We start from the raw sequence: 121896 nt of genomic DNA on the forward strand, positions 1-121896 counted from the left end.
TTCAAATTATTGGAAACTGTTATTGCTTCTTGGGAATTCAGGAGCAATGTGATTCGAAATGTACATTCAAGCAAAATCATAATTGTAGTATTCGAACTAGACTAATTCATAGTACGATATTCACTACAGAAAATGACATTCATGTAGTGTCTTGTTTCGCCACTACCAACCTGCACTTGTAACAATGATTTTAATACATTCGGAGATGGCATTTATTATATAATAATAAAATCACTAAAAAAATACATAATTAGTAGTCTATGTGTTCTTCCAGTACCGTTCATTCGCATTTATAATATTAGTAAGATGTAACTTGTACTCTACATCAAACAAAGCGGACTGAGAACTTTAGTAACTTTCCTTATGTCTATAAAAAACTTCTACGCTTTATTTATCATTTGAGTACAAACAATTTTCAATAAAAAAATTTGTCGAGTATATTATGGCTCTTATAATACAGCCAGGTAGCTCTCAACTCAACGTGAAGTTGGGAGCATCGAAGCGGTCATTTGTAAATCACATTAGCGACTAACCGACAACAAAGGCCGAACGAACCTAACTTGCCTCAACTTGCCGAAGTATGTAGCCGTTAACTGTAGTATAAACGTACATATATTTTGAGTTAATATATTTAAATTATTGTATCAATAACAATAATCTTTGAGGATTGAATTTCCCTTAGCAATATTTTACACTATTTATAATAATAATTTTGTGAATTAATAAAAAACTTCGGTAACAAAGGTATAGTTAATGCTGTTCGATAGACCGTTTAAGTTATATTCGAAACTTATAAAATTATAGGCTCTGTTAAATAATTTGCCGCTACAACCAAGTCGTATTTTAAATTTTATATGAGTTGTAAACGTTACACACGTTTTAACAGATACTGAAGTTGTGGGAAATTGTTGTTTTATACCAAATGACTTAAAAAAATTCTTTACTTTTATTAGTTATGTAAGTTTGTAGAGATCTACCAATCATTAAAAAGTTTTGATACGTTTCTGATAATATTTCTAATTAACGTATTTATTGTTTGTCATTTTGTATTTTATTTATTTTCACCACAAATAGTACAATAGCAACACGCCATATCCGAGTCGGAAAGTCGACTTTGTGATGGTCAGAAACTTTTGTACACTTGACGTGTCGTTGAAATCTCTGATGACACTTTTCGACTTTATTTGTAGATTCCCAATATCCTAACTTAGTGCAATCGTGTCTGAAACGATCGTTTGCATTTGAATTTCATTCGTTTATTGGAATTGGTCTGATGAATTTGTACTGACAACTTTTAACGATGAAAGTTTAAGCGTCTTGTTGATAATTCATTACGACTTTCGTTGTTATTTGTTAAAACATAAAACAGATATTAAACATAAGAATGACGTTTGTGTGTTTATTAACGTTTTTTTTTCTCAAACTAAACAACCCAACTTTTACTCGTTCATTTTGTTAATAAGCAATCCGTATACATTAATCTGTATATTGTTTGTTTGATCTTCTCTTTTTGTTTGTGCTGCACTTTTCATTCAATAAAGTGTGGAATAAATTCAGTTTCACGAGCTTTGTAGTAATAAATTAAAGTTTTAGGTAACCTCAAATATTAAAAAGCTCATGTTTAAATAATATTTTCATATTTTGTTTATCTAAAATACTTTAATGTATTTCCCTCGAAGCATAAAAATGTATTTACCAGTTGTCTCTCCACTTCCAAAATTAGTGACATTTGGATATTTGCACCAATTACGCTTTGGTGAATTCTATTTATAAATTCTCTCTCCCTTTGACAAGCGCTTTTGGTTATTTTAAAAATTGTACCGTGTGTAAAATTGATGTTAAATATTTAAAAAGTTCATGATGTATTATTATGTTGAATTATTTAATATTATACGTTTTTAAAATTTGAGTTTCGTATTAGGCAGTGATCGGAAGTACACATGAAAAAAAATATTGTGCCATGTTTCGCACTTGACTGTCTTGCTGATTGATAATTACTTTTATTGAATTGAACCAATTGAAGCAGAATATTGACTTGGCTTGGTTCTTAGGTTTCAGGTTGTGTTTGAGCTTATTTAATTTTATTTTTAATAACGTACTTGTTGAAAGAAGGTGCAGTTCCATCCAACATATGTCTCTTATTCTATTATTTGGCCATTACATTGTAAAGAAACAATATTAATATATTCAATAGAGGTTAGAATATACTGTTTGTATTCTTCGCTGACATCGGTCTGTTAGATCCTATGAACAATAAAAATGAATTAGCGCATTATAGTATAATATATTAAAGTAATGCTTAAGTACTTTTTCTAAGGTAAATGTGTTCTTAAACCACTGTGAATAATTATTAAAAAAATAACTTTTAGGATGAATATGTGTGTAATGAACATGTCTTTTGTAGTTTGGTCTTTGGCGTAGTTTTGAAGTACGCGAGCGCACCATAAAATTCTTAGTCGAGAGGTATGCATATTAAACTTGGCAGAGCCCTGAATTTCAGCTCTTTTCATCGTGAACTATTACGTAAACATAACATGGCTTCGTGCATTTCTCTAGTGACATCATTGTGTGACGTAAAGGCATTTCATAACTTTATTTGAAAACTCAATGACGTCAAAATCCCTTTACCTATACTTTGTTGCCAGACAGAAAAGATGGAACTGATGCGATTTTAAAGTGAGAGGTGTTATTCTATTTATTTCTAAGCTTTTTTTTGGTCAAAAAATCTTTTATGCTTTTGCTTTGATTATGTAAGTGGGGTCATTTCTTATTATCTTTTTTTTTCATAATTAGAATTACCGAGTATATGGTTCTATTTGACAGTCTTTTATGGTCGTGTGTTTCCTGGACTGTGTATACACAAATTCAATACCCCGTTCTTCTTTTTTAATTATGTATGTGTATAAATGTTTCGGTAGTGGAAACCCGCAAATGTTTTGCAAACTCCAAATTATATCTATACGTTAGTATTTCTGTCAAATTTATTGATAATGCTACTCTAGAAAGGACGAGTACTGATATTATATGTACAAATATCGTTATGATGTTTTAAAAAATACAATATCTCTTGTCTGCATCGTAAAACATTAAAGAATGTAATTATATTTCATATTTTAATTAAAGTTGAAAGCTTTAATAAAATAAAGTTAATAGGTTTAATTAAAATAGGCGAAGTTGTTTAAAATGATCCTTACTTGTGTACCTTTCATATTATATGATTGTGAAATTTTTATAGTTCTTTATAACATTAATTGAATGTATGGAGCATTTAATTACTTGATTATGGGCGCGGCTTTCATCCAATTAGCACTTAATGACGTCACTAGATAAAAATAGTCCGAGCTTCGCCTGCTTAGCTTTACGTGTTCTTTCAGTTTATTATTGTACGTAGGTGTATTAAATATCGTTCTCCATTTCACGATGATCTAGGTAAATTTGATATAAAAATCTAGGACTTTTATTGACTGAAAAATTTCGTTAAAATATATACACAAAGTATCAAAGATACAGGTACGTGTCGTTCCTCTGCGGATTGATAAATATTTAATGTACCCAGTTTCTCTCCTCAAGCAAACATCCATCCTTTGGCTGTCGTTTTATTGCTGAATTAAATCCCCAAATTCCCAGTGCAGTGTGCAAACGCAACATTGCTTTGTATAACTTGAATTTAATATTTATCTCATCAGTCTTCTATCGTTTGTCTTTTATGATATTTTGCAATTGATATAATTGTGGATTTCCTTTGTCGTAATGTATTGTTGTCTCGCTCATTTCCTTAGAAAAAAACAAAGATTACAATACTTTTGACTTCATGTCTTTCGGCTGTGGAGTTTGAAAGAAAGAATTAGTTATAACATCAAATGCGCTGTGTCATAAGGAAATTACTTCTGGTTTGCCTGACGCTTTTGATCTATATGGAATTTAGAATTAAAAAACTGTTGAAGTATGAAACCCTTTTTAAACAACTAATTAATTATGCTGTACGGTTGTATGTTATATAAATGAACGTATTTGTTTACGTACATTTGTCTACGAATTATTATAAAAGTGGTTTATTTTTCATTATGTCTATTTTTGTACAAACGTAATGACGGCATTCAATTTCAGATAAAAGATGATAGCTTTTCAATAGGGATTAATGAAGTATGATTTGACCTGATTTGTCTCTTGCCAAGCATAGCAGTCGCCAAGGGCATGAGAGGGCTGCTGCCCCACCCCCTTCAGAGAATCGAAAATAAAATACTTCTAAATAATAATGTACCTACAATACTACAAAGATCACGGTTTGTTAATTCTATCTCTGGATTTAAAAAAAAATCTACTGGCCCCCTTGATAACGTTGGATAGCCCCCACTCCCCTCCTTAGTCATCGGCTGGCGACGCCCTTGTTGCCAAGATATTAGCCGCAGCCTCTTTATAGAGCATTGCAATTTATATGATAACTATATAACCAAATCAAATAGCATTATATAAATGTATATATTTTAAGTGTTATGTTGTCTCGATATAAAATACATTAGTGGGCACGGTGTTAGACAATAAGGTAAATATAATAGACGGCCTATGAAGAATACATATATATTTACCCGACGTTCTTACAGTGAGGGAAAACATCACACATGAAGAAATTTAAATATATTTGTACAGTCAACCAACTCTACGGGGCCAGCTAACTTAGGGATGACTAGGCAATCGGTTTCGAATACGATGACTTTTTTTTATTATTTATTTAGGTAGTACATAGTCGTTGAGCATAAGTTTGAGAAAGGCGACCACAATTTCAATGAGTTGTGAAGTTGATGTTACAAAGCGCTCTTAGTCTGAAGAACCTTCTACTTACTTTGTTTTCTCAACTAGGTGAAGCGGCAAATGGTTGAGTTACACTTACTGAGTTATACTTTAAAACTATTCGTCGGCATCTTGTTTTAAAAGGAAGAATTATAATTTACACCTCATAAACCACCAAAGTCAATGTAGCTATTATTTAAGTATTTTCTTACAATTTTATCCACCAATGTGAGGAGATTTTTATTCTGAATGTTTGTATTTTGCAAATATATAAAATAGCTGTCACTCGTGACTCCGTCCACGCGGAATTAAAAAAAAAAACTTAATAAGTAACCTATGTGTTCTTCCAGATAATCTATACGTATGTCAAATTTTATCGAGATCCGTTCAGCCGTTTTGGAGATACCTTCAAACATCCATCCATCCAAACATTCGCATTTATAATATTAGTAAGATAAAACAAATGTCTACTAGATTAATATTGTGTAACTCAGGAACTAAAGCACATAAATGTTAAAATATGCATAATTAATATGTTTATTTTAATGCTAGTTAGAATCAGCAAGTAAAAGTACACAATCCTAGCGTTTGGGCCATTGTTTTGAATAATAAAACCTACCGCCACACACAATAGTTTCATAAGCCATTGTTACTCAGATTGTAGTCTTCGTAAGAAACGTTGAAAGCGGATAATTTGCGCTTTTAATGATAACATATATATAAATGCTGTTTTACCTATATTTGTTAAATTAATTAAATTTTTAATCCGATTATTATGAGGAATTTACGCGAGTTCCGCCTGATTGCTTATTGAATTAATAAAATATTAATACACGTTTTAAATGTCCATCAATCAACTTGTTAATATGATACTTTTGTAAAATATTTATTACAAAACAAATATTAAATCTGTATTGTAATTTCAACAAGAGCGATTTCACGAAAAAATTAAATATTATTTTTGTATAGCTTTCAGATCTATTATTATGAATGTCGCAATTACTTAGCGTCAAGCTCAGAAGGCAATGGCAAACCGTGAACTCATTTCAAGCATATTCTGAATTTTACAGTAATTAACAAATGGAATTATAAATAGCTCAAGAATTTTTTCCTCTGTCTTTTTTCTACTTAATTCTCTATATTTCTCCATCCATTAGTATTCGGCAGATTTTTTAGGTTCCGTACCTCGAAAGGAAACAAACGGAACCCTTATAGGATCACTTTGTTTTTAGTCCGTCTGTATGTCAAGAAACTTTTTCTCAGGAACGCGTGAAGGTATCAAGCTGAAATTTATTTATTTTAAAAAGATCTTAGACTATCCGTTTTTAATTAACTTTGAAATGGAAATAATTGTAAACAACTGTGTAAGGTGTGTTTGTTTTTAGCATTTTAATGAAGGATTCAATTAAGTATTAATGATCGAGTAAAGAACAAAACATTTCGTGCCGCTAATTAATACCCTTCAGTTTAATTTAATACATAGCGACAATGTTTGCTTTTGATTACTTTTGTCTCATATTGTTTTTCCTTTCGTTTTTAATTCGCATTTTAAATTTTTTATTGTGCTTAAAAATGGTTTTTAACTTTGTATTTACGTTGAATTTCGATGTAGCTATACGCGGAATTGAGGAAAGTTCTATCTACTTTGTTTCTAAGCCTCTTACTAACTGGTACTCTAACTATGTCAGATATTTTAGAACTATTCAAGCTTTGAAAACGATGTAATAAAGCTATGACATAATAACATTAGAAATAAAATAATACGTTGAGCTTTTTTGTGAAATTCCTTGTTGAGACTATTACTTACTAATTACTTTATTAAATTACTGGACGCTTAGAGGCTTACAGCGAATGACGTGCTTTTTTATTTAAGTCCGAAGCCTTAGTGCTTGTATGTAAATGTTCACGTTAACCGCTGGCTACAATTTAATATATGTCTTATTAAATAAATGCGAAAGTTTAGATATTTAGATGAATATTTGTTAGAAGGTATCTTCAGAACGACTAAACGGATATTGCTGTAATTTGCATAGATGCAAGTTTTATGATTCCGCGCGGACGGAGTCGCGGGCGACAGCTAGAGACGTCAAGCTAGCCGCGAAGCACGTGATTCAGTTTCAGTGTGGACTAGTGAAGATACTTTAAATTAATACTAAATTTAATCATCTTTAATTTTCACTTCTTCTAATTAATAATGCGAACTATTTGAGAATACGACTTGATAGTTTACAAACAGGCCATTGTGTTTGTTTTACAATTCCAATGTAAGTAAGTTATGTATTGGTTAGTAAAAATATATCCGTAACATTCACAGAATTGCCATCGACACTCAAAGAAGAAAATATTTCTCGAAATTCTGGATTGAAATGAACGTAATATTTGAAAGCAAAGCGGAACTGTATTCAGCTCTCTTGCACCAAAGCTAGTAGTCGCACCTTTCACCTCTATATAGACTACAAAATGAAAAATAATAAACAGGAATAATTCTATTGAAAGAAAAGTTTCCTAGTCTTTTGATGCCAATATTTATTGAAGAAATATCTAGCAATTTTTACCTAAAAACTCCTTACGTTAAATTGACTTCGTTAGGAAAAATGACGCAAGTGTAATCAAAAAAGTCTTCAATATTACTAATATTATAAATGCAAAAACTTAGATGTATGGATGGATGTTATTAGGTATCCCCAGACCGGCTCGACGGATCTCGATAAATTTGATGATGAACCTAACCTGGAAGAACATATAGGCTACATACTAAGTTTTAAATGTTTTATATAGCTTATGCATTAAATTTAAATTATAATTTAAAAAATTGCTAAATCTAATTAGATTTGTAAGTTACGAAATTTGAACAGTTAACAGCGTCAAATCATTCATCAAGAAAGAAAATTTCAGACTCTTGAAAATATTAAATATTTTTGCTATCCTGTGAAATGTGTATCTTTTTGTAATTTCTCTTCTAAATTAAACATTTCATAATGTCAGAAAGGAATGCTATCATCTAGTAATATTTCCAATATTAAAGCTTCAAATGAAGTAAAGAGTTTGGTACGCTTATAACAAGGAACGTAAAGTTAGCACAAAATAAAACAAGGAAACACTTTTCGAAAATTCATTTTCACGGCTGTAAATGCTGCCATTTCCACAAGTTTCCATTTTGTTCAGTGGCATTTCAATTAAAAATTCGTTAGTTTGTTTTGTATTTATATAGATTTGTGGTAGCTATTGTTTCTCGTTTGTGAACTGCATCGGAATTGTATATTGAATTTTCTCTTGCAAATCTTCAATATAGAATTTTAGCAAATGGAATTGAACTGTTACACCATTGTAATAACAATCAATTTGAAAAACATGTCACTCGACATCGTACAGTTTGGATAGTCGAGAGCACTAAATGTCCGCTCTTGGACCCGTATTTTCCTAGTTCAGTTGACATGTTTGATTACAAGCTTCCTACTCGTTACCGTATCGATTATTGTGTTCAACATTGGACATTACAAGGTGGCAAAACTTGCCTTATCGGCAATAAAGTCTCTAATCTCTAGTCTGTCTAATTTTCTGACCGTCTCAATGTTATTATTGAAAGTTGTACACAATTTGTTAATTCGAATCATGATGATGAATTTTGAATTGAAATCATGAAAAATATTACGATACCAAGTCTTCGCGGCATTTCTATTTTGCTAGAAACCTATATTAAGCCCTATTCACTTAGAATCGAGTATCGACCAGGAAACTTTCATCATAAAAGCTATCCTTTACCACGTAGCTATAACAAGTTTTCAATCGAATCGCATTGAGAGCGTCAAATGACATTTCACCGAAATGGATACGCAATAAACGTTCTCGATTGTACAGTCAGCTGCATAAATATGTGTACATTTTTCAAACTTTAGAAACTTGTATCTGCATTAGTTTACAAAAATATGATGTATGCGCTTATTCGTCATTATCAAATATTCATGGCGGGGAAGCACATCGACGGAAATATGCATACATTTTTCTAAACTGAATGTGTATAGAAGTTTACAAACCTTTGTAAATGTCTACATACTTTTACAGCTGACTGTACATAGATAGGTTGTTATTTAAAGGCTTCGTAACTTCAGACGTTTAACATTTATGACATGTTGCATGACTGACATAATTTTTCCAACACAGACTGGGGTAATTTAACTCGGACAGCCGTCCGTCCTGTCCTTTACGTGTCATATCTAGTCTATCATTATTAATAATTTATTTTATAAAACTTTTACATGAAATATTTCTTTCTAGAATTATTTAGCACACTGATACTGAATCTTTCGTCAAAATTTCAAATCGTTATTGTTTAAAAATTTTAGCTTTACGTCCATAATGGTATGACAGGAGTCCAATTTCGATTTTGATATTTGTTTTAGATGGTATTCGCTTCGGTTTTTAGCCGCAAAGCTTAGAAAGCTTCTTAATATTAAAGTGTCTTTAGAAATATTAAGGTCAAAATCATACATAAAAATATAAAATCATCAAAGTTTTATATTATGTGAGTTTTTTTGTTTTTCATTTCGCCATTGTCTATGTTCAACATAGTAAACGACGCGAAAATCCTTTTGTATTAAACGCTGTCGGGACATTTCAGTTAGCACGCAATCAACCATTCACGCATCGAATCCATAGCCACGTACACTTTTCTACGTAATTATGGAAAGGTAGCAGCTAGTAGCAGTTATTCATTTGTTTTTATTTATGTGAAATAAATAACCTATAATCTATATAGATTTTGTATTCTCTTACACTAACGCACTAACACTCTTAGAACACACAACATTACAATCTAATTAATAAAACTAAATGAATAAAAAGGGTCTTGATGGACGGACGGACAACAAAGTGGTCCTATAAGGGTTCCGTTTATTCCTATGAGGTACGGAACCCTAAAAATTTATTTTTGAGGTAAAAATGACAGTATTCCCACTAAGAATATTAACCCGCCGGCCAAACGAGCGGCTTATAATACCTAATACTTTCTAAGTTATTAGTAAATAACAGAAATTAATACACATTGCGTTTCCCACAATTATCGTAATTCTCAAGGCGTTAAAAATTATAGACAGAGCAAGGCTCTTAGTTTAGACTGTAATTAAACTACTCAAATTTTCTGTTTTAATTTTTTGTTATTATTTCTGATAAAACGGCGTCAATTATAACATTTGACGAGCGTAACAATTTGTGTTTTTAATTGTAACTAAAATTAGTATGATATATATTATTTGTAACCTAATAAACAATACTATTTAGTTTTATAAAGCTTTATTAAAATATTATTAATGCAGTAAAATGCAGTACTTTACAATTGTTCTATGTTCCTGCATTATTTTGAATACTAAAACTATAAGTAGCTTTCTAACTTAAAGTGAAACAAAGTTTATAAATAACTAATGTTCGTTCAACATTAATGCTGCAACATAAATGTAAAATAAAATGCAATTAATTTGTAGTCTCTACTACAGTCATAGACATAAATAAATGCATCAAAATATTATGTGCCGACGTTACCCTAGATGGCAACAAAGGAACTGAGAAAAGGCGCTCGTTGCTTCGATCAAAGGTATTTTGTTGATGGAAAGTGCGTCCCGCCCGTGCGACATGTCTCTATGGCGCGGCGGCGGGCGGGCGCCTGTCTGGCGAATTCACTTTTTACTCCACTATTATAAACTATCACATAACGTCATAAATATTCACGTTTAACCAGAAAATAACACGTATTAAAAAGAAATTATAGGAATAAATGTTAATTATAATTGATGAGATAATAATTATTATCAACACTAACGAGTACTTATAATTAATTTGCAACAGCCGCATCGAATGTAATGAAATCCATTACCGAAAACGAATCTGAAGGGGACATATTAATTGGCATATTGGTTAACAGTAGAGATTTGAAGTACGTGTGTGGGTAACCCTCTTTATTAAAAAGGGCAGCAAGGTCCTTTTTTCATGTCATTCGTTTTTGTAAATATTCAAACTTATACCATGTTTATAAATACAATAGCCGTTAGTGCTCCCCTACCCCCTTAGAAATAAACGTATTTGACATTTTTAATTTACCTACAAAGAGTTTTACTCTAACTGTAGTAAACTACAACAACTGCGCTACAATTGTTTTGTGGAAACGTTTCACAGTAATTAAACTACACTTAATGTTTCAAATAACCGCAAAATTTTGAAATTAAAAATAAATATAGTTTTATGTTTGCGTCTGCATTCATTTGTTTTTGTAGTTTTTAATTAACTCTACTAAAATGATTAGATGGTATGCTATTTTGTGGAAACATTTTTATAAATCTCCAGTCAAAAATTACGCTATGAATTTCTTTTTCACCAATAAAGATAGACGTGATAAAGAGTGCCAGTATACTTGAATTGATATGTCAATTGCTGCAAGCAACATACGAAACCTTGTACACCGACCCTACGTGGGTGGGATAAGACTAGGGAGATGATAATGAATTTTATCTGGAAAATACAAATTAATTAAAATTATTTGAGCATCTCAAAGTAAAATATGCAATAAATTCAAATCTATACTAAACTTAAAGTATCTTTGAAGCGTAGAAAATTTTTGCTGTTGTCTTGTCTTGCCTTGTCTGAGAAGACGTTGAATTTTTGTCGTAGCGGCTTTGTAGCCATCAATCGTTCTTTTGTCTGCATATTTTGCTTATAGTTTTAATATTTGAAGAGTTTAAAGAATTCGTCGTTGCGTCCTGCCCTACGTTATTTTATAAAATAATAACTTATCTGCATAGCTGGTAGAGTGCACAACGCAACCAACTATATTCGATGATTCATTTTGATATTACTCCGAATGCCAGCGACGTTATGACGTTACCACTTTTTATGTTGGATGCGGTTTCCGGAAACTGATGTACACATTTTTGTCCGTGTAAATATAGGTTTCATAAAATAGTTCACACTTTTTCCAGGTAAGCGTTGAAAAGTTTCCGCTTTAATTAAAATGCTACACCGGATTTTCCGGCAAAATTATAGGAAATGTTAAACCTTAAATTCTTCATATCTACGTTCCGTCAACGTCTTACTTTCTTATACTTTTTGTACGTCAGATTCGTCTCGTAATGAAATATAAACTACATTGGAAGTTAAATGGTTTAATAAGTCAAACTTCAACTATATTAAACTGCTGAATTTGCAAAATAGTTTAACCTGCAACTAACGAGCAAGTATGTATGCTTGAAAGAGAACCGGGAGAGGTTTGCCTGAATTGCTTGAAATGGAAATCCGCTAATTATTAAACACAAAATAAAAAGTGACAATTATTATTTTAAAATAAAACTGTAATGTCTCTACTATAGGAATTACGTTCCTTGTCCAATTAAATCGAGCTATAAAGAGCTCGTGGGAAATAGCAATTTACGCGGAGCCCATCCAACTTCCTTTTATTATAATTAAATATGTCATCGCCATGTACAAATAAATACGATATTAAAATGTTGACTTATTATTCCAGCTTTTTAAAACATGTCAATTATCTTGAAAGTTGAGTATTTGCTGCAATTACTTTTGCATTTATAATTTCTTTGTATGGAAGGTAGTACGTGGATCGATTGTCCTTAAAACGATTGATCTGACTTATTCAATGCTATTGAATTAGTTAAATCGTTGCAATTTAAACAAGTTGAATAAAAAAACAATCTAAACTTTAGATAGGCAAAATAGATTGATTTAGACTTGTCTGTTAACATTACCGTATGTATTTAGGTCTATGTTTAGTCACTCAATATTACCTGGAAGCGGCGGTAGATTAATTCGCTTTGCATATGTCTCAGCTACAGCCCTTGAGGATATGAGATATACACACTGCATCTCATATACTCGAGGGTTTTAAGCCTTGCTTTCGATGCAATTAATGTTAATTGTTATGATTTAAGTTTACCTATAGTTTGTCAGCAGCTAATAAACGCTTTGATGGTAAACTTTTGAGCTATATGGAGAAATTAACTTGAGTTTGTGTTTTAGGAAGATATTGAATTTTGGTTTATTTAATAACTACCTAAGTTTCTCTTTGTAACAAATAGTAATAAAACAATTCACGAGTTTAAAGTCTTAAGAAATAACTTGGTAGTAGTATGCAAGGCGTAGGCTACGTCTTGTACGACAGTATGCCCTCTGGCTTATTAATCTATTTTCTGATAATGAGAACTGGAATGAGACAACGTTCCGTCTACGAGAAACTTGTTAATTAATTAGATCCTGGAACCGGTAATAAAATGTTGTCTAGATAGTTCACTGTGCTTATATCTAAGTAATATTATAAATGCGAATGCTTAGATGGATTGAAGTTTGTTCAAAGGTAACACCAGAACGGCTGAACGGATTTCAATGCAATTTGGCATACATATAGAGCACAGATATGAAAAATATATTTATAAATTTATTATGTCTGTTTATAAAACGTTTCTCATGTTAAATATTACATCGACTCAGAGGAAATGGAGATAAGCTAAGGAAATCGGGAGAAACAGTGTTCAAACAGAATTTGTAGAGCAGCAGTGCATTACACGCCCAAGTAGGTGGAATTAATTAGTATATTAAGCCAAAATAACCGTTATATAGATGATTCAAATCGATGGGAGTTGTGATAGAGTCTCCAACACATGTTTTTATTTTACTTTTTATGTTTTTAAAGGAGCTTATTCATTATTGCGTTTGACTTATTATTGTTCAGTAATTTGCCAATTATGTTTTCCTCGAGTTTCCTTTTACTGTTTTTCTTTTTTTTTTTTACTAATACTCATTGCGAGATTTTATGCAAAGTTTTATTCTCCCTAAAACCACCACCGGATCTTAGTAGTATGTAAAATAAGGTTTATTGCGACGTCACTTCTGTAGTAGTCAGCCGCGTGATATTAATTTTCCAACATTATATGAAATGCTGGTTTAATTTTTTTAAGTAAGTTTGATTTGTAATTGGTTTAATTACATAATCATGTCAAATACAAATAACACGATAGTTAATGCTTAAGTACTGAAGTCTTGACAATGGAAATTAAGCGAATAATACTTTATCTATGCTAATATTCTAGTAAACAGGCTAAACTATTAACAAGATACCACGGAGGTTTCATTTGTGGAAATTCTGAATTTGTTCTTAATATCCTAGTTCAATAGACGGATATAACTGACAAGCACCTGTCCGCAGCAATACAGATTTATAATAGAGTTCAGTTCACCTTACAGTTGACTGAAGATTTTTTATTTGCTTAACGTTTGTGCGAAGAGGAGCATGTTTTTTTTCTATTTAAATATTTAAGGCTTACGTAAAAACGGACGATGCAAAATAAACTACCATATAAAATGACGTCATGCATTCATATTTTAGTAACAGTTCGTACATCTGAATAAATTAAATACGCTGAAAGTTAATTTTAATACGGAATACCAACATACAATGTGACTACAATTTTTTTAATTGTAGAAGGTTTCTTGATTTGCATTTCGGTTTCAATACATTTAATGTACACGTCCATTGGCCCGCGCCGGACGCACGGCACGCAAGGCCCGCAGTCGATTTTAGTTTGCTTTGTAAGATTTTACATAGGACTGCGTCTATCGTCTGCGCAGTCCGCATCGCATCAAGACAAAACAAATTGTTTCTAAGTTATATTACCACTGTAATCTTGATTATAAAGAATTCATCGATATATGTTTCATCGGTGGACCTCAATCCCATACGAAAAAATAATGATCTTTGACTCATGTTTTATCGTCGTTGTAAGTTACCGCGACTATAGTAGTTGTTGAATCGCGGTCGTTTTATTTTATCCTCGTACGATATCAGTGTTTCACGTCGTGCTTAAGTTTGCTCAAAGGATCGTGCTTTAATACATTTTCAAATAAAGTTAAAGCAACAAGCGGTAACACGCAACAATGTTCAACGTTAAAGTCTTCTACTTCCACTAAATCTTGGACAAGTATACATTTAAGTCTTACCGCACATTGCTCTTTTTATCGTTATTTTTTTCTATATACTTAGTCCATAGCCGTTGTTAATGAAAGTCAGTCAGTCTGACCTTTGGATGCCATCATCATCACCTAGGGGTTGGGAGCCTGTCATTAGTTAAGGGTGGTTTTCGAACCCAAGATCTGCAGATTGCAAGTCAAGTGCTTAACCCCTGAGCCACCGACGCTCTATGCCTTTGGATGTGCATTCCAATTTAATGTTACACACAACATTACTTTTTAACTTTACAAGTTTCATTTATCAGCCTAATGCTCTTTATATGAATTGTGAACTATACGACTGAAACAAAAGCATTTAAAACTATTGAAACAATAGTAGTAAAAATAACAATCTGACTGCGTTTTAAACGCTTTTTTTCAGAATCACAACGGAAAACAAAGCAATGTGATATAGCAAAATACGAACATTTTTTTTTTCAATGAGATCTTTTCATGATTTTAATGATTGAAGCAATTTTCTTATAGTATTTTCTAGATAAAAAAAGTCAGGTTTGGGTACTTGACTTGAAATCTGCAGAACTTGGGTTAGAATGAACTGCCATGTTCCACTATTTTTCAAATTTGACGTTCCTAAAGTGAAAAAAATTGTGATGCAAGCTTCATATATCTGCAAAAAAATGTAAAGATATGTGTTACCTGGGTTGGTTGACTTCTATCTCTGTGAGCCAGCGTAGTTAATTATGACCTGGTCACTTAGAGGTGCAAGTTAGTTCTTAGGGTAGGTCAAGCCCCACAGTAGTCTTGTCTGAGACTGCAGCTACTTCTTTCTCTTTTATAAAGTACATTTGGTAAACGGCACAGGTGACTTTTTAAAATAGTAATTTTAAATTCGATATTTTTTTTATTTAATGCTATTGGAATTGATTTTAAACATTTGAATAGCTTAACGATAAGTTATCTGCCTCGTGGCAACCTTAAGTTACATCATCCGACCAGTGTGCGAGACATTTAACGCCTTTGTATTCTTTGATTCTAACAGGCCTAGTAATTTAGCGTTTTTAAACATTCCTTTTATTCCTACATCAGATAAAGAAGACATTATCTTGCATGAAGTGAATAAACCTTTTAAAACGAACAAAAGATTTTAAACCAAAATCTATTGTCGTGACATTTGATTTTCATACTCTATCTTAGATCGTGTTCGCTCTCTAGTCGTACTATACTAATATTACGAGTATAAATGGGAATAGATAGATGGATGTTTGTTTGAAGGTATCTCAAGATATCTCAACGGATCTCGCTGAAATTTGGTATATACGTAGAACTTAGTCTGGAAGAACACATAAGATACAAATTATATTTTTTTTTATTACCGTGCGGACGGAGGCGGGGCTACAGCTAGTAAGAAATAAAGGCAAAAAGACTACAGATATAGATACCGAATAATCGTCTTGTAAAAATAAATTCCACGCCAGTGATTTACCCTGTTCGTTATTCCGTGCGGTATTAAAAGACCAATTTATCTTAGTTGTCATGTCTCTTCTCAAAAATACTCACCCCATAGTTTCAGTAGTTACAATCTGACAACGTTCTATTTAATGGCAGATTTAAGATCAGGTATAACCTTTGCAAAGTATGAAATATTGAAAATATAGTACTATGACAATAACGATTATGAAATATATTTCATGAAATATGTTTCATAATAGTTATTATATTCACAATAGTTTAGTTTCGCTTCACGAGTTTAGTACTCTTGAAACAAGTAGGAAACATGGATGTTTTCCACAACGCTTCATCAGCAGCAGTACTTGTCGTAGTATCGACAAGCGCAGCTCATCGAGCTATGTTTACACCGGCTGTGAGTTGAAAACTAATTAAACTTTATCTAGTCGAGTGCAGACATCTATACAATTCCAATAAAACGATGTTTACGTCAATTATTACTACAATAGGTACTATATCCTAAGCACTATCTTTTTTCTGCCTGGCGAGTGATTGGATTAATGTTTGCAAATGAAATACTCTACGTTCAAAGGGTACGTTCCTATTGATTTTATTCGTACGTCCATCACATTCGTGTAAAAAAACACTGACCCATTTCAATCAGTGAAGCTTACCTTATATTGTTTACTATATTCGATAAAAAATATCGTAGAATAATGACTAAGGCTTAAGTAGAAATAATATATTTATAAATAAAACGTGTTTTTAGTTATAACGATTTGATATACCCCACAAGCGCTATAGAGTCATAGCTTGTTAGCGCAAGAAACTTAACGTATAACTTGCGGTCAACAGCATTTAGCGTACTCCTTAACTACACTTCGCCAATTAATAGTTACCGATTGCAGTTATTGAAATACTTTCAGTGTAGTTAAATTATAATTATTTATTAAACTATAATTAATAAAAACTTTTTTATGTTATAACATAGATTATAACAAACGAAGGGTTTATTTTAATGTAAAAAATATTCAATTCTTAGTTTTTATAGAGTAATGCCGTAAAAGATATACCAAATAACTAATAATTTGAAGATTAATACGATATAACTTAGATTATAGTATAGAAATACTTTGAATGAAAGTAAAATATAATTATTTTTTATATTATAATAAATAAAAACCTTCGTTTGTTATATATGTTATAATAAGATAAACGAGATTATTACCATTTATTTTAGATACTTGTCAATTACTTACCTTTGTGGTTTGTACTTAATATTAACTTCGTAATATTTTAACTTTACTTAAATCAATCCATCAAACCAATTCGAAGCTTTCAACTTTTCGATCGAATCAATCATTTATTCTGTTTGTTATCCATGTTTGTATTCCATATTTCTGAATATTGGCATTCCAATTTTTTGTCAAACAAATTTGAAAAAAAACTTCATTTTTTTTGTAAAAATGCTCCAACTAAATATCAAAAGAATGAAATGGATTAGATAATTGATTGATTCACATCTGTAATTTTTGACAATCTGCCGGCTTCGATGTTTTCATATTAATCTATATATATAAAAGAAAGTGTTAGTTACACTATTTATAACTCAAGAGCGGCTTTACCGATATGGCTGAAAATTGGTGAGGTAGCTTAGAGCCAGGAGACGGACATAGGATTCTATTTATTCTTTTTTTTTTTAATTTATGCCTTGATGAGCTGCTTTTTATTTAACTTATCTATATATTAAGTTTTTTATATATCCACACGGACGGAGTCGCGGGCGACAGCTAGTTAAATATAAATTTATTGCTGCTTATGTAAGAATGTTATATTAAATATGATGTTTTTTTATACGTGTTAATAATAAATTCATTAATGATAGTTTTAATAAGTATACGTAATACGTTTTATATAAAAAAAACTATGCATAATATAACATTGATATAGTTGTCAACAGATGAAATGTTATTTGGATTGTAACATATTGTCATCCCTTTCATTCTCTTTGATAAAAACAAAGACATATGATGATTAATATAAGTGCAGTATAACACGGTAAAGATGTTAAAAAAGAAATATAATAAATGCCGTAGTTAACGTAGGTTATTAAGGAACAGCATAAGAAAATAGAATCTATTTTAATAGAGAAAAATTGCAACTATAAGAGAATTCCGACTAAATCAACTTTTTAAATCGCTGCAGGCTTAGAGCAATGTAATACTCACAGGGGGACCAATGCAACAGCAATAAGCGTGGAATTAGGTTTGCTCACCGCTTCAGTACCTACTATGGATTATAGTACAAATAAAACCTGGCAGTTACGCGGAAAAACCGTATTCCTTTTCGCGCTTTGAAAATCGAACACGTTATTTAATTTGACATTAAGTCAATAAAGTTAATGGAATGTTTTCGAATTTATTTTCTTCACTTCAACAGCCATGGTCAAATAAAAAAGGAAAGTAAAATCGCTAAGGAAAGATACTTTTGTCGCGCATGTGTTACAGAAAATACGCTAATAATCAACAGTCACAAAGCTTATTGAATTAGCTTCTCTCGGCCAGGGTAAACTATTTTACGAAATCAAAAATATTGTTGTATACGATTTTCCTACTCAATTATCGAAGAGCGACAGTCATGTTAACACATTAATTTATTATCCGGCTTTTACAAGGGCTCTTTCAGTGCAATACCCAATGACAAGCTTAATGCATTCGCATTTCGAGTATATGTAATGTCATATTCAGGACATACAAATTAAATAAAGAGCCTTTAAAATTTTGTAATAAAAATGATATCAATCGTATTTCTAAAAGATGCATAAGTTGATGCAATAAAATAAATCCGATTCTTCTCCTTTTCGCAGAAAAGTAAATCTCGTTGTGCAGACTACCGATTCGTATATGATTTAGTTGAAAAGTATATTTGAAGTAGAAATCTTATCGTAAGGAGTTTACCTGGTATATGCGGATTCTGACGTTTTATTCAGAGACGAAGTTCAGATTTGCTTTTCGAGTACATCTTGTGTCTCCGCAGTACTGCAGTACAAGATTTCGAAAAAAGAAATCGTACCGGGGTTTTAAATGTGAATCTAAATTGATTCACGATTCAGTCCATTGTGTGTCGATTGATTAATATTTTTATTCAATGTCAACTATTTTATTTGATAACTACAATTTATTAAAATTCAAACGACATTTTAACCAGTGAAAGTGGAACTGCTATCGCGGTTGGTCCTGCTAGAATATATAAAACCTATCGACATAGAAAATGACATAAAAGAAAACATGACAGCTACAGGAGGATCTTATGATTTTTTACATTGAGAGGGGAGTACTAGTGAGCTGTTGAAATTTAGTTTGACTTATTCCCACCGGTCCAGATAGCCTTTTTGGTCTATACATCAAAAAGCGTTGTCAAAGGGTAAATGAACGGGGAAGTTCAAACCGATTTTGTCTGTATGATACCGGCAAGTACTAAAGACACAAACAAACAATTAAAAATGATCATTCATTCAATACTTTATGAAGATTATATTTTATTGACTGTAACTTTCTTTACACCAAATAAAGATACGCGGATTGGCGGGCGCTGATGACTGCTTAAGTTACATCGTCACAGAACTCAAGTGAAATGTCACCTTTTCAAATTGCAGAAATATTATACCTTATTTTATAAATGAATATGTTCGATATACAATTTTTCCGAATCCTTAGGATTTGCCAGGGGCAAACTATCAACGGACGGCGCCCACAATTTGCTGGTTACACGTTGTACAAGTGCAATTACGAAAATGATGTATACAGCTAAAGCCAGACGGGTCATGTTTGATACCACAGTATACAGGCAATAACGTACAAAATCGATCTCATATTTTTAATCTGCGCTTGGTTTTACGATGGATATAAATCAATAAACGATTGAAATCACAGCTGTATGGATCTTGTTTTGACATAAATGTAGAACATAGCCTGGAAAGACACATAGGCTACTAATGACATTTTTTAAGTCCTCGCGAACGGAGTTGTGGGCGACGACTAGTATACTTAGATGGTTTCTTATAATGAGCCAAAAATATACCCATAATATAACCTGCTTAGAACTCGTTTACAATGTTATCATACGATTAGTGATGTCGCTTGTAGAATCGACAAAATTTTGACACATTGGGAGCACGTGTGTGGTGTGTGGATGAATAAGTACGTGCTATATCGAAAATTAGTTTTGATCATGGATATCGCTGAATTAACTAACTATCGATACGTCACGTATTTATTCCATTTTAACAAACGTCGATTGTACTGTACTAGCTTTATATTGTATGATATTCTGAGTCTAAAAATCCTTTGTATTGGATATCAAAATGTTACATTTTAAAACCGGTTTGTTCCATGCTTGTGTACTACTAAAATAAAGCAAATGTGAAATTATAAGTATATTTTTCAAGCGTATTCAAATCGAACTTTCAAGTAAAAGTGGTCAACAAAACTACTTACGGTCCGTGGTGCCTCCTCAGACATATTTTGACTTTTCGTTACTGTGCCCATTTTTTTAGGATTTTTACCAAATACCCTATCCATGAATCACAAGAATATTAATAACTATAATATAGTTTCGTTAACAATAATTGTTAAAGTCTTAACTAATGTCATAAATTAAGACAATTTGAAGGAAATGTTAATACTTGTTAGAGTGTACAAAGTGCAGCATGATTGAAGGTATGGCGAAATGTCAACAATACGGAATCAAGTATAATTTGATTACAAACATGCATGTCGAGTGCGAGTGCGCTGCCTCGGCATTTCATTAGTTAAATTCATAGCGTCTGTGTTTGTCAATACAATTTGTGCTTATTCAAGAACTGTATGAGTGAGATTTTAATAACAAACATTACAACTCATGTTATTGAAGTGAAATTAAGTACGGTTTAAATTCTCGGCATTTGCAGTTTCAAATAAAATCTTAATGATGATATTACGATAAAACATGCAATTATTAAGCAATTCTGTTTCTAAGAACGTTTAATAGATTAGCTTCAATCCTGTTGTAGATATAATTATTAATAATATATATTTTGCTTTGTACAGTCTCCATTCCAAGAGAGGACAAAATGGAGCAAAGCGTAGCGGAGATGCAAACCCACCTGCAATTCCTCGATTCGCTTTACCGAGCCCGTCTAGAGGACCTCCTTACCTTGCAGGTAATTTATTTAAAATTTATATCTATTTTTACATTTGCCTTATTGCCGAACAACAATGAAAATATGTCGTTTTACAAAAAAAGAAAGAAAATTATAAACAATAATAACCCTTTCTTCAAAAAAAATATTTGGCTATTAGAAATTCAAATGAAAGTTGCATGTTGTATGTCATGTTTGTTTGTTCAACAGAATAAGGTCCTTTCAAGCCGGTGTTTCAATGAAAGCCACCATCATCAGCCGACATCGTACAGCGATACAGTTACGGTCACCCTAACTCCGGAACTTATGACATCATTGAAAAATCTTAGCGGTATGACTTTTATTGAAAAACCTTTAATTTTTTTCATGACCCAATCTTACTTTGCGAGTTAATTTTTAGACATGAAAATCGTAGTAATACTGTTATGCATAAATAAAAATAATATTTTATCATTATATATATAATATAATCTTTGCGAATATTGTATTTTTTGTTGTTTTATGTATGTATAGTGAAGAAGTATAAAAAAAGAATAATGTTGACACCTTATCGTTTATGTTAACTTACGAACTAAATTAACTCGATTTCGCAATACGTTTATTAGCATACCTTTAAGCCTGTGTTGTTATAAATATTAACTTGAACAGTCCACTCTCGAATCACTCACGAATTTTATTACCAGTCTCTTACATGTTATTTATTTTACACAAACGGTATACAAGTCCAGTTTTATGAATGCAAATAGCATTGTTCAATAGCATACATTCTTTTAAAAATATCTTACATTTTATCCACTGTTGAAAAACATTACTCGCAATTAAAATGTCCAATATATATCAAATATATTACAGACATCTTTGGCACACTACATGTAACATTTTCCTTACATACTTGACATCATTGCAGCTATAACGTCAAAGGAATATTACGTGAATACAACATTTTGCACTCCGTGTGGAGTAATACATGCTATGAGCTTCATGGCGCCCTTGTTGCAACGTACTTCAAAATAACAGATTAGCATGTTCAGTGGCTGTTAATTAAATAAATTGAACACGCCGTGATATAACCATATCTAACTGTAAATTTCAATTGACACTTGTATACGAATAATATTGCTATCTCGGTTTGATACATAAAGAATGAAAGGGATGGCTATATTTGTATTTATTTTTAACAACAGCGGGGATACACGTGGTCTTCGTGTATACTCGTCAATTGTGTTAACACGCTCTCGATGTTTTTCGTTTATTTGTCTGTATTTTCCGCTGTGCGAGCGCTGCTCTGTTTTTAATTTGCTTTAGCTTTTCCGATCTTTCCATTAGTTAAGTGTGTACCAGGTTGATTTTCAATGGCAATTACTTAAAATATATTGCACTGCAAATGAAAATATAAGACTTTTAATTAATATGTATGTGTATGATTTTGTCGCGTTGTTATGTTTCAATTGTTAGAATTGCCATAAATATAAATATTTTGTTCATAGGAACGAAGACAGCGCAAGGAGTTCAGCCCAAAAATCTCCAGCTTTTTCGCACTCCTTTTGTTTTTCAACTGCTTCCCCATCTGATGAATGACCCAAACAGCCTCCGCCCCTCTTATCACATGAAGTCCGGCCGAGTGTTTGTCGACGTTGTTATCGGTGTACCAACAGTTAAAAGAGATAAGGAGAGCTATCTCTTGATTACGCTTACGGTACGTTCTCACATATTTTTATTTATTAAACAATATTGTAGTCTAGAACCCTTTAAAATGGAATGCGACACATTTGTCCTTTATATGCATTCATAACTTATAATATATAGGTGTTCTTATTTGCGAAAGCTGAAAGTGTAGAAGGCTTAATATGCTGTTTGTTAATAGTATTCGACCTACTGCAAAAATCAAATGCTATAATTTATTTTAAACAGTTAATGAGACCGCACTATTAATGAAAAAAAAATTCGAGTTGAAATAAAACAACATATAGAATCAAAATGGTATCATATACGTATGTACGATACCAAAAGTTCAATCTAACGTCTATCGCGACTCATAAACGTTTAATTTATATAACAATGCAGCACCTGGTGAACGGGTTGACTGAGGACGACGTTAATTCGACTCTCATCGTCGTGTTTGTCGGCGAAACTGATTTGGAGTACGTCGTGAACACCGCTCGCCAGATTGAAATTACGTGAGTCTATTAACTTACTTTTGATTAAATATCATATTTGGGCATAGTTAATCCAAAAGTTAACTACGTTAAAATTGTGTTTGAGCCGGGGCGGGTCGTTAGTGTTGTTATTTTTTATTCGTGTATTTTGATTTCGTAAACAATCGGTTGTAAAAAATCTATAAACTATTGTATTTTGTACATAAAATATTTTCCATTAGGAATTTCCCGGTAAAACTACAAAAGCTCGGAGATGCGGCGTTTCCATTTGTTTACCGCTCCGTAATCCGCATTAGCAAAACCACTAGAGATTAGCTCGTTGTTTTTTTTTTATTTCAAATACAAAGTGCTTCCGCGCAATTTTAAGCGCCTTACGTATTTTTTTCAAACAGGCGGACAAAATAATTGCCATTTAATAACACCAAAACTTTATTTTCAATTTATTATTTGCGAGCTAATGTTATTTCTACGTACATTTCGGGAATGAATTTAGCTTTGATTTTCCTAAGTTACATTTAAAATTCGGAAACATTTTCTATTATTCAACAATCAACGATCGGTCACTCGATTGTAAATGCGTATAGCACTGAGTTTATCAGACGCAACAACATTGGTAGTGCTGATGCATTCAGGCCCGAAATTGGCGTGATTATCTGGGAGCCAATTGAATCAATACCCTCCTAGCTTCCGCTTTGTTTCCACCTGACAGGCGACAGATTGCATTAAGCTAATGGACAGAAATCAAAATCAAATATGCTACGACAACCTTTTGTACTTTGGGAACTTTTATCGTTAATTATGGCTTTGACAAAGTGAAGGCTGAAATTTCAGGTTTCCGAAGCAAGTGGAAAACGGTCTGATCGAAGTTTTGTCACCATCGACATCTTATTATCCCGACTTCGATACTTTAGAAAAAACACTTGGCGATTCGATGAAGCGCGTTAAATGGCGAACTAAGCAGAACCTGGATGCCATCTATCTGATGTCCTACGCTCAAACCAAAGGCACCTTCTACTTGATGCTGGAAGACGACGTAATTGCCAAGAAGTTCTACATGCAGGTAAAAAATTAATACCGAAAGATATATTGTATACATGATAAAAAATTGACTACTTTTTCTTGGTATAAAAAGGTAGTGTAATGAAACGCGCTTATCTCTTTCATAATAATTACGTTATTAAAGAAACGCATTTGCGAAAGATTTTTCCGATTTTGAGTATTTGTATTATCCGCTCAGCGCGAATTTCAATTCGAAACAAAATGTTGCACTACTGGTTTTTATGTGCTTTGCGTTCATTTTTACATTTTATTTCAATAAGTTATAATGATACTGAAGATAAAATCTTCTGAAGATAAAATCGTAGTGCGCTTCACTATTCATATGAAAATTATATTTTTACATTTATGTATTCGTACTAATATATTAATATTATCTATTCTTATTTATGAACTTTTTTTCCAGTTGGGTTAAATGTTGTAGTAACTAATAATAAAATTGTGGATTTAATTTTAATTATATACCTATAATTATTTTAATATTGTGATTTCGATGTAATTAAAACTATTAAATCGAACCAATATTGCAATAGTTATTACTGCTAGCGCTGCACTTTATATTATTTTAAGAACATAATCGATGAAATTGATAAGTGGAATGAATTTCTCATTCTCATTTTTAGGGTTCCGTACCTCATAGCAAAAAAACGAAACCTTTATAGGATCACTTTGTTGTCCGTCCGTCCGTCTGTCAAGAACCTTTTTTTTAACATATCAAAGTTTTTTTTTGTAACATATCCGTGAACTCCAACGCCATATTCCATAGCTTTTTACTATATAAGAAGCAGAAATATTTGAATAGGTAATTCAAAGCTAAGGAAAACAATAATTATTTAACGAGGTGACGTTAAGAGGGCTGTAAAAGCGAATTAAATCTCTGTTCATTCTAAAGGAATACATTACATTGGATATCGGATGCGCTACGAGAAATTTAATTAGGATTCAATTTTAAATTGAAGTCGTCGATGGCAACGAATCGAATTATTCGCGACGCTGCTTGCCGTATCAAATTCTATTAGCGAGAAATACTCTTGAAGTTTTATTTGAACCGTAATTACAATATCAATGGTTTTCAATTGCTGGAAAAAATTAATTTAAATTTATAGCTTCATAAAGTTCTCTTCGTATCTGCGCTAAGATGCTTTTTAATTTATATACTTTCTTTCGTTTTTAACGATGCATCCTGAGAAATTTCTTTACTATTCAAAGACTCTTCGAAACTTTTTCGATTTATTGAAATATCCTATTCATGTCGATGATTAATTTTTTGTTAAATCGTTTGATACTGGCTGTCTTTATGCCTAACATAATTGTTTATGATAACGAAAAATCTTACAAACATAAAAATTATGTGTCACGATGTATGTTCGCGATAAACTCCGAAATTAATTAATCAATTCTTATCACATTTGTGAGCATTTGAATTTTGTTCCAACTTAGAAGATGTATAGTTCTTTTGTCAATTATTAATCTTTTTTTTTAAATATCGCGCGGACTGAGTCGCGGGCGACAGCTAGTCAACTAATGTTTATTACAATGAAATATTTGATTATCTATTTCAGGAGATCAAGCAGTTTACAGCATCGACAACTGTCTCTACACCGAATTGGTTCTTCATCGAGTATTGTCAAGTGGGCGGCATCGGCAAACTGTTTCGATCATCCGACCTCATCCACTTCGTTACATACGTACAGCTGTTTTACAATAATATGCCTATCGACTGGCTGTTGGAAAGTTACCTCGCTGATCGAGTCTGTTCCATCGATAAGACTGCGGTATGTCGATGTATTTATCTCTATCTATCCCTACTTTATAACTAAGTTGTACACTTTTAAAATAAGTAACAAGGTTAGAGTAATGAAATAGAAAAGTTCTTGCTAAGTATATTACTTTAGTAGACATTAGAAAATGTACTTAGTTTTGAGGAGAAATATTATTTATTGTTGATTATTCCAAAAATATAAGATATTTTACTAAATAATAGTAGATTAGTCAGGACATTTAAACATAGGATTATCAAGTTGTATTAGATCTAGAAGTGTCACGCATAAGAATATAATAACAATTTCACCTAGAATTATTACAAGAAGCGAAGATTATGTATATTAATATTAATGTTTTTTTTTCAAAAAATATTATTTTTTTCATGTAAATAGCAAAGTATTCGAAGTGGTAAACTTATTTTTTATTCTTATATTATAGAAAGCCTGTTCTAAGAGCAAGAGCACAATTCGACCAAAGTATAAAACATCGTTGTTCCAACATATCGGTCTCTACTCTTCGTTAAAAGGAAAAATACAGAAAGTCAAGGTAATTAACATTCTCAGCAGTAATTATTAAAATAATAATATTATATGATTTTTTTATATGATAAATAAAAATCATATAAAACGACAATTACAGGATGCTCATTTCGGCTCGGTACCTACTTACTATCCGCACACCAACCCTCCTCTGGAATCCATGAAGACTGATATCGTAGAGCAAGGCGATCACACACTCAAGAGGGCGTATGAAGGTCAAACTTATTTCTGGGGTATCAAACCAAAGAAAGGCGATATGATTGAATTTTGGTTTGAAAAACCAACGGCTATTAAGAGGTAACTTTTATGTCTTATTATGTATATTTATTTCATTATTTCGTTGAACATTTTAATACCTTTCCATAAATGACTTAAGTGATAACAGTTCTCATCAGAAGGTCTTAATTAAAATTATTCTTTTTAAAAATTAAGCTTATTTTATATAAAACAAGTAGTAGAAATTTTAGATAGTTCATAGTAATGGCGGTGTGGTTATACTACCAAATTTAAAAGGTGTACTAGCCACTGTCCGATATCAGTCATTTTCCTTAAAAACAATATGTAAAATGGAATGGTCTGTCCTCGGCGGTATTTCCAAACCACTACAATTTAGCGTCCTTCAAGTAGCGAGCTTTTCACCATTTCAAAAGCCGGCAACGCATCTGCGATTCCTCTGGTGTTGCACATGTCTATGAGCGTCGATGAACATGTCATTGTTCCTACTGCTCATTTGAACAGACTGTTATAAAAAAAAAACTTAAAAAGATGTGACACGAACTTTTTAAACTTCTTGTAGACAAATAACAATTTGCTTTGATTTCCAGCTTCACATTCCGTAGCAGCAACGTCGACCACGCGACTGACAAGTTCTATGATACCGTTGTGGAAGTGCTGCCAGCTGGCACCAACAACTTCACCATTGTTGGATCATTCGATGAATTCGGTCTCGCTGATGGAGAGCTCAAAAAGGACGCCGGACCCTTCTCTGCCATCCGTCTTCGTGTACAAAGCGATAGCTTCTACTGGGTCATCCTCAGCGAAGTAAGTTTTAAGTTTATAGCTAATTAAATCGAGGCAAAGCGGTCCCGGGTGGGTGCGTAGTCAATGTGGTACACTATAGCTTTTTTCCTTATTTCCTCTAGCCCTGGGAGACTTAAAGGAAACATACAAGCCCAATGACACGTCACTTAATCATTTGGAAATAATATTCAAGTTCAAATATTAGTCAAGTTTGAGAAACACTAAATATTTATGAGAACGATAAGAAGTAAAGTCAAGAATTGTCTAATTTATAGAAAACTGAATGTTAATAAGCCGCTATTTAATTTATTAGTTACTAGCGGTCGCCCTCGACTCCGTCCGCGCGTAATTTAAAAAGATATTAGTAGTTCTTTTAAACTATGTTTTATGCCACATTTCATCTAGATCTGTTCAGCCGTTCTGGAGATACCTTCAAACAAACATCAATACATCTAAACATTCGCATTTATAATATTAGTAAGATTAAATATTAATTTGCGTTTTCAGATTGAAATAATGACCCACGATGGCACCAAAGAAACAAGGTGACATGATACACGAACACCCTGGGAGAGATTCGACAAACAGATGAAACCACCGCATATGAAGCGACACCACACGAGGCCCAAGACTTCTGGACATCTTCACTAAGGATTACAACTTTCTATTTCGGACTTTTCACGACGACTTTTGGCTTACTATTGGACAAAGAACTTTGACTTTTGAAAATTTTCCCATATTTTCAAAATATCTTTAAGCATATAAATGCACGTACAGAAGTTTTAAATTTTTATATTTTTGGTATGTATTTTTTACGTCATCTAGTCATTTTTTAATTTTTAATATTTTACATCAAATATGTACATTGAAGCTGTTGTTAGGGAATGAAAAATATTTAATTGAGTTATTTTATAAAAACATATTTATTTTTCTATATTTTAATACTTTTTATTTAAATATTTTATATTATTATTTATACTTTTTTTGTATATATATGTAATGTCTATTTATAAAAGCATTTTACGCATTATAGTAAATGCACAATTGAATCAGCTTTTGATGTTAGTAGTTTTATTAAAAAAACATAAAAAACAAAAAAAATTAGATTAGAAATGCATGTTAAAATATATTCAATAAATGTTAGAAAAATGTTTTATGGTAAAGCCATCACTTTAACCAAAAACTCGTGTATTACAAGAACTTTTCAAGTACCAAAGGCATTTATTTAGTTTTGAAGATCGAGTATCGAAATTCATAGAATAGGTCGAATATAATAAAAATAGATAAATAGAAATGAGTATTGTGTAATAAAAAAATAGTTTTAAATAATTAATTTTTGAAAAAACTATCACTAAAAGGGGCAATCAGTTGTAGACACCTAATTGCTGAATTGCTCAGTTTAACTGACAGTTAAAATTTACGTGTGTAGGCAAAATTTTAACTAAAGGTGCATTCGGATAGGTCGAACAATAAAAACAATAACAAAGTCCTGCATAAAATGTACAATATCGTCAGTTACTACGTACCATATTTGGAAAGCGGACAAACAATGCGATGCGGTAGCGCACGCGCATCTCTCTGATTAAATTGGTCATATTTGTCCTACCCATTACTTGTCTGTAAATTAAATATAGCTCAAACTATAAGATTGCCAAAGTAAATAGATTTATTCACTATTTTATTGTTAGATCAAATTTTTATAGAGCAAAATTGTCGTAGCTTGTGAACCGTATACCTCTACTGATACAATCCTAATAATATGCTATACATGTTTATTAGATTTAAATATTGTAAAATAAAGTAATATTTGTGTGTATCGTGTTACATTTTAGTAGTAGTCTTGGGAATTTCCTGCTTGTTTTCTTCTAAACTCTATCGTAATTAGCTATTGTTTTCAAATATGTATTATTATTATATTTACAGTAACTATGGTCAACTAAATTTAATTTTTATGAATCTTTTACTTATACCTTTCTTTAAAAACAATGTGGTATGAAATCTTTATAGTAAATTTTTAAATATTTTTGTTACATTCACTTTAAAAAGATCTTAGTTTTATTTATATGAGTTATAATCTAGATTTTTATAGAAGCTTTGAACAATGTTGATGTTATTTATTAAGCCCTTAGTTCCTAATATGTTCCTTTAAAGTTAATTTCGATGCATAATATTAAACATTTGCTTCACAATAGTACAAGTTTCGTAAGTTTATAAATTTAATTGAATACAAAACGGCTTTACTATACTTTAGCTTTAATAAACCTTGCATATTTATTTGGAAATCCATCTATTTTTGATAAAAAGTTAAATTTTTCACAGTTTCACATTTTAGATATTTTTTGGGTTCATAATATTTTTATATTTCTTTTATCTTATAATCTACAGCTTCCTATATCTTATATATGTCACTTACGCTGTGTCTGACTTACGAAGTCTTTTAAAATATAATAATTTTTTTTAAATTGTAAGTAGTCGTAATCGATGTATTAACGTCTTTTAGAAGTAAGCATTTTTCTTAGTTTTTCGTGTTTAATTTATATGAAAAATTATGTCAGGGTACACACATGGTTTATGCCCTAAGTTTGTTTAAAATTGTATTTAATTTGGGATTGTGCAAGTTTGAGTGGAGGTCGAAGGAAGAAGTCTACAGGGATAGTGAGAAAGTGATTGCTTTTATACACGGTTATTTTTTAATCACTAGAACAAACAGATAATATAACATACAAGAATTTAAGTATGTATTTAGTATAATTTTTTTTAACTCAACGTAAAATAAAGTTAATAAGAAATTGATTGAAAAAGCCTGTTAAAACATAGACACAATACTTTTTACAAACTAAATATAACGACTCATTGTATTCATGAAAATCGCTTGACCAGTGCGGGCTGAAGTGAGGGGGAGGGGGAGAAGGTAAATGTCATTGTGGCTGTTTGTGAACAGAACGTGCGGCAACTAATATTACAAGCGTGGTATTTAAGTGTGCGCGCACGCATACAAGTATAATGCCAAACAACCGTGTATAAAGGATCGGTAGAAAAAAGATAAATGGGTGTAGAATTTCAAATCGTTACATTTATGCCAAATTCAGTAGTTAGTAAATAATAACAAAATTGATAACGTTAATTTATTTACTGTTGGAGTTAATAAAATATCATCAAATAACAACTTTATTGCATAGATCTCTGACTATATTAATGAAAATTAATAAATATTTGTAAATAAAATGTTTAAGATAAAAGTAAAAGTTATAACCAAGGACAAAACCAAATAATACTAGAAATTAATAAATTTTTGACATCGTAATTTCTATGTTTGTTATATGACTGTAAAGTGAAAGTAGCCCAGTTATACAAACACGCGTGAATGGATAAATGGATCCAAACGAAAATATTATTGTATTATTCATGTATCCTACTTTAAATGTATCGTAAGCGAAGAGAACTGTGAGTTTCGACAGTGACACATGACAAACCATCACAAATACTCTTATAAAACATAGACAATGTGTCAATATAACCGTGGGATTCTGAAGTTAAAATCTCAATTTACAACATATTGTTAGGAAACGTACCCATACTATGTGACTAGTTTAGGGGGGGGGGGAGCCGAGACTTTAAAATACTACGGTCAGTCACAGGGGTGAGGGGGGGAGTGACTCAGGTTTTCGTCCCGTAGTCGTTAGTTGTTCTTTTTCATATTTCATAATTCACTAGTAATTTAAGTACGCATCCAGTCTTGAAAAAACTTGGAGAACAAAAAAAAATAGGTCACGTAGTATGGGTATGTTCCCTTAGATCTGTTTTGTCAAAGATGACACGGCTGACGATATGTTTTATACAGAGATTTTGGTCTCAAAAACCAACCGTAAATGTGCCTGCAGTCGGCACGCACACAACTAAAACATTCACGCAACTTTACTTACATTTACATATGAAATTAAGTCTTTGACTGTAAATTAATTGTTTGAATCTTCATTATGTAATGAAATTAGTATTGAATATTTATCATCTAACTTATTTATATGGTTTTTTGTAAATATGTTTTCGTTAGGCATGTTTAAAGCGATTTAATCTTTTATAATTAATTTTACCGTTTTTTTAAATAAAAATCGGTTGAGTATTTTTTTCTAAGTAAAATCGAATAAGAACAAATTACGATTTTGTCTTATAAGTGTTGTGTTTGTTAAAAAATATTTGAATTTGAGTATTCAGTTTCATGACTATTCACTGCCAGAATGTTTGTAATATAACGTATTGTTTTCTCTTTTTTTTCTCTTGGCAACAAAAGAGAAAGCGCTATGTTTTTATACATGTTTTTAGGCATTCTAAACTGTTTTGATTTATAGAAACAGTTGTGATCAGTTTATTATTAAAAGATTGTAGAGTTAATTTGTGATTATTTTGAATTTGTTTTTTTTCTAAATTTTGTTTGTTGTTTTATATTAAAATAATTACTGAGTTAGTCCGCTCAGTTTAATATTGACATTTTCAAGTAATTTTGTTTCGTATAAATGTTTTTTTTTTTAAATATAACATATTTGCAATGTTGAAGACACAGGGTCGCAACAAATAAGAGTTTGTATTCCTATTTATGAAAAGAAAAATAATAGGCTATTTGTAATAATGAATTTTCACTGTAGAAACAGTTGTACGAAAAACAATATTGTTATTTCATTTTTTCAAGGAATATGAGAAGGATAGCGATATGTTTTGAACGAGAGTTAGGGCAGTGTAAACTCATGATAAAGTTAATTTTATTACATCAATTGTATTAAAATTGATTGATGTAATAAATCCTTGTTTGAAAACTAAATACACCTAAAGAATTTAAAAAGTAAAGTAGACTAAGGAAGAGATTCGAACGATGTAACAGACGGAATTTTATTAATTTAAGTTAATCAAATAAAAAATTGTAATATCGGAATTGTATGTTTTAAAATTATTAATTTCCTTTTAAATTTGTTAATTTAAAAGATTATTGTCAATGCACATTTTATAAAATATGTAGTCATTCATGTATTTATAATCAATTTGGTGTCATAAATGTATTTGTCGTTATTGTAGAGTTAAGAAGAATCGACAAAGACTTATGTTTTTACACAGATCAACATAAAGACTAGACACGACAACACGAATAACATTATTCAAATATTTCTTCATAATGATTTATCGATCAGATAAGTACTATCTTTTCAATGTGCATGAAATCGAACGTTTGAAACCTTTCTATATTTATTTATCTATTATTTCTTAACACAATACATAAATATAGCATGATGTGGAATTCCTCTTTGCATAACCATATTGCTATCTCTGTTTTTTCAAGTATTGTGAAAGGGAGGAGAATATATTTTGGCAGTGAAGCTGAAAAAGTTTTTACTTCACAGGGGGCTCAACTTTTTTATCTACAATTTATTTTCCGTTTAAGTATCCGTAATGCGAACGTGTACATGACTTTAGAAAATAAAAAAGATAGCTAATATCTGGTTAAGAGTACCCATTTTCCTTACGAGGGAGTGGAAAGATTGAGCCATTAATTTTACCCTGGCTACCAGATATGATTTATTTATAAATATTACTTGTGTTCGGTTTCTGCATTGCGTTATTTACCAATGTTCGAATGAAGTCTAGTCTCTTTGTTAATCGACTCTGAATCATCCTATCTTATCATTCCAGGACAATTTTGATGTTTTAAATGTTTTCCTGTATTTTTACGTTTGTGTTTTGGATAAGAGGCTTGCGCAAGACCCCGTTGGACTACAACAGGAGTGTCTCCTTGCCCGATCCATAAATATTATAAGTAATTAAAAATTTTATATATTTTATTTATTATTTCTTTTTATATTCTGAAATGTATTACACAAGCTTTATTAAATGTTCACTTTTACATTATATAATGTTCGTCGTTTGTCATTATAATTTTGTATCCATTTGTCAAACATTTTGAAGAATAGTATGACAAATTTATCTGGCACGATGGTCACTTTGTCATTGACTGCTACAGTCAGTCGTTTAATTTGATTTCTAATTTACTCCTTAGTGTTTCTCCTCATAAAGTAATAATCAACTCCGAATGCGGCATATACGTGTAGAATACACAAGACAAGTCCTGATATTGTTTTACTTTAAGTACATTTTTTACTACCGGGCCAGATATATTTGCCGCACTGTAATGGTCTTTGTCGTTGTATTCAATGTCAATGTTCAAAAATAAAGTGTGAAAAAGTAGTGGTTATTATTTATCCCCATTTATAAAGATGTTTATCGAATTATCGTCAATTTTCTATGTGGTTTTGATTCTTTTTGAAGTTGAACCCAATCGTTTGCGGAATTGCTCCTAGTTTATCTATATCTCCTAGTTTACAAATTTTATCATTAAAATGTAAATCGAGCTACTGTTAGAAACATATTTAAAATTTCCTGTCGACCGCACTCTGTCTGCGCGGAATTAAAAAATTTAATAACTAGCCTATCTGTTCCTCCGGACTATGTTGTACATCTTGACATTTGGCACAAATGTACATTTGTGCCAAATGTCAAGATGCGTTGAGCCTTTCCGGAGACACCTAACAAACAGCCATCCATCCATCTAAACTTTAACATTTTATAATAGTAAGATAACATTTACAAAGTATGCTTTGAGTATGACGTTTGTGTGCAAGTGATGTAAAACGACGAATAAACAGAAGTACCCTGGTCATTTTGACAACAGTTGTTGCCCGTTTTGAGTATTTTACGTAACTCAAACTTGTTTGATTTATTTTTTTAAAGTCACTCTCAGAAAAACAGAACAGCGGTAAACAGAAAAAATAATAACGTTCCGTCAACTTTCTAATGAGAACTTGCTAGAAGCTTGACAAGACATTTGTTGCATAATATAAACCGGTTACAGCGATTCTTAGACCTTGAACCTCTTTTCAAATATTAGTGTCCTCAAATTTCTTATTAGCATAAAGCAAATTTACATAATATAAAAGTAAGATCATCATTTGTTATGTATATTGTCATTTACGATATTAGTTATTAGGAAACCAATAACCCTGGAACCTGTATAAAAGCCTGCAAGAATACGAATCGACACCCAATCCCGAAATAATAACTAGCTACCTCTTGGGGATTCCCTAGAGCCTACTCTTAACGGGGTTTAAGGTAAGCGCCATCTGTGCCCGGCCACCTAAAGCCCGGCGAAGATGTAAATGCCTCTTCGAGGCAAACAGAAGCTGTTCAGTCACAAGAATCGACACCGATCACATGCATGTCCATCAACTTGTTAAGGATATATGGTATGGACATACAGATATATCTGCAAACATCTCTTCGTAATTCGCAAAAAATTGTACGCAGTGTATTCTAGTAGTTATGGAATTAATAACGGAAGTAGTAAAGTGTTTTCGAAGCACAATCGTCGTGAAGTAACGGCAAGGTTACGCAAGGCGCTAACGAGCACTCCGCATGCTCGCTTATACAATCAGGAACATTTCGCTTTTTTATCGACATTTCATACGAAATGAAGTTGGAATCATGAATATTTATAAATTAGCCGTTTTATTTATTTAAAGATGACGCAATTCGTGCACAATTTGTAGAAAGCTTTATAATATTTATACAAGATATATATTTACATACTAATCTAAGAAATCCAATGAACACATTTTCAGAATTACAGTCAGTTAATTTAATATTTAGTAAACGTGTACTTTATGTATGAAAACCCTAAACGTCTGCCAAGTTTTATTGCTTGCGTTATAAAAAGTATTACTTATGAAGTTTTCACAGATGTAAATACATAAGCACTTTGTACACAAAGCAATTAAAATCTTTGAAACACGGCGATTTTAGTAGGCTACTTCTGCAATACAATATCATAGAAATGTGTATAGCGCGAGTCACCGAATTTTATAACTATTATCGTCAAAGACAGTCGCAAGCACGATTTCGTCGCTTACGTTACCTTGTGTACGAAAGGATGGGCCTAATAGAACAAAACATAAACGATTTCAGTTGTTTACTCAGATATTTTAAGGACCCCATATTTTCGGAGACAAACTAAAAATGTCTCTATACTCAATCCTATATTCTATGGATATAATACGATTAACCTAACAAGGAATTTATCACAACAAAATAATAAAGTAGTGCTACTTAATTTATTGTCATATTATTTATTTAACTCTTTTTATTATCACATAAAGTTACTATAAACCAAAAAGAACGTCTTTATACATTACTTGATATGAACCCCCTTAAAGATATATTGAATTACAGTCGTAAGTGTATTTTAAATCTAGTAAATTCACAAGAAACATTGTCACAGATTTTCAAGTCCTTGGCATCACTAAGGCTTTGAAAGGAGCCGCGGATGGAGTGGCGCCATCTATATGATCTAAAGAAGGTAGAGGTTCACCTGGAAAGGGCAAGAAGGAAAACTTCTGCAGCATGCTTGTCGTAAAGATGAAGATATTGCATTTGGCCAACACATCTCCCATACATCTATGCTTCGAGAGGCCGAATGGAAAATAGTGCTCCGGTAAAGAAAGTTTTCCATCAACGATGAACCTTTCCGGCTGAAACGTGTACGGTTCGGGAAATAGAGTTTCGTCCATCAAAATGTTGGTGAAGTTACTCACCACCATTGTGTCCTGAAATATTGATATTTCAAATGAGATTGTTTGCAATGTTTGCTGTTTAGACTAATGCAAAAACAGTGAAATTCTACAAGTCAGCGAGAATAATAACATATATCTTACCAGATATCAACTTTGTCTAGGGTCTTTAAAAAAAAATTACAAATGTCATCGTTACTACTGTAATCAATAAGGCGTAAAATACGATGCGATTGGTAAAAAATATTTAGGTCAAAAGAAAATCTTTAAAGTCCAATATACTAATTAATCTTTATAAGAACATTTTAATGAAAATTCTCACCTCGGGGATATTATATCCAGCTAGCGTAGTATTACGAAGAGCCCGATGTGGTACACCAAACGTTCTCCCCATAAAATGTCGAACAGATTCGTGAACTATCGCTTCGTTGTAAGGCATGCTGGAACACGTTAAAAGTTTTAAATATACCTCAGTAATTGCCAATGCATAATTTTGCAGTTAAAACAGAATTTTTAATTTATCTTACTTTGGTCGGTCGTCTAGTGTCGGCAAACGATTTCTTCCAATAACCCTATCAATTTCTTCCTGTGCTTTTCTTTGCACAGTTTGGTTTCGTACCAAATAACTGAATCCAAAGCTCATACTCTTACTGGTTGTTTCTGTTCCAGCCATAAACATATCCATACACATGGCAACTAATTGACCTTCCGAATATGTGTCCCTTTCACCGTGTTCTCTAAGATTTCGTAAATATACTCCCATAAAATCTCTGCTATCAACATCCTCGTCTAGATTTTCCTTATGTCTTGCAATTTCTTCTCTTAAAAATCTCCATATTCTTTTGTGTGTCCTAATAAAATCTTTGTAACCAGACATCTTGGGAGCAATAATAGCTAATATTGGAAAGTGACTAAACAGTGCACCAACCATGTCGACATTACGGAATAGATCAAATAAGAGTTCCTGTAGTACTATCATTTGTGGATCACTAGCTTGATATCTTATTCCAGCCATCATAGTCCATAAAGTATTTAAGATGTATGTGTTAAAAAAATTATGCATGTAAATTCCATTTTGGGGTCCATCTTTGCTTATCAAATTTGTGACGTCTTCCAACATAAAGGAAGCTTCAGTGCAAGCTATATCACCCATACCTTTTCTACCAAATCCAAATTCTTTGAGATGCTTAATTAGAAATCTTCTTTGTTCTTTCCATAGCTCACCATCAGTCAATAGTACACCTTTTCTTTCACCCCATGTTCGAGTCTGATAAAAAATTCCTTTTGGTCTTCCATCAATGTCTTCGTTATATAACATCTCCTTGTTTGCATCAAGTGAGTTCACCATTACGATTTTGTCCTTACCGATCTTGAGGCCTAGCAGTGGTGAATCTTTACAATATGTGTTACATAATTCTTTAACGGCTTTATATAGATAGCCAGTTTTTTCACGCAATTTATTTACTTCACCGGCGTTACCTACTATAGGAAACCATTTTGGTCCTGGTGGAAATTTTCTAGGCTTAACAGTACTTTTAGCGAGGAACAAGCAAAAAATGCACACCGCTAAAATGGTAAGCCACATCTGAAACAATACAAATATATCGTTGCGTTACTTAAAGTAACCAAAATCTTACCTATGTTCCTTTAAAAATACCAATTTCACATTTGTGAAAAATATTACAATAAGTAGTCAAAATAAAGTATAAATTATCATCCATATGAAAATACAAACAAATATCAACAATCGCATCGTATTAAGAAAATAATAGCATGTTTAATTGCTATGAATATACAGATTTTAGTAATCGTGGGTTTCCACTGTTGATATATCTGTACAAAAACATATTGTCGACTATCACATTCTGTTAAAAAACAGTAATAGCAATAGGTTTGTAAAGGTGCTTCGGTACTGTTAATGCACGGCAAAGCAAGAACCCATTCATTAGGTTTTTCATTAATGTTTTTGAGTTTAACGCGATCAGAAATGTTATTTTCATCTTAAACAGTAATTTAGTTTATAGCGGAGCGTAATAATTCGACACAATATTACTAAGGATAACACAGATTTAAATTCATAATGAAATAATCTAGTAGTTCATTAGCAACCTTGTTTAATCCTGTATTCATTCAATCGAAATGTGAGGAGAATTTGCAATGAAAACTTTGAATAGTATCATCAAAGATATCATTGTTGTATAGTTCTAAACATCCTTAATGAAGCTCACTGAATAACAGGGTAACTGCAACTGAATACGGATACAAAGCATGTGATCCACATAAGAGAATATTGATAAACATTTCCTAGATTCCGCTATTGAAGTTAAATTGCTTGTAAATTACAGTATAGTAAATTACAGTATATTGCGTTGTGCGGTTAAGTAATTATGTCTGTTGCAAACTGTAACAATTAATAAAGCGAAGCTCATAGACGGACATTCGAGGAGTTCGATGCACGATGCTCGGCCGGCTTGGATTCATGCTGCGCATCAAATTGTTACCCGTCAGCGTCAGATTCAATACCCTTTCACGTATATGTAGGTGTACAGACAATTGAATTATATTGAAATATTATACGTTCCCAGAATAGATGTTAATTAAAAATATTCTAGCAACTCCAAACCCAATAAGGGTAAATCTTGTTTTAAGACTCGAACATGAATGAATTTGGAATTAAACTTAGCTCAGTTAGGAAACAAATAAATAACATTTCAGAATCCAAGTTACATTTAAATGTAACTTAGTTAATACTTAAAACAGTTCACCGTAAGTGCAGGCTGTTAGAATTTCAATCCTAGTTTTGTTCGTTACGTTTTTTTAGAATCATAAATACAAAAGCGCACAACAATAACACACATTTGCATTTCCGTATACAAATATTATAAAAATATAATCAACAGAAATACATAAAATGATTAATTATTTACTCCATACTAATTGTTTACTGCATCTGTAAATAAATTAATGAGTATTTGATATATCATTCTTTCTATGTATATGACCAATAGGGTCAATACATTTATAATTAATTTAATCTTATAATATGACTTAACTCTGCCAATAAATTCATTACGAAAAAAAAATTGCGTTCGCCAGCGGGAGCAAAATAAAACCTGAATAATAAAACCCGTTTCGCAGAGCATGTCTTGCCAAAACTAAACATTACCTTTAAGGATGGTTGCGATCCGCGAACAAGCTTTCTCTGGGCCTGGTCTGGTTGTTGTCAGTATAACCCCGCCAACCAGCGCGCGGCACGATGGAACACTGACCAGAAGCACAGCGTAACGTTGCGTGCAAAACGAGAGAAATTCTTACTTTCGCATTTGCTATCACTGCCATTCACCGTCAACGTTCTTTTACCGACTGAGATGCACATTTGTGTTATAGTCGACGCAGAAAAGTGCTGGTGGGGAAATAACACAGAAAGTGGGTGTTTTCAAAGTGGTGAGGAACAACAAGTACTAAAGCTATCGTAAATGCGCTCTAACTTAATTATATGTTTTGGTGTGTCGTTCGCGACTCCGTCCCTGCGGAATTAAAAATATTTAATTATCCAACTTGTTTTTCCATACTACGTCCGTGCCATCGTCGAGATCCATTGAGCCATTCTCGAGATACTTTCTAACAAACTGTTCGTTTATCCCTACATTTGAACTTTCGCATTTTATACAAGAGTTTCGGCTAAGAAATGGTGGTAAAATCATAGGCTTTGTTAACTTTAGCTAATTTGAAAACTTCTTCTGGAAATTTTATCATGTCTTGGAAATGTTTATAACCATTACAATATATTTTCTAGTTTATATCAAATTGATTCTCAGAATGCTTGGAACACCCCTCGTCTGTTCCACGACGAAGTCAAACGAGTCGTTTTGATAATAGAATCTAAGTCCCTTGACTGTATTTATTAATTCTGAGAAATACCAATACAGATTTATTTTTTTAACATCGAGTTTGTAATATTTGTACAAGTAAATATCTGCTAATTATATTATCATTTTAATCGTAGTATATTGGCAATTTGCAACGACGACATGTAAAGGGTCTTCATTTAGTTACAAACATACTTGCCTATGTATTAAAAGTTATATCGTGAAAATTTTAAGTATTTTAATGTTCACCAAACATTTCTTGGATAAGTGAATCGTGGTGATCTTTGGAGAAGCTCTATGCCCAACAGCAGGCGTCATATAGCTGATGAGAGGGAGACAGAGAGATAGAGAAGTGAAATGAGTCGATGATTGGACTATTTGACATCCTATTGAATTAATATTTATGCTTTAACAATTAGCACATATTTCAAGTCCTAGTAAAGACCTCATTGTTTCGAGTAGGTTTTATATTTATCATTGTTCATCATAGTGGACTTGAAACTACTACTTTCAGTATGTTTAAGAATTAATGAGAATATAACAAGAATGGCATTGACACAGTTTTTGTTTTATTTGCAGGCCCGTCTTATATGTGTTGTGTTCACGTCCAGTTCCCGTGCATTACGTAAAACGCCTAAGTCAGTTTCTTTATATTGCAAAAGTCATGGCCACTGAAGTTAAATTTCACATGAATAGATTTCACCAAATTTAAAGTGGTGACGTCCTTTTCTTCAGTTCCTACATGTTTTATGTCTGGACAAAAAAAATTTGTCTTAAAAATGTTATTTGTAAGTTGCGAAAGAAATACTTATGTCGTTCCTTTGATTAATGAAATCTGTAAGAAAATGTTTTAAGGTTGACCTAATTTATGATTGCTTTTTTGACTATACTTGTTAAGGTTTAACAAACCTCAGATCTTTGTTGTCAAAATTTCGGTAAGTAATCAGTCTACTTGTTATTTAAACGTGAAAATATTACAATGAAAGGTCGCTATTTTTATGAAAACAAAGAGTCAGTTAACATTAATGAAACGCGATTCCATTAATTTTAAAGTAATAAGAAAGTTAAAAATGATACTGAAATTTCACAAAAATAATATTCTAAATTAGAAAAACTTAAAACTCGCAAATTAGTCTTTAAGTATTTTGTCTTAATTCGGTTTTAGTGAACTTTGATTAATTGAATTATCAGATTTAATTATTGCATCGATAACTACTAATGAACTAATTTATATGCGTTAAATATATTTATTTAAATTAATTGCTTTAAGTCATCGACCTGCGAATTGCATTGCTTAAACGGTAATTATTAGTTATTGACGTAGAGCTTACTCGGTCTAATTAAGTTGTTCAGTGTTTGAAGAAGCTAGGAGCGAGTTCAAAGCATAGCTGAACCACTTCGAGCGAAATTAATTTCTATTTAGATTTTCTTCCGAAAGGAAACACTTTTGTTCAGTCAGTAATGAGATAATAATTTTCTTTTAATTATAAATTAAAAGTAGTTTTAAATTAAGTTTATTCATTGTAATTATAAAAAAATGACTACATTAAAAGCTTTTATGTCATAAATCCCTAAGTTATTTAAATTCCTAGGTTGTATTTATTACGAGAAATCTACACTTAAGTTATTGGTTATCATAACTAAATCATTGTAAGTACCATTAAACGAATTGTCACTGAGTGGAGTTTGTGAGTTAAAGCTATGGTTAAAAAATGCAATCTGGTCGGTGTGGAAACCAGGCGAAATAAATCAATTCCAATAGTTTTTTAACTGACCTGACTGAAAATTGTTCAATAAATTGACCAATTATTATTTGGTGAAATGGTATCGACACAACGGTTGTCATGACGTAACATCTGAAAATGTTAAACTGTTTTATTTTTGAATTATGTATTTTTAAATTTTACTCTCTTTTTACTTAATGAAAAGTTTTCATATACACTCGAAACGAAACTTAACCTGTGTATAAACGCGCTGTCGTCAGCAAATTAACTTGGCGAACTCTCCAATTAATCTTTACGAAGTGACTATAATGAGAAAACCGAACTTTGACATTTTTATAATTTCCACGTCATTATAATTATGACATGCTATAACATCAAAACAATTTTCATTAAGATGTCATAATAATATAACTTTACCTTATTGGGCTTTTATTTGCGAAGAAGAATTTTTCGTATATTTTCTTATTTCCATTATAATTGTTTATGTTTCTAGAGTAGTGTGTGTTTTGACAGTTTTACAGCTCAGTGCCTTAAAAAGTATGGAAGTAATTGTATTATGTTTTAAATTGAAAGTTTATCTTTGGTGTGCCGTTTTAAAATAACGTAAACAAAATCTCAACCGGTAACAGGTAATAAGGTAACCGGGGTAACCGGACTGCGAAAGTCATGATGTTATCGACTTTTTCCTTGATAAGATTATACGTAGCCGGCAATACACCTGATCTCGACATTGCCCTGTTAGCGAAATTGACACTACAAATCATGCGAATAAAAATCAAAATGGGATAATGAAGGGGATTTTTTGTAAGTTAAAATTTCACATTAACGTCCCGTATCGTAAATCATATTTTAACAGTGGTAAAGTCTGCGACAAAAACGTTTTTTTTTAAATGTGTTGTTTGACTGGGGTCGGTTTGACCGGTGAAATACTACGAATAAATAGAAGACCGGTGTGAAGAACCAATTCCGCGTTTCTAATGAGTGTGCGTGTCGAAGGCTATCCTCTTTCTGTGCGTTCTTCTGTTGATTGAAGGAAAGCAACACATCTGCAAGAATGCCTATGACTAGCGGTTGCTTCGCTATTTCAGACGAATTTAGGTTGTTGCTTGGTCGTCTGTCACCTAACACTATGAAAAGTTACACGTATGTTATTATTTTTCTAGTCAAGGTGAATAATTTGTCGTCGTTTAACACGAGGGGTTATACGGGTCACTGCGTCACGCGACACCATCTCCCTTGTACTTATTATGTTTCTTGCTTACAGACTAAATAGATAGGATTTTTTAATTGCTATCTTCTTCTCTTCTGTTATACAATTTGTTGAACATCATATTTTCGCTTTTTATCAATAATTTAAACAATTTATTTTTTTATTCTTCACGTTTGCTCCATCTAGCGATTTTGTTACGTATGAAATTTTGTCTCTGTTGAGTTTCAAGTATGTACTTCAGATTGTAATTTTTTATTTACATGCTATTTGATAAGATTATCAGTGTTTTTAATGAATCATTATTGAAATATATCTTAATAATTTTTCAATATAATATTATATGTTTAACGGCCGGTGGATCGCTATCAGAATTATTATAAATTGTGATCACTTGTAGGCGATACTGAGTATTATCGAATTCAAGGATTATACTGAAAGACTTCAAAAGCTGAATATAATTGATTCACGAAACACATGTAATAAACAATGGTCTAGCAACAATCCCTATTTCCAGAAATATAAACGTTCGGCAGACATCTTCGAACATCGCTCCGCTCAGCAGTGCTTGTGTTCTATTATATTTTTGGTTTAGAATACAAAATTGATTTCTTCTTCTAATTGCGACATGTTATATATTTTTTTAAGTAATTGTCAAAAATAATAACCAGTGCTTTTTCGTTTATGCAAAATGTTGATATTTAATTTATCTAGGCGCTTTAAAGTATTAATATTATTACTATTATTATTACTATTGTAAATAAATGTGTATTTGAATAACGAAAAAAATAACTACTAGTAATAGTTAGCTTCTTAATTATAGTGACAGTTTGCTGTACGGCATCCGATTTTAATTGGGAAGCGAATTTAATTCTTTGACAATATATTGTTTTCGGGACACCCCAACGCACATGTGAGATGTATTAAGGTTGTTGAATATTAAACGGACAGATTAATATGTACATACTAAATAATGTTTTGTTATTGAATTAAGGTGTAAATAATTTGTTTTGTCAGGTGCGTGATAAACTAAAAGGAACGTAAGTTTTGAATAAAACGTACACTATACTTTAGATCTTCGGGACTAAAGTTAAAAGAACATTTTTGAGTTCTGAAAGGAAAAATAATTGTGGGTTAATATGCACTAAGATCCACCAGTTCAGACCATTTAGCTTTTTAAACAACACACAACAAATTATTACAGAATAATTACTTTTTCAAAATGTATGGGTTTTTAAAATACAACTTATTTTAATTGCTCTTAATCTTTCCATTCAGTCAATTTATACAAATCGATAAAAACAGAAGATTGAAATGAATAAAGCCGGTGAATGAATGTGTGACTTTAAGTTATATTGTGCAATCCATAAGTTGCTGGACTGGTTGTCGAAGGTCGAATTTTTTGTCAAAATAACGAATTTTAGTTAAAGTATATTTATCTATATAATTCTTTAGTCTCATTATTTGAACTGTCCTTATGTTTTGTTCAATATTTAATGAGTAAACATATCTTTAATTATTTACCAGTAAGCATATACACACACTTTCTTGGATTTGATGAAATTCCTAATAATATATGATAAGTTTTATTCATTGAGTTTGCTATGTTTATAATATGCTCGAAGGAAATGAACACGTTCCTTGTTCGTCCAACTTTGATGAACTTTGCCAAGTGAACGATATAGACGTATGAAGAACTTTATAAGTACGAAGTCGGACTTAGATATAATATTTCAATAATACTTATTACTTCACTTCGAATATTTTTATCACAGGACCAGTGAATAATGGTATAATTGTTAACATCTTTTATATTATACGTTTATTTGCTTTACCATGTTCAAATTTTGTAACTTTGGATATATACATAACATTATGTCACTAATATCTCAAATTTGGATATTATGTGTCTTATAAAACATATAGATATCATATAACAATATATTTTATGCTAGGATTTTGGTCTCATAAACCAACTAAGAAAGGTCTTTGATCTCAAGTATAGAATAAAAGATATTGGCCTTTAGCCCAACGACGCGAAAGCAAAATGTATTTGAAAGGAATAAAAATTCACTAGTTTTTTTATAAAAGTTCTTTGAATATAAAAGGTCATTATTTGTTAAGTTTATTGCGAAAAGTAATTTGAGATAGAAATAACAATCGTTTTAAAGTTAGTAGAACGCCGGAATTAACTTTCTCGTTGGTAGGGTGGAAAGAGGGTAAATTACTACATACCACAGCCTGACTCCCGCTCCCGAATTGTTAGATACTGCAAAGTTCACCTCACCAACAAATATTTCAACTAATTGGCCTGTTTCACTTGCCTACAAAAATTATAATTATATAGTTAGAAGTTGTTGTAAATAGCTAGTAATAGTTATTTTATTAGATCAAATTACTTGATTCTACTTCTTATTCTTGAGGTGCCTCTCCGACTAACGAAGGTTGGGGATCAGTTCTTCACATTTTCTCTTGTCTCTTGCCAGGCGAAATAGTTGGGCGGCACTCGCAACCCATGTCCACTCTTGGATGTTACGCGACCAGGACCAGGAAATTATTTCATTACGTCATTTCAAATCTATTCCAATCTTCTGGCTTCTCTATCTCGTAGAGAGTAAAAAAAGAGTCGTAAGCACTTTATGTTTCCAGCTATCAACAATGCTAAACTGTAGATTACTATTGAGATGGAACGATTTAGAAGTAAACATCATGGAATTGCTTCCATTAAATACATCTGAGAGAATAAAATAAATTTAGCTAACAAAAAATTTTAACCGTTTCATTTTTATAAAACAGCCTTTCTAAACACTTGTACAAACCATCTTAGCAACCCATTGGGTTGTCTTTGAAAAAAAGGAACAATAGTTTGAAACCCTAAGTTAGAAATTGATTCAGGAAATACGTTATATTATTTTGTATCATCACAAATCAATCATTTTCTAATAAGATAATATCTTACACGTTCCTTGATAGGAAATGATGAATATTTTCCTTATCAAAATGAAAATACTCAGAACTTGTTAAGTGAGATAATGTTAAATGAAAATTCTTCCCCCTTATAAATGCCAATTAATAAAACGTTACACATTATTAGTACAATTACACATAAGTATTATGTACGAGTACATAGCATTGACAGCGCGTCGGTGGCTCAGGTTTCAAGCACTTGACTTGCAATCTGCAGGTCCTAGGTTCAAATCCCGCCATGTACCATTACGTTTTTCGATTTCCGATTTACATATGTACATTTATCCGACGTTCTTACGGTAAAGGAAAACATCGTGATGCAATCTGCACACGAGACACTGGGAAGAAATTCAAAGATATGTGTGAAGTCAACCAATCCGCACTTGGCCAGAGTGGTTGACGATAGCCTAGTCACCCCTAACTTAGGGTAGGCTCCGAGCCCCTCGGTGGGGACGTTTAGTGAGCTGATGATGACATAGCATTGATTTTAGAGGAGATATATAAACATTTAAACTTAAATTTCAGGTGAGATACTTCAAAGTCTGTGATGGCCAGCTACTGACTTAGTACTTACATTAATGGAGGGCATACATAATGTTTCGTTCGTTACTTGAAAGTTGTTAACGTCAGGACCTCATAACCTCGTACTGCAGCTAATGGTTTTCGGAAGTCATAAATTTTCCAATTAATTTTAAGCAGCAAATGAATTAAAACAAAACCTAAACTTTGTGTTAGTGAAAACCAGCTTAAATACTAAATTTTATATTCCTGTATATTATAATAATAATAAACAACAGAATTCTATATAATAAATTCCTTTACTAATTTTTTCCTTATAAAAATATAGACCTGTATTTATAAAGGACTACGCAATATTTACACTTGAATCTTTGCATGCCGTGCTTCGTTTTCACCATCGATCGAGTAATTCCCCACACAAATATAAGGTCCCAATGACGAAGAAAGGGACGGCGAGATTTGTGTTCTCACGTAAAGTTTGAGTGACCCCGTACGAGCGGCATTAGATAAAGTGCCAATACCCAAAAATACGTAATATATGTAACTGAAATAAAACAGTTAAAAATCTTATTTGTCATTTTATAATTTAACCATTGACGCATTTCAACTGCTAAATTGATTCTTAAAATGTACAAAATAAATAACATATCACGACTAAGCTTTCTTTGATTTACTGAAATGGGGATTATTAACAATAGCTTTCTATACGAAATAAAATTGAAAGGTATCATTGTGGCACGTGTTCCTAACTTGAAAGGGGATATTGTTGAATTTGATCGGCTTATATGATCGCTCCCTAACAGTAAATGGACAGAGAATTAGTCTCTGTACTAAACAAATAGATATTCTTTTCTATAGCTAAATATTGTATCAAATTTACCGTCGAATTTATTTTCATTTAATTGTTACTTAAACAGGAATACATGTAGATTTCACATGCTTAAAATAGTTACTAAATACAGTAATTTAAGTACTAAACTTTAACTTAATAAAAATGGATTAAGAAATTATCTTACTATGTTATACAAAACAAGGAATAAGTCAAGCTTACATACAAAGTATGCGTTGGTCAGTTTTGGAAATTTAAGTCCCAACGACTAAAGCCATTACAGCATGAACGACTTAAAAGCTATATAATAATAAAATGACAGATTTTTTGGGAATTCCACAAAATAAAATAAAAACATCCATTACTAATATTATATATGGGAAAACTTGTATGAGTGTATGGATGTTACTACATAAAATGGATGAACGGATCTGGAAAAAATTCCCTAGAGATAGACTCCAATCTAGAATAGCGCATACTCTTTTAACTCTTTCATTTTTAAATTCACCTCTAACGAAGTACACGTAAACAACTAGTTAAGAAGCTATGTTCAGTTATTTCTTACTAAAAAATAACAAATCGCGTAAAGTTCTATAAAAATATTAAAATCTTCACAATTATTTAAAAATAAGAAATCTCTATAAATAACACAATAAAGTATAAGTATGTGATAGAAGCTTTTTTATAAATCGGTTCAATGGAAAATACTGCATTGAGGGATTAAATCAGTTGAAAGCATTTCAATTTTTTTAAATTCTGCTCGCATAACATTGTGTTTGAAGATTATCTCACTGACTATAACATTTACTTCACAATGAATACTTCAAAAGCTTTGTTACGAGTATATTAAGTACATTTATATACTGAAAGCTTAAAAATACATTTTGCATTTCCAATTCAATTATTGATCTGTCTAACAAAACGTATTAGTCACACCTTTCAATGACTTGTAACTCCTTGGGATTTTGTTTTTTTAGCGTACGAGAAAATATCACAATACAAGATGTATTCGATAGTAATACGATCGCTGAAGTCATTTTTAAATTGCACTCGTAAAGAAGTCAGTACAGATTAAAAATAAATAGGACTAGCAACTAAATAAAAAAACAAATGATACGGACTTTAAAAAGATAGCATCGTCTTACTTGTACGTATTCTTTATGAATATTTTTGATTAAATAAATACATTATATCTCCTCTCTAATACTATTTCCACTTATAATACAATCCTGTAACAGAGCAAAGTGTATTTTATATGAGATAACATACTTTGTAAACGTTCATGTAATTTCGGAAACAACGCTACAATGATGGAGAATGTGATGAAGCATTTCGTCCGCTTCAAAGCTATGTTAAATTGGAATGCACGTTAAGTTATGCACCTCATGAATACCTATATTAACTTCCATGCAAATTAATCTGTTCTGTAGCTGTAAAGGGGTCACCGGTAACATAGAAAGATCGAACCGTTTGTAATATAAGTTTGTTATCGCTGAAACTTTATCAGAAACAACTCGCACACTGAACAATAGTATCGAACAGTAATGAAATATTCATAATATACGTTTGCTTATACGAATTAAACAATAACAAAGTGGCCGTTGATGTTAATATTTTTTATAAAGAATACAACGCACTTGACCACGATAGTATAGATAGTACGAGTTAGCTTTGTTATTAACTATTTATTTATATGTTACATTTAAGTTCCTCTCTATACAACTACCATGAAAGTAATGTTTATATAATGTCGGGCTATATGCTGTTATGTATAAGCTAAGCCTCCTGTAGTTAAATCGGTTCTACGAATTTCTTGGAACGTGTAAGGTTAAATGCCGTGATTAAAGTAGCTTACTATTATAATCGTGGGTGTCTTACGAATATTATAAATGCGCATGTTTGTATGTATATATGGGTGGATGTTTGTTAGAAGGTATCTCTAGAACTGCATGGATCTCGCTAAAATTTGGTACAGATGTTGAATTTAAAAATAAGTAACGACTTTGAAAATGTTCATTAATTTATTGATAGAAGGTCAAATTAAATACGTCATATAATAGTTAAATGAAATGTAATCTTGCTATTTTTTCATTCGCGTTATCACTTTAAATATTCTAAGGTTTGCTATGTTGACCTAATTATACGATCGGCTCAAGTTTTCTATCGCGCCTAGAGCTGTGTAAAGATCGTATAACGTTCAAAGAATATGCTCACTCGTTGAAGTTACGTCGCTTGTTTATAAAGAGAATTGAATTTGATTCTAGCGAATAAAGAATTAAGATTTTTCTTACATATAATCACTGATTCGGAAATGGTGTGCTCTAAAAATTGTCTCACTTCTTATGAATATTATAATGGATGGAGAACGGCTGGACGGATCTCGTTGATTTTGGCTTACAAATAGAACATAAACTGGAAGAACACGTAAGCTACTAATTATATTTTTTTAATTCCGCGTAGCGACCTCTAGTAAGTCTATAAATTCGGTTTCTCTGTATACCCTTAAATATAATAAACTCCCTCTTTTTAAATTACAACCTCAAATCTAATGTTATCTATTTAATATTAAAATTTAATATACTCTTGGTGATGAACGCGAATAAATAAAACACGATCGAAAAGCAAATTTTATTTCGGAAAATTTCGCTGTGGCTTTATAAAATCAAATTATGTGGAGATACGAAATCAGTTATTAGGTTTTTAGATGTAAAAACAAAGGGCATGTCTAAGCGTAGTAACCACAATGTACCTACATATATATCACTTGAACAAATTTTATGTCTAAAATAAATTCATTCGCGAAACTCATAGTTTTCAAACTCATTATAGAGCTGGTAAAGTTGTCTCGTTTAAAATTAAAATATGTCTGTGAACTAACTTTAAACACGTCAGTTACAAAATTGACACAATCTAGTTATCAAGTCGATTCCAATAACAATTACTTAAAATGATGAACTGCATTTAGCAGGCATGGCGTACGGGTACAATGTTCACGTGTATGTTAGAAACTATGTATCATATATTACCAACATCCATTAGCTTTGAAAAGCTACTATCCACTTTTATACAAGGCTTTTAGCCTCGTATTGTTCACCGGCGACATCAATAATCATATTAAATAATAGTGCATTTTTCTTAATTATTTTTTAAAAGTGGAAAATACAAAAAACCGCATTCAGTTTAAACTTTCAATGAGCTTTAAGCGACAAGCAAACCATATCATCTATGCTTTGTCGACATTTGCAGCGAACAAAGCGCAAACAATTAAACTAATTTACTATTAACCTAATTACGAAAACGTTTTACAAGTGGACAGCTTGTTTGTTTCAACAGGTGAACCTCACAGATTAATCTCTGTTGGATTTAGATTGTATTTTTAATTTTTAATAACACAGATGTGGCTTATGTATACTGAAATAAAATTAACAATCAAGCATCCTTATTTAAATGCCTAAACAATATTCAGGTAAATGTGGCATCATATAAAGTGTTTAAGATGTGATCATATTTATTCATATACGTTAAATTATAAAATGAATTGTTGTTGTTCACACTCTTGCTTGCGCACGTTTAACGTAAAATGAAGTGGCATTTTCTGAAAAGCTGAGGCGTCGCGGCGGCGTCTTCAAAAGACATGACGGGTAAATGCCACACAACACGGGCGGTGCGGCGCCGTGTGCAGTTTTGTTATATTAAAACTACTTAAACCTGATGCGCTAGTACACTGCTGAGTATTTTATGCAGCATACAAATTTATTATCATTAAAAGACTAAATTACAATCCACTAGATCGACTTGTGTTTTCTAAATTTATTTTTATGAATAATAGAAACTTATAACAATAAGTTGTGTTTTTCGATTCCTACGCAGTCATATAATAAGATTATTTAAATGTGATATAAATGGATAAAAAATCAGATGAAGAAATTTTTTTCGAGATCGAATATTACTTTGTTGTGGCGGTGTTAAGCGTTGGGTCGTGTGGTACACACATATAAGATGAGTCAACTACGATGTGCCTCTCGTAATGTTTCTTAGATAGGATTATCCACTGTGCTCTGTCAGAAATTACAAAATAAAGCCTCTTTTTTCTCTGTTACGAAAATATACATTAACGTGACCTGTTTGACTTAATGAATGTTTTCATTAAAATAATAAGCTGCCGTATTCTAGTTATTAACGTTTGAGACGATGGGTGAATTTTTGCAAAAGTTTTGCGCTGTAGCTTTTTTTTATAACAGAAGGGGGCAAACGAGCAGCGGGAACACCGAGTTGTTCAACGACGCCCATGGACATCAGCAATACCAGAGGAACCGCAGATGCGCTGCCGGCCTTTCAGGTGGTGATAAGCTCGCTTCTTGAAGGTCGGTCTCGGTCTATATGATGATACTTTTACTTGTGTATGTATTAAGTACCGCAGAGTTAACACAGGTAATGTACATGGATATAAATCAAGTTCGTTTACTAATACAATCGTGGAGGAATTCTTCCAAAATCTCAATAAATATTTGTCAAGTAAATTGCCTTACGAAAACTTCGCGAGATTGAATTTCTTAATATTAGGGTGTCTACTGTGTTTATAATGGGTGTCCAAGTATTAACCCTGTGAAAATTCCAACACCCTTTGTAGTTTGGTACAATCGCGTCGTCAACAATGAATGTGATTAACTCCATATGCTAATAGAGCAGTGAGTTGTTCTTAAGTTAGTCATTTTAAAGTATTGTTCTTGAAAGAGAATGTTATAAAAAGTTATAATACTTTTATGTCTTACCGATGAGTACCAATGGCAATGATTTGTCATTATACAGAATGTTAACATTTTCAAAACTCTAAGGATAAAAGACGTCGAAAATTAAATGGATGAACTAATTTCTTCTTTTATACAACTCTACAAGTTTACGCAACTTTAAATTAACCGTAGAATTCGACTGCCAAGACACTTTTATTAAAACTTTTGTCGTTGACTTAAAGAAACATTATTCTATAAATAAAAACTCTTTAAGAAATAAATCGTAAGTATTACTTTGTGGTTTAACACATAAAACTGCTAGTCTATAGATGACTTTACATTTCAGCAGCGTACTGATTAATCAATAATAATTAGAATTAATGAATTCATTTGATCAACGTATCACTGATACGTTGATTAAATGACTTCGTTTTAGTTGAACATACGAGTAGAACATGTATAAACTTAATACATAAAAAAACATTTCAAAAATGAGCACGCCGTATCTTAATTATGATGCAAAAGTAGATATAGTATTCGTTGCGCTATTCATTTCTTTACATTTTCCGCAAACTGTAACATAAACGTGCGATATTAAAAAGCGAAGCAAAAAAGAAACATTTATTTCATTGAAAACGCCAAAGAGTATTGCATTTTGCTTTACGTTTATTTTTTTATTTTCTTTTCCTGCGTTGCCATCTCACAGCCAGATACATTCAACACGTGGTTAACGATTTAAACAAGGTGAATATTTTGAATTGGTTTTACATTTACCTTCATTATTGATGTGATTAACGAAACAATTCCTGATAAACTTATTTAAATTATCGAGATATCACAAAAACGTTTGTCAGCTAATATTTCTTGCGTATTTCATGAGTTAAGTGTGTCATGTTGTTACGTTGTTAAACATATTTAGGTAAACAAAAATAGAAAAAAAAACAATGTACGTTTGTCCCGTATGCGTTCGAACCACGGGACAAATTTTGATGAAATTTTGGTAGGGTATTGTTAGACCGACAGAGAAAGTTTGTTCCCTGGCGTGCTAACATGGTGAAACTTTTTATTTGCAATGTAAAATTTGATATTTTCATTGCTTACCTATGCTGTAGTCTTTGCGATTGCAGGTAATGTCTGGTTTAAAAAGTTAATCAAAAAATATTTTGATTAGCTTCATTGAAAAAAAAAACGATAACAATTGATGTCCCGACAAAAAGAGAGAAAGAAAAGTAAATAAATATTAAAGATATAACATTACTTTTGACACTTAAAATGTAAATTGTATGTTAAAAGTATCTTTTCAAAATAAACTCTTGGACAGCTTTTATTCAATACGGCTGTGAATCTGCACAAATGCAATTGAAAAGACATATTTGTGAAATTCCGAGCTGTTCATATTTGTGTAAAGCTTCATATTGTATTCGATTGCGAGATTATGCCCATCATGGAAATTAAGCCTTATTGCGTATGTGCACAATGAAACGTAAATTTTCAATAATATTTTTACTGTAGTAAGCTTAAAATTATATCTTTTGATATAAAAGATCAGATAAAATCTTCAACTATTTACAACATTTAGGAACTATCGTTTTTACACTGAATACTCTTTGGATAAATATAACTAGCGTTTAGTACAAACCTTATAATATTATGATTTTCATTATATTATAGTCGCCTTGCCAAGACAGAACCAAATATTCCAAGTTAGCGGCCAACCTTCAAGACTGAAGCGGCACTAAAAGAAGAAGAATTATATTATATATGGTACGATGTGTTATTTTAGTTTTACCAACCCGATGTTTGTCTTCAAATCTAGCGAATCAAATTTGATCTACTGATCAATCAATCAGTAACTAGGTAGTAACCTAGTTACTGATTGAGGTAAAATTTGGCATATATGTTTAGTTCTTTTAATTAGTAAGAACATAATAAAATCTTGTTTTTTTTTAAGTTTAAATACTTTTAATAATTTAAACTAAAACAATTTACAAAATAGTTTCGCTTAAAATTGTATAAATGGATAATAATTTAAAGCGATAAGCAACGACAATAGAATTCAATCAGACTACGATAAGCTTTGATTGAAAATTGATTTGACGGGCCATTTAATTTGCTCTGTAGTCCTGTGTCAACAACTGTCACAATAGTTTATTTACAATAAAATATTTGTGTGAACACAATGTTTATTGTCAATTATAAATGTTCAATAAAGTCGAGAAAATTTATATAATTGATTGCTCAATTTTTAACGTAGGCGGTTATGTGTTTAAATATTGTTAAAGGTACTATTCAAGTTAAAATTTACCTATGGGTTTGGACTATTGAGACTCATGTATTGTCATATGTTAGTAATCCCTGGACTTAAAAAGTATAAGTGATGACAATATTAGTCAATGCAATGTAGTTCTGTTAAAAATTATAACTAGATTAGGTCTTACGACTTAGCAGGATCGCCGTAAAAATGTCTATTGAATTGTTAAAAATCTTACTAATATTATAAATGGGAATGTTTATGATGAATGTTTGAAGGTATCTCTAGAACGGCTGAATTCATTGAAATTTGGCATGCACATTATGTTTTTTTTTTGTAATTCCGTGCGGAAGGAGTGTCGGACGATCGCTCGTAAGAAAGAAATAGTATAAAAGTAAAGTAAATGAAAGATTTCACAATGTGTTACACACATTAACCCTAACGAAAGTATATTAGCGAAAAAAAATATCAGAGGCTTGTGTTCAACTACAGGTTGATTGATGACCGAGTCAGAACTCGGTAAAGAATTTATAGGAACAGAAATCGAGTGTTACCATCCGCTTTTTTCAATTATTCCGAGTTACGTTAAAACGATAGCGTTCCACGGCAAGCCCTAGCTTTATACAACGCAGCTCTTCACTCTCTCGCTAACGTATGCTTTTTACAGAATCAATTCTCTCTATACAAGCTTTTTTTTCAAATACCGAGCGTTTTACTTTTTATAGAGTTTGAATATAAATGGTTGAAACGGAGTTTTTAAGTGGAATTCATTTTTTTTAGCTTTTATCGAAGTATGAAAAGATTTAAACGTTTTATTAGATTTTCATTCCACAGCTGTTATTTGTAGCTTTAGTTCAATGAAGAAGTAAATCGCTGCTTTTCTTGGTTTATTAAGACTATAATTAAATGTTGATTAAAATATTCCTCATATTCATCACAAGCATCCATCAAAAATATATGAAACCTTTCGTCTACATGTTCTTTGTCTTCTGATAAATGAGCAGCATTCATTATTACTACAGCCGTACAGAGGCTTGTACTAATAAATGGAAGCACTGCGTCGACCGGCATATTACGATTTTGCAAAATCCATCAGTGAATGATATAAAATTATATATTTTTACATATAAAAATTGTATTGAATTCCCCCTCTTATAATTTAACGTGTCGGAAGTTCAATCTGCAATTTTGCGGTTTAATTAATTTTTGTTTTTCTTTTAATTTCGGAGCATTTCACAATGAAATGTAATATTCATAGTCTGAATTCCATGGAAACGAATATCAACTGTTTTCAATAAACTAACTTAAATTATTCCCAGTATTCATTTACTACAAACCGCACGTCTTTTTGAGACTTTAATTATGACATTCAATAGGCTTTATGATTATTAAAAAATTGCTGTAATTCAACAAATTACCTACTTCTTGTGTGACTGTTATGATCGTGTTTTTTCCATTTGAATAACAGGAATAACAATTTTGTTCCGCGCTTAGGGTACAGGATAGAGCCAAACACTTTGTCAGTTCAGACAGACAGACAGACGGCATTTCCGTCGGTTCCGGTGCGTAGTGACAATACGGACCGACAAGGTTATCTGAACCGGCGCCTCCTTGTCATCGTCAAAAAATGTCACAAAATCCTCTTTGTGCTGTCATCTTATTTTGCCTTTTGTCATTTCTATGTAGGTTTCACATATTTTTTGATAGAACTAAACGCGACAATAGCCCTTCTCCGACCGGCACTGAAATCCTTGTTGGACTATATAGTTGTTTAAGTAACGCAATCTTAAGGTTATTTAAAATATGTGTATGTACATTTGGTCTCCTTGTGGTGTCTAAACCTAATCCATTTTCAGTAAGAATTGTCCAAAAAACGCACATATCCACTTTTAAACGCGCATAAATAATGAATAATAATAAACTAAAGACACTATTACACCTGTCATGTAATAAACACAAGCTCGACCTTGTTATGTTAAAATACTAAAGCCGAATAACTCACTCAAACATGCCGTTTATGAATAACAAAATAGAAACAGTAGCATGACAACGGCAACGATAGATAGTTTTGTTATGATATAATACTTGGGAGCGAACAATCTGTATGTAGTTAGCAACTACTGTAGTATACACACATAGGAAGTATAGTATTGGGTCAACCATACGACAAATATCTAATACTAAACTAGTTTTGATAGCGTTCTTGAAGTTAATATATGTTGGTTACTAATATTCCTAATTGTTTTGCGTTTTGAAATTCTTATTCCACATTCATATTTAGTTGAACACCTAAAAACAACTCAACTAGCCTTGTAACGTAATTAACCTTACCGCAAGACTAATTTGGGCAGATGCGACAGTTGGGATGGCCTTTGTAATTTCAGTCTACTAGTTAACTTCAATGCGCTTGTTTAAAAGTTACTGACACATGGTTTTTTAATTTTAAATTTGAATTTCGAGAATTTAGAACATAGCTTTATAGACGACAATTTGTCAGCTATCCGATCTTACTTCTTAATGCGAATGTCGCTGAAATTTGGGATATGTGTTGAATATAACCTGGAGGAAGACATGGATACTAATTTTTTCTTTAATTTCGCACGGACGGAGTCGTGGGCAAAAGCTAGCAACAGAATATTAGTTGTACTTTTGACAATATCATCTTCTTCAATCTTGTCATCTCTTTCGTCACATTCTCTAATGGTAGAAATGATGCTTACTTTTACTAAGGTCTGTAAGATATTTCCTTTCTACTAATGTCCGTCTCTACGTCTTTACTTACGACACTCATCATTTCCATAGTCGATTCTTTTTTGTTTATCATATATTTCATGATTATTATTATTTTATGAATACACTTTTTAATTTTTCAACTTACTTATCAAGTATCTTTAACATAAATCCTGTTATCTTAAATAACACATGTGTTTACTGGAATAATATTTTCACTATTGTGTAAACAATTTGAGTAAGACAAGTTCAAGGTTGACTGTAAACATAAAGATATAACAATAGTATCATTTAGTAGCGAGCAATATCGTAGTTATAGTATAAATGCGAAAGTTTAGATGGATAAATATTTCTTAGAAGGTATCTCCAGAACGGCTCAACCGATGTTGATGAAATTTGGTACAGATGTAGAACATGGTCTGGAAGAACACATAGGATACCACTTTTTAATGCCGCGCGGGCAAAACCATGTGTAAAAATAGCTTTGTTGTCTCTAAGCAAATACTTATAATTTACGAAATACAACACTTCGTACTAATTTTCACAGTAAAATAAAAAAATGGCAAACCTTATCATATGTTATATTTGTAATTATTGTTAGAAGTATTATATTGTATATTAAGATATATATGAAAAAAAAAGGAAATGGTGTCATAATTTGAAAAATATAGGTTACGTATACAAGACATATAATCGTAATAATTTTGGTGGTTAGGATACCTTAAATAGCATATCTTTTTCGACTGCTTTACGGTTGATTGAATCGTTTTCATATAACCAAATATCTATGCAATGAGTACTGTTTATTGCTGCGTGAGTATGAATGGAGCGGTCACGGGTTGTTGCGCACGCGCGTAACGGGCTCCGTCCACATGCCTGCGTTGCGCGGGAGTAGTATTTTGCTCAGAATAATTAACCTTCAGAGATTGAATAATAATATTATTAATAATTTTCTGTTTAAGAATATTAATAAAAGCTAAACTTAAATGTTTTGTTGCTTAGTTTTCTTGGCATAATAAAGCAAAATTTTATATGAGTCGTATTTTTCTGAAAAAATATTTGAATAATTTGTATCTAGCGTCTACGTTATTATTCCTTAAGTTCGTTGTTATTAAGTTAGTTCTTTTATTAAATTTCTTAAAAAAATATTTGACTTTGTTCGATTGTTTGCTATGTTTTTTACTCATAAACATTTTTGTATAAAAAAAAACAGTTACGTTATTTATTAATGATATTAAAAATATATACAATCATGCGATAAGCCATAACAGATATTAATAAAATAAGAGATAAGGCAAATTTTACAATGGACTACGTGCCCAAAATCAGATATCAATTTTTGTTTTAATATGAACCCGAAATAGAAATAAGTATATTACATATCAATTCCGATAACTTAAGGAATTAAAAAATGCACCACAACTTCAAGGGTGTTTTTTACAGTTATCATGGTGATCCAGCCAGGACATGAAAAAAAATTATGAAATTGTCGATGCTTAATTAGTGTATTTTTTAAACATAACAGATGTTTCAAAATGTGAGAAAACAGACAAAGCTAATAAGCGTGTTTATAATGTGTTCCTTCTAAGTAATTACCTGACGTAAATTGCTGAAGGCAAATTTATATTAAGGTCTTCCTGGTGGCTTCTGTAAGGCGTTTAAATTTACTTTTAAAGTTCTAAATTAATACTCTTTTGTATCGCGTGGCCATTGGTAATTAAATATTAACATTTCATATAATTTGAAAGGAATTCTGCTTATGTTTTGGGGTTTCCAAATACAGTGTAAACTCTTTATAAGGTCGAAAATTTTTAGACTTTGGTTAATTTACCTTGTTTTTTTTTTAACTGCAACAGTGTACTTCCTTTTGTTTACGTTTTGTTGTTTTATTATCTAACACGTGTTTACTACGTCTGACGTAACGGTCGTTTTAAGATGCCTATTGTTGTTGATATATCTGTTTTGTATTTATTTATCGAATTCAAGGTAGTAGAAAGAAACAAATTTACGAAAAATAAGTAAGATACCCATACACACGAAATGTAATTTGTGCATTTAAATTTCAGTTTTTAGTGCGTATACATATATCAAAATCTATAATTTTATTGCACACATTTATGCCCCAATATGAAACTATGCTCCAATGCATAGCTCTAGTGTAAATATATGCATTAATATAAAATATGTTAAAAAATGACATAAAAAAAATAGTACAAAAAATTAAATAAAATAATATACGTTAATCTCAGTAGCCCCCTATTAAAATTCCATGGCTTTATCGGTTATCCTTAAGGACGAAAAAAGAGAAAGCTATACGCATTGTCTCTGTTTGTTTCTAGTCTACGCAAGAGGATATTCGCGGGGCAGGCGCGGGTTGGGGGGATGCCGGCGCGAGACGCGGGCAAACCAGTCGTGCGCGTTCTGCCGTGGGGGGTTTACGTGAGTTGTGCTAAAAATTCGTTCGGCGTCACATGTAAGCACGATGGATGTTCTTCCGAGCGGTAACCTATTCCGCGAGTTGCAAGACGTAACGGACACCGGCTATTTCGAATGGAAGCTGTCCCTTGAGGACTACTGGCAACAGGTAAGTGACGCTGCGCGGTGACTCTACCACTATGGCATGCACTGGAAGCGAACAAGCTGGCGCATTATATTGTTTAACAATTTCGAGACTTGAATGTAGGGAGGCGTCGCGCTTGCGTGAAACTTCGCGGTCGATTTTCAACGAATCTTCAACCTAAACCGACGATCTTCTTAACCCCTGTTGAAACTTGACAATACCCAAGAAGTTTTCTTAAATTTCCCTACCGAAAAAGTAGAGGACTTGCCGCTGTGCGCTGTACAACACCGCGCGTTTTACTACGCTAGAACGTGCTTACGCCACAACTAAAAATATCCTAGCAATGTTTTAAGAAGTTCGGATTTACGGTTTATCTTATTAACCGAGTTTGTATACACACAAGTGTTCAGTTTCTTACTTTTTGTAATAACTGGTCGAGTACTATTTTGAAATTGCCGCGGTAACACCGCTTTACATAGTTCAACGTTGAAAACAAACTTTATTTTACAAAGTTTACGCTACAACTTTTAAAACGTTGTACCTGTACGAACATTTTTATTCATAAATGTTATATTTTTAAACGGGGAATATTATAATGGTTATGCTATTGTATATGAATAATATTTGTTTTATTATATGTTTTTTTAATTAACCTTAATAACATAGTGACGATTATTAAACTTTTTACGGACAAATCTTACCTTGATTTGAATTAAAAATAAAAGGTTTTTTTTTATTTTCAGGGTTTTACTCACTTTTTCCAAAAACTGTTTGTATTTTCGTTTTTTACGATAAAATCTTTTAACAATTATATTTTAAATGATTTTGCCGAAATGAATTTGGACGGTAAATATTATCGTTTCAATTAATGTCTTAAAATTTCTATACAGTTATCACATTATTTTAAGGTGTACTTCCAATGTACCTAATTTCATTAATCCGTACGAAAATGAGAATCACGTGGTCGAAACACGGATCAATATTGGACCACAGAATTTAAGTCTCCTAATTCTCATTATTTCGTCTAGTTTTGTAACATCGCCCCGTTTTTTCCACGATACATTTAAAAAAAATGTCAATAAAATATTTCGTTCTTATAATTCCATAAAATTGTTTAAGTCAATAATTCTAATTTGATACAACATTCCATCATTCGTATATATTTTTCAATTTTATTTCAGGTTGAAAAAAATATTTTTATGCGTTTTAATTTTCTATGCCGTACGTTCTTTATAAAAATGTATCCGCAGTTTCCAGGGATTTCAGGTAGTTGAGCGCAAAGCAAGCCTAGTTTAAACCTCTTCAAAACTAACTTAACTCGAGGATTCCTCGGAAACCTTGGATTGGTTTTTCACATATCTTATAATACTACGGTTTAGCTGACTAATGTGGCCAAGAACATTAGATCTAAGCATTTTTTGATTTTATTAGATTTTTTAAATTTATGGATTAACAAGGAATGTAATGAGGGGAGAAAATTTCTCCAGGTGTTGCGGATGTACATGGGCGTCGTTGATCACCTTGGCGTTTCCGCCGCTCGTTGACCCCTTCTTTAAGCTTAAATAAAAAAAAAAAACTTCTTTATTTACTGACAACAGCAGAATATTTTTAAGACTGTATAAGTAGCATTAGTAGTGTGACTAGCTAGACAAATAACATGCCTCCTTAGAGCATCAAAGTCCCGAGCTAGACGTAGACAACTGTTATTCTTATAAGACCGAATCCGTAGAATTTGTTTCGGGACTTTGGTCCTTTTTTACCAGTCTGTCTCCGATACAAGTACCATTGTTACGTCCTAGAATACTGCTCCCAGAAAAATTGTCTTAATTATTCTTAAGAATAATTTAAGGTATGCTTGTTAAAGCAATGGCGCTATTCAATTATGTGTTTCATCTCACAGAAAGCATTTTAGTTGATGAAACACGATCGGATTATACGAGAGGCTTTTGAAAGAGAAATTGGTTTTGATAGGATCGAAGCAATAACTTGAAATATTGGTATACAGTAGTAAATCCTAAAGCTATCTGTAAATTCCTATTACGCCTCAATTACAATCTGCCAGTGGACTACGTTTAAATTCTACACAAACTGAAACTTGTGTATTGTTGGCAGAAAAGCCGGGTCACGGACAATTGCTATAGATTATAACAATTTAGGTGGGATTCTTCCATTTGTTCACAAATTAGAACCAGCCGCTCGGATTTTAATCCGGCTGTTAAGCTGATCAAGCAATATCGCTCTTCGATTATCTTAATTAGTGATAATTGTATTAATTAAATAGTTGAATCTGCGACGTTAAGTATTTTACAACAAATATTTTAGTTTATTCCTGACAATATTTAAATTCCAATGATACATAATACGATTTTTCAATTTTATCACAATCGAAGTATTTCCAGCAATCTGGTTGTATGTTTTTTTTGCAAATAACTTTCAAGCCAGCTCGGTAGCAAACGGATGCCTTTACCTGTAAGATTTCCTCTTTAAATGAATACTGATCGGTTGGAGTTTGTGACCGAAGTATTTTTTGCTCCCGATAAAAGACTCTTTTACCTGTTCTTGCCATTCTGTTTGTTTTATAAAGTTCCAATAAGATTGATTGTGGAGCAAATTCTTCGCAATGTCTCATTTCCAAAATCACCACCCTCTTAAGCCATATGACGCCCACTGTTTGGCATAGACCTCGCCCAAAAATCGCCACGATATTCGGTCTGGTACTACCCTCATCCAGGATACTCTGTTAGTGTAAGATGCCTGTATCAAAACGAAGCATTTCAACCAATCCTTCCTTCCCTTCTTCCCACATGTTATCCCGATTAACGCCGCTAAAAATCTTCAATGTTAACTGTACAGTTAAAATTGTAAGGTGTGTAGGCAAAACTGAAAACTGTGCAGTTTAACTCACAGTGGAAATTTTTCCTATACTCGTACGTTTTAACTGTACAGTGTGTTAGGCTTTAGGGGTTTATCAAAAAAATATTAATGTTGATAAAAGAAAATTTCAATAGAAACGTACGAACACAAAAGTCATTAAATCTATATCACGGAGAGAAATGAAAGATTTTTCTGCAGCACGTTTTTGTGTCGAGTTTGTCAGATGATGTAAACGTCCGCTACAAGCAAAGGCCGCAAATTTCCATTTGGCACGATCCTGTCCATATTTGTTTTTTGCTTTATACCAATAACACACAATACTTGTGTGCTACTGTGTGCTTGTGTGTACAATGCTCAGAGCTTACTCATCGTCTTCGTGATTGTTATACACTGACCTTGAATTTGTGACATAAAATTAATATTATCATTTATAATATAACCATCGTTACTGGAATCAAATAAAGAAGTACGCTTGATTTCAAGAAACAAAAAATGGGCTTCTTGTTGATCTAAAATATAAAAAAAATATTAGCGACACTAATCCAGTTTTAAATCCTAAATGCTGAAGTTGACAACTCCTGACTTACTTTAGTTTTTATTTGTTTTTGAAATCGGATTATAGTAATTAGAAGACCTTTCATTCTGTGTGTAAGTTGCATATTTTTAGGCATTTAATGTAAAAAAAATCCATGGATATTATGAGAGATATTGATTATCATTGATAAAGTTGACGTAACTATCTGCGATAGTCACTCGTGCGTCCAGTTATCGTGGGTTTCCACTGCTGAAAACAGGTCAATTGCAAAAAAAAATGTTACCTCTGTATTTCACAGAATTTTACAGATCACTTTATAGATTTTCATAAGCTGACATGGTTTCGTTATGTCAAAATAACAAAAATATAAAAATGTACATAAAACGATCAAACGTTTCGTTTCCATGAGCAACACGATTATTAAAAATGTGATCTTTTGAAACTTTTCAAATATTTCGCGTACCGACTATTCACAATACTGACAATATTTTCGCATTGTGATGTTTATCAGAATAGTTCCACGTTGTCGGTTGTATCGTGTTGCATACGTATCTGTGATTATTTATCAATATCAAAAGTTGTAAAGGTATTTCACTGAATATGATATTAATGTTCATATCTAATCAACCGCATGGAAGTAAAGCTAATGTTTTCAACCTTGTCCGTGGTAATCGAAGCAGTTCTCAATATATGACACAGTACCTTGGGTTTTTAATACCAAACAACTCAACAAAAGTAGTTTTCTTGCATTCGTAGAAGCATACTATAGGTATCATGTACAGTCGAACCTGGAAAACCGAAAATCTAAGGGACAGCGATATTTTATAGGTCCCTCTCGAACAGGACCGTACGATGATTCTTGCTTCTTTAGTTTTGATGGTTAACATATTGGTAATATGGCTATCTATACTTTAGCTGATAATAATTTGGTAGGACTTATAAGAGACATTCAGTGATAATGATGTATGAAACATTCCTGCGAGATAACCCGAGTACGGAACGACGATTAAAGTTAATTCGTGACAATTAGGCACGCAGTGTTCGTCATACGACTAGAGGTCGACGCTTTTGGGTGACTTGTCCACCCACGCGTATCTTAACGATGTACTTTCCACTATCCAATCGGTAGATCACGGCACTGTACTATTACTAAATGGCCTGCCTATGTTTTATGTCTCGAAATTTCAAATCAAAGACTCCTGAGTTTATGTTTAATAAACAACATAATTATTTTCTTACTTAAATAAAAAAGCGACTCCTTTAAAAAGTATTTTTTTAATAAATATGTCGTTGCAGATTTTTTTAAACTCAATTATATAATCTTCTTACAGTAATAATGCTTCTAAGACTAACTTTTCAAACACCGTGACTAGTTGCTTCGTCTTTTTAACAGCATTAAGTGCATCTGTGCAGAAAAGATTTAAAAGCTAGATTCACGTTTCGTTTTCACGTCTTTGAAAAATCCTATAACAGAAAATGCACTCATCCATTTATATATTTCAGTAGTAGTGTGTTTCTGTGTATTAGCTGCTCTTCGTGACTTCGTATTTGTTTGAAAAAAAAATACTTAGTATAATATTTATTTTACAAAATTTATTTAAGTTTACTTAATATTCAAATTGTTAAGGATGATAGGAGTAAACATAAAAATTATTTCACTCTAAGTGAACAACGGTGGTTTGCTTTTTTTAATTTTCATTGCGACAAGAAGCGGTTTTTATTACAAAAAGTAGACGTGGAATAAATTGAACTCCAAATAAGCGAAATACCAAGTCTCGGTTACGTAATACCTCTGCAGACGCAGTTTTACCAACTGCGCTGCTTTCATAAAGCAACAGTTGTCTTTTTTATTGCGATATTTTAATAAACATTACTATTTAGGCCTTTCGTACCTAAGTAAGTCTTCAAAAAATTTACGCAATGCAATGTAGAGGTTGGTACACAGCGTGCGTCGCCGATATTTCTTTCATCGCTAAATACAGTCGCTTTGTTTCTCAAAATTGTTATGAGACAAGTCGTTGCTATGGCATATGGCGGAGCAACTCTATACAGGTGACATGTAGTCGCTATCCTTCTACTGACCAAATAGACGATTCGTTTTGATGTGTTTACGGAGCCCGCGGAACGCGATTCTCGCGCCGTAAACATACAATATTAGTTTCGAAGATTTACGTTGCCTTGGATACGAAGGGCTTTAGTTATAGTAGTTTTCTAGAAAATATAGACATTTTCTAACGAGAAGCAGAGATGTAAAATTAATACGCTCCTGCAGGACGGTTGCTAGGCTAGGGATATTAAAAAAGATAGCGAGGCTGACAATTTTACGTTATTCAGTGACGAATACCAACTCATCTCTAAAGAGGATTTCGTACTTTAATATCTCGTAAAACGTAGCTAGTCTGTTGGTGATGTAAAAAAATGTAAAATATTTCAAAACTGGTGCTGTCATTTACACTCTCCTACAGTATTTCAATGTTTGTACTTTATGTACATACTAAAAGTCATTGAAAATTAAATACATGTTGCATTCTATGTTTTATATCAGAGCTACCAGCTTCCCACCCATACCGTCTGCTGCGATATCGTCTTCCATCTTATTTAATATATTGATAGTATACTATCGGTTGGTTATTATTCCAATTGCCATATTCGGATGATACCTCAATGAAGTCCAGCTTCACGGACCAGCTTTGGCTTCCGCTTAGCTGCATCGTGGGAGACCTAACTTCAGCTACTCAGCCCCACCACAACGACAAGACTGGAACTCGGTATGAGGAATTCGAATACTTAAGGACCTGAATTGCTATAAGAAGTTTCTACCAAACTTTTTATAGCAATTGAAACTGGAAATATTATCTCAGGGGAGTGAAGGTGAAAACGCAAATGTTAAAAGGAAGCGCGCTTTTGCCGAAGTTTAGACAGCGAGTATCCGACAGACTACGGGTGTGAGATCGATAACTTTACTAACAAGATTATAACGTCGTTCAATAAATGCTAATATGACGTTCGCTGAGTATAAACGATACATCACTTGTGAATAAAACTAATAGATTTAGCGGATTTTCTTAAAGGACAAATGTAAGATAATTTTGCAACTAAACTGATTTTTTCAGTTACTTTCACAACACACATCACACGATCACGATTACATCACGATTTGCGGTACAAATCTCAATGAATTAGTAGCAGATGTTTGTTAATTTACTAATATTTCTAGTACCGTTCCAACTAAGCTCTATGCTCGTGCTATGATATGGTTTACGACAATAGTTGAATAGAGGGATTCGAACCCCCGACCTCATGATAGGAAATCTTTACCTTTAACCATTAGGTTATTGAGGCTTCAAAAGTCGCTACAATAGTTTTCCACAAATCATTATAAATTTGAGGAGTATCAGAATAGAAACAGCAACAGGAAACGGACAAAGCAAACACAACATTGTTTTAGGAAACTTGAAATTAGGGCAGAGATTGTATGAGGATATCCTATACTGCATATATCGGTAAATCAGTAATCAGCTATAATAAATATTTACACATATTTTACTCACAGTAACTGCTTGAAGCAGTTGGTGTTGTACTAACCCTAAGAACACATACATTTTCACAAAGTCACAAAATGTTAGTTGTTCCAAATTTGTTTTTGTCTCTTCTGCTTTTTCTTCTCAATATGCTCCTATTTCGTTATTAAATAATCCAGTTAAAAAACCTTTTTTAAACGTTTTTTCCTCAATTGAGTTTAGTACTAACCGTAAATTTTCTTTTACGTCTAATGAAAACTGGGGTCGTGAAGTGGTAATTTGAAGGACAAAGAAAGGAGTTGGTAGAAGCCATATATGATGAAGAAGGTGGTCACAGGATGGTATTACTTTAATTGGTCACGTTAATGGCCTACCAGGACAACGCTTTGTACCAATCATGTTCAGATGTTTTTAATCAATAAATCTATATATCTAAAAAAACAATTGCTGTTTGTTAGTTCGCTAAAACTCGAGAACTGCTGAACGCATTTATCTTATCTGGCTGCGCTGAGAAAAGCCTAAAAACAGCCCTTTTCTTTTTCCCATATAAACGGCTGAATGGATCTCGCTGAAGCTTGGCACAGATGTTGAACATAGCCTGGAAGAACACAGAGGGTCATAATTATGTTGTTATTTATAACGCGCGGATGGAGTCGGGGGCGGCAGCTAGTGTAATATAACAACATAAATACAGTCGAAGTAACAACAAGAAAAAATGAGATGCAAAAAAGCTTCTACTCCTGATACTTGTTGACAAAAATTACATTTTATAATTATTATTTCTCTGTCTGGATCTAATCTACAAATGTATTCTAAGACTGAATTATTTTAGATTTAAAATATATACACTGTAATATTAGTTATAACCGTATCAAATGTTATTGTGGCATTTAAAAACAAAATAGATTTCTATTGATCATTATATAATAATTTAAGAAGAGCGATGGGAATCGAATAACATTCATAATACATAATTTTTTAAATGGGATTTAAAGTTCATAAAACATATTGCTTTTAAGCTTCACTTTATTTTTTTTATTAAATCACCCAAGGGATTGATTTTCGATTGGGACCTGTCAGCACGGTAGAGTGGAACGAAATTTCATATATGTATTATTTTAATTGATATTGAAGAAATTAAAAAAATACCATTCGCGTTAACGTATATATTAAAACATAGTGTAATAAAAATAGAATCAACAAATAAAGGGTTCGCGTTGATAAATTGGAGTGTAATTAGGTTACATAAGTACTTACTAACATTTATATTTGTATCAGCTGATTGTTAAGCATCATCTTTACGATGTGGCGATCTTTATCATCACAACATTGAGATAACAGTCTATATGTACATACGTTCAATGTTTTCGGGGTATCGCTATTCTGATAAAAGTATTTACTTTGAAAATGCAATGAAAAGATAGTATATCAGTACCGTATGACTTCATATTTTATTATTGTAACCATTTTACGTACTAAAGGCGAATGATTAGCGTGAAAGATGACAGGATTGAAAAATAAATGAAGTTTGAAATTACGAATAATTTTTATTTAAGAATAATTTTAATCATTTCAATATTAGATACTAAAGTAATCGTCTACTAAAGATAATTCCGTCCGGATATAGTTTGATAAATATGAATATCTATCCTATGATGAACTAAGACAGAATGTATATCAAACTGTTTGATTTCAGTAACAGTGGTAGAGCCCGCTTTAACATCTTCGCTCGAATCGACCCGGCTCTCCCGGTGAAATACCACACAGAAGACAGGCGTGAAGTGGAAGCAATCCCGCGTTTCGTCTGATGAGTGTGCGTCCCGGAGGCCAAAATTAGTCCTCTTTCCCTTCCCACCCTTTTTCTCATAAGGAAAGGATGGGAAGTGGAAGTGGACTTTCCGGATGAGAGGGATGCATGGAAAGGGAAAATATTTTCTTTCTGTGCATTCTCTTCTCCGTCGATTAAAAGTAGGCAACGCATATGCAATTGCGTATGTCTATGGACAACGGTCACTTCGCTATTTCAGCGATTTCAGGTGGCCGCTCGCTCGTTTGCCACCTTGTGATATAAAAAAAAAAGTAAGATTTATTCAATCAAATATCAAGGTTATTAATTGAATGTGTAATTTGGGATTCTGTCACTTCGAGTTCATTCATCATGGCAATAATTACTAATTCAGTACATGTAAGAAATCTCCACTACTTTTTTTTTAAAAATAATTATACCTCACTAATATTATAAATGCGAATGTTTGGATGTAAGGAATGATGTTTGTTAGAAGGTATCTCCAAAACGGCTGAACTGATCTGGCTGAAATTTGGTTTAGGGTTAGAACATAGCCAAGCAGAATACATAGGTCACTAATTAAGTTTTTTATAATCCTGAGCACACAGAGTGGCTGGCGACAGCTAGTACTGAATAAATACATAATTTTACATCCGCGTCGACCAGTTTGTCAATGTCTGCGTGATTCAGTGTTTTTTAATAAGAAATTTAGCGCTAAATGTATGAAGTGAATAAACAGCGTGAGGAAATTCACGTAACACATGTGAGTCAATCCTTCGCATTCGTGTCATGTTGTATGAAACGTGTCCATGTTTACGATTTACAAATAATCGAGTATGCGCTGTTCATTACAATGTTTACAAGTCAATGAAGTGGATCACGTTATTTCGCTTTGTTGTTTTCGACCGATGCATTCGATCTACTACCTTATTCAGATTCTTCTATTACTAATTCAGTACTGATCTAGTTGTTGATCGTAATCGTTAAGTAACTAGTCTGCGCCAAAGTAAACTATATACCATATAGTACCTGTTAGTTTACGAAAAAAATTGAATTAAACTATATAATGAGTTAGTAAATATAATTACTCTTAAGCCCAGAAATTAGAAGAAAATGCATGAATACTACGACAAAAACAGACTTAAAGCACCTTTGATTAATTTCTACGAATTGACTGTTACTTGCGTGCTGGAGTCTAAAACTCATTTATACTTCCATCCTTTTCATTTCTGCTTTTTCATATAGTTTATCTGTTGTTGAACATAGAAGACTATTAGAACTTCCAACAATACGGAAATTAAAATGAACCGCTCTAAAGTTTGCCTCATAGTCTTGTGAATCTTCGTTTATATTTGTATGTTTAAATAGATTTATTATTCTTATCGTCTATAACATCGTGATATTATAGATTCTTACTTGTCCGTTACGATTGAACGCAACAATCGATAGTATATTTAATTAACACTTTTATTCCGATTTCAATATAATATATAATTCAATATTCTATGAATCGCAATAGAAATCTAAAAATATTACTTATCTAAAGATAAAGGAAGTTTCTTAAGAAACATTAAATAATATCTACCCTTAGACAAAACTTAATAAAAATAATCGTTATATCGATCTTTCGAGAAGATTGGGTTCGGCCGTACGACAAAAACTACGAAGTACGTTTTACGTTAAACGTTTATCTTGTTTACATAATTTCTAAGTACACTACCGTAATGAATCAGCACTATATCAATAATGATTCATTTTAAATTATTGATGCAAAGTTAAATAATGTGTTATTAGTTATTTATAACTGACTCGGTCACAAATCAAAACCGCTTGAGGAAAAGCAAATACTGTTAGTTAGTTTAGCGAGCGAATACATATTGTACATCTGTATGTTAATAAAATAACAGCCCGTTTTTAAAATGATTTCCAACCGCCATGTATTAGATGTTTAGGTACAATTATATTATTTTTTTTCAATACATTTAATTTTTCATAACTAAGCGGCAGGAACAAGATGTGTGTTTTGTTATTATTATCATCTTATAGTAAAATTAAAAGAATAATTACAAAAAAAAAAACATTATTATTTTAGTAACTTAATAATAATATTTTGGTAAGTGTAAATTACACTGATTACCTTGTATTTGTGAAAATGGCGAAGTTATATGATATGAACGAGAGAAAAGCTATTTGCTTATTTATCTTTCTTAAATCTTACAGTGAATTAAAGTTGTTCGTTTTAAAATAATATTTGAAATTACGTTTATCGATCATGAATGCAGGCCCATTTGTAATTTGTATAGACAATTGTAAATAGTCGCGAGACTTCAGTTTAACCATTATCACACAAACTATCGAATAAGAAGTCACTTGTTGATTGAATTCATTCATCATTTTGCCTATTCTTATGCTAAGGTTAATTGCAAACGGGCGGCATTTACGATTTGCCGGTGACAAGTTTATTTAAAGCAAATGCTTTTAAAATCGCATTAACTTCACTTTGACTAGAAAATGTAGCATTAAAACTGTTAAAGTTAAAAATGTTTACAAGAGAAAGTAAATGTATAAAGGCTTATTGTTCTTCGTTGTTCGTGAAATCAAGTTACTCAAGCTGATGTTGACCTCAGTTATTAAGTTAACTAGCCGAGCCGGAGTGTTTTAACTCCATTGAAGTGAGTTTTTAATTCCATGTTTGTCAACCTAACTTTGTAAAGTTCACAAATTCGTTCGTATTTTTTTTTAATGTTTACTATTTTATATACGCAAATATTTTTGAAAGACTTTATATTACTATAGGAATATTTGCTATAGAAAATACAGTTTTTATTTCTAACCCTTAAATAAAATAAACGATATAAAATTGAAAAATATTTTTTAATAGCATATATTTTTTAAAATAGAAGGTGAGGTAGCATCACATGACAAGAGTATGTGAGCCAGATAATCAAAGATTAAAATTGTGCTCTTAAAATTTCTTGATGGTGAAAAAAATAAAAAAAATAATAATTAAGCAATGAGATTTATTTAATCATCACCATATTCCAATACGCTATAATGACCCGCGTCAAAACATCCCGAAAATAATAGATGTTTAGTTATCCTTCCTCTTCCGTAATCTATTGTTCTATTGCTCATATTGACGTGCACTTTAAATGTATATTCATTGTAGAGTTCACTCGCACAGTGTATTTCCACATGGCCGCCGTATTGTCCATCTCTTGACATTAAACTTTGATAATCAGATGCGCTTATTATATTTAAACTGTACGATGTGTCACCGATTATAAAGTTTTTATATCTATTCCATTCATTAACAACTCGATTAACGACATTCAGACGTATCTCTCGATGTCTTTCCTGATTATTGTATATGCAATAAGAAATCGATCTGAACAAACAATTTCCATCGCCATAAATCGATATTATTCTCGGTGACATATTCTTTCATTAAACTTTTTACTGTTCCAAAAATGTCACTTGAGACTTGTCAGTGCTTTAATAAATCATGGCGTCCGTCAATCTTATCTGTCAGAAAAAAGGCCGTTTTATTAATACTTTTCTTTTTCTCTCGTCCCTTGCAAAAATTATTATAACTGTTAAAGATTAAAATAAAAAAAATGGAAAAAATAACTAACGTCTCACCTTAAAATTTTGAAGTTCGAAATCACCGTTTTGTAATTTTATCTTGGACCTGTCAAAATATATTTTTTCTCTATTAGTGAAACCTTTTTGATGTTTTAAATATTAAATAATTGTTCATTTTAAAATTACTTAAGAAATAAGTACGTACGAGACATAATTGGCAAAGAAATGCGACGATCGAAGAATTGATTACATTGAATTAGTGATTCATATTAAGTGCATAAGCGGAAGAAGGTATTAGACATAAAGTATCATCAGACGATGCAATTTGCGTGATTGGCTTGGAGAGAGCGCTGACTCCTTCGATGGTTTTATTGATTATTTGATTAGATTAATGCTGGAAGACATGTATACGTTGATAATCAGACATCAAAATGGCATCTACATATGTCATGTCGTATATTCATAAAAATATGCAACCAGGAGAACCATTTTGATGCATGTTAATATAAAGATGTCAGTTAAGGCTATATTCTATTCGAAATAAATCCTAAATTAAAAAAAATGTACTTTGATTTGAGGAATGTGTGTGGGAGAGGTTGAAAAGCACAAAAATATTTTGCTAAAAAAATGAAATTCTATAATAAGATTTGTTTTGTAATTTTATGTTTCATTTACATTGTTTTATATTTATTTTATAAAATTTGGTATATAGGAGTAAGTAACTAACTTGTCTTTGTACGTGCATACAAAGTGTCACTGGACACGGTAGACCACTTCACAGATTGCCTTATATCCCGCGAGAATAGTCTGACTTGAATATTTAATATTCCTAGAATATTTGGTCCCCTCGCAAATTATCTAGGTATTGGTATAGCATATATTATACAATAATCGCAGTTTATTAAAACTTAAAAATTATTAAAATCCTAAGTTATGTCACACTTCTGTCTGAACCCACTGTAATGCCACAGACCAAAATCATTTGGTATTAATATGGTATATAAGTTTTAATAATGAAAATGATTTAACAATGGAAGTAAATTTTCATTGAAAATTAAAAATATTTCTATGAATATTTTAGAAGACAAATTTTTCTCGGGCGTACTTAGAATATTTTAGCAATTTAATCAGTTTTATCATAAACTGTCCAGTCTCCAGTGGTTTAGGAACGCCTCTGGGACAAACCTACAAATACAAATAGACAGTAAATGTGGCAAGTTAAAAAAATAAAGCTATTAAATAATATCAGTCTTTTGTATATTTTATTGAATTCGCGTTTTTATGTTAGATAACGTATTTACATACTTGTGTTTATGTATATAAGTGTCCGAATTGATTACACAATCACGAGTGAACGAACCGGACGATTGCCAATGTCACAAAGAATTAGCGCCGCGATGATAGCAGAGAGATTTGACTCATTGTTGGCGAAAGTTGTAAGAAGTAGCGGAAATGTTCGAGATTTTAATGCGTTTTGTTGATTAAACGATGTTTCAATGAAACTAGCGGTATTCTACTCTAAAATATTATGAAATGAAGCTTTAAAAAATTGAATTATTTTTGTTTGTAAAACAGAACGCTGACGCAATTTTATTTCTCTTCTCAGTTGTAATATGCTTTTAAATTATACCATACAATTTAAGCAACGGACAGATTACCATAGAATAGTCGTATCACTAAAAATAAGAATGAGCAGTTCGCTGTGATTCAAACCGGTTGTTTGTTGTCCCTTTCTTAAGCTCTGTTATGAAAAAGATAGAAGGCATATTATTAAGGGTGCGTGAGACTCGTCCTACGCTTAACAGTTGTAAAAATATTCGGATGAATCATAAGAGCGATGTATTGGGAAGTTTATTTTTTAAATTCAGTTTTAATAAAGAAACGAAAAAGTAAGTATTGTTTCTAAACTAGCAATATTTATGAATAGGTTTTTACTATTTAAAGAAAATATATTCATTGTTGGTATTAAATAAGGTACTTGGCGTTTTTTAGTATATAAGCTATTTTACTGCTACGGTAGATGAAATTGTCCACATCCGTATATCCACTCCATAGTCAACTACAGTTAAATTGGGGAAAAGTTACCCCCAAACTTTTGCTGTCAAACCTCCGTTACTAATAGTGAAAGTTACACTGTCACGTAAATTTTACACTGTGATTCGTTTTTCTGTCATAAAATATCATAGTTATTGTTCATGCTGACCTTTAGACCTTTCTATATTGTTCATTGGATTATGAAATAAAAAAAATATCTGCCCTTTTTTATAGCGAACGTAAAAGCTGCTACGATCGGAGCAACACACTCGATAGGTTCTCTATATCGACAATTGAATGCTAATTAATAGAAAAGTTTATGTTTTTATAATGAAACTTAAACCAACGATAAATTATAATACATTTCAGACGTTATTTAATGTTTGAATAATTTCATATTTAACGTTCATCTTTTTGCCGTTTCTTTATTTTATTTCAAGATGAATGTTAAAGATATACTTAACTTATATAATTAAGCCCAGCATTTATATAATTTTACTTTTTGTTTCTCCAATAGTAATGCTACGTTTTAATTTTGCCGTTGAACTTTTTGTAATTAACCGAGCAAGATGTTGATTTTAAAACTTATTGCAGTGTATCCAATCTCACTCCACGATTACTTTGCCGCCTTTGGGATAAACAAGTTTTTCTCTAAGTGGAAAACGTTTCGAAACCGCTTTGGAACATCGTAAACTCTGTGGTTTGCTTTTAGATTTTTTATCCGAGCTACTTAGTTTATTTTCCTTTTTAATCGCCTTTAATTTCACTGACTATTATGTTTTTTTATTAAAAATTTAATTCGTAATATTTACAGAAACGATCATACGGCAACAAATGGGACAGCAGACGTCATTTTATTCTTTAAAACTGCTCTTGAAATCGAGTAAGCACTTCCAGTGAAAAAGTTCTATATGATCCAATCTTATAACGGAAAGTCTTTAAAGTTGAAATTGTTAACCTACCTGAATGGTATCCGAATCGAATAGAAACCTTATAGCACAATCGAATTATTTGACTGTGCTATAAGGGATAAGCTTTAGAAAGTCGGCTCGTAGTCAATGTAAGAAGCTATACAAGAAGTATAAAGAATACAGGACAGATAGGAAGATATTACGAGTAGATCAATTCTAATATACTGTACAAAATGGAAATGTAATAAATTTTACAATGCTATTTTTTTTTGTAATCTTGCAACCAAGGTCATATTGCTCATGTCTAACGATAAACAATTCCTGTAACATATACAATGTTATAAACTTCCACCACGATAAATTCTATTCAAGACCTCAAAGATAAGTGTTATAATTCTTGGGTTGAACGAAGGCACGTGTAGCGTTCGAAATATTTGCAGCTTCTCAAAGGCGTACGTAATATATTCTCTTGCGTTATAATTTTCAAAAATTATAATAGCTTTTTGTCAAAATATAAAAATAATATAATTAAATACAAATTACAAAAAAAAAACAGATGAAGTTATTAGTGATTTTTTAATACAAGTATTATAAATATTTGCTTTAAAGTCAAAGGCAAAAATTTTAACTGCTCTTCAAATGTTCTGTTAGCCTACACACTTAAGTTTTAACTTTACAGTCCGATTGTTCAGTTAAAATTAAAGGTGTGTAGCGGATTCAACATGTCAAGGCCAAGCCGTCGATGTAAATTTAATTTCGTGTGACCTTAACTTTTAAAAAAAACTTGTTATGTGATCATCAACTTACTAGAGTTGAATAACCTAATGATTATTTGCACAGCTTTTATATTTTATTCTGAGAAATATCAAGATTGACAACCCTATTTACATAGGGACAACCCTATTTACATAGGGTTGTTGCGAAGGCAAGAAAAATATTGTAGTTTGCCAGTCGACGTAGCTTCGATATTATCAAGGTAACACAAATGAGGGATTGATTTTTTCATCCTTCCTTTGCAATCCAGGCGAGAAAATGCTGGAATATTTTCCACTTTCAGAATTGTACGATAGTCGAGATTAGAAACAGGTAAGAGAGGTTTTGATGGCTTTGTATTGTGAATAAAGTAATTGTTAACTATAGTTATATTGTTGAAAATATTATGAAAATTTTATTAAAATTCACTTGATATCACATAAAACTGACCATGATTACGCTAAATCTGATTATGGTTAACGAAAATGTACGAACGTATTATTCAATTAACCGAACACCGTAAACTGTTACCGTCAGGTGATTAACTTAGTGACCAGATTATTGTGCACAGATCACATTATACAATTAATTTGTTAACTGCTGTAGTTAATATAAATGAATTTTCAATCAGTTCCAACTATTGTAACGTATCGAATTGAAAATGGTAAATCGAGGCGTACTTAAGTTTGTTGTATAAAGGTGATAAGTAATTAACAAAGTTATATTGCGATATTGATAAAAAAATCAACATTTTTTTAATGATACAATTAACAGAAGGGTTTATTCACTCGAATAAACACTCTCTATAGTGATTTAGGAATATGAAGAGCATTATTTGATTGTTCGTCTACATTTAATAGGTTCCGAAACTAGTAAACTGATATGAAAAATTATTTCACTGCTATGAAGCAATACTATCTCCGTGTGACATATGCTATATTTACAACTATTTTTTTTTAATTTTACGCGAACGATGTTGCGGGCAACTGCTGTATATAATCAACACGTTAAATACCATACCAAGTAATACTATTAGACATGTGTGTAAAGTTAATAATCGTGACTATTCAAGATAAACAGCCCTAATCTTTATATATTCCTCTGAATCACGATCCTGATTAACTCTATGTATAATATAAAGGGCGCTTATATACGAAGATAAAAATCTCATTTCTATAGTATTCACCGCGTCATAATCTTACAATCAAGTAAATTAAGACATTCAAATCTAATAAGTTCTTGATCATTGTTAATAACGATATATTTTGTTTTGTTATGTTGTTAAATTATAATTATGTTATGCATTATTAAACCTTAAATTCTGTAACCGCGCGGCGTAAAAACGCAACTGTAGGCTTGAACATAATTATTATTATTTTTGCGGAATTTTTACTGCCTTATTATTCCACTCTTAAATGTACTCTCTAAGTGCAATTTAACTAAAAGCTATTTTACATTCATAAGAAGCAATTCCGAGCCACAGGGCTTACGTTAGGCGTTGACTCATTAATTCTAAAGTCACGTCCTATGGATGGTGTAGTTATTTAAATCGATAAATAATTTTGAATGTTAATATTCGGATAATATTCAGGTGTTCGTCAGGTACAATGGAAGGCAATTCTTATTCGAAAATAAAACTTGAACACAATCTTACTAGTATAAATGCGAAAGTTTAGATGGATTGATGGATGTTTGTTAGAAGGTAGCTAAAAAACAGTACAATGGATCTCGATGAAATTTGGCACAGATGTAGAACATAGTCTGCAAGAACATGTAGGCTATAATTTTTTTTTTTAATTCTGACAGGTAGCTTATTAATAATTAAAACAACGTTTAATTTGCATTCGTAAGAGAAATTCTAAAAGTTAGGTGAGAAGCTTAGTATATTGTCGACGTAGCATAATAGGTTTATAGTTTTAAAACTACGATAACAATATGTTTTTATACATTTGTTTTGGCAGTGGAAACTCATTGCAAAATTGTTTTCATGGTCGTGACAGTTAACATTACTGAAACACACCCAAAGAATGACATCACTGGACTGGTTTAGCTGCCAACGTTTTCATAAATCGATGAAATATCCTATAAAGGCATAAAAGTTTTGAATACATGTAGATTCATTCCTAGAATCTATTGTAGCCTTTTCAAATTTAGTTTCTAATTTTTTTTACTTTTTTATGTAACTCATATATGTATTCCAAAAGGATGGTGTTTATTTTATGAGGCATTAATATTTTGTTATGTAAGACCAGAGATTCAGATAAAACATTATTTATAGAGCGGACATGACATTTTCCTTCAACTATTTACTTATAAGATAGAATTTTAAAACAACTAAATATTTTAACACTAGTATTTTTGTATGTGTTGTTTACACCAAATAAATAGTACCGAATGAGGAGGCAATTTAGCTTCTGACTGAACCAGTGGTTCAAATGATTGCGTATTGTTTCCGACAAAATAAAAGATAGCGTAAATAAACCTTTCCGTTTATTCGGGGACCAGCACTTCAACGGGCGGTAGTTCGCATCGCTTGTCTATTGTGTTAATTTAAAGCCCACCGACAATGACGTAATTTACAAACTGTTAATTATTTTCAAAGCTCATATAAAACGTTGCATATACTATGTTATTTTCATGTAAATACATTCTAATATCTTTCTTTTATGTACTTATTAAGGTATATGTAACGTAAATAAAACGTTTGAATCGATGGATGTAAATATATGTTAACAAGTAACTCCAGAACAACTCGATAAAACTTGAAACAGAGTTGGTTATAGTCTCGAATAAGGCATAGACTACTCAGAGTTTTTTAATTCAAAGCTGATCAAGACGCTGATGACAACTAGTACAACAAAAAACCTCAATCAGAAAGTTGGCTATTCTGATAGTATGCGGCTTTATTAGACGCTTTAGTGAGGAATATTGAACAACAATTTTGATGTTAATTTCGATAGACTTTGCTTTATTTCTTTGTTTGAAGTGATCATATTGGTAATTTACGGTTGTCGAACAGGGTATCAGAAATATTAAAGAACGAAAACTTTTATATAGAAAACTTGAGCCATTCGTCATAAGAATGCCTTAGCTATGAGCATTATACGTATAGGGGTGTATTAAATACTTTTATGTAGTGAGTGCACACCGCAGTCAGGGCAGTTCGTATTGTGCGAATACAATGGAGGATAACATTTTTTTCCTTACGAAGGAAATGCGAAATACGCAAGCGATGAAATTTTTGTCCGCCATTATCCTTACTTCACATTGTGTTGAAAGTTCATCGAAAGAGATGCATAGAAATTATATTTATATAGATTGTTGCACATAAGAGTAATTTTTAGTACTTTCATTGTTTTTAAATGTAAATAAATTTCACCTTTAAAACATAAATTTGGAAGTCAAATGTTTTCACAGATCTACAAAATCGTAGCGGTAGTATGCTTAAACTATCAATATTATCGCTTCATATTGAGTCCGGTCCAGTTAACCGAGAAATGGCATAACAAAAAAACATTACAACCTTATCCCTTCGTTATACTGACCTATTACTTACAACTTTGTAACAAAATCAATACTCCTTTCCGTCAACTTTGCTACAGACAAGAAAGTATCAGATGTAACTTATTTACGACATCAGTAAAATGTACGAATAAGCCTAAGTAACCTTACACTTTCGCAAAAATATATAACTAGGTCGCGTCTTGTTTTATTTACATTAGATGTAGTACTAAATATCTATACATATTAATATAATTGCATGATGTAATTATGTTAAATATTGGAAACAAAAACAAATGTTTAACATTATTGTCTCTCTGTTAGCAAGGTTCTTTTTCTTTCTGTCAAATTTGGCGACTACGAAGTCGCGGGCAACCGCTAGTTTGTATGCCTTAAAGGCCAGAGTAAAAATTTTATTCAAAAATGTCAGCGATAACATTTTACTCATGTGAATATAACATAAGTACTTATGTTCAAGATACTCTATAGTCTAGAGCTTCAAATATAAAAATATTGGCAGTTTCGAATAAAAGGATAAAGTGCCCTAATAAAATAGAAAATGCATCTGCGATTCGAAATGCACTCACATTTTGTGGAGAATTTCGCTTATAAGAAAAACATAAACTCGTATATCCTCGATGTTTCACGAGGATTATTAAAAGAAATTGGAAATATGATCGGAAGTTTGTTATGCGAATTTCCGATGAGACTCTTCAGCTCATATTTTTGAGTATTCATATAATCGTATAGGGGATTTGAATCTATTGTGTGTTTATAATTTAAGTTTTATTAATTTTCCGAATTTCTAAAACCTATTAGCCTTACCTTACTTACTTACCTTACTATCTAACTAATATTTTACTAATATTATAAATTCGAATGTTTAGATGTATGGATGGATGGATATTTCTTAGAAGGTATCTCCGGAACAGCTCAACGGATTTTGATGAAATTTGTCAAACATGTAGAACATAGTGTGCAAGAACATATAGGCTACTTAATAAGTTTTTTTTATTATTTCGCGCGGACAGAGTTAGTTTTCCATGCTTTATACGATGTTTATCTTTTTGTGAATGTATGTAGCAAAATATTGAAATTAAAGTGTGGAGTTCGCCTTTACTTAAGTCGACTTAGTTCAAGTTATCGGAAGAAAACTGTAAGAAGTTCAAGTACTTAAAACGCCTTTGACGCTTAAGTAAAATCTAAATAGCTTACGACTTACTTCTTCAAATAAAAATATTCAATAATACATTTTAAATTAATATTTATAATATAAAATTTAAATTAATTATTAATACTGGCAATCCAGTTTTGATGAAATCTTACTGTATTATTTTTGATAACTTTAAAAACAATTCAAACGATGATCGATTTTAAAATAATGAATCTCATTTGTCTTCTTTATAGCAAAAGGTGGAAAACCAGCAAATGGCCTTCCAAGATCGCTTAAATAACGAAGTGACCTCAACGCATATACGCCTACGTCTGCAAGAAGCAATAACCAATAATTACCAAAACCAATAAAAACCAATAATAATTATTGAAAATAAAATGTTACAAATTTATTTTAGTATGGTCCATAATTTCATAAGAGATGATAGGGACTCGGGAAAGTATGTTTAATGCATCATATGGAAGATTTATGCGAAGGTAAAATTACTTAAAATAAATTTGTAACATTTTGTTTAGTATAGTTTAATATAATAGATAAAATACTTGATTAGATTAAACGTAATGCCGTTCCAACCATACTAATACCTCAACACACGTCCTGCGTGTACCCTGAAAATCGATCCTTGACCCCTTTCCTGACACGGCAACCCACACCCAACTGTCAGGGGGAGAGTTTATTTTCGTTGTGGTGCAAATTGCAAGAGAGCGCGAAATTTATATGCGCATGATATATCATTCACAGAAAACAAAACAAGTTAAAAAAGGCGCCTAAAATGCTTTTTTCTTTACATTTAAAAGTGGTCTTGCAAATTCAGCTATATTTTAAAAAGTTCATAACCCTGCCCTGTGGTCTACCTAAACTGCGTATTCCAGCTAGTGACTAACAATCCTAGGACCTTGTACTCGTGCATCTTTAGCCTAGAAAGGTTTAAGCATTGTTAAGAGCCAGTCACCGTTCTTTGGGACGGATTTTGATGGTGCCTAACAGCGGATATTCTAAGCTATGATATTTGACACGTATTTAAAAGGTTGTGGAGGCAGATTGTTTTCACAGTAAAGATCTAAAGCAGTAAGTCGCAAAAATTTGTACCACGTACGACTATTAATGCCACCCTCTTACCGACACGGGATAGGGTGCTAAAAAGCTTGGAAAAACTTCGCTATTGCTATCTCTGTTTACCTGCATCTTAATAAAACTTTGAAGTTACTATCAGTTAATTGCGAAAAATGGATTTAAATCTAAATGATTTGTTTATAAGGAAGATGTAACGTGGGAAGTGACAAACAAAAACACGAAGAATAGCATGCAAAGTACGAGAATAAACAAGAATGGTAAGGAGTCGAAGTTTGCTCTTGTTAAAAATTACATTACGGAAATTTACGTTCACAGAGAATTGAAACAGAACGTAAGAAATACGCTACAATAATTCCGATTTGATTAATTAAGAAACATACATCAAACTAAAATTAAAGGAAAATTAAACTTCTCACTAATATTATAAATGTGAATGTTTAGGTGGATAGATGGATGTTTGATGGTATCTCCTGTACGGCTTTATGGATATAGAAATTTGGCATAGACGTAGAATATAGTTTGAACGAACACTTATGCTGCCAATTAACTTTTTTTATTAATTCCACGCTGACACAATTCATGCGACAGCTAATATAACATAACACGAAGAAGTCGATAATTTTTGCAAATAATTTATTGTTACAAACAATATGTAAGTATGATTTATGTAAATAAAAGTTAGCCTACGTTTGTCCATTGTGAATCTAGCGCGGACCTTGTGAACAATTGTTTGTAGACAAACGATAGCTCTATATGTTTGCTTTGAATTTGTATATGTATCACAGGAAACGGGAAACAAGGTAATTATAACAGTGTCTAGTCAAATTTCCACATCTGCCGCAAACTCGAATTATATTATTTCCTATAGCTTTCGCAATCTACGTAATATATAGCTGTAATGGTCTTTTATAATACACTGTTCTATTAAAATAAAAAAAATGATTGGTAACATTTCATTGTATCAAAATATAATTTATATTTTTCACTTACGTGTAGCATTTGTGTTGTTAATTACAAAAAATATTGCCCTGATTGAACTTCATATTTTTGTTCAGAAGTTTACAATATTTTTTTAATTGACATTAATTTATGGGCAATTAAATATGCAAACGCAAATGCAAATTTGTTTTTGTAAAATCTATGTTCGTAAGTTTTGAAATTACTTTTTCACCAAATAAACATTTTTGATGCGAAAACAAACAGGTATATTGTTTAAGAAAGGGGATAACGACTTCACTAATTAGTGAAAAGAAAATCAAGGATTTAACAAAAACAGAAAATCCCGAAGCGTAAAATAAACATTTCTTAGGTTTGCTTATAAAAACGAAATAACAGTGTAATGATGTTTTTCTAACAATTTTGAATCTGTTTTCTAATTAACAAAATTGAAATCCTTTTTTTTTGTTTTTACTAACAACAAATATTTGTTAGCCTGTTTTTAAGTGCGGTATTATAGAAAAATCTGATTGATTATCTGATATCAGTTTATTGTGTCCTTATGGTCACTTATATTAACTGTATACTGTAATTTAACAGACTATCCTCTTACTTGACTCAGCTTACCTTCCAGGACTGCGCTCAGATTACGCGTGAGGTATCTGCGGATAATGAGTCATAACTCGTGAGCAATTTAATAACAAATGTCTTTAAAATTCACGAGCTGATTTTATTAAAGTTAATTCGAACTCACAAGCTGTGACCCCAACAGCTGTTCGGTTTGTTCGAGAGGCTACATGATGACTCAAACAGAATTAATTACGAACGTCAACTCTACAAGGCAGAGAGCATAATATGTGCAAATATGTCATCAGTAGAATTTTATGAAATTAATATAATAATTATCAGCTTATGATAAAAATGAGCTAAAATATAATGAGCTCACTATGACAGTATACAGGATGTCTCAAAGATGTATAAACACGTACAAACCCTTGTACACAAAAATATTCGTTACATATCAGCAAAAAACTTTATCCTTTCAGTCGGGAAATAACAGTTATGTTAGATTACTTGAACAAAACATGTTATGACAATTCTTATATAAATTAAAAAGAATAGTTTTTTTTCGATTATAAAATAAAAACTATATTTACATCTAGAACTACTTTAAATAAGTTAAAGGTCACTCACAAGGCAAAGTAACAATATGGAGCTAATTTTTCAACGTCTTCCATACTTATAGACTTGTTAATGTAAGCACTGACACAGACACGTGCCTGTATATGATTTTTGCCTACTTTCAGCGTCAGACAATGATTCACGCGCATTATGCTATTTTCACACAAAGACAGAACATTGGAGAGGACAGAGTAGTAAGCCAGTGCAGTACTGGTATTGTTTGAACGTTAATACCCGCGCCGAGGCAGAAGAGTACTCTCTTGTCAGTAAATTACCAAACAATAGTAGAACTGCATAGTAACATTGTTTCCCGTCACTGGTCTACCCTCGTGTAAAACTAGCATTACTGTTCCATTGTGCGCCGTCCTTACAATCAACTTTACGCGAACAGAATAATATTACTTTTAAATCCTCTTCATATTCATATAATAACTTCACAAAGGAATTTTTATACAATGGCCAAATTAATGTCATGTTTTATAATTTAGTTTTTTCAATAACAGAGGTAATATTTATATCAATATAAAGAGTGTCTTGGAACGAACATTTATGATGTTGATTTGACTATCTCGAATCAAACTTTGGAGATGCAATTATAATTATATTATCGTTGGCTGAGTAAAAATGTATACGGCATACTTTTCGGTGATACTATCGCCTCATAAGCATACAGTTTCAAATCATTAAACTGTCCCCCGCAAAGGAAACTTTCTATAGGGGCATCTAAACAGCTTCCGTACCGCAACCACAATACGCTTACACATAAGTAGGAAGTTTCTATTCTGTTACTGTGGTAAGACTTACTAAGATTAATTGTTGAGATTGTAAAACTTTATTGCCAGTTTATAAAATGACTGTGTGTTTTCTTTTATTTTATACTTTAAAATGTTACGCATAATCAGATTCCTAATCTTACTTATCTCACTAATATTATAAACTAGCTGTCGCCCGCGACTCCGTCTGCGTTGATATATAAAAAAAAACGTTAGCCATATCGATAAAGCCGTTCTTGAGTTATAAATAGTGTAACTAACACGACTTTATTTTTTATATATATATAAGATGTGAATGTTTGGATGGATGTTTATTTAGAAGGTATCTCTAGACGGCTGCATGGAACTCGCTGAAATTTGGCAGAGATATGTGAACATAGTTTGGAGGAACACATAGGCAACTTATTTTTTTATTGCACGCGCATGGAGTTGCAGGTGAAAGCCAGAACATAAAATTGGATTTCAATATTAAATCAAAATAAATAATTTTAGTATAGTATAGTACAGCATAAATTGAATATGGTTTTCTAGATAGATATAACCGTGACTGAATACATGGTTATTAGGTCTAAATAGTACATTTTTTAATTTTATTTTTTTAAATTGCAAAATATTGTATGAGTGGTTTGAAGGTTATGTACATAAATGCTACTAAGCTTATTATGGCAACAGTTACGAACATTAATTAAATCCGGTGAAAAGTTCGCGGTATTATTTTGTGAACATGTATTTTTGTTTTTTATATAGCGCTATATTTTCGTAGTAAATAATACCCAAATTATAATTATGAAAAGGAAAAAACTTTAAATATCATTATATTAAAAAATGTATACTTAATTGAAATTCAAGGATTTAGACGGGCCAATAGGTAGTTAGGTAAATAATATATAATAGTACAGGAGGTAGCAACGTTTTCGAGAAAGAATTTCAGGTCAGCTGATTTTGTGATATGTCGTCCTTCTTGCTCTTTCGGATAGAGTCTAGGCTATCTGGCTGATGGTAGCGGTTGCGTTCATTACTGCGCATCCTATCTGTCCGCGTACTTATCCTGGATTTTAAAATCATTTTAAGAGGCGAAATTTTTAAATTTTTGTTTTTTAATAAGTCTACCTGATATACCTTTTTAAGATAAATTAACGGAATTTCTAATTTCCCATAATTAGCAGGCTATTTTCCAAACAAAATAACTTTAATATGAATATAAGGAAACGGGTAATTGCTTTCGCAGCCTCATCTTATCACGCCTGTCGGAATTGTTTCCGCTTACCGAGGCTTAGATCGATCGATATATCGCCTATAGTGTTTACTTGTGTTTTAGTTGGATTACCATTCTGTCACAAAATATAAAATGAAACGACAACACCTTGGTTGACAGACTTTAATACAATATGAATGATTATGAAATAAATCAACCTATCTGTTCTGAAATGAAAACAGTAATATAGTGTAAGTATGCAGAAGAACTTTTATAACAAATGTTTGGCTATTTTGTAACAGTAATTTAGACGTATTCTTGTTACGATATATTACTAGCAAAATTTACTCTTGAATTAGTTCTTCTTTTGTTGTTCCATTTAATATAAACATTCAGCCATAATTTTAAATAGTCCCTCGTTTTTTTTTGTATAATAAGAATAAATAATATAAGCATTTATAATGTTTGTCGTAAAGTTGATGCGTATAAGAACGCTAATTTAAAGATTATAATGCTGCCATAGAAAAAACGAATATTATATTGACTCGTTATTAATAAAACTCTCGGTTCCTCTTAATTAATTAATTAACTTGTATCACAATACAAATATAAAATGAATGGACAACCTTTTCGAAGCGAAATTAATTTGCTGTCCAATATTTAATTGGCGTATTTTAAGTAAGGCTCTGTATCAAAGCGAAGTGCTTTGTAAAGTTGTAATGTGTCATATATAAAAAAATACATAAAAAACCTTTTGTGATGTGTCTACTGGTGTGTTAAAAAAGTTTGATTTGTCATTACATGTATCTTTATCAGATAAGTTTTCGGGAAAATATTTTTACGTCCTGTATGTAAAAACTTTGAAATTAATACGAATGTTAAAACTTGTTTGTGATAGTTGCATGTGTGTGGAGCAGCAGTGTTGAGCATACGTTTTAAATTTCCATAAATCGACGCAGCTTGGATTAATTCGTTTGGAAGTACAATAGAAAATGGTCCAAGAGTCTAAGGGATCGCGATATTTATCTCGCTTATAGAGTTTTCACTGTAACCCGAGTTTATATTTAAAGTCGATTATAAAATTATATTAGAAAAATATGTAGGAAGTATGACCTATTTTCTTTATGACTTTCAGTTTACATATTTGTTTATATTGATCAATGATCTGGATAAATGGGACTAGAGAGCAGTCCGTGGGAATTATCCACCTTAGTCGGTACATTGAGCAAACGGGTTAGCAGGCGCAGTGGCAGGCATTTTCGCATCGGTTACGTCACGGTTATCGGTCCGTGTTAATTTAAATCAGGCCAAGTTTAGTACGTCAACGCTGAAAGTCGGTCGCTGGAGTACTCTCAAACACTTAAACACAATCCTTGGCAACATGTCATTAAAATCTGTTTAAATTTTAATAGCCTTTTGTGGATTTAAAAAAAAAATGATACGTAGATCTTTGACGTTTATTACTATATTTTCTGTTTCTATGTTATTTAAAATATTTTTTTATTGATTTTTTACATCTCTTCGATTGTATTCCAGGAAAATTTAAATTGCCAATTTTAAACGGAAAAATAAATAATTTTTCTATTTTAGTTATTCATAAATTCTATATGCATTTTATACTTTCAATGTATTTACTCGGCATTGGATAGCACACCGAGTACATGTGTTATAGTTTATCGTATTCTTGACTTTACTATTATACCGTAAAAAGTAAGAATTTGGTGGGTGCTCTAAATTACACGAGTCTTCATACAACATACCTATGGTTAATGAATTTAAACTAGGCCATGGAACAATGAAAATGTTTATTAAATGTTTAAACCTAACATTGTACTGAAAATTGCCTCGCATACTGTAATGTTGTGTAAATTGTATGCAGGCTTATTGTCATCCCTTGAATTGAAAAAAAGAACTCTGACAAAACAAAGACATAATACTTATTAATAAAAGTTTCTCGGCATTCGAATTCTACGGTTACACAAAAGGGGCTTTGACACTAATCTATACTAAAATTATAAAGAGGTAAGATTTTGTTGTTTGAATTGAATAATGAATGCGAATTATAAGGTGGATAGTTGGATGGATTTAAGTTTAAAGGTATCTCCGGAACGGCAGCATGGATCTTGGTAAAATTTGGCATAGTTGTAGAACATAGTCTGAGAGAACACATAGGCTACTTTTTAAATTTTTTCTTTAATTCCGAGCCTACGGAGTAGCGGGCAACAGCTAGTAAGCTATATTTATTAAAAGATTTATATTATTTCGCGAGGACGAAATCGTAACTGTTATTAATTTAGAAAATTTTCTTCGTATTTTTTTAGTTATACCAACCATGAAATAAATTACGCTCTTTTTTGATAAGGTACCTAAGTTACTTAGGTATACTTTAATCTATAACCTTAATATATACTGGTTATTAAAATAAAAACGTTGAAACTGATAAAACGATTAACAACTTGACTAATAGCTCCATTGTATTGCATGATTCATATCAATTTACCTTTATTATTCTAAAACAACTAATAAATCAAAGCTATTAATTGTTTTCCTAAAATAATTGAATATCGTTTTGCGAATATTCGGTGGAATTAAATTAACAAATAACATTTATGAGTACGTTACAAATGTATTGGTGCACAAAATAGCTATCGTAGCTGTAGCGTCCCTATCGAATTCGATGACCATTTCATTACAAAATAGTAGCATCATGGTTACATTGAAACGACTCAGTTTCAATTATGCAAATAATTAAACTCCCATTCAGCAGTGTCTATGAATCGTCCTTTTAATTAATTGAATGTAATCCTCTTAGGTCTCATACGCACTGGCGATAAAATATATTTTTTTCTTATTGTTTTTTTTATATTAAATGATTCCTAAATTATTTAGCTTGTAATAAATTATCTTCATACGAAATATGGCTGATAGTAATTCGATGTTTGACACAATTAGAGCCAGTTCCGCATGATTAAATTACTCGCGGTGGGCTTCTACCGTTTGTCCGTACGAACGGATGCTGTGAGAAATTTCGCAACTAGCGAAACATGAAATGACCAATTCTATTTCATTCCAAATGTTCCTATAATTAGGAATCATGAACTACAGCATTTTTTTTCTTAACAAGCTGTGATTTAAAACAAAACATTGAAACGTAATTTAAAATTGTTAAGCAATGTCTTACTAATGTAATAAATGCGATTGTTTAGATGGATGGATGTTCGTTAGAAGGTATCTCCAGAACCGCTGCGTCGATCTCGCTGAAATTTGGCTTAAGTTGGCATAATTAAGATTTAAAAAATTATTCACAGACGGAGTCGCGGGCGACATCTAGTTTATAAATAAATGATAAAGTTGTATCTCGACGCACCAGATTTTTCTGCAATGGTTCGGATAAATTTTATCAAAAGCAAAGTAAAGTGAAATCCTTAGCGATCTATTAACAGTTAAAAATAAACTTAAATCTACACTTAACATACACTATGATGAACTAGGCAAGCTATTTTCTACTTGTTTACAGGCTTAATAGTATATTGATTAAACTAATATGTATTCAACAGTCATTACAATGTGTATAATGGATTCGCGTCGGGGACTTGTTGTGATGTGAAATGCAAAGCAATTGTCACGGAGACAGCTCATTTATGTCATCGCTTCCGAACTCTATTGTGGGAACATTAATCGGAGGAATATTTGTATATTGATGTTATTTCGGACCATAATTATTATATATTAAATATTCAGTATATAATTTTTCAAGTTAAGTTTGAATTCTTTTATCTAAACCCTAGATTTCGACGCTAAAACACCAAGATCTTGAACATCTAATCAAAGCGAATAATCTATTAATTAAGTTGTAGGTAAAGTTCTATTTGAAATACTCAAATGGTTCTTTGTGGTAAGTTATATCCGCTTGTAGTTACTTTTGTTTCAAATAAAAATAAATATCGTAAAGCCGGTTCAATATTTATCTTGTAAAAAATCTGTGGTAAATTTTAAGTTTTTTGCCGAAGGGCTTAACTAAATGCCGACTTGTTTTTTGAGTACACATAGGAAGTTGAGTATTAACAGTGTTTTTCAATCGCGTTATTTGCACGAGCTATATTTTTAAAGGGGAAGTGAATCCGAACGTTATTTTACAAAAAAATTAAAACTTTGTCGGCTGCCAGTTAGTTATACGCTGCGGATTTTTTTTCATTACTCGATTTGGTAACCAACAGGCTTATCCGTCCGAAACGCCTTGTAAAAAACAGCACCTGGAGGCTTATTTTTAGTAAACTGTTAACAATAAAATTATATATTATAGATAAAAACATTTTCGTCAATATTTCCTTTTATTTCTTTACTCCTATTTAAATACCATTCTTTTCACGACCAAAAAGAACTATTCTTTCCAATCTGCTTTAAATTGAATTTGCAACACATTTCCTCTCACGTTTCTTTATTGTAATTCGATTTAAAATGCATTGAAAGAACTCTTACAATGTTTTGAGACTATTTCGCAATATTATCTAAGGGAAAATTTTGAAGTTATACTAAATACCTACTTTATGTTATTCATACTGTTTCTTCTTGGTAAGCGTCGCTTCCTCTTTCAACTTTTAAGTACTAACAAACTTTGAACTTGTTTTCAATTGCTTCGTAAGTTTACCAACACTATATCATAATATCGGCTTTAGTACTAAATACAAATACGAAATATTGCAGTATTACAGCGTTTATGGTAATGTAATAAATTGCAATTAATATGAGAGTACGTATCAATTCATAATGACTACTAATTAACATACTGAGCAATACTGCTGCTTCAGTTTTGCACAGAGCAGATATCTGTCAGAGATTTCAGTGTTTAAAATTATTCTGCAAAGTATTCATTAACAACCAATCATTATTCGAAATAGGCTACCGTAATCAATAAATTGATTAATAAATAAATTAATTAATAATATTAAACACAACACAAAGGTTATTTCAATGCTAGACGCAAAGGTAAACACAATAAGTTTATTGTCTTTTTATTCCTTAGGGAAGATCACTTCCTGACGTCCTTGCTTTGTGCTACAATTATAAATTTTTATATGCGTCGTGTCATCCGGTTGTATGACTTTGAGACTTATTTAATTATTTCACGTTGTAGGTCGAGGCATTGTACGCTTTAGCAGTAAACAGTTGATTTAATTATTTATTTATTTGTAGGAGTTTTAGAAAGAGACAACTCATTTTGAGACTTCAGGAATAAAACTTGTCTTTACTTAGAAACACTAAAATATCAAGTATTCGTCGTATGTATATTTAATTATTAAATTGAGAAAAATCTTGATGCATTATAAACAGTAAATAGTCAGACGATTGTAAGGCGGAAAAAATATACTTTACTTTTATTGTTAAAGAGGAAAAAAAATATTCGAATAGAACAAAGTTCATCGCAAGCTGTCCCGGACAATAAATATTACGGAAGAAAATACGAAACAACATTTCACTCCGATGCCTTTACATTTCGTATTGCGTTGGCATATTGCAAAAAATTGTTCCTAGCTTTTCTTTTAATTGAAAGATAGGTTATTGATTTCTGATTACTTTCACTTCTATAGATAATTGATTCGAAACAGGTTTACTTTAAAAGAAAATTTTGAGATATACTTGAAAAAATTTTACAAATACTTTTTTAAATTGTATTTATATTGGTGAATGAACAACGTAGAATATTCTGGATCAATCATGATACAACGTTAACCGTTTTATCATATTTGCTAAGTGTTTTTTATACTCTTCTCAAAACACACTATACTTTAATAATTACTATAACAGAAAGTAATGAATTACGTTTTTCGTTGCAACTTGTAAGGCACTAAAATTATTACTTTAAAAATAATACCAGAATCTCAAAGTTATTTCTTATGAAATAAAGTTTACGACAGCACTAAAAAAATAATTTCATTTACTACGATGGAATTACAATGCGGCCACAGTGCATTATATTATTCTGTGAGTATCACTTGATGTATTACTTATAACAAAAGTGAAAGTATTGTATTTAAACATTTCAAATTTACAGTAACCTATGTGTCTACCGCAAAAACCGAACACGCGATACGAGTCATAGAATTTAGTGAACATTTGCCGCAAATAAACTATGAAGTGGATACATCGCTCGATTTGTTTTTAGATATACTTATTAAAATAAATTTAAAACAGTTAAATAATACAAAACGCAATATTATAACAGATTACGATTTAGACAAAACTGAAATTGATTTGATTGAAAATGAATTTCGTTTCAGTCATTTACAATTACAAATAATCATTTTAACTAAATTGCAAAAATTCATTAACGTTGGTAAAAATTTTGAATCGGAAACATTTAAAATCGCGATATTGGAGCTTTCAGTTTTAGTATTTCAAAATATTATAAGGAACAATTTGGAAAACATCGGCGGTAAATTGTCGCAATTAACGGAATGGGACGAAAAACCATTGAAAGATAAAATATCGAGACAACAATGTAAAATTGCTGTACACGTTATAGAGAGAAATATTTGTGACATATTGAATCTTTGCTACGATAAAATATTGTACACGGAATACCTGACGTATTGGTTCAAGCAACTAATGAGTACACGACCTTACAATTTGAAAGCATTTTTCTCAGCAATATCGGAATATATTAATTCCAATGTTTTAACATTCAAAACAAATTTAAATTTTCGGAAAAGAATCAAGGATATTATAAGAGGAAATTCAAAACATCAAAGAGATGTAATAGATTTTATTGATGAAGTTTTAACAAAAGGAAATGTTACATTAAGAAATATAGTACCAATTAAATTGAGAAAAATTACAAGTTTAGTAGTGCAATTAGTTAAACTGGTAGACAATAACTACGACCTTAATATTGAAAATATTAAGATACTTAAAGACATTCATATAAAATTTGTACAATGGTCAAATAAAGGCGATTTAGATTTAGAATCAATTCTTACATCGGCTATACAGAATATGCAATTAAATATCAGAATATGGCCTTTACCTGTACAAGGTAAAATCGATTTTATTTGGTCTAAGATTATTAAATATTGATGTAACATAAATATGTATTGTATGCGGCAACCCAATTTAAACCACACATGAAACTTAACCTTTCCTATAGTTAGATTGGTTGAACGTTGTGAAAGTTTGAGGGCACGCCATAGCCCACAATAATACAACTTCTACTAGACTCATCTATTAAAAGTAGGCAACACATTTGCTATTGCAGAAGTATTTTAGCAGAGGTCGCTTCGCTGTTACGGCGAATTCAGGTGGCCGATTTATTGTTTCCACATTATAGTACAAAAAATTATTTGTGTTGTCAAATAGTAATTTCTAATAATATAAATTGTAAGCAAATAGTACTACGAGTAATTCGTCATCAAATAAATATACTTATTCTAATTGTGTTTTATTTTTACACTTTGACGAATCTGTCCCCGCGTTATTAAAAAAAAAAACTTAGTAAGTATGTGTTCTTTCAAACTATTTTTTACATTGCAAAATTTTATCGGAATACGTTAAGCCATTTTGAAAATACCTTGTAATAAACATCCTGCCATTCATCCATACATCCAAACTTTCGTATTTATTTTTGTATGATTACATTATTTAGTAACTACCTACGAATAATGATATAGTCTTCTATCTTTATATTTATTATTTAAATTATTTTTATATATAACATAGTTTTAAAAAATGGTTTTATTCTCCACGAAGTCTTTCGACAATTAGTTAATCTTTTTATATTTCTTCGATGAATTTTCTTTGCCTTTTTTACTATAGCTTGTATTACAATGATGTTATTATAATAATGAGAGGCATACTATTGCAATCAGTAAACTAAGAGTTACTCATTCGTCCTTGACTGTTATTCATTAGATTGCTAATGCACTTAATGCAACAAAAATCTTTGATGTTATCAAAACAAAATTACAATAGTAATATAGCATTAAGCTTGATATTTAAAGATGAAAACATTTTATAACCTCTTATGAGTCATTCCTTTGTACAATCTTTTGAATGCATATATGAAAAAAAGTAAATCTTTTTTTAAGTATTTCTCAACTATTGCTAACGAAACTAATAAGGATGTTTTCAGGACGCCGAATGATGTTTTGTACAAATAATATGAATATGTCTTTTGTTTTAAAATGAAACTTTAAACTAGCAATAAAATATTTGAAACCATGTTGATTAATCAGACTTTCGACTTTATATATGTATAGTACCTAGGCATATGTAAATATGAATAAAATATGCACCAATAACTATGTGTATATTCTACCGATGTGGTGGGAGGATGTAAAGATTTGAACCAATTTTATAATTCAATATTTACAATACTTGTAGGCATGTAACCCTCTGGGTTACGGATGTGAATTATGTTGAAAGCATGCATGTGGCTTTATGTATGTCATGTCACTCGCTGTAACACAGCAGGCATTGTTCAAGTAGGGCGCAAATTTCAATTTGTCGATGCGGACAGATCTTGGCACCTTGTTAGCTAGAGCCATCTGTAGACGAGCCGAACATAATCGGGTTGACGCGGAACCAGTGTTTGCCGGGATACAAACCGTCCGGCGTTAATTAACTATTCCCTCAACAATTTCCATGTTGAATTACAATTTCAGTGTCAGTTACGTAAACGATTCACGAGAATTCAACTCCTACTGTATTCTACGTTAAACAGCATAAGTTGATACTCCACGTCGCGTTATATATTCACATTAAACGTTCTTCGAATAGAAATTATGTGCTGAATTACATTTAATTTAACCCCTATTAGCACCTCTATTTATTTGTTCCTTAGTCTCTGTAATAAGACAAATATAAAACAATTTTAAATAACGTATGAAAAATAAAAAAATAATTTTCAAATATTCGCGTTAAATGGACCTCACACGTAAGTTCCAAATTTTAATTTCAGAGTCATGTATTGGCTCGTAAGTTTGGCGTTAAATTCCGTGTAATAACCATGAAAGATTGTAACGTCACTATTAATAAATTCAGGTTACAGTTTAGCCTAGTTCTCATGGAACGTTGCATAAGAGATTTCTCCAATAAGTGAAACTGCAGACCAATCTTTTCGTCAGTCGATGAAATTCGATTCTCTTTGAATTTTCATGTGAAATATCTTTCAGAATAGTCGAGCGAGCATTTTGGTGCTAATCTTTTGACGATGAAAAATAAAATAGAAATGGCCTTTTTTCTTAAAATTTGAGACTATCGGTGTAAAACTCTGATGGAAATACGGCAATCAAAAGATTCAACTGTTGCTTTGAAACTTAATAATCAAATCGTTTTGCTGTGACTTGTCACTTTTCTGAAAATGGTTACAATACAAAGTAGAAATTATTGTTTTTGGAAATGTAACAATTACGCATGTAAAATACTAGTCAAGTACATTAATATGAAAGTTATCAAGAATACACTCTATCCTAGCCTATGAATAGATATAATTATGACATACTATCCCACAGAGTTGATTCATTGTCTTAAGTCAAGACAATGTATTGAAAAATGGTGGTGTGACGCCAAAACACATTCCATCCGAGTATCCACAATCAATGGTATTGTGTTTACGTGACTAGACTACGAGTGGATGTCGAAGCAATTCTGATCCCTATTTTGTATGAAATGTGATGTGTTATTCTTTAAATATGTTATTAATATCTAACAGCATGTGGAGGTGTTTGTTGAACGATTCTATGCAGTGTAGGTATTATATTGCAAAATTTAAAAGAACTCGAGGCTACAGTAAAATATAATTTACGCAAAGAAATAAATGAAATTGTGCAAAGTTTATATGTTTTATTTCAGCATTTCTCTTGACTGAAGAGTTACATTTTTTTGTATTTATCCAGTATTTTGTATTACCGAAAGCGAATTAAACTTTTCTATGCAAAAAAAATAGCATGACTATTTCAAATAATAATGATATTATAGAAGCGAATGTTTGGATATTTGGATGGATGTTTGTTAGAAGGTATCTCTAGAACGAAGGTATCTAAAGAACGAACTAGAAGAATACTTTTTTTTTTAATTTATATCCATGCGATCTGATTCGCGGTTATATTTAGTTTCCAATAATTCGGACGTGTGCCACCAATATTTGAGATTATACCGGCCACAAACAATCTACTATATTAGGTCACTTTCTCGCCCTTTTATAAACAGCAACCTCACTTTTACGAAGTGGTTTCGACCATACGGTTAATTGTGTACGAGTATGTTATCCGTAAATAAATTTATTTTAGTATTCGCGTCTGTTTGTCGGCTTTTGCATGCAAACTTGTTCAGCGGCATTCCGGTCGAGTAAGATTACGTCATGTAACGGCTACGTTTATTAAGTCTGTAATCGCTTGGCGTAAATGAAATGTCCAAATAATTCTCACATGATTCAATCGAAAATCTATTATAATGAATACGATTTTATTCACATGTTCTTGCGAGCTCAAATAAAGAATTTTAGAGGGATTAAAGCATAAATTATTGCGTAAAATTGCAAGCAAATTACGTTTTGTTTATTGCCTCCTATTCGTGCCTACGTGATCTTTCAAATATATAATATGGGTACACGAGGTACGGGAAATAATAAGTAAACATGTAATTTTAACGGGAAACTGTTTATAGAATCAAAAATACACTTTATTTCTCATATCCGTTTTCCTACCGTAAGAATGATGTATTTTACAATTGTAGTGTATTACAGAAAGTTTATTCTGAAAAAAATACTTTTGTGGAATTAATTTAATACAATACATCTACATATTATATTCGAATATTTTTGATTTTAATTGACAATCTACGTAAATTACGTAAAGTTCCATGACTTATTCATACCATATTTAAAGGTGTTTAATCCAGGTAACTCCTCACTGAAAACAATCGTTTGCGAAAAATACACTGTGCTTTTTGTGGGTGACATTCTACAAAGTTATCACCCCCTTTCTGTTTGAGTTGTATCACCCCTTTCTGTAGGCACGCGTGCGGTGACGTCGACTGCCGGTGTCGAGCCATTTGATTTTTTTGTGTTTAATTTACACGTACAAACCATCACAATCAAAAGTTATCATACAATATACAAACAATGTTGAAGAATGTTAAAGTTTCGTTTGTTTTCTGGAAATTAAATTAAATATGCGGTTTATTAGATACCAAATAATTTTAAATTTTCGCCGTGTTCAGGTAGTGTGGCTTTATAACGAGTTTACAAACGATATGACGTACATATTTAACGTATCAAAGTGAGAATTGAGTTTGTTATGAAAACAATGGCCGCGTCTGTATTAATTCAAACTTGCCTTTATATAGAAGGTATTCGGTATGCATAACTTTAAAGGATATCGTGAATGGCATTCCCGCTCGGTTTATTGTCAACATATAAGTTTGGCAAGCATCGTTCTAAGAATATTTTTTGTTGGTTCTATAATTTATATAATTGCATAAGTTACTTCAACTTGGTTTACATATTCTATATTTTGTATTCATATTCCTTAATTTTAAGTAGTAATTTTCGTTATAAATAACTAAGATTTGAATAAGTCAGGTCAGACTGTTGTATATATATTTATAAACAAATTAAAGTTCCACGAGATTTGAATCCAATTTTCATGGAATATCGGAGAATTTACCTTACAACGGATAAACTTATTTTCCGCACAGGCAAGTCAAAACAAATATAATTTCTATAGTCTGATTTTTTAAAATAATTTATCTGAGAAAAGCTTAATTAGTCGACAAGAAGGTTAAATAATGTCAATGATGTTAGTAATGTATTAAAATTGTACTAAAGTAAGATTCATTATGACTATAGCAATGAATATTTTCAATACTTTGTTAACTTCAGTTTCGAAAAGAATTAATCAAACTTTTTAAATGATCCTACAACGAGTTTGCAGCGGTACACTGACGACGTAATTAATTAATTATAAGTTTCCTCCATACTTTTGTCCTAACAATATTTGTATATAAATATACTTTTATTCTTCTTATTTTCCATATAAAAATAGAGACAGTTATATTTGTGCATATACATATATTTTGGCGATGAGAATTCACGGTATTTTCCTCTTTAGCCGTATGTCGCGTGGTAATCGATGCACAGAGTAATGCACGTCGCATGTGTTGCATCGCGCCCGGGAACCCTTCAACGCGACTAATGTTCTTTTTAATTATTTACTAGAACATGAAACCATATGGAAAGTAAAAAAGTTTTTTTTTCTATTTAAACCAGAATTACTAATTTTCCAAGATGGCTACTTATAAACGCAACATTATTTTTTTTGTGGAGACGCTAAATTAATTGTCATTCCTGATTAAATAAATTTCAGCTTGATACCTACAGGCGGTCTTAAGAAAATAAGCCTCTGACAGACATGGACGTACAACAAAGTGATTTTAAAAGGGTTCCGTTTTTTTCCTTTCGAGGCACGGAATCCTCATAACGGGAAGACTGGTAATTAATAAATTAGTAACAAGTATAAAATGTTCATGTTTTAACTAAAACATATTTTTCATAATTATAAAAATAATTCACATTCATTTTCACATGGAAAAACTTTCGAGTCTCGACCTAAAACATTCGCACGACATTGCAGTTCAGCAGTTATTGTGCGGCGAACAATTTAAGAAGTAGAACATCTGTTCTCATTCTCTGTGTACCCGATCTCCCTCCGCAGGTTACCATGGTCGGGTGATACACAATGGCTTAGTTTATAGCCGGTAGTTCCGAGAATGTGTGTCAGTTAGTGGAACTATCGATAAACCACAACACATTAGTATCTCCTTACAATCCACAAGCATATTCTTTGTTATTTATACATGTATTTTATAAAACACTAGCTGACGCACGCGACTCCGTTCGCGCGAAATAAAAATAAGTTAAAAAGTAGGCTATGTGTTCTTCGAGATTATTTTTTACATTTATATCAAATTTCAGAGAGATCCGTTCTGTCGTTTCGGAGATATTCAAACAAACATCCATCCATCTAAACATATTTATAGTATTAGTAGTTCATTCATTTTTATCATAGATTACTTTCTTAGAAAACACAAGCAACGTAATGTAGTTTGAAAATTATTAAGTTCGAGAAATCAGTTATAATAGTTTCCAAAACAAATATCAAGATAGACAAAAGGGTTCGTTTCATCGAATCGTTAGATATGTTAAGTATGACTAAAATAATAAATAATCCAAACCCTTAGTAAACAGGTTTCCAGTGTTTCAAAGTCCCTATGGTTATCACGCAAACGCATTACTTCCATATCGACGTAAAGTATGCCCACAGTATTGGACCGCCCCGTGTTTTGTCTTTCATTTCTATCTGATTGTCATAAAAGCTTTGCGCTTAAAGTCATTTTGCTTGAGTGCTTTCTATCCTATGTTTAATACTTCGCTTACTTCTTTCACTGCGAAAATTTCTTGTGTATCTAGCTAGTTTTCTATTTAAGGGAATGTAAAATATAATTTTTTTCAAAACATCTGTTATTCATCAATTTTCCATTGTTTTTTTTTTTGGATTGCATTTTTAAAGATCGTATTGTCGCATGATCTGAATGCAATTTTCTACGAAATGTCTTTTATTTGAGTAGTATATCTCTATTGGAAAAGAGCCAAAAATTGCTTAATATCTGCACAGAGGGAGTCTGTTAACGCTTCGAATCATTTCCGGAAAAAAATGACAAAAGTCGAAAACTTACGTTTCCTAATGTTTCGATAGATATTTAAGCAAAATAAATTCATGTTGTTAAGAGTCTAAATAATAAAATATTGTACCAATATTTTCGACTCCCGGGAACAATACAAATCGAATGTAACTTAACCACACTTGAGACGTAGTTTCATCTAAACGAAATGACAATAATGGTCATAAAAGTGTTCCCACAAACGACATCAGCTACCAGTAAAAAAAAATAGATACATAACTATCAAATCAAAGCACTGCATTATTTTTATGCCTATTGCAAGACAAGTGTTAAATTATAAACAGAATGTATTCTAGCGCCACGCTATACAGCATTCCATTCATACGACTATTACGGTAAAATAGCCAGAGCAATTATCATGCAACCACAATACAAGAGTGTCATTGTGTGTGTATGTATCCTTGTATACGAGAGGTCGGTGAGTAAAGTAACCATGACTCACCATGCACCAAATGAAAAGCGTAAACATCGTACACAGAGCATTCCTTGTCTAATAGTGCCTATCAGAAATTATTAAGAGTTTCACTGCTCTAGCTAATTACAGCATAGCACAACAAAATGATTCTTGTTCTTACATTGTTGATGATAAATTTGAAAAGTCAAAGCAACATTGTAAACATTTCATTAATGAAAAAGATACAGTCGTCGAAAACAGGATAAGTTGTACGTTGTACAGTATCTTACTTTAGTAATCTGCGTCCATTCACACAGAGCGGGGCAGATTTTTATCACAAATAAAATTAAGCTTTATACGATTGAAACAAGGTTTTTAATTTTACTTTTCAGGTCCTTTTACGCTTGATCTTGATAAGAAAAGACGAGTAAAGTTTAAATTTATTTGCGATAACTAACTGTGCTCGGCGGACCTTTACACTTAAATCCTCTGACAATATTTTCTTTGAACTTTGTAAAACTAAAACTAAACTATTATTACAACAAACAGTAAACGAATCTTAGCAATGTAACAGTTGGATCCAATAATTGATATACAACCATTTTTGATTAATTAGGTATTTCAAAATAATATACAGCGTGTCCCAAAATGCAACGATGAAACGGTAATGGTGTATAGCCAGATCGATAACTATACGGGGAAAAATGCTAAAAATAATCCTACTCTTTTTGTTTAAAAGTTACATTAACTTTCGTAACTTTTCTTACAATTTGTTGAAGATATTCTTGGATTTTTTTTGTCTTACCTACCTACCTAAGTAATATAATGTAATAGTATCATATAAAAAAATAGCAGAAAATGTACAAATGCAAGACACACGACGATATTACGACGAAAAATGATTGCTATTTATGTTCAATACTCGCACAAAATCAGGTTCAATGGCTAATATAAAAATCAGTGTCGCAAACGTTCACTCGACTATCGTGACTCGTTTAAACAATGCGATTATTATTTTATAAATTTGATATCAATGCGTTGGTGGCGTCCGTTAATGGATGCTTATTCATCTTTGACACCAATGGAGTTATAACAGAAAATAGTGATGTTATAAACGATTAAAAAGATATTATATTGTACTATATTCATTCTAATTGTATTTTGTTTATGTTCATATATATCTTTACCGTTTTATTAAAATAAAAACTCGTACAATCATGATATCTGCGATCAATAATTTGACCTATACAATGAAAAGAATCAAAATGTCTTACTTGATCCCTTAAAAGTTTTTAGTTTTGTCGTTTCATCTCGTTTAAAAAGTGTTTGCAGCCTAATTTAATAAGTGTGGTCATATCGTGAATAATACTATTCCATCAATCGAATAACAGACTTTATAACACTAGATATTGAGTAGAGTATATGTATGTCGAGTATTGTGGATAACGCATTTCCAATTAGATCAACGTCAGGAAGGACAGATTAGTTAAGGGAATTTATGTAAAGGAGTTGATGTACGTAATTCACGTAACTTGATTTAATGGCTTCCTCTCAGTCATTTGAGGGGTGGGGAATGAAAGGTCGTTTGGTCACAGTGTGTCGCTTGCAGGGCATTGATCATTTTGAACGTCGCACAGCTCACAATTTGATTATACCACGTCAGACCTCGCCTTAAACGTATTAAGCGAAAGCCTGTCCGTTAGATCCTGCCTTAAATTTAATACTAAGCACACAGCGAACTGAAAATGTTATAATAGATTTAATAATTTTATGCTAAATTTGTTAACTTCTGTATACTATGCTGTTTAGTTCTGAATATATATTAATAAGTATACGATGACGTCGAGCAAAAGATGAACGAATCGACCCTACGGTATAATTTATTATTATAAAATGTTGGTAAGTAAATAATTAGGAACAGGTGCCTATACTTTTAATTACGAGTAGTCTAACGCATTTAAAATGGAAAATATTATTTCAAATTTTAACAATAACCCATTACGAGAGTACATTATAATATTAAAAATGAAAAACAGGAAGTAACACTTACATGCAGTGCAGAGGCACCCTTTTATTTATACTACTTCCTTTGTTGTAGCAAACTTGTGCGATCGTAATCAAAATGTATTACTTGTGTGAACTAGACCGAGTAACATTAACGGGTAAAACAAATTGTTATTTAAAATTTTTGGACTTGTTAGATCAGCGTAGTTTTACGCTTTATTATTATAGCATTCAAAGGAAAGCCCTATTTATCAGTCTAAATTAAAAAAAAACTTTCTTTTATTGTCATCTGTTAATTAGTTCTTTATATAGGATGCAAAACGAAAAGCGGACACCTTTATTCGCTAAAACAGCGAACTATTAATATCCATGGGTTTTTATCTACTTGCTTAAATATATGGAAAACTAAGTTCATTTAAGTCAGTTTCTACTCATAACTAATTTGAAATTGATACAAATTACAAATTAAATACTCTACATTTTAATAGCAATTAAACATATTTGTATTTCAAAGTGACTATAAAATATAATTTATTTGTTAACGTATTGAAGCAGAAGCGACGAAGACTTCGATCAATTCCGGCAAATATGACACAAATTGAGCGCACTCACGGCAGCCTCTTTGCCTCAGTATTGCATACTCTGACGAGCGAAGAAAACGGGCTATTACGAAAGACTATTCCAAGGAAACATAACATATTTATAATGGTTAAAGCAAAGTAAACATTTTTAACTCAAATTGGTTTCAAATACACCAAGTATATTTTCTATGATTTAAGAATGTATATCAATATTTTTGTTACTTATGGAACATTTACGTATAGTTATGTTAATATAATAAATGTTGAAATTGCACTTCAATATTTTTGGTTATGTGTCGTAGGTTTTACTTTTCAGAGCTTTCATTAGAAATAGAAAATATTCGAGCATTTGGACACCAATCTGATTTGAATAGTGATATTTTTCAGGTTAATCAAATTTATCGAGGTTAAATATGGTCGACTCAATGTTACCTTCGTTAACCTATATAATAGAAATAGGTCATCGTTTACCAATATGCTAACTTGGATTACTTCATATCCAATATGATTGAGCCTCTATCCCAATATGGAGGATTTATAATTCAAATAATATGTAATACAAACATGACAAAAATAAACTTTTTTAGTTTTATAATACAAAAAATATCGTGTCTTATTTCCAGATTGAGATAGATACCAAATACAAGTAACAAGAATGACGTTTATGTCTTAGATTCGTTGATAATTAAAAGAAATTCGCTACATCATTCATCATCAGCTCACTATTCTTCCCAACTGAAGGGCTCGGAGCCTACCCTATGTTACGGGTGACTAGGCCATAGTCAACCACGCTGACCAAGTGCGGGTTGGTTGACTTCACACATACTTCAATAAATTTAATTAAAAAGTTATTCAACTCTACAAAGTATTCAGTAGTTTGTATAAATTGTTAAAACGTTTTTATACGTTCAACTCTTTTTGGATGTCGTTAATTCCGAACCTGATAGTAGCCGAGTTTCGCCTCTGTTTGCGCTCATTCAATCGGCGACGAGTTTAAACATTGCGGTATCGAATCTAGGTCCACAGTTCCGATGGGATTAGCCGCTATCACTCCACAAAGCATCGTTCGCGCCAAATAGAATTCCCCGGATAGAAAGTACGCCTTGATTGCATAATTGTTTGCTACGTCCACAATTAAATGAATCGCCATCCTTTTTATTAAAATACATTGTTGAAAATGCATTACGATGGATGGACTTGGTACTTAATTAATTCATGAGCACGTATCCATTAGTGCTGTTATCAAAACATTTTCTTAAATGAAATTTTCTCATTACCTAGATTTTTATCGGCACTCATCGTATTTTTATTTCTTATAAAGAGTGTTACAATTACCGTGTTGAGAACCCTCTAGCGGTGACCCGTAACTACGTTAGCGCAGAATTTGAACAAAAATATCCATGCGTGAATCAGCTACCGTCCTATCAAACCCCCGTCAAAATCGGACCACCCGTTCCGGAGATAACCCGGGACAAACGCGTTCTTAAGGACAGATATACATGTTAATAATTAGTTTTTCGTAATCAGCAATGCAAATACGTCACATGTACGAAATGTGATTTTTATCTCGACATACAGACACTTCGCGCCTTCGCGCCTTCTTAATTCTAATTTTGCCGATTATACATTAAACTAGTTCCTAAATTGTGGCTTCAATATAAATTTCTATAATACAACTAGCCCTATGAAGCCTCGTAAAAATTACTCGATTTCTCTAAAATATTCTGTACTATACTCATCAATAGTATTCACAGAGCATGTGGTTGTAGAGCGCATGTAATCACCTTTGATTCGCAATTGTACAATAACCTTAATGCGAGTTGTGCGAGACTCTATAATATTATTTTTAGCGTCCGCGCAATTGGCGGAAAATTCAGCTATGCCGCGAACGCGTATGCGTGGGCTTTTGCACGGATGCGGCATTTGCTAACGATAGTTGGCCCACTCGTTCAACAAAGATTGTCAATGCCAATAATATAAAGCTGCGATGATCTTATTGCCCATTATTTATTTTTAAAAGTTTCATCAAAACAAAATATTGTTAGCCGATAAAATGAAACATGTACACCGCTCATGGAATAACGAGGAAAGTTTTCCACCTTTTTATACGAAATGCATATGCACAAAGTAACAAAAAATTTAATCCGACTGAAAAATTCTCAACAACTGCAAAAGATTTCACTTTAATTGAATGGTGTTTCATTTACTTTAAGCAAATTGCAGTCTTTATCAAGTTTGTATTGGACTTCAAAGAGGAGCAAAAAGAAACGCTCTCAACTGGTCAAATAAAAACTAAGCGGGGAAAGTTTCAGCTTGTTTTGCGGAACTGCATAAAATTTCAAGTTAACATTTCTCATGGCTTAGTCGAAAGCGGTCAATTGTAGATTGCTACACGAGGCGAATAAGAAAAAATAACGTAGACGGATTTTATCGTCTTTTCCCATACCAGATTTTACACCTATTCGATGTTTCTACAATAGGTTTACCTTTTAAATCTTACTAATATTATAAATGTGCATGTTTATATGGATGGATGGATGTTTGTTTGAAGGTGTCTCAGGAGCGGCTGAACGGATCTCGATTTAATTTGCCATACATGTAGGACGTAGTCTGGAAGAACACAGGCTACTAATTTTGTTTTGCTTTTCTTTGATTCTTTTATTAAATTTAATTTTAAATTAAGTTATTTCGCAAAATATTGTCAAGTTACTTTTTCTGACGTAAGATTAACACAGACCGTAAGCATTGGACCGTTTAAAATATCCAATCCGTTGGTTACAACTTTATGATTTTATTTTTTTTAATTTCAGTGCAATGTAATTAAACACTTAGTGCCACACTCAGAGTCATGTAGCGGAGTTAACTTGTTTACGTAACAATTAAATAAGGGTGTGGGTGAGTACAATTGCTAGAGAATTTTAAAGAAATAAAACAAAATGAGCGGCCACTCTGATCTTAACTAATCCTATTGCGGTGTCAATTAAGTTTGTTACCCGGATAGGCAAGTTTTTTAATGAACACTAAAAGTCGTTTTAAATAAGTATCAGACGAAGACGATACAAAATAGTTTTAATAAAACAATTCGATTGCACCATTGTATAAGTTTTTAGAACAAAATGGTCGACGAAGTTAAAAATCGTTTTTATCGTAAGTAAATTGTCAATATGTACTTTTTGCATATTGATATTAAAGTTTCGCGTTTGTAAACGCGGCCCGGAGGTTATAACATAGATCTATTCATTTTATACAGCAGAAATAAAAAAACGTTCTTAACCATAGACTTTATAATAATGGCAGATAGGGAATATACTTCAAATATTTAAAGAATTGTGCTCGTAATTTCCGATATAATATCAGTATTATTTGAATATCTTTAAATAACAGATGTGTATTTTTTAGCGCAATATCTAGTAGTAAAGCATTTTTTCAAGTAATTCCGGGTAAACTTCTTGGCACGGTGCCTTGTTATCGGATGTGAGTGTACCGCAATCAATAACTGATCTTCTACTCTTATTATAACATTTTATAGCACAAAATAATCTATTTTCTTTTAGCTAATTGCAGTTAATTATTCACGGTTAGAGCGGGGCTGCAGTTAGTCGAACACTGGACTTATAATCTAGGCTAGGGACTTATAATCTAGTGAAAACCAATTCTCGCTAGGCCAGCATAATTAACCTCATCTTTTGGTTAGGATCGAAACTTTAGTCTTACCGCATTAATTGTATAACTATTATTACTTATTTATTTAAATAAGATTTTCGATTTGTCGTCGTCGTCGAGATCGTATAAAAGTAATAAGAAAAGAAACTTTATGTATATTCCACAGATTCTGTGTAAACCTTGTGTGATTTTTATCTCACGAAATGCATTGTCGGCCTTGTCTGGGCCGTGTAAGTGGGTGACGATAGGTCGACGTTGTAAAGGCGTTGACATACAAACGTGCGTTTTCGTCACCTTTTCTGGCTAACATCGTTCACGTACCTTAAACATGACGAGTGTGAAACACATCACAGTTTTTACCTGTTTCTGGTTTCTTCAAATATAAAATATGGATATAAATAGTACAACTAATTAATTATCGACTATTTTTAACCAGCACCAAATTCTTGTAAAAAATATTTAGTGATAAAGCTAGCATCTTTATCAAGATTTATCCAAAAATGTTTCTCTAAAAGATCGTAAATCTTGTCTCTTTCTCAGACATTGATAAGTATCTTTACGACCAAATTAGTGAAATGCGATTGTTACTTTTATAAAAAAAAGCACAACGTATGAGTAGTAATTTTATGATACAGGGCTGTCACTTATAATTGTTGGAATAGCTAGTAGGAAGCAATTCTTTATGGAAGAATAGTTGGTTTTATTGTAGCTAGAGCGGGGATTGGGACGGCGGGCGCGGCGGCGGGTGTATGCGGGCTATAACATGTGAATGGGACATATAATCGTGTGCCGCGACGACTGCCTGAGACCCGACGACGGTCGTTTGCCCGCCAGGGCTGCCACAAAGGGAATACGAGCGTTGCATATATTTAATGCTATGATTTGCATACTGATTTGCAACCACGTCCGCTGTGCTCACTCAAACCGTGCATGATGGATATATATTAAAAGATTTGTCAAAGAAATGTTGAAGTACCGTACAATTGAATTTGTGACATTCAAAACGTTTTAATTCATTATAAACTAAAAAAGAATGAATAAATTAAATTAAAAAAATTACATCGGTTACGAATCTGGTATTCCTAATCAACGCCGAGTTTTACTATTTTATTATTCTTATATTTTTGGTGATTCGTGTATCTGAACCCTAAGAGCACATGAGCAAGCTTCATTGATGACTCACGGACAGAAATACCATAATAATACAAAGTTGGCTCGTCCGTATGACGCAACGCATTTTATTTGAAACCATTTTATCTTGCTCATGTAGTATTAACGGTACCTTTTAATCGAAGCTCAACCGAACGTCTCAGACAACCATTGTTCTGTCAATTAAATTCTGTATAGTGTTTCTTACGTATATTGTTGACTTGTGTGAGTACCTTTATTTTATAGTAAAAGTACTGTCGTCCACTAATGGTTTAGAGTTTCGACGCAAAGCCGCTTTATTTACGTTTCATCGTAAGTCGTGAGATAATTTTTTGGATCGCAATAAAAATAAAACTTTTTCTTTATCTTTATGCATTTTGAGAATGATAAAAATTAACAAGATAAAGTGCTCAATTTTCTCACTTCATTTACCATTGTGTCTCATTCACATTTAACATAAAACACCTATTGATCGTGTTTTTCAAACGTATCCTATACGTGTTTTACAAACTCACGCGAAAAACAACAAACATGACCAATTACGCTGCAAGCGATTTCAATTATTCCCATCTGATGTAAGGCTTCGTAAAACCGACTGTGTCGCCGATAAACTATTCATTTAAACACTAACAAATTGATATTTATTTGTTGAGTAAAAAACGAGTGGATTTCGAAATTATATGCATTTTATTAATATAGATTGAATCTGCTTATTTATGTTATTACTGTTTATTATATTACATACATTTACGGGAATCAAAGTCATACAAACATTCTTGCTTTAAGTGTGTTAAATTTATGCAAAAGTTTAATTATGCGCATTGCAATTTAAATATATGGTGGATGTGTATTTTTTATGGATTATTATTACATTTTTTGCTTATAAATGAAATAATACGAAGATAAAGATAAAAGCTGGCTGTGAATAGTAACCAATAGTAACCCTATTTCAATCCTATTCTAATCAAAACTTACGTTCACCGGATATCAAGTTACCATTTTCGTAAATCTAACTATCTGTTCGAAAGGGGATTTATTCCCGGATCCAACGGTGTAGATTCAAAACTGATTGAATAACGGAGTCATAGTAGGAAAGACTCACTGCACAGAGCAAAATGGATTGGATAGTTTGTTTAACGTCCTTAATTCGTACTGCTACAGTTCGCAGAAATGTTACTAATTGCATTAATACCTATTGAAAGCTTGTTTCCTGACCGGAGGTGACGCATATTCAATGCAAACTCTATAAATAAAAACGCAACGTTTATGTTTGCGCTCTATGCGTTCTTATACCGTTCATTTGATTAAACTATGATTTTCTTAAGCCCACGAGATAATTTTCAATTTTACTAATATTGTATTTGCACCATTTTTATGCAAAACTAGCTGTCTCCCGCGGCTCTATCCGCGTGGAATGAAAAAAAACTTAATTGTTATAATTCGGCAATTATTCGAAATTTTGTCACCTTTTAAACATTTCAAGACCAAGATAAGACAAATCCGTTCAGCCATTCTTGAGTTTCGGCGAAACTAACGAACAACAATTGACTTTTATAGATATAGATAGAGATAATTTATTGTTTGAACTTGTGATTTTTTTCGTGATACAAAAATGTATGGGGAAAGTAAATATTAAAAGTTATTTCATAAAAAAGGACGAGGACATCCTTAAGTTATGATGAATCATTGTGAACCGTCAGTTAGTGAGTGATTGCTTTATAATTGAAACAGACGTTGAAAACTTTTGTACCCCATTACAGAGTATTGAAAATATTTAAAATTAATTTCCTTTTGTCTACACGAGCAGCTGTCAGACAAGTTCACACGTTGTAGTTTGTCATTATGACGTCCTTTAACAGGTAACAATATGTAAAGTTAAATATTAAACGGTTAAAAAACCTAACTAATTTGATGCGAATTAAGAGTTTCCTCTTTTATGATCATTTTGATTACTTCGAGTGCATTATAATTTTAGAAGTACCATAACACCGTGGGTTTTCACTGCCAAACGCAACAAAAACATGAGGTCAGTGAAACAAGATTACTAACATGGCTTCTATTAAAAGATAATCAACTCTCATTATATTGTTTTCATTAATTTAAACAATACTATGGCCGACTGTTTACCTTAAAGGGTCGATATGTTTGGACACCTGACCGAGTCAATTGGTTACTACACTGTCATTTGTCATCACGTGACATTTATAGTGTGGGACAGTGACATTTCGCATTTATTACACCTGTAAATACATCGTATTCAAAATAAAGAAAAATATTAAGTAGGTTAGCAGTAATTGCAACAGTAAAACAGGTACAACAAGACAACTTTCAAAAATCCTGTAAAAACAATTTCGACCTTAATCTTCTTTTGCCCTTGGATTGCTAGTGGCGTATCTTTAACAATGTTATTGTAAAGTCTAATGTTTGAATTCCTAAAAACCGGTAATTTGATATTTACAGGACAAGGAATCTCGATCAATTTAAACATAAAGTACGTAAGGAAATATTTAAAGAATGTTGGAACATGTAAATCTTAGTCGCCCTAGTTGCGGTTTACGTATTTTTGTAATACTAGTTTAGTTTACGCAAGCAGAAGTTAAATTATCGACCGCTTAGCGTTCAGTGTTGCTAACAATTTGTAGTACAAACGGTTTCTAAGTGCCCTCAATGGCGCGGCCTCTTTTCGCTAAAAATCGTTTTAGCACTAAAAACGTCGTGGTTGACAGACGATGAGATCACTGCTGTATTATCTCGGGGTACCACGTTTCTTTAATAAAACCGACTAAATTAAATAGGCCTTTCGCTTAATGGTAATTAATACATTTAAATGACAACCGTTGTTTGATTCATAACATGGAGATGAAGTTACGTATCTTCCCAACAAATATTATCAGACGTATCTCGAGCCATGGTAAAGTTTGCATGATATTGTTTGCAGTTGAAATGGAGCCGCACTGCTATCAATGGTAGATTGCGATTGCAATTTCAATGTTAGCTTTAGACTAACAATAGCCGAGACTACATATTAATGTAAGAAATATATAAGGTTTTTATTTTATACGTATCAATAAAACTTTCAATCACTCATGGTTTCTTATAAAAAAATAATACTGATCCAGACAAAAAATAATATTAGATAATTTCAATTTATCTAAACTCACTTTTAATTTATTTATACAGTAGGTTAATTTGAGTGATTTTTTTTACGTAACCTTGAGTTTTAATTGCTGAAACTCGTGTGCAGAAACATGTTGCTATCCCGCTCATCTTTTTGAATAAAAATGAGATAAGTATGTTTCTGTGCAGATGTTTGGGATGTTTAAACCCTAGTCATTACGGTTTTGTTTTCCCTCAAAATTCGCCTTTCAATTAGGAATTAACGAATTTCCATACAAGCAATTTTAAAGTTAGGAAGTTTAAAACATATTGTTAACTCAGTTTTGTCAAAGATAGTGACAGGGTTGATAATATGGTTTACAATGAGATTTTAGCTTCAGAAACCAACGGTAAGCCCTTGATAGCACTTGCCATTAACAAGTTAACCGTGTTCCGGTGTGAAGCGCGGAATTGCCAATGTAATTACCGACCGGGAAGAGCGTCCATCCTACAGTGTTTAGGGTTGTCAACACAGTTTATGACGCATTTATACAAAAAAGTAAATTGTCCAATAGTCTTATTGAATGTTTGTCGTCTTTAACAATTAATAATATATAGGATGATGACAATGCAAATAACACTATGTTATAATTATTTGATTCGAATAACGACAACAGAAACAGAAAAACTATCGTGGGTTTTTGAAAAATTTGCTGAATATTTGCACAACGACGAAAATGCTTTCATACTATGTTCCTTTTGTTATTGAGGATTAATTGTGTATTTATCATAATGAAGAAATTCTGCGAAAACATTAAATGTTTCAAAGCTTCAATACTGTGAAAAAGCAAGCAATTAAAAATGTTTACGAACTGATTATTTTTAATAAGATTAATTAATCCCTTGTTCAACTGAAATTCAAATTTGTGAAAAAACTTAATCGTGAAAACATCTATAGGAATTGTGCTTAAAATTAATCAATATTCTTTAAAAAAAACGTTACTGAAAAGAGTATAACACGGTTCATATCATCGTCTGAAGAGATAACGCATTAAAATTCTATCATTGCCCTTTGTTTACGTCTATTAGAATATCGCTCATGTTTACATAAATTAACGTCCGTCAAACTGAATTTATATTCATGGCAGCTGCAATGGAAAATATGAAATTACAATTTTCACATTAGATAAGTTGTTTATGAAACACGGTACTTCTAACTAGGTACACAAATAATTTATGTATAAAATAAATAATAATTGGAATATAACCGTTCATTTTCACTGACGAAATACTTTTTATAATCACAGAGACAATGTGTAGGCGTCAACAAAAATACTATCCGAGTGTCCCCGTGAAATTTATTTTAGACTAGCTCCCCGCAAAATTAAAAAAAAACTTAATTGATAGCCTATGTGTTATTCCAGACTACATTCTATACAAAAACATTAGAGAGATCCATACTGCTCTGTTGTTCTGGAGATACCTTCTAAGAAACATCCATCCATCCATACATTTGCATTTATAATATTAGTAAGATTAAATTATTCTGTTTAAAAATTTTACGCTGTTAGAGAAAAATATTTAATAAAAGGTATATTTTATCAAAATAATATACTTATTCCAGTAAAATCTTATTCTGTGCTAGATATCGTGACTTTAATATTTGATACAAGGTGTAAAATATTTTAGTAGGACAAGAACGTAAGACGTCACCTTGTGGTATAATGCTTTCATTACAAAGGTAAATGTAATCATATTATAGCACTATGATAATATTTACCTGCAAGACTTATGCAGCATCTAACAAGAGTGATGTTTGATGCGCAAGTACCTGTCGTATGAATTAATCAACATATATGTACAATAACAATGAGTTTTTCTGTTGAGCGTGGAAAAATACGAGAAAACTTGCGAAAGGCAGTTGTGAAAGTGAGCCATGCACGACGGAAACGTCAACTATGTAGGGTGACCATGTATGACGAGATGAACTATGCGAAACTATGGTACCAAGATACTGATCTAGGTCGGAAAGATCTGACCAAGCAACTATTTATACGTATTCTTGGAATTAAGGTGAAGTTAGTTAAATAAAAATAAAACATCCAAAACTAACGATCGAACACAATAATGCAAGACTTAACTTCCAAAAAATTTTATAATGCGGGTAATTTTTTTTTTCAAACGAACGCGAGATTTCACTGTGATTTTTTTAAAATTTGCCATCCTAAATACTTATTCTGTTAAACGACATATTTGAAAAATAGTTACGCTATTTTTGAATGGCGCTCCAATCGAAAAACGTCATTCGCCCAAAACGTTCGCTGCATTTTTCAAATATTCAGCTTTCGGGTTTTGCTTACCGCAGTTGGTGTATTAATCTGCACGGTTCGTTTGATTTAAAAATATCCTTAATTGGCTAACGTGTGAAAACACTATGTTAACAATTTTTATTAAACACAAATAAGTTGTAAAGGTTTAAATTTAATTATTGAACCCAACTTTTTATTAATATGGAGAAAATCAGCAAAAACGATCGCAATTTACGTTAAAAGTTTTTGTTAAGACGTGACAAAAACATTTCTTAGTTACTCTGCTATTTCTACTACATATGTACTTCTTAATTCGGAATCTAGTAATATCTAGTAATATGAACCAATTCTAGTAATATTAACATACGTACATCTCATTTTTTAAAGTTAAAAAAACCTTGTATGCCTAAATGTTTGATTTAACAAACCTCACGAATCCTTACAACAAAATATACCGACAACCAAATCAAACTTTGAAATCTCAAGAGGCGTAATAAATAATAACTTTCATCTTTGGAACTTCATACGAATTATTGATAAAATGCCCTAAACATACGATTATAGACCTTCTGTTGATGTAATAAAGGCTATTTAAGTTAACATAATAAACGTCTCTAACTTTTTTAACTATAGCATGTACCGTTACTGAGGTTTAGAGAGGCGTGCCCTGTACCTTTGTGTAACTTATAACCTTGAAGCAGGTCATTGAACTTATACAGAAACGAGAGTGTAGTAAGTCGAGCTTTATGTTCTATTTCATGTAACAACTTATTATCTATAGAAACACTAGTATAATAGTATAGTTCAATAATCGATTATTCTTCTTTTTTAAGTAAATGGTTACGTAAATCGAATTGGACAGTAATGTTTCATAGAAAATGTATTTATAAAACTAGTGAAAAGGATTATCGCATATCATATTTCTGTATAGCAGAGTAAAATTTAATCTCACGATGTCACGTATAGTCGCATAACTCTATTCACTTGCAAAGATACGGGATCTACATTTGTTAACAGACTTTGCAATAAGGTAGAGTACACGTTACTACAGAAGATACCTTTACGAATAGAATTTACAAATCCTATTCCAATTCACATGTACTTTAAAATAACAAAAAAATATATAGTAAGATAATATGAACTAAGATGAAGAACTTAAATTATACAAGAAGAATATTTTCTGAAGTCTTAAAACAATAAATAAAAAATTATGTGAACTAAGGTGTTTAAAAATGTATTCAATTAACGATTCAAATTTAGTAAAGAATATTATATGAGAAGTGTGAAGTGGTATTAGGAGTTTAATGAAATAATAACTCCATATAATTATAACGAAGGAATGGTTTATTACTTTGCTTTGCGTAAGTCTTGGTTGTGATTTTTTTTAATATTCTAATATGTTTGTATAATTATAATTTTTCTCAGTTAAATTGATATAAAGCATCGCGAATATTTTAAGCGATTGTTGTCTTTTAAATTAAATTTATTCTGCGCTTTTTTATCGTGTATTTTTTTTAATATTCTTATGCAGTGCGGTAATAAAATTATTAATTTTTTCAGCGAATGAGTATATTATCGGCATTGCTAAAAATTCGACCAAATCGAAGAATATTATTGAATCTTTTAAAGATATGCGAAATAACTAACTACCTATTGTACCTACTTATTTGTTACTCGTTGTAGTCCCGGTGCGACCGGACTTTTTGTACAATAGTTACATTTAAACTGCGGTTTAGCAAAGCAAATTTGAGCAAATTCACCTAAGTGCTGGCGAGAGAAATTTATAGGATATTAAATACGCTAGCGTCATCTAAGAGTAACATGAAATTTTCAAATAACTTTCAGACATGCTACGAAATGGAGCGGTACCTCCGAGAGGAGCCCCGGGGGAAGCGACGGGAGCCGGCCCAGGAGGAGGCGTGGGCGAGGTCGGAGACCGCCTCCCCCCCATCGCCGCAATCATCACCCGCCCAGAGGGTGTTCACCGTCACCGTGGTGAAGGCTGAACCTCAGAGCGATTCCGACGAACCTAGAGGTTAGAAAACTTATTAATTTTCCACCCGATGATTTTGATAATCAGATAATGTCGTACAGAATTAAAAGTATTTCTTCGTTAGTCAGTGTATTTTAGGTATCACTATCTATCAGCTATCGCCGGAGACTCCGTCCCCGCGGGATAAGAAATAGATTATAGCCAATACTCAGACCGACTGAATATGTACATAAAATTTTGTAAAAATTGGTTGTACCTTTCCGGAGGAGTATAGTAACTAACATTGGGACATGAGAATTTCATATTCAAATGGTATCAATAGAATGGTTTAATTAGGCTTATTCTCGGTGCCGAATAAAGGATCTGGTAATACAACAACTTTACAAAGTATTTCATGTATATGGATTTCGTGTTATGAAGTTCCAACACGTTCATTCAATGATTCCGAGATATCCGTTTATTATACTAAATAGTCAATTGTCCCGTATGACATGACTTCCGCCAAGTGCACACATTATTATCGGTAATATCCCTTTTTGTTGTGACAAACGCATGCCGATGCAAATATTTATGTGACATGGCATCTGTAGCCTTTGTGACAATGTTTATTATCTCTTTGTAAAATGTCATCACTACTTTCCACTTGCATCGAAGCTTACGCGAGACGTCTGTCGTATCAGTGAACATGTTACAATCGATATTACATACAGACGGTCGACCTTTTGCAGTTCTCTTATATTGACTACGTTTCAGATTTTTCTGATATCGCAAAAAACACTGATAACAAAAATTATATCAAAAAAATGCTTTCCTGGCTCAGAAGATAGTCGATACTTTGATCTCAAACGAGAAAATACTTTGTAATAAGCGAGGATGATTAACCGCAAATTTCAACACATACAAGACGACAAGTATGGAGAGGGTGAAGATGGAAAGGCAAAGATAAACGTTAGAAAAACTATTTCGTATGTTATGCCTAAACTATAATATATTTGATAATATGAATAAATAATAATATCGGATACTGTTCATTTTCCCCTCACAACCCAACAAACGAGGTCGTTGGTGGGTCACGATGTCCGCGCAATTAAATATCTTATGCGGGTCCTGACAAAGTTATGATAACACAATGTTAATCCGCTCTGAAAACTCTCTAGAAATATATAAAAAATACAATCTGCAGTCCGCCACTCCATCCGCGAGGGATTAACAAATAGATAACAGTCGATTCTCAGACCTACTGAATATACATAAAGAAATTCTTCAAAATCGGATTATATATAAGATTTATGTATACATACAAATGTTACAAATACATAAGGAATTAGGAACTATCAGTCTTGAAAGTGAATCCGTTAAAAAGATAACATCAATATAACCTGGACAGTTTTTACCCATATTAAGTAGAGGTTTCTCTCAAATATTTGTTGGCATAATAGAAATCACCCTTAACTTAGGGTAGGCTCCGAGGCCCTCGGTGGGGACGTATAATGAGCTGATGATGATGATAATAGAAATGATTACATTTCTATATATATTATTCCAATAAGAATTGCCCGTCAATAATTTAATAAATCACCAAATCAATAGAACTCAGTCTAGACATAGTAATGATAAATAATAAGGTGCCCTTTGTGAAGCAAAATTAGGAACAATTTGGAAGCAATTTACTTGTTTGGAACATGTTATTTATTCAACGAGTAATTTTCTTTTGGTTTATAATTCGTCGGTACATAGAATAGGATACAAACGAACAGTTCACTTGTCAAAATTGGTTCGGTCATTCAGGGCACAAAAGGTTACATTGTAATGGATAAAGAAACTAACCGACATACGAAAAACGTCACAGGAAAGGCCGAAAATACTAACACAAAAGAATCTAACCAGACTTTACAAGTAAAATACACAAAAATATCTGGAATGTAAAGAAAACAGATCTCTTGCAATAGTTCACGTTTACTGTTTATTATAAAACAATAGTGTTAGCTATTCTTCAATTCATTAACAAATATTTTAATTTAAGTCAAGACTAAGACTAATTTGCAATTCACTCAATGTTCGTGAGTTCAAAGTAGCATAGATTTAAGTCGCTAATGTAACACATTTTAACGTTATAAAATTGTAGATATTCGTTTGCGTTTCGGTATTCACAAACAACACTTTTAACGTGGGATCATGTGTACGTATAAAATTTTAAAATGTTTATACAATGCCACCAGGTCAAACTTTTTAGGTTACTGGAGTAAAATGTAGATATTATACATTTAAATAATACTAATACATTTGACACTATTACGATATTAAAACCAATAGACGTTAAAATAAAACGACGCTTTCGTTCCCTGAATACTGAAACAGGAATTCTTTTCAAATACTTTAATAAAGTATACTGAAGTATATTGCATTCCATGTTGTGTAAAATGGGATGTTTTCTACGAGAGATGAATATTTGCTACAAAATGTATTATAAACTTACTAATAATTAAATTCCTACAAGTATTCAGATTAGTCTTCAAATATTTCGTTTATCTTTAATAAGATATACTATTAGACAAATTCTTCTTCCTTCCGTCGTCATGCAGTGGAATTCTGAATAATTCCACGATACTTCATGCAATTAGGAAAAATATACTTTAACTCCGCCAAGTATTTATCGCCTTCTTTTACAAATACGTCTGCATGTCTACTAATTTGTGTACTCTTACCATAACATTGTGGGTTTCAGAAGAGCCCGTGTGCCCTGCGCCGATCCGACGGCCGCCTGTAGCTCGCCAGGCCGCCACCCCCGCGCCCGCAACGGATCCGCGCCGTCGCGTCCATCGCTGCGAGTTCCCCGCCTGCGACAAAGTCTATACTAAAAGTTCGCATCTAAAGGCGCATAAGAGGACGCATACGGGTAAGTTTTCTAATTCATATAAAAGAAGAGTTTAACACATTGAGTACTAACACTCGTCTTACAACTCGCAAACATCTTACATGATCGTGGTGGCATGGAAAAGGTTAACTCATGCCCGTAGTTGTAGAGCTGGCTTCACTTATTCAGTATCCTCTTCTCACTTGTGGTGATTGGAGAATCATCCTAAATCCATAAAACAAGCAATAGTGTGAATAAAAACCTACACTATCACTGGTTTTGGATATAGTATGAATCTCAGTGGTTGATCTTCGCTCTTGATATATTTCGCTTCATTGCTACGTTACCAATATGCAAGGTGGATGAGCTATCAATAAAACTATATTCACAAATAATAAGGACATCATCGTTGTTTTTTTATATTAAATTATCCTTAGGTAATCTGTTAGAGAAAAGTAGGTCAAAATTACATTAACAGATTTCATCCTACAACATTGGTAAGCAAACACGCTATGCAACAGAGATGAAAGCTTTTAAAACAGGTCAACATCGTGAATACTCAATAAACAGAATTTTCCATTATTTATAATAGCGATGGTCATCGATTTTATTATTTATACTAAAATTTCCACACTTGTTTATATGATTTACTACAGATTTTAACTAAATGATTTTCTTCTCAATGTATATAATGGATTATTTATTCATCATCTATACATATTAATTGAATATTCGTACGTTTTTAATTAATTGCATATATGTAAAATAATAAACCTTATGTTGTTTAATTGCTTATCGGGAATGCAGTTCAATGTGTAACATCCCGCAACATGTTTACAATATTAATTTTAAATTTAGTTTATAATCAGTTATGATGTTATATTTATTTGTAATCTACTTATACGAGGGTCAATTGATATTTTAATTTTTGGAAATTATATTAAAACATATTTCATTGAAATATCAAGGCTAGCGAGGTATATGTTCATCAAATGTTAGTTTAAAATAATCCATTTTGTTCTCTGAACTCTCTTTGATCCGACATCAAATGAATTGCTATACATCGCGTGCTATGTTTGTGCTTCCTGTCCCATTGCGCTTCTACAATTAACAAAATCATTCAATTTTATTTTACTGCAACAATTACTGTAATAAATATCTGTAGTTGCGAACCAAAAAATAATACGGCATAGAAAATTACGTACAAGACATGATATAAAAACATGAAGACATGATAAGACAGCAGGATACAAGGATATTTTGGCACTTTTGTGATATTGACAAGGGTTGCCTACGTGCTTTCTATTCTAGTGACACTTCCGTATACGGGCGCGATAAGTTTGTTGGACCATATCTTTATATTTCATGCATTTTTCAAAATAATGAAATAATTCATATTGTTTTATCTAAATAAATAGTATATAATACTAAATTAAAGATATTATATAGCAAAAATATTATATTAATTGATATTTTAGTCCGAAACATTTGAACTATTTTCCGTGACACAGTTATTCTGTGGACTATGATATTCATATTTACACGCAAAGTTATGATGGAATGTAGACAATTTGTTTTTTTTTTAAAAAAACGTTATTCGCGTGCGGAAAATATATTCATGAAATATGTTTTCGCGGCAGTTGTCACTTTGCACCGAACGGTGGTACCACATTTATGACGTTAGCTACTGCGCTCTCATTTTATCTGGGAAATAAAACACCGCGCGGCATCCGAGTTAAAAATACCACGAAATAAAAATATGATAGTCGGTCATTACATACGAGAGGGGAGCATGAACCAGACGATACCACGTGTTAACACGCTACATTCGAACAGAGCGGTGTTCAGATTCAACATAAAGTATATTGAATCATTGGAATTAACAGTTTTGTATTGACAATTCTATTTCTCTAAAAAAAAAGCGTACTATTCGCAAACAAAATCTTTTATTTCACTTTATAAGAATTAAATTTATATTCCGTTTATCTGGTTCCAGGTGAGAAGCCGTACAAGTGTTCGTGGGAAGGTTGCGAGTGGCGCTTCGCCCGGTCCGACGAGCTGACCAGACATTACCGCAAGCACACTGGCGCGAAACCTTTCCGCTGCCGCCACTGCGAGCGATGTTTCTCCCGCTCCGATCATCTCGCGCTTCACGCCAAGCGCCACACGTAGTTAGCTATCCAACCTGCCACTCCCCAGGCGCGACGACATTAAGCCGAACCCAAAAGCGATCCCGACTTGTTTCTTTTAGCCTAAAACACCGGCGTGCGCCGTTTGTTTTCTCAGCATGATTACGTTTGTTGTGATTTATTTAAACTGATTGATTGATTGCTCGTTCGTTTAGGTTAACGCGGTTTGTTTAGCGCGCCCCTGGGGAGGATGTGTTCACAGAGCGTTGCAAGCCAAAGAATATCGCTACGATCCGTAGCCGAGTCAACACTCATTGCACCTAATGCTTTAAAGTTATTTTTAATTCCTTTTTTATTGATTTTTATCGTCGAAAAAGTTTAAAATCTTTGATGTTTTGGCCTCTATCGTTGCGGTACTTTGTTGCAATATGGAAACATTTTATATTTGCCGTTGTTTATTATGTAAAAGATTTTGTAAGCTTTGTGTACAGAGAGGTTTTGTTTTTTTTATGTGGCGCGGTCGCAAAGCGGCCGTGCGCCGAAAGTTGTGCCATCGTTATCTTAGCGGTCGACGTGCGGGGGGCATCGCGGTGCGGAGTAGCAACGCAAACCGCTCGCAAGTCGCATGCGCCGCGTGCCCTTCGTCAACTCGCATTTCACATCACGTGACATATTATTTATTGAAACGCGGGATGTTCGGCAGATATTCCCACCGACGCCCAGCACAACCTTAGTTTTAAGCTTAGTAGGATGTGCGTCGCGTTACCTGATGTTGTGTCGATGTTTCGAAACATTCATTGGCAGAATTTGCAATTTTATTAATTCATCTTTATCGACATTAACTTACCACATTCTACCATAAATTGTCATACCATCTCGGTCGCTGGCTGTTTCGAAATATTGACAATAACTTGTATCTTTATTTTGTACTGTGTTTATTTTTTAAGTTTTTGATGTAAGCGATGTATTTACGTTAAGCTTTCTTTTTACTCTTTCATTCCGATTTGTGAGCCCCGCGGTGTTCCTTACGGTTTTTGTTACATCTGTAAGGAAATGTTTGCTTATTTGTCGTCCACTGCGGGGCTTCATTTAGATTATAGCTGGTACGCCTCTGCACACGTAGTATTATTAGGAAACTTAATATATTTTTGTCTAAATAATAATATGTTTATATTCATAAAGTTGAATACGTAATGGTAATACATACATTTTGAATTTACATGAGTTATGTGTGTAGAGGCGTTGATAAACATAATTTTATTGACAAGTTGATTCTGAAACACAGTCGCTATTTTTTAGTCAAATTTCTTAAATGTAAGGTTCAGCTTTGTGGTAGATGTCGATGTTTATATTGATGTGATATTAAAGTCTTATAAAAAATCAACACAGACTATTAATACAAAAAGGATTTCGATCGATAAAATTTGACATCGAAATTACAGCACATCCTTACATTCATTTATTCCACAATAAAAAAATAACATAATAAAGGACATGAAATAGAATCAATAGAAATACTTTGCTTCACAACGACAAAGTGAAAGACTTTGTGGATACAGGGTGTTGTAATAATAGTGTTTTCAAAACGGGCTCAACATTATAGCAAAATTTTGACATAAACGAGTAACAATTTCCCATAATTCTTTTTGATGTGTTTTTTATTGATTCATAATCTAAGTACAACGACTGTTTTTACTGACTACTTAAATAAAATTGTAATAGGGCGAGATTTCTTTAGTGACTGGTATAAGATATTCCATTGATCGAATCTTCGTGCTATAGATAATTCTAGACAAGCCGGGGGCCAATACTATTGTCTTCCCGAATTTGACAAAATTTTAACATTAAACGTTCACGGGAGTTACGACGATATTTAAGTTTTGGAATTAATATGCCCTTAAAATGATCATTGAAATTTAAATATAATACGCATAGTAAATTCGTGTGCACTAAATTGCCAAATGCACTAATATTTTAGGTATAAAAAAATGAAAATAGAAAAGATTTTTAACGCCATTGTTTAGAATTTTTCGAATCTAAATATTTCAATTTATGAATTTTTATAACTATGTAAAATTTTGTGGATACGATTTAAATGAAATTAGTATTTATAAATATACATAAAATTAACCGAATGAAATATAAAATTATCATCTGGTTCCTAAATATAAGTACTGTTTAATTTCATATATGAAAAACTATAAACTATTTAATATGTATGAATTACTTTGAATTGATGGATGTTATTTCAAAATAGGA

The 121896-nt window shown here is 32.0% G+C and overlaps 3 protein-coding genes across 6 annotated transcripts in view; 2 read left to right on the forward strand and 1 right to left on the reverse strand.

The window, feature by feature from the left end:
- Window positions 1-28806, forward strand: part of LOC106126139 (alpha-1,3-mannosyl-glycoprotein 4-beta-N-acetylglucosaminyltransferase A) — a 47874-nt gene extending 19068 nt beyond the window's left edge. For all 3 annotated transcript variants that reach the window (XM_013323619.1, XM_013323618.1, XM_013323620.1), the window contains 10 exons: window positions 21282-21394; window positions 21584-21704; window positions 22861-23069; window positions 23438-23550; window positions 24361-24589; window positions 26148-26360; window positions 26788-26895; window positions 26989-27185; window positions 27713-27929; window positions 28416-28806. In XM_013323619.1, the coding sequence (XP_013179073.1) occupies window positions 21282-21394; window positions 21584-21704; window positions 22861-23069; window positions 23438-23550; window positions 24361-24589; window positions 26148-26360; window positions 26788-26895; window positions 26989-27185; window positions 27713-27929; window positions 28416-28457 (1562 nt within the window). In that variant the 3' untranslated portion in view covers window positions 28458-28806. The remainder of the gene's footprint in view (window positions 1-21281; window positions 21395-21583; window positions 21705-22860; window positions 23070-23437; window positions 23551-24360; window positions 24590-26147; window positions 26361-26787; window positions 26896-26988; window positions 27186-27712; window positions 27930-28415) is intronic.
- Window positions 28807-36050: 7244 nt separating this feature from the next.
- Window positions 36051-40001, reverse strand: Cyp303a1 (Probable cytochrome P450 303a1). Its single transcript, XM_013323615.1, has 4 exons — window positions 39678-40001; window positions 37039-38096; window positions 36834-36951; window positions 36051-36547 (listed from the first exon to the last, which is right to left on the reverse strand). The coding sequence occupies exons 2-4, from the start codon at window positions 38094-38096 to the stop codon at window positions 36227-36229; spliced, it is 1497 nt and encodes a 498-aa protein (XP_013179069.1). The 5' UTR covers window positions 39678-40001; the 3' UTR covers window positions 36051-36226.
- A 19756-nt stretch (window positions 40002-59757) lies between these two features.
- Window positions 59758-121656, forward strand: LOC106126322 (Krueppel-like factor 7). Of its 2 annotated transcripts, none has more exons than XM_013323922.1 (4): window positions 59758-59921; window positions 114507-114696; window positions 117380-117550; window positions 119505-121656. In XM_013323922.1, the coding sequence occupies exons 1-4, from the start codon at window positions 59820-59822 to the stop codon at window positions 119678-119680; spliced, it is 639 nt and encodes a 212-aa protein (XP_013179376.1). In that variant the 5' UTR covers window positions 59758-59819; the 3' UTR covers window positions 119681-121656. The 2 variants fall into 2 exon arrangements, with proteins under 2 accessions (XP_013179376.1, XP_013179377.1); XM_013323923.1 differs by having other exon boundaries at window positions 117383-117550.
- Window positions 121657-121896: the final 240 nt, after the last annotated feature.

Source organism: Papilio xuthus, unplaced genomic scaffold (genome assembly GCF_000836235.2).
Source record: "Papilio xuthus unplaced genomic scaffold, Pxut_1.1 DF825017.1, whole genome shotgun sequence".
Classification (NCBI taxonomy): domain Eukaryota; kingdom Metazoa; phylum Arthropoda; class Insecta; order Lepidoptera; family Papilionidae; genus Papilio; species Papilio xuthus.

What these genes read in the sequence shown, in the direction of transcription:
- LOC106126322 (XM_013323922.1), top strand. Translation starts at nt 59,820, where the DNA reads ATGGATGTTCTTCCGAGCGGTAACCTATTCCGCGAGTTGCAAGACGTA. An exon ending in TTGAGGACTACTGGCAACAG is followed by an intron (nt 59,922 to 114,506) that starts GTAAGTGACGCT and finishes AATAACTTTCAG; the next exon opens with ACATGCTACGAAATGGAGCG. An exon ending in GCATAAGAGGACGCATACGG is followed by an intron (nt 117,551 to 119,504) that starts GTAAGTTTTCTA and finishes ATCTGGTTCCAG; the next exon opens with GTGAGAAGCCGTACAAGTGT.
- Cyp303a1 (XM_013323615.1), bottom strand. Translation starts at nt 38,096, where the DNA reads ATGTGGCTTACCATTTTAGCGGTGTGCATTTTTTGCTTGTTCCTCGCT. An exon ending in ACACTAGACGACCGACCAAA is followed by an intron (nt 36,952 to 37,038) that starts GTAAGATAAATT and finishes AACGTGTTCCAG; the next exon opens with CATGCCTTACAACGAAGCGA. An exon ending in CTGGATATAATATCCCCGAG is followed by an intron (nt 36,548 to 36,833) that starts GTGAGAATTTTC and finishes TCAATATTTCAG; the next exon opens with GACACAATGGTGGTGAGTAA.